At 41.9% G+C, this 124,818-nt stretch overlaps 3 protein-coding genes across 5 annotated transcripts; 2 read left to right on the plus strand and 1 right to left on the minus strand.

Annotated features, from left to right (window-relative positions):
- Positions 1 to 554: 554 nt before the first annotated feature.
- On the plus strand, positions 555 to 95,454 carry SLC38A10 (solute carrier family 38 member 10). The gene is made up of 16 exons (XM_032209236.1): positions 555 to 927; positions 10,387 to 10,504; positions 17,146 to 17,191; positions 27,666 to 27,759; positions 29,780 to 29,923; positions 32,718 to 32,842; positions 38,542 to 38,644; positions 41,174 to 41,356; positions 42,486 to 42,597; positions 44,514 to 44,620; positions 69,806 to 69,956; positions 86,409 to 86,576; positions 86,785 to 87,201; positions 88,144 to 88,245; positions 91,443 to 91,619; positions 92,013 to 95,454. Exons 1-16 carry the CDS (start codon positions 823 to 825, stop codon positions 93,113 to 93,115), a joined length of 3,255 nt encoding a protein of 1,084 aa, XP_032065127.1. The 5' UTR covers positions 555 to 822; the 3' UTR covers positions 93,116 to 95,454.
- A 947-nt stretch (positions 95,455 to 96,401) lies between these two features.
- On the minus strand, positions 96,402 to 102,708 carry NDUFAF8 (NADH:ubiquinone oxidoreductase complex assembly factor 8). Its single transcript, XM_032209237.1, has 3 exons — positions 102,338 to 102,708; positions 99,559 to 99,669; positions 96,402 to 97,465 (listed from the first exon to the last, which is right to left on the minus strand). The coding sequence occupies exons 1-3, from the start codon at positions 102,416 to 102,418 to the stop codon at positions 97,442 to 97,444; spliced, it is 216 nt and encodes a 71-aa protein (XP_032065128.1). The 5' UTR covers positions 102,419 to 102,708; the 3' UTR covers positions 96,402 to 97,441.
- Positions 102,709 to 102,794: 86 nt separating this feature from the next.
- Positions 102,795 to 116,801, plus strand: TEPSIN (TEPSIN adaptor related protein complex 4 accessory protein). 3 transcript variants are annotated; one of them, XM_032211678.1, is made up of 13 exons: positions 102,795 to 102,875; positions 104,059 to 104,131; positions 104,490 to 104,581; positions 104,723 to 104,816; positions 105,911 to 105,978; positions 106,090 to 106,168; positions 107,322 to 107,387; positions 108,505 to 108,708; positions 110,618 to 110,789; positions 111,302 to 111,415; positions 112,673 to 112,751; positions 113,308 to 113,442; positions 115,575 to 116,801. In XM_032211678.1, exons 1-13 carry the CDS (start codon positions 102,831 to 102,833, stop codon positions 116,103 to 116,105), a joined length of 1,752 nt encoding a protein of 583 aa, XP_032067569.1. In that variant the 5' UTR covers positions 102,795 to 102,830; the 3' UTR covers positions 116,106 to 116,801. The 3 variants fall into 3 exon arrangements, with proteins under 3 accessions (XP_032067569.1, XP_032067570.1, XP_032067571.1); XM_032211679.1 differs by lacking the exon at positions 108,505 to 108,708; XM_032211680.1 differs by lacking the exons at positions 102,795 to 102,875; positions 104,723 to 104,816.
- The last annotated feature ends 8,017 nt before the right edge of the window (positions 116,802 to 124,818 follow it).

Below are 124,818 nucleotides of genomic sequence, written 5' to 3' on the forward strand. Positions count from 1 at the left end.
CAGATGTTTCACTTAGCAAGAGAAATTTTGGACTCGATTGTGATTGTCCACAATGTCCAGGACTAGCTTGTGTAACTTTTGTTCAAGCCTTTGGTGGTCATTGAGTGCTTGTGTGTCTTTTGTTCAAGGCTTTAGTCACTTTAGTCATTAGTGGTCGTTGGGTGAGCCCTTGCTGCTTCTCTATCAGCAGCAGATGGGTTCTCCTGCCGCATTCATCTTCCATACGTGACCGTCTGATGTAGAAATTCACCGTGGCTCGAAACTAGGCGCCGTTATTCAAACCAAATTCGAGAGAAGTTCCTGCCACCTACGTGGAACCGTTCGCCTTCGCCTTGGTATTCCCCGGCGACCCACGCGGAGTGAAGTCAGTTCTCCCTACCACCGCTAGGACCAGCAGCAGCAAAGGGAAGCGCCCCTCCCTCTCCGCCGCGGCCTAGTAGGCGGCGACTGCCGGCGTCACGAGGCGTTGTTATAGCAACTTCGCTTCTCTCCCCCCCCCCTCGGCTTCAGTCCTCCGCCGCTTGTTCCAGCCGTGCCGCTCTAGGCAAGCTCCCCCTCTGTGGTTTTGCATCCCGGAAGCGCCAACAGAGCAGGGAAATGAGGAAGTGCGTGCGACGTGTGCGGTTGGAGCCGGCTTGCAGGAGGAGAGTTTGTTTTGGTGGGAGGCCGGTGCTGGCAGCGGCCCGCTGACCCCCGCCGTAGTCTGTGGCGCTCCGTGCCGGCCGTGGAGAGCCGTCCTTGCCTTCCTCCCTCTTCCCAGGCTCCCTTCCCCGTTTAAACCTGCCGGGGGCTTTCCCTCGCCTCCCTTTTTATCTTTCGGCGATGGCTTCCTTAGGTCCTTCGGGCTCCAACTGGGGCCTGATCATGAACATTGTAAACAGCATCGTAGGGGTCAGCGTGCTGACGATGCCCTTCTGTTTCCGACAGGTCAGTCTGTTTTTTGCGCGTGGGTCCCTTCCCTGGTTTAAAGGGTTAATGGCGGGAATGACAGGACCTCCTGCCTGTCCGGGTTTCCCCTCCAGCCACCTCACCCGGTCCCGGCTTCGTCGGTGTGTGTGGCAAGGTAGACTTTTCAGTAACTTCCTTACCTTTCCTGCGCATATTTGTGTTAGAAAAGTTGCTCCTAGTATATTGAATAGAATAGAATTCAATTCAATCTTTATTAGCCAAATGTGATTGGACACACAAGGAATTTGTCTTTGATGCATATGCTCTCAGGGTACATAAAAAGACAAGATACACTCGTCAAGAATCATAAGGTACAGCACTTAATGATAGTCGTAGGGTACAAATAAGCAATCAGGAAACAATATCAGTATAAATGGTAAGGATATAAGCAACAAAGTTACAGTCCTGCAGTCATAAGTGGGAAGAGATGGGTGATAGGAACCATGAAAAGACTAATAGTAATAGTAATGCAACCTTAGTGAATAGTTTGACTGTGGTGAGGGAATTATTTGTTTAGCAGAGTGATGACGTTCGTGAAAAAACTGTTCTTGTGTCTAGTTGTCTTGGTGTTCAGTGCCATAGAGTGTTGTATTCAGTTAGTGGATGGACCATGGGAAGCCCAGAGGAAGAGAAATTAACACTGCTCTTTTTATAGAATTCTTTATTGGCCAAGTGTGATTGGATACATAAGGAATTTGTCTTTGGTGCACATGCTCTCAGTGTACATAAGGAGAATAAAAATACATTCATCAAGAATAAAAACACTTAGTGATAGTCAAGGTTACTAATAAGCTATCAAATCGTACTAGGAAACAAATAGAAACAATATAAATTGAAAGATACAAGCAACATGGTTATAGTCATAAGTGAGGAGAGATAAGATACTAGGAAGGAAGAGAATAATAATAGTAATACAGTCTTAGTAAATTATTGACAGTGTTGTGGAAATTATTTGTTTGGCAGAGTGATGGCGTTCAGGAAGAAAACTGTTCTTGTGTCTAGTTGTTCTGGTGTGCAGTGCCCTATAGTGTGGTTTTGAGAGTAGAAATTGAAATTTGTGTATTAATTTTTTTGTCAGTTTAAAGATGGCGTTGGTTCTTGCCCATTTAAAAGTGGTCGTTACGGTCACCTTTTGCCCTTTTTTCTTTTATGCTAAGCTTTATGCCCTTTTATTACTTGCCTTCACTTTTAAATGTATCCCGTAACTATTAATTCTAAAGAGCCAGTTTGGTATATAGTGGTTAAGGCACCAGGTTAGAAACTCTGAGGCACAAAGCCAGCTGGCTGACCTTGGGTCAGTCTTTACCTCTCAGTCCTACGAAAGAAGCAATGACAACACACTTCATTAATTTTTGCCAAGAAAACTGCAGGGACCAAACCAGGCACTAAGCCAGGTATCAGCACTAAGTCTGAGGGACATATTTCTCCATGTGTGTCAGATGTTCTGCATATTTGCATGGTTCCAATTTTGTACATTGAAACTGACATTATTCCTTTTCTCTTGGTCAGGGATTAATTCTATTTTTGGGGCAAAAATATTTTAAGCCACTTCCAAACTGCTTAGTGTTATCTTGCATTAATGGTTATTATATAAAATATACAGGTTGAATATTCACCTTAGGAGCAGTAGAATGGCTTGCTTGTTATATTGCTCAAGGTTTGTGTTTCATCTTTTTATTCTTACTTCGTATTCTTTTTAAATCAAGTTATATTGACTGTTTTTAGAATATCTATCCTGCATTATTATAAAAAGGATAGTATGTAAAAGTAAGAGTTCTCTTGATACATGAATTCCAAGGTTTATTAATTCTTTAATGTTTCCTCTTATATCGTCTGGTCATGTTTGTTATAACCTGGTGCTTAAACACCTGCCCATCTGTGTGACTTGCCTGACAGGTACAAAAATATAAAATTTGGGATTAAGCTTTATGTTTTTATAAATTGAAAAATGACAAAGTATTTTTGTTCATCATTAAAAGTAAACATATCTATATGAGAATCATATAAATCTTTTTTTCCCTTTTTTTCCTTCCCTCTCAACATTGCCATGTATTACTTTCCTGGATGTTGAGAGGATTTCAGATTGTGGAATCCAATGTAAAGCAGATTTTAGAAACATATGTCAGGTTGTTTCATATTAAGAAATCACCTACGTGTCTTAAGTTCCAGATACATTTCTTAGGAGCCATTTTGGTGTAGTGGTTAAGGCATCAGGCTAGTAACCAGGAGACTTTGAATTGTAGTCCCACCTTACTCTACTCCCACTTTAAGATCCAAACCAGCTGGATGACCTTGTGCCAGTCTCACACTCTGTAGACCTAGGAAGAAGGCAGTGGCAAATTCCTACTGAAATCTTGCCAAGAAAACTGCAGGGATGTTTCCAGGAAGATGTCAGGATTGACTTGAAGGCACACACAAAAGATAAAGTTTGCATTACGTGGCTTTAGAGAATAAAGAGCCCTGGAATATGTTTTTTTTCAGTGATTAAGAAAAATGTACACTCTTTTTTGCTTAATATGGACTATATTATAAGTGCATCACATACACCATGGCTGGCTGGAAAATTCTTGGAGCTGAAGTCCACATATCTGAAAGTGGCTAACGTTGAGAAACACTGACATACACAGAAGTGAAGGCACCCTCTAAATGTGTTGGAATTTAATTCTGAAATTCCCAGCCATTGCAACCATTAGATATAACATTGGAGATAATAGAAGCTGTAGCCCAATACATTTCAAGGGTGTCATTTTATCATTGCTCCCCTAGGAGATAAACTTACAAAGGCCTCTAGTGGCTTTTATAAAAGATTTATTTAGTCCAGAATATTACTTTCCATTGTGTTAGCCAAATGCCAAGGAATAGTCTGTAAATAGGACATGAGGTAAATAGTTTACACCAGTGCTGCATTCTTCAATTACTATCCCATAGCATGTCATCTGGAGTTTCCAACTCTGTCACATTGTTCAATGCAAGGTTTCTCAACATATTGTGCATTACATTACATGCCATATAAATGAAGATAATAGGAAAACTCAGAATAGTTCACTATATATCTGTTGATCTAACTGACAAATCACACTCAATGTGTAGTCCTCAATGGAACTATATCTACATGAAAGGAAGTAAGCAGTGGGGTACCCCAAAGTTCCAATTTAGGCCTAGTACTCTTCAACATCCTCACAAACGATTTAGATGAGGGAATAGAAGGGGAAATAATCAAATTTGCGGACGATACTAAACTGGCAGGAATAGCCAACACCCCAGAAGATAAGCTTAAGATCCAGATGGAACTCTATAGACTTGAACTCTATAGATTTGGCTCCTATCTAACAAAATGAAATTCAATGTAAAAAAAGTACATGTTTACACTTAGGCAAGAAAAAAAACAAGCATACATGTATGGATTAGATGAAACCTGGCTCAATAGCAGCAACTGTGGGAAGGATCTTGGAGCCCTAGTGCACAATCACTTAGATATGAACGATGAATATGCGGCAGCAGCCAAAAAAGCCAAAGCAGTCCTAGGTGCATTAACAGAGGGGTAGAATCAAGACCACATGAAGTATTAGTACCACTTTATAAAGCCTTAGTAAGACCAAAGAATACTGCATCCAGTTTTGGCTACCATATTATAAAAAAGATCTAGAGACTCTGGCAAGGTGTACAAAGGAGCAACAAAGATGATTAAGGGGCTGGAGATTAAAACATACGAAGAACGGTTGCAGGAATTGGGTTTGTCTAGTCGAGTGAAAAGAAGGACTGGGATGACATAATAGCAGCGTTCCAATATTTGAGGGGCTGCCACAAAGAAGACAAAGTCAATCTATTTTCCAAAGTACCAGGAGGCAAGACAAGAAACAATGGGTGGGAACTAACCAAGGAGAGAAGCAACCTAGAACTAAAGAGAAATTTCCTAACAATGAGAACCATTAACCACTGGAATGGCTTGCCTTCAGAAATTGTGGCTGCTCCACCACTGGAGGCTTTTAAGAAAAGTCAGCCACTTGTCTGGAATGGCATAGGGCAGTGATGGCAAACCTTTTTTGGCTCGCATGCCAAAAGCGGGGGGAGCGCAGGGGGGGTCGTACATGGGTGTGCCACACCCATAATGCAATGTGCAATCCCAGCGTGCATGCACGCATGACCAGCACTCCCCCCATTTTTTGCATGCTTTTTTTGCCCTCCCCAGGCTTTATAGGAGCCTGGGAAGGCAAGAACAGCCTCCCCCGCCCCACCAAAGGCCCTCCATAGGCTTCAGGAACTTCCCTGAAGGCTCTGGAGGGCAAAAAATGGCCCTACAAGCAAACTAGAAATCAGTTCCTGAAGTTCTGGTTTGCCCGTAGGGCCTGTTTTTTGTGCTCCAGAGGCTTCAGGGAAGCTTCTGAAGCCTCCTGAGGGCTTTCGGGCAGGCGGGGGGAGGCTGTTTTCGCCCTTCCCAGGCTCCTATAAAGCCTCTGGGGCCTGGGGAGGGCAAAAAATGGCCTAAAAAACCCACTGAAGTCAGCTGGCCATCGCGCGAATGCACGCTGGCCAGCTGACAGGGCAACGCCTTGCGTGCCCTGACAAATGGCTCCGGGTACCACCTGTGGCACCTGTGCCATAGGTTCGCCATCCTGGGCATAGGGTCTTCTTAATCTTTGGATTAGAAGAGCTCTGAGAGCCCTTTGTTATTCTGTAAAGATTCTGAATTCTTCTGAGCTTTTTTTTATATATATATTTCCCAATCTAGCCCAAAACCTTGGGATTTTCTATCCAAGCTCCATCAGGTCCAACCTTGCTTTACTTTTCAAAAACAGCCAAGGTCAGATAGATGCTACTGCTTAGCTAGTTAATAATCACTACAATATAGATAACGACTATCTAGTTAATAATTCCTACTAAATATCAGCTTGTTCTGAAATGTACAGCCATGTTATTCTCTTGGCAACATTAATGAAAGTTTGCCATTCCCTTCTTCTGGGGTCTTGCTTGACTTCTCAGTCTAGTCTTAGTTACTGACTAAGTCTGCTTAGTTTTTTCAGGCTCAACCAAGGTCTGGTTCATGATTTGTGTTTATTACACAAAGACTGAACAGAGAGAAAAGAAGATCCTTGTCACATCCCACATATCAGCAATGCAAGAATGTTTTTATGTCAGACCCCCGCAATAGTTTTGTGAATTTCAATTTAAGTAAGTTATTAACTCTATCTGCAGCTTCTGCATTTTATCCTGACCCCCTGACATTACTATTTCCCCCTATCACCTAATCATGTATGTATATGATTGACCCATACTCCTCATTCTGACATTATCATTTTCATTCGGGTTAATATTCCTTGTGTATAATGGTGGTCTATTACAATTTTGTGCCACAAATATCTTATATTGTTTTTAGTCCTGATAAATATATAGTCTTACAATACAGGCTTCAAGAAAGAAGCTAAACTTGTTGACTTCATTTTTTAAGTTGCTAAGAAAATAGGTAGCCTGACATTGGTTTTTTACCAAAAAAACCTTTAAAAGATTGGAAAACAATTGTTGCAAATAGTTAAAATTGTTATTATCAGACAATTTCAACCAATCAAGATGTTAGCTGTTGGTTAGTTCCATCTTTTTCCCAACAGATGGCATTAACATGAAGCAAAGCAAAACACTTGAGTCATTTAACTAGGTCTGCTAACAGATGGCACCATGATGCAGTTATAGCTCTACATCAAGGTATTTCTTGATGGAATAGATAGTAAAAAATGAACATAGTTATTTGATCAAATTTGTACATCAAACGGCCTGCTATTGTCAGCTTTAACTTTGGGTTAATTTAGATATTTTTTTGTATTTTTTTGTATCCTTCCTTTATTATTTTTAAAAGAAGTCAAGGCAACAGACACATCCAACACTCCTTCCTCCTTCTGTTTTCCCCACAACAACAACTGTGAGCTGGATTGGGCTGAGAGACAGGGACTGGCCCAGCTGGCTTTCATGGGTAAGGTGGCCCTAGAATTCAGTGTCCCCTACTTTCTGGCCTGGTGCCTTAACCATCAAAATAAACTATTGATAAACTAAGATAGAAGATAGACTAGCGCCTGATTCCTAGATGCTTATCATCCTTGATATCTGCTGTTTGTTGAATATGGATTATATCCTGCAAACAACTGTTAGCTTAGACCATGTTTCCTTGTAAGATACCTATCTTTTGTTGGAAGAAATGTCCTTCTGGGTTCAGTGGGGAAAAAAACACTGGAAACATGGAAGCTGCTTGGAAAGATGGTTTTAATGGTGGACAGGACCACATGGTTTGAGGTCAAGTCAAGTTTTATTGTCATGTCAACAATATACAGTACAGTACACCGTGAAATGAAACAACGTTTCCCCAGGACCAAGGTGCTACATCAGACAAAACAGGACACAGAGCTACATATAGGTCTAAATCTAAGAACTTAAAGGGAGAAAAAATACACAAGCTAAAAAAAAATACAAAAGCTAAATATACAAAAAATACACAAACTGATGCAGCTGCTCAGGGTGCTCTCGATGGTCCCTCTGTAGAAGGTTGTGAGAATGTGTGGTGGAAGCTGTGCCTTCCTCTTTCCTAAGAAAGTAAAGATGCTCCTGGGCCTTCCTTGTTATGGAACCGGTGTTGAGGGACCAGGTGAGATTCTCCGCCAGGTGAACACCAAGGAATTTGGTGCTCTCTACGATCTCCACAGAGGAGCCATTGATATTCAGCGGGGAGCGGTCGTGTTGTGTCCTCCTGAAGTCAACAACCATCTCTTGTTTTGTCTACATTCAGAGATAGGTTGTTGGCTTTACACCAGTTCATTAACTTCTCCACCTCCTCTCTATATGCTGTCTCATCGTTCTTGCTGATAAGACCCACCACGGTCGTGTCATCAGCGAACTTTATGATGTGATTCGAACTGTGCATTGCTACACAGTCGTGCATCGGCAGGGAAAACAGCAGAGGATTGAGCACACAGCCCTGAGGGGCTCCAGTGCTCAGTATAGTGGTATTAGAAGTATTGTTTGCAATCCGGACTGTATGCTGTCTTCCAGTCAAAAAGTTCAGGATCCAGTTACAGAGGGAGGTGCTCAGGCCCAACAGGGTCAGCTTCCTCATCAGGTGTTGAGGAATGATATTGTTGAATGCTGAACTAAAGTCTATGAACAGCATTCGTATGTATGAGTCTTTGTTTTCTAAGTGAGTGAGGGCTAGATGGAGTGTAGTGGAGATGGTGTTGTCGGTGGAGCGATTTGAGCCGTAGGCAAACTACAGTGGATCCAATGTTATGGGCAACAGGGTCTTTATGTGCCTCATGATGAGCCTCTCGAAGCACTTCATGATGATGGGAGTAAAACCATCTTTCCAAGCAGCCTCCATGTTTCCAGTGTCTTTTTCCTCCACTTGGAGCTGAACCCAGAAGGACATTTCTTCCAACACCTTCAAGCATCCATTGATTTTATGCATTCTTTATAGGGAAAGGAGATGAAAATTTCCAGAATGATCTGAATGCTCTAGGATACCCATATCCCATTCAACTTTTGCTGTTGTCTTTCCTTAAGAAGTTCTTGCAATATAAAATTAATGCCAGTGCAATCTTACATATAATTTCAGAAAATGCTGTTATGTTTAACAGGGCTTGTTCTGCAACTACAAATGTAAACATGAAAATTAGATAATCCTAGAGAAAGTGTGTGGGGATGTTGAAAGAGTTATTGTGTAAGGTAACAGGGACATTGGAAGGGGGTTATACCTGTTGAAGTTGCAGAATATCTCTACGTGGCACTGCCTTGTTTGCTATCAACTCTTCTTCATCTTCCTGTATGCTTCCAATTCTGATATTGCTGCTGCAGCAAAGAGCCCCTCATGCCTCTGTTTTAGGCCACTGATATTAAACAAGGATATTAAACAAGGAGTCCATCTATTCACGGGCATAGTTGATTTTCCTGGGTTGGACTTAACAGGAGGTGGACTGCTGTTAGTAATTAAGTGCTTGTGGTTATAAAAAATACCACCAGTGATATGTGGTTATGCACACGAACATCTGGTCACAGATGCTTTCCAAATGTATGGCAACACTTGTTACCAGATGCTGATAATAGATGCTGTGATCTTTGCTTGGGTGAATAGTGTGGTGGAAGATGACGGTAGTAGAATGCTAATTCCTTTACAACTTTTGCCCAGTAAGATTGCATTAATGTAGCCTTTTCTATGAAGAGGTCCTATTTTACTATATCTGTGATAATCTTCATTTTGTGTGTTGGGATGGGAGGTGGGGAATGTTCCCCGGGTAGTTTCTTTAAGGAACATTTAGAAGACTTTGGTTGTTTCAATACTGGAGCTACTAACTGATGTCAATAAACCTTCCCTTGGAGAAAAAGGCTTTTACAGCCCTTTGGATTTAAAGGGTCCTTAGAATAGGTCATTGGTTTGTTATGCATACAGTTGCCAGAAGCTTCAAAAGCTGCAACTCCTTTGATTAAAACAGAACAAATAGCAGCTGTGATTAAAATGTAGCACCACTTGTTCCTGTCCAGTGTCATGCATTGTTTTCATAAATGTTCAGCCATTCAGGTTCTCCCCCCACTCTTCCCCCCCCAAACTCCTTCCACTTCCTCTGCAAATGTGTCCAGAGAGCAAACCAGCACAATGCTTTCAGGACAGGTAGCTAACAGGGTAATTTATGTTTATGCTGTAAGTGGATAGAAGAGCCAGTTTCACTTGTGCAGAGGAGTTCAAACCCCTGGATCAACAGCATGCTAACTTGTTTAACATGAATCTGGTAGTAGCTAAAGACAGATCACCATTCTGGAATAAGCCCAAAACCTGTCACAACAGCAGGGCAGGAAGGTTTTTCTCTTCCATAAATTGCTTTGGCTTCTCTTTCGTAGTAAGGAGGTATTGCAACTGAACCATTTAGTAAATAGGTGGCTGCTCTATGTCTTTGCTATAAGTGTGTGTGTGTGAGAGAGAGGGAGAGGGAGGGATGAAATTCAGCAGGTTCTGACCAGTTCTGGAGAACCGGTAGAGGACATTTTGAGTAGTTCGGAGAACCAGCAAATGCCACCTCTGGCTGGTCCCAGAGTGGGGAGGGAATGGGGATATTGCAGTATCCTTCCCCTGCCACGCCCACCAAGCCACATTCACAGAACCGGTATTAAAAGAATTTTGAATTTCACTACTGAGGGAGAGGGAGTGAAGGAAGAAAAGAGAAAGAGAAAGAAAGAAAGAAAAAGAAAGAAAGAAAGAAAGAAAAAGAAAATTCATACATCCCATTTTGGCTGGTTGTTGCTCAGAAGCAAGGGAATCACCTTTAAAGGGCCAGTGTGTCCTTGCAAATAAAAATCTGACATCTTTTAGGTAACATGGAATGGCAGTAAGAATACATAAAAGAACTGTTTTGCGGGAGGAGATGATGATGATTCGTCTAGTATTTATACTATTTCCCCTTCCTATTGTAGTGTGGCATCTTTCTGGGAGCCCTGCTGCTTATTTTCTGCTCCTGGATGACTCATCAATCCTGTATGTTCTTAGTGAAATCAGCCAATCTCAGCAAACGCAGGACTTATCCTGGACTAGGTGAGCATGCTCAACTTGAGGGTGGTTTTCTTCCCCTTTCCTAATTTACAACTTCATATTAGCATGGCTGAATTATTCCCAGTATATAAAATGTGCCCCTTCCCTATCCCACCAAATAGTTCTCTTCTCCTTTATATATAGCAAACATTCTTAGTGTACTGATTTAATTCTTCAGAGACAATTTAGAATGCTTCAATTCAGTGGATTAAAAAAGAAGGGAAGGGTCTGAACCCGTTCTTCATGTCTGCTCTACAGTGTTGGTCTTTGCTCAAACCCACCCACATCCCCTGCTCAGCATGGTGTTGAGGATGTTGGGTTCTGCCAGTAGAGACCCTAGTATGGTCTTCTTTGGAGTGTGTGCTTATGGCAGCTTAAGGGGGAGGTTAAGGGAAAACAGTGTTCCAAGTTTCAAGCAGCCAAGAACACTGAAACATCTGCAAGATTCATGTGTGTGGTTTTTTGGCAAGAACCAGCAGTCCTCTTCCTCTTAGTTTGCTGTTCTGTCTTGGCACCAGGATCACCATCTATTTTTGACCTCTCCTCTGATTCCCAAAGATTGAAGGGTGGGTGAGTGGGTGGAACGGCGGAGCAGAGCACAGCAGAGCAGATACGTGGCCAGGCCTTGAGGATTCAAACATTTCTGCTTGGTATGCATTCTCTTTGCTGGAAAACAAGTCATGATCAGGGCTGGGATATTCTCTCCCGAACTTTCTCTTAGGCGGCTGCTCCAGCAGGGCGAATGCCTTTACCCATTTAAAGTTTGCTCATTGCAGAAGGTGAAGTTTGTCCCTGGGGGTGGCAGAGGTGAAAGATTCTCATGACAGGATATGCTGTTTTCTGGCCTCCCACAGCTGTAACCCCATCATGTGTTTCCTGAGGTGCCTCTTGGGGAGTCAGAGTGGGCAATTGGCTGGTTTCTCTGCTGAAAAGAGGATTTAAAGCAGTGTGCAGTCTCCTTAGTGACTGCTGAAAGACGGCTACCCCCAGTTCCTCCGTTGCCCGAGGCTACCTCATTTAGCTGCACAGTGTAAGCATTGCAAAATATGTCCATTGGCAGCAAGGAAAAAAGAAAAAAACCAACAAGACCTGTGGTCTTGAAGGTTAAACCTTAACGGCAAAATATATGCTTAATTATAACTCTTTTTTTCTTGAGGGAGAGGAAGAGGGGGATCAAATGTAGCTCTTCCTCCTTAACACCAAATGCCCATAATCATTGATTTCCCCTTCTGTGTCACAATAAGTCTTTATACGCTTCCCCTTTTGACTGAATACATTAAGTCCTGTTTACCTTGGGTTGTCTGCCAGGAATAAGAGGTTCCCTTCACTTTCTAAAACTAAGCAGCTTAGAAACACAGAAGGGTCAGTAAATGCTTCCAAACTTTCTGGCACATAAACATTGGTGCGGAAAGAAATAGCTTCCCCCCCTCTTTTTTTTGCCTGCCTTTGCCCTGGGAGAGATGCCATCAGCCAAAGTGGGGAGAATGCCTGGGAAAAAGGCATCCTTAGCCCAAGGGAAGACTTTACTGCTAGAGTCGTCCTGATGCATCAAGGTTGAGCAACTACACACAGCAGCCTTTGTCGTTGCCTTTCTTCTACACCGGTCCAGCTGCAAGCGATCCTGGCAGAACCTAAGCTGATTCTGTGGGAGGCTTTGGCAGCTTTGAAGGATGCATGAATGGTTTACAAATTAACTTAATTTAAGCTATGTCTTCCGGAAGAACATTCAAAGCTTTGGCTACAAGAGCCAAAGCAGCCAAGAAACAATAGGAATAAACAAAACACCTCTAAACATTATTTGGAAGGGGGTGCAAGGGTGAAGGAACATTTGTTATGAGTCCAACAAATCAGTAGTGTTTGTCTGTTAGAAACTAAGAACGGTGCGCTTTATATTTATTTTTAAACCATTGTGGAGCTATGAAAGGATAATTTAAAATAACTTATCCTTTAGCGTTGCCTGTGTATTTTCTAGGCATAGATGCAGAAGTAATACCCAAAGTGTCCAACCTCAATTTATCTTTGTGACTCCAGGTTCTCCTGTATATGTGAACACCAGCATGTCCTGACTCTAAAATTATGCTGGTCTGTGAGCAGAACAAAGATTTGATTGATACTCTGGAATAGTTCTTGCAGATATAGAAATAACCTTGTACACCATCAAAATTCTGGAGATAGAGAACACCATTTGCTTAACAATTCCTCAAACACTGCCAAGTTCAAAGACAACTCCATTTCAAGAAACGGGGCTCCCTGTGTTGCAGTTCTAGTTGCTCTTCTAAATGGTACAGCAAAACTGGAATTTAACATCTTGAACAAAATTAAAAGGGTCATTTATTTAAACACAGATTTGGACCTTGCTTTATACTTTTCTCATTTTGGCTATTTGAATTTAAACAGACTGGTTAGCACCTCAGTGGAAAAAGATAGGCACACTGCTTTGGGTACATTGCCTTAAAGGTGCATGAAGTAAAACAGGCAAGGTATAAATATGTATAATATCTAACACATAGTGATACAGTTAGTCCTTAACTTACAATCACTCATTTAGTGATTGTTTGAAGTTATAACATCATTGAAAAAAGTGATATGACTATTTTTCACACAACTGTTGTAGCATCCCCATGGTTACATGATCAAAATTTGGATGCTTGGCAACTGGCATGTCTTTATGACATTTGCAGTGTCCCGGGGATCATGAGATCACACTTTGCAACCTTCTGACAAGCACAGTCATTGGGGAAACCAGATTCACTTAACAGACGTTACTACCTTAATAACTGCAATGATTCACTTAACAGCTGAGGCAAGGAAGTTTGTAAAACACTGGTCTTGCTTAGGCAATGGAAAAGTTGGGCTCACTTGTGAAGAATATCTATAATGAATATATTTTACTTTGATTGAAAGTGTTTAGATTATATGTTATAAGTAGGTGTTGGGAGATTTGGAAGGTATTTTATTTACTTTTATTTATATATGTAACTTGGGGTACAGCTGACTAGCAGTTTCAGCAGTTTTAAAAAATTACATAAAACTATTATTTACCTGGAACCAATATTAACAATGACTATAGAATTCAGCATGACTGAAATTGTTAAAAAGCAATAAAGAAGTATGAAGGCATAAAGTTACATTTGGGATAGATAAACATATTTAGTGATGAAAGCTTAGTATTTTCCTCCCCAATATATCTGACAAACTTAAACTTTGGGTGTGAACTTGATTGAAATCTATCTCCACCTGGTTATGGAGTTTCTTTGGGTACTTTGGGTCATCCCCTGGTTTTTCAGCCAGATATATATATACACTCATCACGAAATCTCCAGAACTGTAAAGCCTACAAACTTGAAATGTGGCACGCATGTTCCTGTTGGCTTCTAGGTGCTCGCTAAGAAAGGATTTTTTTTGAAATGAGCATCAGATCATCAGTATTTCTTATACAGTATTATATTAACATGTGTCGATGTTAAGGAGCTAGATATTCTACTTCCCCTCCACACGAATGGAACTCTGTTCCAACTGCCAATTGCCTTATATTAACATGCTCTGATGCTAAGGAGTTATACATTCTACACTGATTTTCAAGTTTTAAGTGTCAATGTATCAAGCCCAATTGTAACTACTCATTAATTATCAATCCCAATCACATAGTTTCATAGCAAAGCATGGGTATCCAGCTAGTGTACTATATAAGATTGTTGCTATGGAGATATAATGAGAGAGACCCTCATATATCCTAACTTGAACTTTCAGAGGAAAGGTGTGATATAAATACAATGTGTCCACAGCTGCATAAACTAAAGGACAGCCTCTTCCAACTTGATACCTTTTAAGAGGTTGGACTATAGTCCTTACCAACCATCAGTAACCAAAATGTGCTATTATGGTTATAGTGGCTCGGGATGGTCTGAGTGGTAGCCCAATACGCAGAGGTGTCAAACTGGCAGTCCGCGGGCCAGATGCATCATGCACAGGCCACGTCCACCCCAGCTCCATAAATGAGAAAAACATCACGTGACGGCAATGTGACACTGGGCGTTTGACACCCATGACCTAAAGGATATCATCCCTAGTGTTGAATCTTGATTCTAATGATCACTTGCTAACCAATAGGGATAACTTGCATCCTAGAACAGGTACGTGGAACTATGACCCTTTTATGACTTGTGGACTTCAACTCCCGGAATTCTGAGCTGGTTTAGGAATTCTGGGAGTTGAAGTCCACAAATCACAAAAGGGCCATAGTACCCCACCTCTGTCCTAGAACATTAATCCCCTTAGTCATTTCCAGTTTCTGACAGAAGAACCCTTCTGTTTAATTCTATCCACTTTTCCAGTTAACTTTAGTCCAGAAACTCCAAATTCTCTTCTGAAAGGTTGCTATTTCTCATGCTATTGCCTAATCAGTTGGTTTTCTTCTGACACTTACGAGATGCCCAATGAAAATCCGAAATGATGATAATCTTGAGCACACATAGATGAATGAATTTGGTTTATTAACTTGTATTTACAGCTGGGTTATTTCTAAAGATTTGGTCAAGTAGGTTCTTCCTTTTCTAGTGACAAAAGCAGGCATTTATTCCTAAACATCAGTGGGAGGCTATATGGTCTGGCTTACATGTTTAAATAACTGCTCACAAGCAGCTTTTTTTTTCTTCATGTGAACAATTGAATGCTAGAGAACATTCTTATAGACAATCCCAGTGGCTACTTCCACGAAGAATAAAACCCAGATTTCTCATTTCCAGCACACCCATTTAATTCAAGTAGCTACTGTGATCTTCTGGAAAGACCTCCCATGAAGTTATACTGAGCATGCAAATTGACCACCCATGCAAGCAACAATTTCCATAATCAGATAATGTATGAACTACCTCTGAGTATGTGACTTACTCAAAACTGTTAGTATTACTCTCCAAATTTCCTAATCGCCTTTCTAAAGCTTCTCTACATTGAATATTAAATGAATGACTCCCTCTGTCAGGTTTTTTTTTTGTTTGTCTTTTTTGGAGAGAGACAGGGAGATTTGGGCAAACTTCTTTCCCTGCCAGCATTTGGTTATTTTGGCTCTTTTAACTTTCTTCCATAAAAGCACGTGAAGATAAGATTCTCAGATCAACGTAGTTGCTAATCCCTTCTGGATTGTATGTTTAGACTTTTATAAAGCCAGAGAAAGAAAGAATCTAAAATGTTTGCAATATGAGCCCCCCCATCCCCCAATAATCTGAGGAAACAAATCATTAAAATTTATCTTAAGGCTTCACTTACAAGTTTGCCCTTGGGACTAATTTTTCTCTGGCTATTCTATATTGGAGCCAGGGAAGTAAGTCTGCTTTGTACTTAACTGTATAGGTCCGCAAACATTTTTAAAGCAAACAAGAACATAGGAAACTGATATTCACAAGTACTTTGCTTGGAAAGCCTGTCGTTGAGACTGAAATTTGTAGAACTGGAACACGATAGCAGATGAAAAGTGAAAGCGTAACCGAGCATCTAGGTCTGTGATGGCCAGCCAATTTGCCACCCTCTGCTAAACTGGGCTTTGCGTCAAAATTCTCTTTTGAGATAAATTTGAATGACTTTTCTGTCCTCCCTCCCCACAGATTTACTGAGGATGAGCCATCAAGGACATTTTCATCAATGGGCCTGCCTTTGTTGTATTCTGTATTCTTACTTGTTTTAATTGAAAACCAGTGATTCTTTTTCAATTGAGAAATTGATTTCTAAGGAGATTTTATCCTTGGCCTTTACCGTTGTGGAGACGGGTGCTTTCTCTTGCCTTCATCCTTCTTCTGCTACATTCCTGCACTAGGTTGTTTTTTTTAAATAAACCCAACAACACAGATTTCCCCAAGAGAATAAGTACATTCTGCAAAGTGAGGTTGAAAGCCAGCTGCCCTTTGTAAACATTTCACATGAATGTGGCATTAGTAATGGTTCCAGTTAAAAAGGTTTTCTCTCAGAATTGGAGGTGGTAATTTTCCTCTTACCCTCATAGTCAAATGGCTTTTGAAAATGCAAGCTGAGCTTTCCAGAGCAGCAGCGATTTCAAGGATGCTGATTGTTTTGTGTGGCAAGCAGCGATCAGTGTATGAAACAAAAAAAGAATAAAAAAATATATCGGTTAAATCCCTTTGGTGTGGTGGTGAATCACGGATACGGTCAGGGCTTTCTGGGCACCCATCTTGGTCCTCCCCTCAGCGGCACAAAGTGGTTCAGCTACAGTGGGGCAGGAAGAAATAAAATCAGGAACCCCACTGAAATTTTGCACTGCAGTAACTTTTAGCCACACAATCTCTCTTAAGGCTCGCATATTTTCAGTGCTGCCTTTCTTCTTTTAATGGTTACCATGTGTAAGTCCTACTTAGTGCTATTGGGTTGGAGGGGGGGAGGGGGAGGGAAGAAGAACCTGTTTTGAATCTTTCTTCCAAATTTGTTTTCATGTGGCTTCTGATTTGTGAATGGTATGTCAAGGAAGGGAGGGAGCCCTAACGTGGTGGTGGGATGGAACCAAACTAGCAAACCCTGCCCTTCTGAGTGGCCTCTGGTGAGCGATATTCATTTTATACAGGCCATGTTTTGAACACATGTTTGAATAACAATTGGGATAATGTGTTTTTCCCTCCTTACTTTTTTTTTCTTTCTAGCTTTCCACGCGTATGGAAAATCTGGAAAAATGCTTATGGAAACCAGGTATTTTATTTTTTGGTCCCTTTTTGCTGTTCAAGATTCAAGCATTTCAGATTTTTATTAACTGTTTGATATGCAGGTTGTTTTTACCCCTGATGTTTTGTCTATATTTTCATATTTTTTTTCCTACTTAATCTCTCTGTTTGTGAACTTAGCCTATTTATCCAGCAAGGGGTAAGCATGTTAGGGAAGACATGTAATGTATATCCCCAAGTCCAATTTTAAAAGCTCTTCCTAGGATTTTTGATTGTCTAGCCCTCAGCACTCAATTGCCAGGAAAGCTGGGAGAGAAGCTTACTGAAAGGTTCAGGCAAAACATTATAGTACAGTCCTTCTGATTGGCAGAAGATATTTACACCTGCATTATAGATACATAGGTCCTCCATCTTCTACGTATCCAGTTAGCCATTTCAACCGTGACAATATAGTACCTGTACAGTTGTTCCCTTGAAATCTTGCGGCAATTCCCTACATTTGTTAAAAGATGTTCTTAATCTTTTATTTCCATCTTTTCTCTCACAAATTTGGTTTAAAGTGATTGGCATAAAGAGCTGTATTTTCAGCCTCAGTATTTTCATGCTGAAGAGGGTATTCCACTTGAAAAGCTCAGGATGCATAAACATCTTTGCTGCCCATCCGAGTCTATAAATCATGTTGTGAACTGGTTTTCCACATGGGGAAAACAGTTGAGTGGTCCCACTTCAGTCGGAGGAGAGAGCTGTGAATAATTCAGTAGTGTCTTTTTATCTTGTTTGTGGTTATTTCCATCTCTGTAGAACACGAATAACACTGGTCCACGTTAATGGGTTTCTTGACAATAATATGGCATGATGCTCCTGCTATCATTTGAAGACCCCTTACTTCTTCTAATGATAATTTTTTATTTGTAAAGGAAAATGTCCCTAACAGGATTTTTAACATTCATTCACGGCGAGCTTGAATTTTAAAAGAGCAACTAAGACTTTCCCCATGTATTATGCTTTTCAAAATAAGAAGAGGCATTGAGTTGGAGGAGAGCTTGATATGAATGGCATCACAGGGTTGCTTTTTATGATTGAGATTTTCAATGTGTGATCTGTCATGGTCATGTGATCTTGGCTTGCTTCTTTATCACCCAACTTTAAATTGTTTTGAGAGATGCCTCAAAGTATTCTCAGGACTTCATTGCCATTACTCTCGCAGGTTAGCAATTGCTGTAATTGCCACTGGAGCCCTATGCAGTCAGAAAAGAGAGGGGAAGTGATTTGTGCTTTTGTGACAGGGAAAGGTGCAGGAGCTCACGGAATGATGTCCTAATTTAACTGCTGTCTGATTTCCTGCAAATTGTGAGGCCTATTCCACTCTTCACTGAGCAAGTATTGGCTTCTATCTTGGACCTTCACCCCACTCCTGATTGTATGCTCAATGGAATTCCCAAGACTATTCTAAATATGTTTCTCACTCACATACATGCATACGCGCATGAACATCCCCCCGCTTTGCACATACAGACTGACTTTCCTTTATCGAATAAATAAATAAATATTGAAATTGAAGGTAAATGAATGAGTAATATGTTTCTCCTGAAAAAAACCTTCCATCTTATATCTGGAAAAGCATACATTTCTGATATGCAGCAATCTCCTTGCTGACCCGGTATTGGGTATTGTCTCCTCTATTAAAGTCTGATTCAGAGAATGCCTTGTGTTTCCTTTCTGGCCCTCTCCATAGTGTCAGACTCATGGACAGACTGAAACTGTTGAATAAAACATTTTTCCAGTAAAATCGAGGGAGGGGTTACGTGTGGGTATTGTCACAGCCTGATTGGTCCATAGACTGAGGGAAGTTTCTTTAATATTCCTCCTTTCCCACTGGCTCTCAGTTTCCTCTCAGTCTTTTGGTCCAAGCACTGTTGTTTTGGCTCTTAGGTAGGAAACATTTATAAATTCATTATAATTGATTATTTGATTCGATTGATTGGTTTCTCTAAATTCCAAATTATACCAGGAGTAGTCCTTTCTGCTTTGTGCGATTTGGGAGAGCCCTTTGGGGCATTGCCCTCCCACTCCACTGGCCAGGAGCCCTGCTCTGATCCCCGGGCCAGCAGGGGTGAGGAGCTTGCTGCAAGCTGCAAGATTTAAAAAGAGACTCTGCGGCTTTCTTTCCAGTGCTGAGAGCCTTGTGAGAGCACATGAAGATTCCCCAGTGCGCCGTTCCTCCCCAGCGCACTGTCCCAGATCAGAGGGGGCCAAGGTGATTAAGGACGAGCTGTGGCTCTTAAAAGGCAAGCTGCGATCGTTCCAGACTTCTCGGCAGCGCTTTTGGAGGCCCCAGCAGCCATTTACGCTGTGCCAAGTGTGGAAAACCGCCCGAGGAACCGCGTGGCCGCCTTCAAGTTCCTTAAGACCGGCAGGACTTTGACCTGAATACAGATTTGCAGCTCCCGCAGGCCCAGGCACTGGTGGAACCTACAGTGGCCTTTGAATCTGGACACATGAGTGTTGCGATGGCAGAAAGATCTGACCCTCCGCAGGCCCCATTAGAGGCCTCCAACGAAGGCAAGGAAGACTAACAGATAGGCCCAGAACCAGGGCTGCGCTCTCCAAATCTATGGCAGCTCAGCACCCTTCCAGAGCAGCAACAAGGGATGAACTTAGGAGACAGAGAGCTCTGGAGAAGACCATAGCCAGAGCAGAAAAGCAGGCCCAAATCACCAGACCCTGTTCGACCAGCAGATCCAGGTCCCCCATCAGGCCTTCATCCACCCATTTGGGCTCTCCTCCTAGAGGTTTAGTCCTTCTTCCCTTTAGTTTCCCCATCTAGATCCCATAGGTATTCCAGGGAAGGTGTTTCCCCTTCCCCTTCTATCTCTCCCAGAGCCGTTGGGTGTGGGGATGCAGACCCCTTGGAGGGCCCTTCTAGGTCATACCCCACCTCTGCAGGGTTAGCCCCCCAGGATCCACCATTACCAGGCCCGTCGCAGGAGGATCTTGAAGACCTAAATCTCCTGCCTGAAAGTATTAAGACGACTCATTTCTATGGCCATCTCACGAGGCATCGCCAGCATGTCCCAGAGAGACAGGGCCCCTCACCCTGGCAGAGCCCCAGGAGTTCATAGGCAGCAGCATCCCAGGCCCCCATCCCCCTCCATGGTCAGCAAAGGTTCAATTTTGGGGGAGGACAACCACTACAACATGGACTTCTCAGAGGATGAGATTCAGTTCCTCCAGTTCCCCCCCGCCTTTCTGGGTCTCTTTCCACCAGCCATGTTTAAAATTCTGTTACGCAAAGCCAGGAAAACTACTAAGATCGGAACTGGGGATCCGACAGTCCCTCAGCCTAGGGACACCAATCTGGCTATGTTTTCTAACACCGCCACAAACAAGGAGGAGATTCCTGCTCCCCCCCTGTTCCTTGAGATAGTAAAGAACTAGTGGGCCCATCCATCCACCTTTTCCAATCCAGGCAGCAACGATCGCCGCTTCTACAATGTGGAGCAGGCTTTTGCCCAGGCCCTGCAATTGCCGGCAATCGATATACCAGTAGCAGCTCTGGTTGCCTCCTCCCCGGTAGTCTCTGGGGGTGCGGCTGATAAGATGAAGCCAGAGGACAAGCGTGCGGAACTTATCTTGCGTAAGAACTTAACGCTTCTGCCTTGGCAATCAAATCGGCAGCGGCGGCCTCTTACTTTAACTGCATGACCGTTATGTGGCTCCATCAACTCCAGGACTGTATTCCGATCCAGGATGAGCGGTTTCATCAAGAACTAAAATTATAGCCACCTCTCAATTCCCGGCTGATGCAACCCTGGATGCTGTTAAATTTGCCTTCAGCACTCTAGCCATGTCAGTAACTTCCCGATGCTTGTTGTGGTTGCGCAGTTGGCAGATGGACAACAAGACCAAATGGAATTTGGCGGCGGCTACTTACACAGGGGCTAATCTTTTTGGGGAAGCGCCAGATCCTATCTTAATAGAAAATAAGGATAAGAAGAAGGTCCTTCCGTCTAATGCCAAAAAAGGCAGACTCTTATCATGCTCCCTATCGAGACCCTCTTATAGAGCACTCGAGCACAATCACCAACAAAGATACAACTCCTTAGATCATTCAGACAGTTCCAACGCCTGTCTTACCATGACCGTAGCAGGTACCAAGGTCAGTCTAGGCAGCCCTTCTGCAGGGGAAAATGACTCCAACCCATATCTTCTCATAGGTGGCCACCTGGCTCACTTTGCGGACCAGTGGGACAGGATCACCACGGATGCCTGGGTCAGATCCACCGTCAGGCTCGGTCTGCGGCAGGGTTCCTCTCCACCCCCCCCGCAGCTCTTCAGAACGTTCCTCCCTACCGGGACCCAGAGCGCCGCTGCCTAATGGATCTGGCTATAAAGCATCTTCTCGACATTCAGGCAGTGGAAGCGGTTTCCACCGACGGAACATGGGTTGGGCCATTACTCCAACCTGTTCGTAGTTCCAAGAGCTTGGGGGACTGGAGGCAATTCTGGATCTCAAGCGCCTGAACCAATATCTAGTTTACAGGTGCTTCAAAATGTCCCTCAGATCCATCCTTCAGGGGATCCGTTGGGGGGGTTACTTGGTCTTGGTAGACCTAATAGAGGCCTACCTTCACATTCCAATTTTGCCAGCCCACCGCAGGTATCTGAGGTTCTCATACGGGGACCTCCACTATCAATACCGCGCCCTTCCCATCGGCCTGGCCTCAGCTCCTCATACCTTCACGAAGGTCCTCGCGACATTGGCTTCTCACCTCCGCTCCACCCCAGTGAGACTCCAATGTTATCTGGACAATGTGTTAGTTCAGGCAGGGTCACATTCTCAGGCACTCAGAGACCTTTACCTTACCATCCAGTGTCTCCAGCCCCAGGGGTTCTCCGTCAACTTCCCCAAAAGCCACCTCCCTCTATCCACACGAATATTACACCTAGGGACAGTGATAGATTCAGTGACAGGGATAGTCCAGCTTTCTCCGGACTGTCTGGTCAGTCTCCGCCAGCTGGCAATCAAGGTTCGCAGAAGTCGGTCAGTTTCCATCGTGACCTTGTCTCAGTTACTTGGCAAGATAGTCTCATGCATAGGGATAGTTCCCTGGGCCCGCCTGCACTTACGTGCCCTCCAGTGGACTCTAATCCCATTCCAGAAAAGGAAGATGAGCAACTCCCTTCGAATTATCCGTCTCCCAGCAGACGTCCGGCTGTCCCTCCAGTGGTGGCTATCCCCAGCCCTTCGGCGGGGTTGCAGCTTCTGGGAGCCGGACAGAGTAACAGTGACAATAGACACGAGTTTGTTTGGTTGGGGGTCCTTGATGGATTCCAGGCTGGCGCAGTGTCATTGGACAGCTTCAGATCTCCGCCACAACATCAATTGGCTGGAGCTGAAAGCAGCTCGCCTGGCCCTCCGACACTTCAGGGACTTGATTGTAGGACGTCATGTACTTCTCCTGACAGACATTATAGCCATGAAAGCCCACATAAACCGTCAGGGGGGTAGTCATTCCTGGGCTCTCTGGCTGGAAGCCCTGAAGATCGGTTCATGGGCAGAGAGACACTTGTCATCACTGGTGTCAGAACACATATCGGGCACGTCCAACCATCAGGCAGACTGGCTGAGCCAAGCAACCCTCGACAACGGCGAGTGGCAACTCATACCCGAGTTATTCCAGAAGATCTGCCAAAGGTTCGGCACCCCGCGGGTGGACTTATTTGCTACCCCAGCGAACTCACAACTGCCGAAGTTCTTCTCCCGATTCCAGACCCGAACCGCAGAGGGCACGGACGCCCTCAGGAGCAGATGGGCACCAGGCCTCCTTTATGCCTTTCCCCCTATCCCCCTGATCCCGGGGACCCTCAGGAAGATAGTGACGGGGAGGGCGCATTTCATCATGCTGGCCCCCTATTGGCCAAGGAGGCCCTGGTTTGCGGACCTCATCCAGCTATCAATATTCTCCCCATGGAGGATTCCTTGGGAGAAGATCATCCTGTGCCAAGGGGTCCTGATCCACCCGGAGCCCCAGTGGCTCCACTTGACTGCTTGGCACTTGAGCGGCGACTCCTAAGGAATGCTAACCTGTCCTCCAAGGTCATAGCAACCATTGAGTCCTCCAGGCATCCGTCGACCACTTGAATTTACAACTCCACTTGGTCGGCGTTCGTCAGGTGGTGTAACCCGCTAAGTCTCAACCCCACTGATGCCTCGGTGGCCCACATTCTCAAGTTTCTGTAGAAGGGTCTGGACGGTGGCCTCTCCCACAACACCCTATGCCGCCAGGTGGCGGCTTTGTCCTCTGTTCCCGGGGGGGGGGAGGGCCCCTCCACCCTATCTCACCTCCCTCTGATTGAACTGTTCTTGAAGGGGGCAGCAAGAAGAAACCTCAGACCTCCCCCTATACATAGATTCCAACCTGGGATCTGCCCCTTGTCCTCCAGGCTCTGTTGGGAGCCCCATTTGAAACCCCTTCGAACAGTCCACCTTGATTACTTCCCTCAAGGTGGCCTTCCTAGTCACAGTCACGTCAGTCAGACATATTTCGGAACTGGGCGCCCTCCAAGGACAATCTCTGCCAATTCCATCAAGATAGGGAGGTCCTTCGTCTGGACCCCACCTTCCTCACGAAAGTGAACACTCCATTCCACAGGGCACAGGAGATCATTTTGCCTAACTTTTGTCTGGCCCCTTCCCACGAAAGGGAGCGTCTCTGGCACCGTCTGGATGTCCACTGCGCCTGATGCATCTACCTCAGGCAGACGGTGGGTGTGCGCAGATCAGAGGCTCTCTTCGTCTCTTTTCAGCCCGGGTCCTTAGGAGCCAGAGTATCCTCGGCCACTATTGGTAGGTGGCTGCAGCAGGCCATAGTGACGGCTTACAAAGCATCCGGTCAGGCCCCTCCAGTAGGGATCACGGTTCATTCCACCCAAAATGACACTACCACTGCGGCATGGGCTACCAGGGCCCCATTTGAGGACATTTGCCGGGTGGCCACTTGGTCGTCCCCGACCCCTTTCATCCGTCACTACCGTCTGGACGCATTCGCCTCTGCGGAGGCGTCCTTCGGTCACAGGGTTCTTCAACGGTTGGCAGCCGCCCCTCCCTCTGGGTCTTAGATTCCCCCCCTGGAACTAAGGTGGGGTATGTCCCACGCGTAACCCCTCCCTCGATTCTACTGGAAAAAGAATGTTGGTCTTACCTGAATGTGTCTTTTCAGTAGAATAGAGGGAGGGTTTACGACCCACCCTAGCCAGCGTTCCCTCTAAGCTGCGCGCAGTGCGCGGCCGCACAGGTAACAAAGAAAACCGCGCACAAAGTTTCAAACTGCAGCGCAGTGTTTTTTAATGTCTTTAAATGTGACTCAAAATATCCCCCTTCCCTCCCTTCTGAACTGTGATTTCTGATTGGTGAAATCAAGGAAGACTGCCTGGAGACCAATGACGCTGCAGAAGGGAGAATTCCCATTGGTCCTCTGAGGCTTCGTCAGTTCCTGGGAAAATGGGATTTGCTGGTTGTAGCCTGCGTTTCTCTGCACATCCGGGGTTTCTCAGGCATTGCCTCGTCTGAAGCCCCGTTCTGGGCTCAGCATTTTTTGCGATCCCTTTGCTTTGGGAGAGAGAAGCAGCGTGAATTGGGATGCCTGAGCCAAAGGGGTCCACGGGATCTTGAGACTTGATTTTTGAGCAGTACCAATCCTTTCCACTCTTCCTTTTCCTTTGTCTGTCCTTCTTCTAACTTCCTTTCTTTTCCTTTCCTTTCTCTTTGCCTTTCCTTCTTTTCCATTTCCTTTTCTTTCTCCTTTCCTTTTCCTTTCCTTTCTCTTTTCTTTCTCTTTTTTCCTTCTCTTTTTCCTTTCCTTCCTCTTTTCCATTTCCTTTTCTTTCTCCTTTCCTTTCCTTTTCCTTTCCTTTCTCTTTTTCCTGTCCTTCTTTTCCTTCCTTCTTTTTCCTTTCCTTCTTTTCATTTCCTTTTCTTTTCCTTTCCTTTTTCCTTTCCTTTCTCTTTTCCTTTTCTTCTTTTCCTTTCCTTCTTTTCCATTTCCTTTCCTTTTCCTTTTCCTTTCTCTTTTCCTTTCCTTCTTTTCCTTTCCTTTGTTCTTTTATTTTCCTTTTTCTTCTTTCTTTTCCTTTCCTTCCTTTCTTTTCCTTTCCTTTCCTTCTTCTCCTTTCCTTTCTTTTTTCTTTTCCTTTCCTTTCCTCTTTTTTTCCTTTCCTTCTTTTTTTCCTTTTCCTTTCCTCTTTTCCATTTCCTTTCTCTCCTTTCCTTTCCTTTTTCCTTTCTTTCTTTTTCCTTTCCTTCTTTCTTCCTTCTTTTTTCTTCTCTCTTTCTTTTCATTTCCCTTTCCTTTCCTTTTCCTTTCATTCTTTTTCTGTCCTTTCCTTTTCCTTTCCTCTTTTCCATTTTTCTCCTTTCCTTTCCTTTCCCTTCTTTTCCTTTCCTTTCCTTCTTTTCCTTTTTTTGTCCTTCCTTTTTTTTTCCTTTCCCTTTTTTAGTTTTTTGCTTTTTTTTTTTTTTTTTGTTTTTTTTTTTTTTTTTCTTCTTTTTTTTTTTTTTTTTTTTTTTTTTTTTTTTTCCTTTTCCTATTTCCTTTCCTTTTTCCTTTCCTTCTTTTCTATTTCCTTTCCTTTTTCCTTTCCTTTTCTGTTTCCCATTTTCTTTCCTTTCCCTCCCCCTCCCCTCCCTTCCTTCCTGGGGGTCTGAGGGAGAGGGAGGGGACCCTTTTCCTCCTTGCCCCCCTCCCAACATCTGCTCTGATGGCAATTATGGCTAAAAAAAATTCAGGTGCTCAGGCATGAAAATGTGCGGCTCGAACATACTTTTCCGCACACACGGGAAAAAATTAGAGGGAACATTGACCCTAGCTAGTATAGGGAGAGGCCAGGTGGAGGGCCGGGAGGTCCCTGGTCTTTCTTGTATCTTTACAGGTGCGGTCCGTTGACATTGAGGAAACTGGGAGCCAATGGGAAAGGAGGAATATTAAAGAAATTTCCCTCAGTCTATGGACCAATCAGGCTGTGACAATACCCATGTGTAACCCCTCCCTCTATTCTACTGAAAAGACACGTTCAGTTAAGACCAACGTTCTTTTCATTGCAGAAAAATAGTATCTTGATGTCTGAACGAAGAAGGAAGGAGGGAGGGAGGGAAAGAGAGGGAGGAAAGAAAGGAGGGAGGGAAGGAGAGAAGAAAGGAAGGAAGGCGGGAGGGCTACTCAATTTGCTTATTACTCTGAAAGCATATAATATAGCCCAAAGAAGTTCAAACAGAAATAGAAAGATAAAACAAAGATGCATTAAAAAATAGCATTACTTTGGTGGCTAGGGAAATTTTTAAAAATGTTTCTCTGTACCAAAGGTGCTTTTTCAAGAGGCAACTGGTCTTTCTGCTTTTTCAATGAAGACGTTTCGCTTCTCATGCAAAAAGCTTCTTCAGTTCTTGGAATAGAAGCGAAATGTCTTCAAAGAAAAAGCAGAAAGTCCAGTTGCCTCTTGAAAAAGCACCTTTGGGACAACCATGACCTGGATGACTGAGAATCTCCATAGGCTGTACAACATCCAGCAGCCATTAGTAAATATAGTTTTCCTGGAGTCCTGTCATGTGTCTGTGGCTAGTTGCTTCCCTTGAGATACATGTTCCTTAGATCCTGTGATATTGAAAGCTTGTATGATTCACATGAGTATGAACTGGCCCATGCTTTCCAATACATTTTTCTCCACTTTGCAAGAGCCTGTTGTGCCCCACCACCGGCCAGCGGATCTGGCAGCAGTGTCCGACAGTGAGGAGGTTGAGGAGGAACATGGGCCAGTCCTGGGAGTTGAGGAAAGCTCAGACGAGGGCTCTACATCAAGAACAGCTGGAGCCTGTTGCCATTGTGCGCATGCGCAGAGCTGCCAGAAGACAAGAACAACTAAGATTTAGGAGTAAAGCCACACCTTGGAGGTGATTGGCCCCTCCCATAGGAAACAAAAGAGGAACAAACGGGGAGTGGGCTTTTGCAGGAAACAATTTGTTCATTTGGTCGGTTCAAGAGTGAAAAGTTCTGTGTGTGACTTTAAGAGACTCTGTGCCAAGTTTGCCTTGCAAACGAGCATAAACATTCTTCTGAAAGACTGTTTACTAAGCCTTGCTGTCTGTGAATGAAAGGAATCCACAGTCGTGTAAATAAAAGGGGTTTTGCAGGGACCAAGACTTTGCTTCTTGCTTTCTAAGGAAACCTGGGTCAGAATAGAGTCCGCATGAAGAACAGTACCTTCGTATAGGGGGCTGGGGAGAGAATTACCCTTCAGCAAACCTAATTAATACTTCTTCTAAAACTGTCCTATTTGCAAGAGGGTGAGAAGGCTGCCATCATCTAGGGCATTGGCAGTAAATGTGGCTCTTTTCAGAGAATTTCTGAACATAAATCCCACTTGAACTCAGCACTTAGCACACAGGTAAATGACAACAATTTTATTTCACATTTTTCTACAATGACCACTCCATTTTGTCTTTGCAGTATGATTGGACTGATGCTGGGGACCTGCATAGCTTTCTATGTGGTTATTGGAGACTTGGGATCAAACTTCTTTGCTCGATCACTTGGATTCCAGGTAAACTTGCTTTTTTAATGACCTTATCAATAGCAAATTAGATCAGTGCCTCTTTCATATCTATACATAGGATAACATGGGACATGGAATCTCAATTTCGCTGCTAGCACTGAAGATGTTACCTAGATGGGTAATGAAATATCTGCAAGAAAACAATCAATCTCAGAGTATTAGAGACTCCACTCAGTCCAAACCTGAGCTACAAATATTCTCTATTATTGATAACATAGGGCATGTTTGAAAGCTTGTCTGAATGGTGTTGTGGTAGTATATATAAGCAGCCTGTCTTTTTCAAAATTAATAGCCAGTATATAAACTGCAGAGCAGCCTACCCACAAAAACCTGATTTAAAGCAAACAAAGTGCATTTAGTGATAAAGATTCATTGGTAAGGTGTCTGTCTGTCTGTCTGTCTCTCTCTCTCTCTCTCTCACACACACACTCACTCACCCTTCCTCCCTTCCTTCCCTCCCTCCCTCCCTCCCTCCCCTCCCTCCCTCCTTCCTTCCTTCCTTCCTTCCTTCCCAAATGTTTGTATTTCCTATCCATCAAGGTGGGAGCAAATGTAGACCAGGATCATATGTGTAAATCATACCGACTTACAGTATGATAGCAATAACTTCAAATGTTTAACAATGGCAGTATTAATGTGACTAGCCCTTGCACATTAAATTATGCTGGCAAATTAAGAATTCCAAGAAGTTCAAGATGCTTTTTCTTTTGTAGCAGAAGTGAGATTATTCAGACGTGGTGTTTAAAACTGATTTCAAATTTCAGTATTATAGTTGTTTAATAAAAACAAAGTAGCTTCTGCAAAACAGAAATTTACTTAACTCTGTTGTATGTTTCTCATAATTTATCAACAAGATTGTCTCTGCTTTTAGCTTATATAGCTGTTAGATTTATATGTCTGCTGTCACCTACCAACCCTTCCCACTTATGGAAGTATCTCACACCTGTCCTAAGATTTATCATGTTTTTTAACTTGACGTAGATGTGAGACAAGGCAAGGCAGAACTGGACCTATTCCTGTAGGCTGAAGCAGTCAACCGGGAACTCCCAGTTTGAGATGCTAAAGTTTGTAGTATCAAATACTCGGGGGACGGAATTGGGTAAATGAATAGGGTTTTGTAGATTTATACATTAGGATCCATTAGCTCACTTGTTAATCTCAAACTGCCAAGTTGGAATATATGGCACAATGGTGAATAACCTGGCAAGCCAGATCAAGAAAGTGCAGCGTTGATAGCATATCTGCTTGTTTGCCTTTTTCCATGCAGGAGCAGTTTAATTCCCAATGGATAAATAGGAACCAAAGAAGTCCCCATAGGAGCAGAGACAAACTAGGAAAGCTACAATGGACATTCAGTAGCATTCAGGCATGGTTTTTATCTGCTCTGGCCTGATGTAGTTAAGCTCTGATTAAGGACCTAAGCAGCTAAAAAAAATGCATCATAAGCAAAGCCAAATTAGGTATTAAATATTTGGAGGCATTTCCAAGCTTCCTGCTATAATAAATATAAAAAGCTGCTGGTTAATTTTCTGGGTCAGAATTTCCAAGACTCTCATCGTTTCCCTTTTTGTTTTTTTTGCGGCAAAGTTAGTTTTCGTTTTATTTGTTGGAAGTACATAAAATATATTCAAATAACGTGTTTGGATTACCATTTAAAGCAGGCAGCGAGCCTTTGCTGTAAAATGGTTTGGATAAGTACTTAGTGGAGCAATAGTGGCACCCAGTGTCTGTGTGGTCTCATCACAGACGCTGTGTGAGAAGCAGCTTTCTTGACGTTCCAGGTTTCCTCCCCACCCCACCCCTTTATTTGTTTTCAGAGTGAGTCTTAACCTCGGTCTACAGCAGAGTGGATGGGCTTAGAATGTTAATTTGAATCTGCTTTCTCCCTCTGGGAGCTGCTCCCTGTGTAACTCCCTTTCTCGATGTGTGGTAGTCAAAAGTGCAACACATGTGAATGGCATCTGATTGAAGAAGGGTGATGTAACCGTTCCTTATGTTCATCTTTCAGGTGAGCGGCTTATTCCGGATCCTCATGCTTTTTTTCATCTCCCTCTGCATTGTCCTCCCGCTGAGTCTCCAGAGAAACATGATGGCTTCCATACAGTCCTTCAGTGCAATGGCTCTGATTTTCTATACGGTGTTTATGTTTGTGGTCAGTATTAATGATGGGAAGCTTTTGTTTTCTTCAATCGGGCAGTTAATTCCTTTGAGGGAAACCACAATGCATCCTTAAATTCCAGGGTACCCAAACTCTTCATGTGGGTGGGCTCTCCGAGGACCTTTAAACAGGAGGCCTGGTCTGCTTGTTGGCAACAACACATACTTTTAGGGTTTAGTTTGAAAAAACTTTCTCGATTATTGGCACTACCTAGTAAGGGAAGACCATTAGCAGTAACAGGGATGCTATTTGCTCTTCTGTGCAAACCACAGGCCCAGGAATGTGTCTCCCATATGCTGCTCAAAGTTATACATTCTTCCAGGGAGATCCTGCCATGTCTCTTCTTCCAGCAAGTCAGCATTTTTATAGTAGTGTATACAATAGGAACTTAGGCCACACAGATTGTCAGAGGAACCCCTTAATGCCTCCTTCACTTTCTGTTCTACAGTGTTTAATCAAATGCTTCTTTCAAAGCTTTCTCATTGAGAATTTGCCAGAGAGACCGCTAACAAATTCGCCTGCAGTAAGACTCCGTCCCCAGTTTCTTTTAACTTCTCACCTCACTGTTGTTCCTAGGTATCCCTTGCTTTATCTTATCTCTCCGGCCATTTTCATCTTGGGATACCATTTATTTATTTACTTATTTATTTTATTTATGAACATTTTAAATGGCCTCAGGCTTAAAGACTTAAAAAGACTTTAAAAGACTTACAAGACTCTTTTAAGTGGTAGGCAAAAAGTGACAGCTGAGCCTCAGCACAAGAATAAACACATACGATTAGGGGTGTCAAACTCAAGGCCTGGAGGTCGGATCCAGCCCACAGGGTGCTTAGATCTGGCCCATGGGGCTGGCCTGGAAATAACGAAGGATTGGCCTGCAGTGCCTCTGCCAGTGAAAATGGAACTCAGGAGGGCCGCTCTGTTTTCGCTGGCAGAGGGTTATAGGAGGCTGTCGCAGCCGAAAATGGAGCTCAGGAGTTCATTTTCTCTGGCAGAGCACTAAGGCCACCACAGGCACACACCCCCGACACAAATGATGTCAAGTTGGACACACCCATCCTGGCCACGTTCCCTGTGGTCCCCCCGAGGTCAAACAATCCTGATGTGGCCCTCAATGAAATCAAATTTGACACCCCTATATCAATGGTGGGTTGCTATTTGTTTTACTACTGGTTTGCTTGTGCACATGCGTGCTCGATCGCGCAACTGTGAGTGGGTGGGCGGAGCCTCCCGCTGCCACCACTACCGGTTTGCACGATCTGGGCTGAACCAGCAGCAATGCCCTGCATACAGTAGACTATAATCTTACCCAAGTTGTGTTTGATCATATAAAATGATTATACATGTACACATACAGCACCAATTTTTTTCATCAATTAGAACTCAGGGGCCTTTTTAGAAATGTCCTGAAGGCTCTCAGAGTGGCTCACTGTTCACAGGAGGGAAACGGGGCCAGGGAATGCCAGTTTTGGGTCTTCCTCTTCCCCATACTTGCTGATAGGTGGGGACCTTTGGTCGGCATTCCCTGAGCCACATAATAGCCATCTTCATTGACTCCCTGTTGTAAATACTTGTGCAGCTGGCACATCAGCCAAGCTGGTACGGGATATAGAGCCATATTTTCTTAAACTACAGTTTATAAGCAGAAGCATCCTTAACAAGTTACAGTAACACCAAAATAATGACCCAGGTATCATGATATTGGTATCCAACTGAATCAGTTCTGTACTAGAGGCTGACATCTTATACAGGTAGGTTAGTCACATTATGTGTGCCATGACATGCATATTGTCATTTCCATTACCACAACCATCACCCATCATGTAATGATCTTGGATTACCTCGATAGTAAGCCAAATAAAAAAAAATGGTGCCTTGTACAAAGCTCATAACAAAACACATTTTTTTCTGTACAAACTGTGTTTTCTCCTCCCCCCCCCCAAAAAAAAGTTGCTCAGTTGGGTATTAAACAGTTATATAATTCCCTTCCCCCCCCCCCTCCAAAAAAAGGAATACTGGTTCCTTCCACCAGGCAGCTTGTGGTAAGATGGGGATGGGAGGCCAGGGAAGGAAGAAAGATAAGGAAAGGAGGGAGGAAGAGACCAACATAAAAAAACAATTTTCCATTCAATAGTTGCATTTGGAGTTAGCAGTTCAAATTAGGGCATATACTACAACAGCCTTGCCGGAAGTAGCAGATTTAAAAGAGAGGAGGAGAAGGAGGTGGCAGGTATCTAGAGGAAGAGCAATGTGCAGTACAGTTCCTTCATTGCAACAACTGGTGCTGGGGGCTTAGGACACATAGTGTATTTGGAAGGCTGTGGGCTGCTAAAGTTGGGAGAACTCATTATTACAAAAAGCTAGAATACAGAAAGCCCCCTGAAAAAGGGTGGTGGGTTAGGAGATGGATAAAGATGTTGAAAGGACTTATTGCTAGAAATGGAAGGGATTGAATGCCAATGAAGGGATTTGCATATATCAAGCATCCAGTGGAGAACATTCAGTTGAAGGTTAAGCAATTTTTGCACCACCACCCCTTCCTTGTGATGCAGTTTGCTGTAATTTACTCAGGACCCAGAAACCCCAAATTTCCCACACATCTCGTGCACTAGGGATGCAGACCCAGGAAATTTGGCTTGGTGAAATCTCTGCCTGTGAGCTTCTACTGCCCCTTTGCTGTTTCTCAGTTGCTGATAAAGCTGAGGCAACCTGGGTTGTCAGTTACTGGGTTGGTATGGTGTCTCTGTTGTCTAGAGTGTAACCTCTCTTTTCTTTTCCTTGGCTGCAGATCGTGCTCTCTGCTTTCAAACATGGCCTCTTTGATGGGCAGTGGCTGCAGCGGGTCAGCTATGCACGCTGGGAGGGCATTTTTCGCTGCATTCCTATCTTTGGCATGTCGTTTGCCTGTCAGTCGTAAGTATCAGCAATTCTGGCTGCTTGGAGATTGTGGGGTGGAATGAGTTTTGTTAAGGGCAAAGGGTCAGGATGGCCTGTATGGGATAGATACCATCTGGTCCCCTTGTCTTGATTTTAATCAAAATATTTTACAGCCCACTGAGGTATAGCATCTGAATGGGTTGTGACCCTTTTGTTACCTAGCTGAGAGAGGGAGTTATATTTCACTCTGGACTCATTGTACTTAAAAAGCTTCTTGTTCATAGGGGGCAGATACATCTCCAGTGTAATTTTCCATTGGCTTTTATGTCTGGTACTTGGGACAGTACCGAGCCCTGTTCTTGAGATGTAAGAAGAACTTAAGCCGAGGTAGTTACCGTGTTTCCCTGAAAATAAGACAGGGTCTTATTTTCTTTTGACCCCAAAATAAGCGCTTGGCCTTAATTTCGGGGAGGTCTTGTTATTTTTTAGGTGCAGAAGGTGGCGAGCATGGTTACCTCATGGCTGCTACTGTGTTGCAATATTTTCGGGGAGGGCTTATTTTAGTGCATGCACCCAAAAGCCCGATTGGGCTTATGATCCAGGGAAGTCTTATTTTCGGGGAAACAGGGTACTACCATAGTGGGCTTCCAATGTTGGCTTAGAATGATTTTTGTGAACATCTTTGTTAAGGAACATAATGTTTTCACAGAGAATATTTAAGGAAAAGGCAACTGTTCTTAAGTCAGTTTGACCTTCTGGATTGCAAAATCCAATTTACCCTTATAGATGTAGGACAGGGGTTGGCTCCAGGCTTTCTTTCTGGGCGTTGCACAATGCAAAGCCTATTCCAGAATTGGGTTCAAGTCTTTCAGTTCTCATTTAACACATACACACACCCCATACACAAACACACAATTTTTAAAACTTTCCCATTTCTGACTAGAGGGGTAGAAATTTCTTTTCATGTCTTGCTACCAGCTTCCCATTCAGAAACCCCAACATTAGAAATGATATTTTTGCACCTATTGCTTTCTCCTTTTCTGTTCTTCACCGTCCCCTCCTTCCATTTTCTGATTCTGCCATTCTTCTCCCTCCCCCGCAATCCCTCAGAGTCTGTCAATAAAAAAGAAATAATGGAAATCCATGCTGCATGCTGGCATAGTTTATTTTGGATGAAGAACTTAAAATATTTTTTTATTCTTTTTTTGGTAAAACGCATGCCTGCCCTTAGTTGTCATACTCGTTCTTGTGGCAGATGTAAGCTTTCATCCATAGATAATTCCCATTTCCATTCTAGTAGCAATACTTCTACCACCCTTTTATTTGTGGCTGGACTGAAAAGTGGCCCAATGAAACCGTAGAAGTGTGTGTGAGAGTGTGTTCAGCTGAGGACCCAAAATGGACCGTTAGCATTAGCTTTGATACAGCTGGGCTCTCCTTCTCCCCCTCTGCCCACTCCCCCAATTATGCTTCTCAGATTTAATGTGCTTCACTCAGTTTTAAGTGTCTCTGCTATAATTGGTGACAGAAGGGTTGATTCATTCTTTTATAGCTACCTAGTTACCACAGCGGGGGTTTATAAAATCCAAATTTGTCCTTTTTCTTGTGGTGGCCGTTCAGCAACCAACCTTCATTTGGTGGGAGTTGAAAACACGGGAAAATTATATGTTCTGAACTAGTGTATTCACATATCTCTCTAAATATAGATTACTATACCACTGGTGGGGCAAGCCAAACTGAAAGTTAAATCCTATCAATTTTCCCAAGGGCAAGAATAACACACGTTTCTTGGCCTGTGTGACGTCACGTACGGATGGGTCCCGGGGTTGTCAGGCTTGTAATAACTGACCTTTCAGTCGATTTGCTCCCCAAACTTTTAAGAAGTGTTAGATAGAAGCAAAGAAGTAACATGCATTATTGATTGGCCACTTGCTATGGCTTCTGAATGCACAAGTATGCTTTGCTTGTAGAGTTGGCTGTCTCTGGCAATAAGGTTTGTTGTCATTGCCAAATTCAAAGAGAAATGCCTCTGCGCCCCCCCGCCCCTCGTGTGTGCAGCATATGGTTTAACAGACTGCACATGAGGCTGGAAGCCAGGAAGCCTAGAAATGTAACATTAGCTCTGCTGCAGGCTTCCTGTACGACCTCAGGATAGTGTCCCTGTCGTTAACTCTTTTGTAATACGAGCTATACTGGTGCAAGCTTTGGATCAGACATTTCAGTCAATGTTATAGATATGAACCAACTGGAGTGATGGGCATCGTTCGTAGTTTGGTGTCGTTGCTGGTTCAATATGAATGACATTTTGAAGAACTGGGAATGAAGACTCTGTTTATGCTCTGCCTCCCTTCTACATGTAGCTACCCACATTTATGACTGTTTGGCCCAATTCCTCCGTTAATCAAGGATCTTTAAAACAGTAGTAGAAGTGCCTTTCAATTTGCTTTCTAAATCTATTTTTCTTTCATTACATATATGTTCTTTTACTTAACATACAGTGAATGTAGAAATTGAGAGAGAGAGAAAAATAGAGATACAGAGCAATAGCGTAGTAGATGTGATGTAGACATAAAAAAAATGGAAAGAACAACATTTGGTAGAGAAAATTTTTGCCATATGCATCATTCGGAAAGGGGGGGGGAAGAGCAGTTTTTATTAAGATTTACAAAAAATCAATTCCTCACATCTTCTTTCATAGCATAGTAGCTACACTGAAGAGTCATTGGCTGGTGGACAACCTTAGATATTGTGGTACATAAATATACGTACTTCTCTCAGGGAATTACAAGGGACACATTCCTCTTTACAATTGAATTGTAATGTTGGAGGAGTAAGCCTATGTTAGATGAAGCAAGATGCTACCTAACCCTGATCAAATATTCTGACTGTTTTTGTCCTGAGACTTCTGCATTTTGCCGAATTAGGACTTTTCTCTGAGCAGCATTCTCTCCTGCTATAAAAATCTAAAAAAAAACTCTGCAATTTTATCTTTTCAAAGTTCCACAGGCAATGGATGTTTATGTTTAATGAAATGGAAACGTCATCACACACACACCCAAAACTCCCCCCCCCCCCTTCACCAAGAACTATTTCAGGCTTTGAAGCTGCTTGCTTGTGCTGTTTTTCTCCTTGTGCTCATCTTGGAAATAGAGAGATACATGTAAAGGCATTTGGACTAAATACTCTTCTTCAGTTCACCCCGAGGGCAGCGTTCTGTGATTACAAGTGTGGCGAAGAATCCCTGTAGCATAAGGAAATGTTTATCAGACAAAGGTGTCTGCTCCCAGATACCTTGATCTTGACCTGGCCTTCTGGGTGGACATTTCAGCTTAAAAATAAAATCTCTGCACAGCAAGATACACTGCTTGTTATGCATCTTGGAGTCTTGATTGGCAGAGAAGGTTTGACTTGCACATCTGATGGGTTTGAGAGTCTCTTTTACTTCTGTGCCTGGAAAGCCAAAATGTCTTGGGGCTTATTTATACAAAGCAGGGGTGGTGAGGGACTTCTGATCTTCTGTCTCTTTGAACTACCATCTTTTTAAAAACTCAAGAGTTTCCTTGTTAGATCAGACCAAAAGCTCTTCTAATCCAGCCGCCTGCCTCCCAACAGTATCCAGGCAAATGCCATGGGGAAGTTCACAAGGAGAATATGGTGGCAACAATAATTTTATGATTGGTTCTTTGGGATTAGGCAGTCAGAAGTCTTTTGCCAGTGTTTTGAGGAAAGTTTTTACTTTCATCTTTTACTGCATCCCCAGAATTTCATACTACTTGTCCAGCCTCAGAATGAATGAACAAGTCGGATCAAGGAGATTCATGAACATTCATGTTTTTATTTTTATTTTTTTTAAAAAAAAAGCGAGGTAGACACTAAAGAGCTCAAGAAGAGGCACTCATTCTCCCAGTTCCCCCTTTCTCTGAAATGGTTCTCCTTAATAAATTCTGCATCCGTCATAAGGGTGGGGATGGTTTTAATCAAGAAAATGCAGGAATTAAAAACCAACTTCTTAATCAGGGGACAATGCTTGCTATTAACATGTTTAAAATGCAAAATATCTGATTTGGTTCATAGGCTTAAAAAGGGAAATTTTCATTAACACCTTCCCCACGTGCAAAGCTGCTTGGGTACAGGCTGTGTTCCAGGATTAGTGTGTTGTTTGCTCCATAATTTTGGGCTTGCTGCAGAAAGATACAAGGTGTTGTCCTTTTTATTTTTCCTGAAGTCCTAATAGGATTGTCAAGAGCAACCCAAGTAGATTGATTTTATTTATAGACACTCCCCATTTATGTACAAATATAATTCAAGGTGGAATTTTGGACCCAAATTGTTGTGGGCAATATGTTGACTATGTAAACTGCTTAGAGAGGGCTGTAAAGCACTGTGTAGCGGTATATAAGTCTTAAGTGCTATTGCTGTTGCTATCGGAGCCCATATCCAAACATACTTTCCTCCTCCTATTTTCTCCTCAACAACAAACCTGTGAGGTGAGCTGGGCTGAGAGAGAATGACCAGCCCAAGGTCACCCAGCTTTGCCTTTTGGGGAGCTAAAGGGGGCTTGAACTCACGGATCCCCACTTTCTAGCCTGGTGTTTTAACCACTAGCCTAAACTGGCTCAAGGTTCATACTGCCTTGCCTTCATAGGGGAATATGTAGAAAGAGAGGTCTGTCGGATTTTAAATGATATTCCCCACCCCACCCCAGTTCATAATTCTGATCTGGGGTAGTTTTAGAGGTGGGAATAAGAGTGGGTTGTGTTTCACAGGCTCCCGTTTCCACTCCCACATCTAAAATCCTCTTTAAAAAAAAACCTGGAACGTATTTAGTTTTTTTTTTGTGGGGGGGATTTGAAGTTTTACGAGTTGGTCTGGGAGTAGTTTGCTTCTGGGAAACTTCCCCTCCCATTGCTATCCTTAACCTTCCCACAAAGCCAAAAATGGCCAAAACAATTTTAGCCACACCCCTTCCAGGGGTGATACTTAGACATTACTGGATATATATTTTCTTGGTTTTGTTTGTGTGTGTGGTGTTCTTTTCCTTTTTTTTTTTTTTTTGCTGCCTCCCCCCCACCCCTCCCCCCGGCCATTCAACCTTGCCAGCCTCTGAATTATATCTATGCAACCTCCAGCTGCTGTAGTAAATTATATACCTGATGTTGGGAACAAGCTTATATAAGCGCCCAAACCCCGTGTAATTGGCTCCTTCAGTTTTCTGGGAGCTTGGGCTCAAGCATTAGCGCTGAAATATGACAGGCACAGTGTTTAGTTTTGGTTGTTTAACTTTTCTCTTTGACAATCCGATGCTTTCGCTCCTTCCCTGCTTCTTATTCTGTAAACACCGTATTGCTTTAATTATCAACCTAGGATGCTTCAAGAGCAATAATCCCCAGAGTGCTGTTTGGAGCTTTGCCACTGTTGTTTGACTCAAAAAGTGGTCATTCCAGTTGCAACGTCACTTCCCCCCCCTTCCTTCCTTCCTTCTTTTTTTCGAAATGTGAAATATTTACATTGTACACGTGGCAGTGGCACAGAGGAGGAGAGCGGGCGTTACTTGTGCAACACTTTAAAACTTGGGAATGTTTGAGATCTCCTGGCGTTGGCAATCTAAACCACTCTAGCGTGACAGGAGTCTTGTGGGGAGATGCTGGGATTACCTTAATAGTGGCAACTGCACGCTGGATTGAATGTTTCTCTTCCTGACAATGTTCTAACCAATGTTTGACTGTGTCTTGCAGCCAGGTCTTTCCAACTTACGACAGTCTGGATGAGCCATCAGTTAAAATCATGAGCTCCATTTTTGCCGCCTCGCTAAAGGTGGTCACTGCCTTTTATGTTATGGTGAGAATTTTTTATTTATTTGTTTTTGAACTCTTTCCTGCCCTGTCCCCTTTGCTACATTAAAAAAAACCAAAACCATTAAAAATGTCTTGTGGGGGGGGAGTTCCTAAGGAATTAACTGTGACGAACTATAAACTATTCTGCCAATTCAGAATTTGCAAACCCTAAATTCCATTAAGCAGGGCTGGGACATGGTACATGTGATTAGTGTCCATATATGGTGCTCAAATTTCCCTACATCTTAACTAAGCAATTATTTTGATAATATGGATTAGCAAATGCTGCCAGAACTGTCTGTATAAACAAAAATGCTGGAAGAGATCACAACAGGGTCTGCTTCAGCAACAAAGCATCTATATCTTGCTCTTAGTTGAAGTACTTGTCTCTGGTAGAGCCCAAAAAGGAAAGCCCTTCCGTCCTTCTTTCCCTCCTTCCTTCCTTCGTAACTCAAGGCAGTGAACATAATTAATATTCATTTGCTCCAATTTTGTCCACAACTAACAACCTTCTGAGGTGGGTTGGACACAGAGTGAGTGACTGGCTCAAAATCACCCAGCTGGCTTTCACACCTAAGGTGGTACTAGAACTCACAGTCTCCTGGTTTCTAGGCCAGCCCCTTAACTCTTACACCAAACTGACAGTGTATGGCCTCTAAACTAGAGGTGCACACTGTTTGATTTTTCAGTAATGTGTCAAATGTTTTACCCCAAAACGTGGGTAACTTGAGTTATTATTAAAAGTCTTAAAGGCAATGTATGTGATTATTCCATCTAAAGTTTAATAAGTTCCCCACTTGATACATTCAGCAATGACATTTGAAGGGATTATAGGAGCTGCATTCTAAATTTGTGCCTGTCTGGGCAATGCTTGGCAGTTATTACATTTCGCAGTTGTAGCCATGTCTCAGTACCATTGAGCTATTCATACTTGGGGGCAGGGGAGGAACAATAAGCTTTGCTTATAACTCTCCCAGTGCTACATTGTGAAATGAATGACATTATTTTCTGATAAGAAAATAACCAGAAAAAAAATTGCTGTCCACATTGCATTATGGAACCCAGTTAAATATATAGCTTATCCTGACAGGCATGATCAGCTCAGATTGCTGGGTCCATCACAGGGGTGAAATCCAGCAGGTTCTGACAGGTTCTGGAGAACTGGTAGCAGAAATTTTGAGTAGTTCAGAGAACCGGCAAATGCCACCTCTGGTTGGCCCCAGAGTGGGGAGGGAATAGGGATTTTGCAGTATCCTTCCCCTGCCACGTCCACCAAGCCACGCCCACAGAACTGGTAGTAAAAAATTGAATTTCTTCACTGGTCTATTACCATACCTGTTTTTTTAAAAGGGTGAACTTTGGAGTTCAGGCTGCTATCTTGCCTTCTGTGATAGTACTAGATTGGAAAAAGCTTGACAAATTCTTTGTTTTCTCTATTTCCATCTGATAATGTGTGATGATGTCATGAAATGCATTTAAGATGATGGAATAAAATAAAATGGAAGTTACTGTAACATTTTTACCTTTGGGAAAGCTTTGCTGGAAATTGTCATAGCCAAGTGCTCAGAATGACCCTCATCTTCCTATAATATTTGGAACTTTATGTTTTACTCATAAACCTGTTCCATGATTTACATACATACATACATCTGTTCCTATAAATATTGCTCACTCCATCTGTAAAACATCTCCTGGAATTTGGAAATATAGAAGGAAACCCACTATAGATAATGTGGTGTTCCTAAAGCCAGAGAGTATTGGCTTAAAGCAAAGGAATGGCTGGAACAAATTACAGAACAAAAGATCGAATTTAAACCGGAACTATTCTTATTGGGCATATTAGGTGAAAAAATGAGTAAAAAATCTCAATGTATAATGTTAAATATACTAACTGCAACAAGAATTGTATTCGCTCAAAATTGGAAACAGAATAATGTCCCTTCAGATGTAATGATAATAAGAAAGCTACGTGAATGTGCAGAGATGGATAGGTTGATCATGGAACTGAAGGATAGAGAAGAATTGGAATATTATAAAGTGTAGAGTAGCTGGCATAAATGGCTGGACGATAAACGCAAAATACTGTATAAGAATTAATAATTATTTACAACAAATACTACACTGTATATATCTGTAAATATTATTATATTCTAAGTGATGTTATAATATAGATTATATTAGAGAATATAGAAATAGAGCTTATGTAAATATGAATGATATTAATGATACCGATATGGAAATGCTGTAATGAGTGGAAATTTGTGTTTTGATTTTAATAATAAGTTCAATGAAAAATATTTTTAAAAAGATAATGTGGTATTCCTGACAGTTTTCTTAAGAGACAGGTTTGAATGGGTGATAGGTGTTCCATTCAGAGATAAGGAATATGAAGGATATAATTATTAAACAATTAGAGAAAAAGATAGCTCTCTCTTGGACTAGGGAACAGGCCCAAGGGTTGCCTAAAATCTATTTCCAAAAAAATATATGTATCTATATCCTCCAAAACTAATTTCTGTTTTTTGTTGAACAGGTTGGGTTCTTTGGCTATGTGAGTTATACTGAAGCCATTGAAGGCAATGTACTTATAAACTTCCCTTCCAACGTAGTGACGGAGATGATACGTGTGGGGTTCATGATGTCTGTTGCAGTTGGATTTCCGATGATGATTCTGCCATGCCGGCAGGCTTTGAATACGCTTCTTTTTGAGCAGCAGGTAAAATGGTATAAACTGGCATGAAATAGATTTCAGGCTTTTCTCCATAGTTTATCCTAAACTGAAGAATTTTGTGCTTACCCTGCCCTCTCCTTCACTCTTTATATCTCGTGCAAAAGGAACAAGTGGATTTCCCCCACATTTTAGATTCGGAGATTGCCTTCACTTTGGTGGTGTCTCCATCTGATTTCCCGTGGTTGCTTTATTTTTATTTTTTTTAAAGGTTAAGAAAACAGCAGAATTTGCTCTTGCATAGAATCAATTTTGCTGGGGTGAGGAAGACTAAGCAAAAACTTTGTTCGAATGCCTGAAAAAGAACACGAAGTAATGTTTAGGATACTCTGTAACCTAGGTTGATTAGGCCTTCCTGTGCATGAGTTTTAGGCCTGTGAAGACAGTATCCATTGACTGCTAGTTAGGAAGTAGACATTAATCTAAACCTTCATAACATCCCAAGAAATTTAAAAAAAAAACTTCAGACCAGCATTCAGTTGTTGCAACCACGCCCTAGGCAAGTGGTAATTATCTCCTTTCTTTTATCTTACCATTTTGTTCCTCCAAATGTAATCACTTTTCTAAGAAGCCCAGTCTCTGGTCAGTGACTCTTTTGCCATTCAAATGCAGTGTGGTAATCCATTTTTACCATGGACATTATCACTATGTAGCTCATCAAGTACAATCTTTGGCCTGCTGAACTATAATGAATCTTGTCCACTACTATACAGATTTGTGATATAGCTGACATTGTTTTGAAGTATAATTGCCTTAATATTCGCTCTACACTATTGTGAGGCAAAGTTTTAAAGACGATTTTAAACAGTTATGAGAGTTACAATTAACAAGAAAAAGACAAATGAGAAATATGCTTTTCATTAGTTATATTGGACTGTTATCTTCCATACTGGATGGTTTTTCAGACGTCATTAAATCATGCTGGTTGGATTATTTTACAGTTTTAAGTCTAAAGCTTTTGTGAATAATTTCCGAATAGTAATAAAATGGTTGGTCAAGAGAACGCATTGGGAAGAGATTCTAATTTATCGGGTCCCCAAAAAGATTCCTGAGAATTTGCAGGTGTGTGGGGGATCTGTTCATATGCTTGTTTTATTAATCCTTTCTTTTTAAACAGCAAAAGGATGGGACATTTGCCGCAGGAGGTTATATGCCACCTCTCCGATTTAAAGCTCTGACTCTGGCAATTGTGTTTGGGACCATGGTTGGTGGCATCATGATCCCAAATGGTAAGGGAAATTTTGGAATTTTTGGACTCTTTAATCCCTGGTTTTAAAAAGCTCATGTGTATTTATGTGATTGCTGTATACGAGCATATATTAGAATAAGCCCAATATGTGTCTGCAATCAACTTCCATTAAATGTACAGACTTACACCTACAGTGAATACATTCAGAATGATCATACTTATACCATGTAATATATTAAGTATGGTATTTCCTGTTTATTTTCAAACTTCCTTTTGCTTCTTGTTTCTAGTAATATGTATGATCTTATATATGTTGTCTTGAATTTTAGTATCTCTCGATAAAAATATTCCTGGTTACACATTCCCTTTCTGAGATGCTTGTAAATATCTTAATACGTACATAGTGCTAATGGCTAACCTATTTAGAAAGACAAGATACATTATCTTTTTAGGAGTTCTGTACAATACAGGTAGTCCTTGACTTACATCCAGTTGCTTAACAACCACTTGAAATTACGATAGGCACAGACAACTGCTTTACAGCCTATATAACACTCCCGACCATTGTAAAATATTGTGTCTCCATCCCCACAGTCATGTGACTGCATTTGGAAGGCTTTCTGATTGTTGCATCCCATAATCATGTGACTATAATTTGCAATCGTTTTTTGCCAGTTATTGGCAAAAAACACTTATTCTGATTCATGCTTATGACTGTGGCATTTGCTTAACGACCACTGCAAAAATGTCAAAAAAATCAAGTCCAGTCATATGGGTGCCTCAACTGATGGCCGTAACAATTTACGGTGCTAACTGGAATTGTAAGTCATGGATTACCTGCAGTCTGGGGCTGGGATATTGGTATTTTTCATCAATGAACTGGTTCAAAAAAGAGAAGTGAATATATTACAGTATACTGCGTTAATGGCATTATTTTAGGTATAACACTTAATAACTTTTCTGGAGGATACCAGTTCCAGACCTATGTGGAAAAAAAGGAAAAAAAATAGAAAAAATATTTTTTTTCTTGCTCTCAGTCACGAGATTCTGCTATGTTAGAACTCCAGAGTAAGATGTCTTCCAATTGTTTTGCGCCTTCCAAATGATTTTAATTTCAGTTCCCATAAGCCCTAGACAGTATGGAAGGACTTAAGGAATTTGAAACCATCTGAGGGCATCACTTTGCTTATTCTTATCCTATATTTGCACAAGAACAAATATCTGGATCCGTACTAGAACTAGAGTACCCATAAATCCATATCTGAGGGAATGAGGTGGTTTAGACATAGGAAATATAAATATTTTTTTAAAAATAAAATATTTCCAGTATCCTCTTAAGCATTCTTTCTTATCAAACAGAAGTATTGTGACAAGTGTATGCTTTTCACTCTATTTTAATGCATACTTAAGGATGAAGTAGTATCCTAATCTACTGTATTTATGGTAAGTATGGAGCTAAAGACGTTAGTTCATCACATCATGAACTAATTATGTGCTGATGTGGTTATTTTATTGCAGACAGTAACATAGATTACAGTCACCATAGATTGCTTCACCAATAGGCCCAGAGCAGAAAACAGAAAAAGTTCATTCTTCACAGTCTAGACCTGTGATGGCGAACCTATGGCATACGTGCTAGAGATGACATGCAGAGCCCTCTCTGTGGGCTCAGCCAGCTGGTCTTTGGGTTTCCAATGTGCGCATGCATGCTGGCCAGCTGGTCATTGGGTTTCCGACACGCCAGATGGTCGTGCACGCCTTCTGGTTTGGGCACTCTGCGCCCTAAAGGTTCGCCATCACTGGTCTAGATCAAGAATGGCCAAAGGGATCTAATTCATATTATGTGACTTTGAGCACCTGCCTCTAGTTTTCCCCTGAATCATTTCAATGGAAGAGTTTATTTATATGCCGTTAACTGGAACTTCTAATAATTTTCCTCTTCCTCTTCTCTGCTAGTGGAGACCATCTTGGGCCTAACAGGTGCAACGATGGGAAGTCTCATCTGTTTTATCTGCCCAGCTCTTATTTACAAGAAAACCCACAAGAATGCCCTTTGCTCACAGGTCAGTGCCAATTGTAATTAACCCTTACTCCATCTCCCGTTTATAATAGAGTTTGGGCATCGGGTTAATTTCTATGACGACAAGGAACCCAATCGACTCTCTTGTTCCGGATGGATGGCAGACATGGAAGGCAGGGCAAGGATTCTAACTCGAACACCTCATGATCAAGAATTCAACGTTTGTGGGTTGTATACCTGCATCTTCTAACCTTGGAATGCCCCTCCTTTTATGTCTGGCAGACTGCAATGCATTAACAGCTGATTCCCGACGCTGCCTCAGCCTGCTCCTTGCTATTGTGTCCCCAACATGAGAAAGTGCAGGAAGCATTTTAAATGCTTATAACTCATCTGCTTCTTTGGGACTGTGGCTGAAGCAAATACATTTTGGTACTGTGGGCTTTTTTTTTGTTTTGTTGCATCCCCAAAATAACAACTGCAAAAAAGGAGCATGCATATTACACATGCGCACATTGTTATAGAAATAGATTTTCCTTTGTAGAAACTGTTTGAAAAACAAGGACCCAAAGCGTCCTTGTCTTCCCCCGTCCCCCAAAGATAGGACTGGTTCCACTTCCTGATTTACTGCAGCCACTAATTTTTAAATGGAGCTGAAATTAAGGTATTTGCTGCTCCTTCTGACCTTAGTGTAGCAAACTGACATTTTCAGGGAAATTCAGCCTTTCTCTGAGAAGAAGTGGGTGATAATGTTTTTTCTGCTGCTTATTCACTGTGTTTTCTCTTTGAAACGTAGACTCATAGCATCCTTTTTGATGGCATGCAGTTTTTTTTAAAAAAGGAAAGGGATCGGGAGTTTTCAGGCAACTTTGTTGGTTTATGTCTTTGCTGTTATTTTGTGAACCAAGCCCAAGTGACGTTAGGCACAGCAGACTGGCATCACAAGACCAATGAAACAGCCATCCCTATTTTAGGATGAAACCTCATGTTGCGTCATTCTTCTCCACTCTTGACACTTGCAGCATGTGGGGCAGGCAATAGAACAAAGGCAGCAAAGTAAAATTTGATTTGGATACCGTTGTATTCCAGGACTGCCCATTCCCTCATAATGCTTTTTGGCACTATTTCATTACCTCCTGTATCATTGCATGTCCAGTTCACTTTCAAGTTAGTTTTCATAGATGTTTGTTGTCTTTGATTGCAGGGTGTGTGTGTGTGTGTGTGTTGTTGTTGTTGTTGTTAACTTGCAAACCATCCTTAGTATCTTTAAAATGGCTAGTGTGTCTTTTATCTGTCTGCATAGAATGGATATGGCTGTGGATGTTTGTTAGTGTGCATTTACATGCATTTGCAAATCACTCTTCAATTGAAGATAGTTTCTTTTTAACTCACACAGATCATTATCAAGATTGGGTCAGTTGCCAGTTCTGCTGCCATGATGTAATTGAATGGCCGGTTGACTGACTTGTGCTGGGTGAGGGTATAAGTGTCATAATTCAAGGTGCAGCTTTGAAAAGCTGAATCAAACATGTACTCCTCCCAATTCTTCTTGAACGGAATCATTCCCATGAGGAGGAGGGGGAAGTGCATCCCCAGATGTTTTTGTTGGTTGGGTATCTAATGCCACCAACCACAGTTAATTGTTGCAGACAGCTGGTCAGTCAATAGTTGGCAGAGAGCCAGAGCCCCGGAAGGCAGCTTGGATTAAACAATGTGGGTAGTTCTCTTACAAGCTTTGAATGCTGGAAAGTTGATTCAATAATTGAGCAACTGGGGGAAGGGCTAAGAATTCTGCCAGATTTGTGAAAGTGCTGATGACTTGGGAATCTTTCTCCTTCCTGTGGTTTCATTTGTAAGACTATATATTCTCTTGGTATGGTTTTTCTGATGCAGAAAGCTTGCATGTGCTCTCTCAAATGATTTCTCAAGCAAGAGAGAAGTCTCTGAATATTCTACATTTAACATATCAGAGGAAAAAAGCCGAGATACTCTTGACTAGCTTAGTGGATCTTTTATTGGCTAGCGTGTCATTTATGACAAAGATGCTCAAAAAGATATTGGGCTTGTTTGACTGATGAAAGAAATGTCTTTCTGGGTTCGGCTCCAAGTGGGGAAAAAAAAAACTGGAGACATGGAGGCTGCTTGGAAAGATGGTTTATTGGTGGACAGGACCACATGGCTTGAGTCCTGAACAGAAAACGTGATCACATGCTTCAATATTGGTGGAGAAAAGTGAAGAAAAGGCTGAGATGCTGAGTCCCTGGTTTTATGCCCTCTCTGGCCTTTGATCTTGAGCTTGTATTCTGATTGGTTGTCAGACTCCCATGGAGCCATTGCCTCCCAGGGGCAACTCTCTAGGCTGCGTTTTGAATCCAGGTTTGGTTGAGTTCTCAGATGCCATGTGGCGAGTTGGGTAAAGGGCCAATATTATCATGCCTTAATCCCATCACTCTGGAGCTGAAGGGGAGAACTCTTTATTATGTAAAGGGACTAGCGTGGCCATCTTAATGGCCCATTGACAAAGTGGGTCGGGGCAGGAAGCTACAGGGAGCTATTCTGTCTTTTAAAACATGTTTCTTCCTTTTCACATCCAGAGAAATATTCTGCCTTTTCAATATTTCCTAGGATATTTCATTTTTCTGGGAAAGGGCTGGATGATAACTTCCTACATGACTACCGTATTGCACTTTATAGGGAGCTACCTTTGAGGAATGTGCAGAAGCTCTACTTTGCGCAAAATGTGAGATTTTGGATTGCTAATAGGCACAGGACATCTTGACTCCAACATGCTAATGTTGAAATATTTGCAGTAATTATCAGTAGTTTTCCAAGGTGTGGTATTTGGTTTTGAGGAACTGTCTATCTTTGATATGAATCACCCAATTTTAGTTACCAAGGTAGTCCTCCAATTACAGCCACAATTGTGCGTAGAATAGCGGTCGTTGAATGAAGTGATTGTTCATCAAGGTGCTACATGACTGCTTCATTCAACGACCACGATCCTAGCTCTCTCAGTTGTGGTCCTTAGGCAACTGTTTGGGTCATTAAATGGACAGGGAAAGGGGATGAGTTTCCCACCACATCTGGGAGCTGGCCCCTCTCTTTGCTCCACTAGGGAGAATCCTGGAAGAAATCTCCTGGTGCACTAGAGTAATGGACCTCAAATCTGGCCAAAATTGACCCCTCAATTCTGAGCCTTTCAGAACGCTGATATTTACTAGCATTTCTGTTCTGACTGAGGCTTCCCAAGAGCATGAAACAAACTCCTTATCCCAACAAAAACCCTTTTATTAATTTACTGTGAATTTTGCTCATTCACATCCAGCAAAGTCTTTCATGGGAGGATTTACAGTCACAGATCTCATCTAGAGAGATGAGGGCCAATATCTGCAAAACTTGGCAAGGAGTATTGGAGAGTCATGAACCAATTAAGCAAACTAATTGTCTCCTGCAAACTCCATTCCCCTTTCATTCCTCTTTTATTTCCTCTGGGAGGGGCCATTCATCATCCATCTGGGGCCTTACGTCCAAGTCGACCCCTGTTCTTTAGCTGTTCCCTTCATCTGGCAACTCTGCGCCTGTGCACACTGGGAACAGGCTCCAGCTGTTCATCTGCCTCACTGATGTCTGACTCTGAAGGCAGCTGATAACTGGCAGACGGTTCTGGCCCCTTCTCTGCCTCTGACACAGAGCCCTCAGAGCCTTCCCCAGACTCCAGGACTGGCCCATGCTCCTCCCCAACCTCCTTACTGTCCGAATCTGCTGCCAGTTATGCTGGTGGGCCACAACAATTTCTCCATTTGGGGAATGGACTTTATTAGGTGAGGAACCCTGTATAGTCTCCTCATCAGGCATGTGACTGTACAATGAACTTGAAGCCAGGAGTTCAGATCCCGACGAAGCGGTAGTATATATCTATTCAAGAGTTATCCCCTTTAAAGAAATTTCTGCCTAACAATGTGAAGAAAGGGTTTTTTTTTTGTGGAGGGGTCCTTTACATCTGTGCCAACATTTTTATATCCTTATAGGATCCTGAACAGTGTAACCATTAGCGATCTCTACCCATTGCTTCTTATTTCATATCTCTTGAACGGCCTTCAGAAGGCATGCTATTTCATGAAGTTGGATTTGAGAGGCACGTACCCTTTGATCAAGAATGAAAGAGAGACACAAATATTTAACACCATTCGGGAACAGACATGACAAATTTGAATGCACAGTAATACTTTTGGCTTGGCTAATTATAGGGTAGTCTTCTCCATTAAATATTTCCTGCTTTTTTTTTGGAGGGGGGTGCGGCGGAATATATGTTGTGGTTTACTGGATGATATACTGATCTTTTCAAAAACACTATCTTTACATGAAAGATGCCTTAGAACAATTCCATGAACACAGACATTTCATTTGGTTGGGAAAATGTGCATTCAATCTTCCCCGGTTAAACTATTTAGAGCACAGGAACCTACAAAAACACAGTTTATAGCCAAGAACCTAGAAATGTGTGAAGGATGCCATGCAGTTTCAAAGCTTTGTGAATGTGTATTAAAAAAAAGTCATCTCTCACTTTGCAGGGTTTACAAGACTGCTGTCTCAACTCTTAAAACAAAGGACAGTGATTTAGATTGTCTACTCAAGAGCAAGAAGCATTTCAATAATTGCAAATCCTTTTCACAGCCATTGCTCAAACATCTAAACCCGTCCTGCCCCCTTGTGGTGGAAACAGATCCTTCAGATTTTGCATTAAGAGCCCATTCTTCTCCATACAGTGAAAAAAGGCGTGGAGTGGGGAGGAAGAGAAATCTGCCAACTAACAACTGTTTAGTGACTGTTCAAAGTTACAACAGCACTGAAAAAGGTGACTTATTACCATTTTTCACACTTACGGCTGTTGTAGCATCCCTATGGTCAGGTGATCAAAATTCAGATGCTTGGCGACTGGTTCATATTCAGGACGGTTACAGTGTCTCTGGGTCATGTGATCCCCCCTTTGCCACCTTCTGACAAGCAAAGTCAATGAGGAGTCCAGATTCACTTAACAACCATGTTACTAACTTAGCAACTGCACTGATTCACTTAACAGCTGTGGCAAGAAAAGTCGTAAAAGGAGGCAAAACTAAATAAATGTCTCACTTAGCAACATGCATTTGGGGCTACATCTCCTACACTGAGCAATTTATCCAGTACAGGTAATCCTTGACATACGACCACAATTGAGCCCATAATTTTAAGCAATACATTTGTTAAGTGGGTTTTATCGCCTTTCTTGCCATAGTTGTTAAATGAATCACTGCAATTGTTAAGTTAGTAACATGGTTGTTACATGGATCTGACTTCCCCATTGACTTTGCTTGTCAGAAGGTTGCAAATGGCGATCACACAGGACACTGCACTCATTATAAATATGAGTCCATTGACAAGAATTTTGATGACATGACCATGGGGATGTTGTAACAGTTATAAGTGTGAAAAATGCTCATAAGTCATTTTTTAAAAGTGCTGCTGTAACTTTGAACGGTCCTGAACGAACTGTTGTAAGTCGAGGATTACCTTTATAGGTGTACACAGATCATCAGAATTGGAAATTCTGCCAAGAAGCACAATATCTTGTCACATTAGGTCAGACGCCTTCAAACTTGGCAACTTTGTTGTCTGGACAATTCTGTTTGTGGCTGCCATTGTATTTTTTTCTTTTTAAAGTTCTAACCAATCCAGAGTTTTTATAAGCAGGCAGCCTCTTCTTCTTCTTCTTGTGCCATATCCATCATCGGATGTTGGCGATCCTATTTTTATCAACAGCTGCACGAAAAGGTGCTGCTGAGTTTTGTCTAAACCAGTCCTTTAGATTTTGAAGCCGTGATGTTCTTCTTCTGCCTGGACCTTGTTTGCCTTCAATCTTTCCTTGTAGGATTAAGTGAAGTATGCCGTATTTTTTTGGGTGTCGCATCACATGTCCAAAACATTCCAACTTTAGCTTTCTTAAGGTTTTGATGAGGCAGCCTCTAAGTTATTAAATTAAACTAAGCTAAAACTAAATTAAAGTTTCACTACACTTATATCTTCTGTTTCCTTAATCCAAATATTCTTCTAAATGTGTATTTGCAACTTCCGTTGAGGTTTATTTTACTAATTTCTACATTTCTATCATAGAGTTCACCAATCTTTCCAAGTTGGTGGTCCGGAGCCGGGGGGGGGGGGGGGGAGGAAAGAGTGGATGGTTTTGTGGGAGGGGCAGGCGCATGCACCTGTTGCTCACACAAGTGGAGTGGCAGGCACTCACGTGAGTGGCTCCACGAGTGCCCTCAACGCTTGTACAAGTGGAGCTGAGCATGCATGCGCGCCAGCTGGCCATTCACATAGCCCAGTTGCGAATAGGCTATCGCCTACTAGGCCCATAGATTGGGGAACCCTGATTTATGACACATAATTTTGCAGCTGGTCCCACTTGGAATATTTATGGAATTAAGATGAGTCTTAGAAATCTAGACTAAAACATTCTAATTGGATCTGTTTTTCACTCTTGACTTCACAGTTGGTACCATTTCTGAGTCATAATGTTCCAAGAGGGTTAATACATGTTATATTGCAGCTTTTATCCAAGCCTTTTCCAAATAATTACCAGAATCAAGTTTCTCTTTTTTTACCGCTTTTATATATTGAGTGTTACCTTCTTACCAAAGTGGTACCTATTTATCTACCTACTTGCATGTGCATTCTTTCGAACGGCTAGATTGGCAGGAACTGGGGCAAGGATGGGAGCTCAGCCTACTGTGTAGCTCTCAGATCTCAAACTTGGGGTGTCGGATTTCCAGGCAACAAGCCTTAACCACTGAGTCACCGCCCAGGAGTGTAACAGCGCTCTATGATGTCATGCTGGCCACATGACTGCAGAAATGTCCTCGGATAACGCTGGCTCAATAGCCTTGAAACGGAGATGAGCACTGCCCCTTAGAGTCAGCAACAACTGGTGGAGTTTACCTTTTTAAATATATTTATTATAGTTCTCAAGACAGTTTTCTGTCAGAACCTGGAGTTTCTTCTGTGGATTCTCTGAACCGATTCGGTTCTCATGGGTGTGAAGAAGTTTGGCCCAGCTGTCATTCTGCCTTTAAGGATGGAAAAATGATTTGCTACATTTTTTATCTTTGAAGAGATTCCTCAAGAATTCCTCATATTCTTGAAGTTGACATACTGTATATTTCGGACTATAAGACGCACCAAGATTTTGAAGAGGTTAATTAAAAAAAAAATGTTTTTGCCCTCCTTGGCCCCTAGGAGCACTCTGCAGGCCTCCCAAACCCTTTGCATGCCCCGTTTTTTGTGAAAAACGGGGCATGCAGACAGATTGGGAGGCCTGCAAAGTGCTTCTGGGGGCCGGGGAGGGCAAAAACGCGATCGGGGGGAGGCAAAAAATGAGTCAATTTTTCACAAAAACGGGCCCGTTTTTTGCAAACACTGGGTGTGCAGAGGTCTTAAAAGGCCTGTAGAGTGCTCCTGGGGCTGGGGAAGGCAAAAATGAGCGGAAAATGGCCTTTTTTTTTTGCAAAAACAAACTTGTTTGTTGCACAAAAGGGGCATGCAGAGAGTTTGGAAGGCCTGCAGAGCGCCCCTGGAGGCTTGGGAGGGCAAAAACACCCCCATTTTAATGGAAAAGGGGCCTGTTTTCACTTGTTTTTGCCCTCTCCAGCCCCTGGGAGAACTCTACAGGCCTCCCAAACCCTTTGCACACCTCGTTTTGTGCGAAAAATGGGCCCATTTTACTGAACGAGCTTGTTTTTGCCCTCCCTAGCCCCCAGGAGCACTTTGCAGGCCTCCCAAACTCTGCACGTCAATTTTTGCCAAAAACAGGCTGCATGGGCCAGGGTTTCGCGACGCCAAAAACACTATATTCAGTGTATAAGACGCACCCAGATTTTCACCCTTTTTGGAGGGGGGGAAGGTATGTCTTATACTCTGAAAAATACAGTAGATATTTTTTGCAGAGTCTATCCTGACAGATTACAAGTAGTCCTCAATTTAAAACCATTCATTTAGTGACCATTTAAAGTTACAGTGGCACTGAAATACACACACCCACAAACACACACCACATGCCACATTTATGACTCTGCAGCATCCCATTGGTCATGTCATCAAATTTTTGATGCTTGGCAATTGGCATGTATTTATGACAGTTGTATTGTCCTGGGGTCAAGTGATCATCATCTGGCTTCCCCCAATTACTTTACTTAGTTTCCGACAAGCAAAGTCATTGGGGAAAGTCAGATTCACTTAATGAATGAATGATCTACTTAACAACTGCAGTGATTCATGTAACAACTGTGGCAAGAATGGTCATAAAATGGGGTAAAACTCAGTTTTAAAATTGTCTTGCTTAGCAACAGAAATTTTAGACTCAATGGTTAAGTCTACTCATTGTGTTTATTAAGTCTACTCATTGTTAAGTCTAATTGTGTTTCAGTGTTGAACCTGGAATGGAAAATCTGCCTCATTCATTTCTGTTCCATAGGTGAACTTGTGAACCTTCTGGAATACTTCATAGTTGTTGTTCTAGTTGCATTATGTACAAATCTCTGTGCAGCTGACCACACCTGCGCATCTGTCACCTGCATACCTGTGAGGCTTCCATGCACTTTATCCCCCCCCTTTTGGCATATGTTGCCTTAGTTCATTGTGGAAGACGATCATTTTTGTTTCAAGCTAGATTCACTTTTCCCTTCAAAGAAAATAGATGCTTGTTTCTCATGTGTGTGGGTGTTTATTCATGTGGCTGCAGGGATTCTTGCCTGTTTAACGTTTTCTTAGCAGTGGGTTTTGCGTTTAGAAGAGGCCAGCACCCATAAAGGTTGCATATTCTTGGCTCTATATGGGCAAAGTATGGGTGACAGTCTGGACGAAACAACTCAATCAGGTCTGAAAAATATTCAGACCGGGATATTGGTTAGGGCCCATCCTGCATAGGGAGGAGTGCGTCTGCTTCCAAGCCTAAAACTGGAACAGTTGCTTCAATATCACTTGTACAAAATGTGGTTCTCAAAATGCTTTTTGAGGTCAGCCACTATTGAGATTTTTTTTTTTAACTATCTTTCAGTTGGTTTCTAATTCCTTAATCTTCAAAGTCTTTTTCTTCCATTTTCTTTCCTTTTCATGCTTTGCACCAGCACACATTCAGGACTGCTGATCTATTCCAAAACTTCAAGGAGACAGCCTACCTTCCCCAGCCCAAATGCCTGGCATACAGGTAGTCCTCAACTTACGACCACAATTGAGCCCAAAGTTTTTATTGCTAATAAAAAGCCATTTTACCAATTTTGTAACCCGGTTGTTAAGTGAATCACTGCAGTTGTTAACTGAGTAACATGGTTGATAGGTAAACCTGGCTTCCCCGTTGACTTTGCTTATCAGAAGCTCCCAAAAGTTGATCATATGACTCTGGGACACTGCAACCGTCATAAATATGAGCCAGTTGCCCAGTTCCGAATTTTGATTACGTGACCATGGGGATGCTGCAATGGTTGTAAATGTGAAAAAAGGTCATAAGTCATTTTTTTTCAGTGTTGTAACTTTGAATGGTCACTAAACGAATGGCTGTAAGTCAAGTACTACATGTCTAGAAAATCATCTCCTTTAGTTCATTATGATTTTGTGACAATTTCTCCTCTATAATGCGTCGGTGACAGGTATAGACAAAGTTAATTTTTCTTTTCTTTTTTTCTACTTAAATGCTTTTGCTGGCCTGTGAAGCTTAAAAAACATAGTTTTTTAAAATAAAAAATTCAAATGAAATCCCTCTTGCTTACTGCATACAGATGCCTTGTCGTCTCCCTTGCATTTAATGGAGTGTCACTTCTCAATGGAAAAGGAAGTTTTAAAAAATACTATACTTTTTCCAAAAAAAAAAATACTTTGGAGAGGGAGATTATTAAACCTTACTTGAAAATAGCTTGAAAACAGTTCTAAAAGATCATAGTAGCGGTGTCCTTTACAGATAAATAATATGCAAAGGAGTTTTGTGATGGTAATACGTCTCTATGCTTGTCGGCGTAGTAATTGTTTGATTTGTCAGAAGAGTTTCTGATCAGTTAGCAGGGCCTTTGATGATTATTGAATGGGCTGTTTTGATCTCAGGATTCTGCTTGCCATTGGTTGAACGGCTATTAAACGGCACAAGGATCGTGGGCAGTACAAGGTCCTAAGCAAGACAAAACACAGAGGGAAATAAAGCTATGCAAAGAAGATTGAAATTGATTCAGAAAGTAAATTAAATATTAAGAGGGAGGGAAAAGAAATTAAGAGTGAAGAAATGGAGAGGGAAAAATGGCAGTTTCATGGCAAAGTTCAAAAGCATATGAAGTAGGTTAATGTTAGGTTAATGTTCCTATTTTAAGTTGAATCTCTTGCTTGGAAAGCTCTAGTCATGTTAAATAGACTTACTTAGATTTCTGACCAAGGCCAAGAAAATAGCAAAGGCATTCTGAAAAGCAAAAGGTGGAAATCTTGATCACTGGATTTCCAGCTGTAAGTACATTGAAATAAAGCTAAGCATTGGGACTTTATTGATTTGCACATGTTGGCTTTGCAATTAATGGGATTGATACATGGAACAAGCCAAATCAAATTGATTTTTCACAGAGGACAACATATATATGCATGGAGGAGAATGGCATATGCTTCCAGAGTTCTGGTTTTTGTTTTGCTGCAGTTGTTCCTTCTGCTTTTCAAACAGAGAAGTAACTTACCTCATCTGTGATGGGGATGACAAACACAAAAAATATAAAGTAAAATTCTAGCTGTTAATATGCAATTCCCTTCTGCCTATTCATAATGCCTCTTCAAATGGTTCCTAATAAAGCTTGCATCCTGTAGAGGTGTGCATTTGCTTGTTTTTCCTTCTTTGTACTTTAGGTAGAAAATGCAATTTAAACTCCAGTCCAAATAGGAAAGCTAATTTTATTTGGCATCTCCAGTGTATCGGTTTTATTAACCAGGAAGCCCACTCTCCCAAAGTATAAAATCCCAGATGCCTAGCTTTAATTCCTGATATAATTAAAAGCTTAAACTCAACAGTCTAGCAGCCTAATTCATTTTCAGTTTTTGAAATTTCTTTTAAAATAAGGAAGTATGATCACTCTGTGATAGTGTGCATAGTTTGCATAATTGGAGAACTCTCAGGGTTTATGTGTGGCACTCAGGTTAAAAGCTTTAAGGAGTGCGTAATGGAAAGGTCCTCTGACTTGAGACCTATGCAGATCCCCTGCCAGTACAAAAATGATTCTAGATCCATTAGAGCAAGATTCGGATTCCTGTGTTTTAAAAGGGAATAGCCTAATTAATCCATAATAGCAATCTGGGCAGATCTGTAACTCCTCATGCCCCATATTGTATTCTTTTGTCTTATTTTATTTTTATAATTCTCATCTATCTTTCCAAACCAGAACCAGAATGGTATACTGAACAAGCAATAAAAGCAATCTTTAATTTAAACAAGGTTAGATAAAACAGTATCATAAAGCAAAACAATCAGAATACAGCAATTAAAACAAAATTAATTTGGAAAGGTAGCATGCTCCTAGAGCTATTCTTACTTGCAAACGCATGTACGAACAAGCAATTAAAACAATATTTTAAATTTGCTTTGGATTAAATCTGTACTTTGCTTTCCCTCCAAGGAGCTCTGGAACATGTAGAACATGTAAGGTTATGTTAGCCTCGGAAAGTAGAGTTGATTGTAGTGATTAATATAAAGCCGGTTACAATAGAATTTATAATAGATCTGCTCATCTAAGAACATATCTGCTCCTATCCTGTGCTGATGCTGTTTTATTCTCAGGTAGCATAAGGAAATTCTTGTCTGAACTGAGATGCTTTGGCAGCCTTATTAAAAAAAAATCAGTCCAGACTACAAGCTGCTATGGCCATTAGACAATTCCCCTGCTGTTGTGTGCCCTCTTTACTTTCCATGCCAGGAAAAACAATTGTCAATATTTTTTTCTTTTCTCCCCTCCCCCTTTTGCATGCAAACGCACATATACATATGTGTATGTTTGTAGTATGTATACGAACTTGAATTTATATATACAGTTAAAGCATCAAAGCACACATATCACGAAGCATGCAACCAAGTTTAAAGTAAAAAAAATCCTTTCTTGTATTTTTCCAGCTTTTCCTCCTGGGAGCTGCGGATGAAATGTTTCTACTTCAAGTAACTAGAGAATTAATAAAATAGTGCCCAACTGTATTTACTAAAATAGTAATAAAACAAAGGCCCAGAGGAAAAGTAAGTAACTCAAGGAAAGAAAAATGATATTTTTAAAAGTTCTGCTGGGTTTCGAATTGACAATATTCTGCCCGTGAAGCCCAGTCTTATAGGGGTACGGCTCAGTTAATCACAGTAATTGGGACCAGAATTTCCATCACTATGAAACACAGCTGTAAATTGTGATATCACGTGAACACATTCGTAGCGATAGAAATTCTGGCACTTCTGTTTGCTGTTGTGTAGGCGTAATAAATAGATTTGGAACACTGGTTTGAAACTATGCAAGGTGATAGAGAAAACAGAAGAATAAAACGATTTCAGTGCTGCTGGTATTGCTACAGATTCTTAAGGCACAAGTGTGGAGAAAATAGGCTTAAGCACAGGAAATAGAAATATAATCAAACCTTTGACTTCCGGGGAAGAAATAATGAAGACAGTGGATTCAATGACTAAAACAAAATGATACAAGCCAGCAAGTAGACCAGCTCTTTATAATTCCCCTCTGAACAAGGAGACGACTTCAGATCGCCCACAGGTGCTGCAGATAGCTGCTCCTTGTGAGGTGACAGCAAGACAGTGGTCTCTGGTGGAATTAGAGCATGGGTCCTCAAACTGTGGCTCGCGGACCGCATGTGGCCCACCAAAGCCATTAATTCGGCTCGCTCAGGACCATGATGCTGCCCTGCCCACATTGCCCCACCCACCCTTCGGCCGAGTGTAGGACTTACCTTCGGGAGGCCCACAGGCTGAAACGGAAAGGTAAGGCCAACAATTTTGGCCTGCAGAGATGTTCTGGAGGCGGGGGAGGTGAAAAACTGGGCGCACAAATGCCCCAGTAGGCCAACAAACGGGTGAAAATGGCCCATTTTTGACCAAGAAATGAGCCATTTTTGCCTGTTTTTTGGCCTGTGGAATGCTTCTGGAGGTGGGGTGTGTGTGAAAAACAAAGCTCACAGACACCCTAGGAAGCCAAAAATGGGTGAAAATAGCCCATTTTTGACCATGAAATGAGCCAGTTTTGCCTGTTTTTGGCCTACAGAATGCTTCTGGAGGTGGGGGGGTGAAAATGGGGTGAACAGACACCCCAGGAGGCCACAAAGCAGGCAGAAATACCCATTTTTCACTTCCCCGCCTCAAGAAGAGAGAGAGAGAGAGAAAAGAAAGAGGGCGAGAGATAAAGAAAGAGAGGGGGAAGAGAAAGAGGGAGAGAGAAAGGAAGAGGGAGATGGAGAGAGAAAGAGAGAGAGAGGGAAAGAAAGAGGGAGGGAGAAGGGTGGGGAGAAAGAGAGGCAGAGAGAGATTTCTCAAGCTCCTTGGGGCTGAGAAGAATTGCTGCAAAACTGAGTTTCCTGAAGTGGACCACTAGACTCCTAAACAACTGAAAAAATGATCTAGTAAATAGAAAACACAACCAAAAGATCAACAAGTAAACAAAAGCAAATAAAACACCCTCAGGAGCAAAACAAATTAAAGTGTGCATTGTTCAGTGGACTGTTAAGATGGTCCATGCCCACATACTCACAAGACCTAGCCATGCCCACCCAGTTGGCCTGCCCCCCCCCCAACAGTCTGAGGGGCTGTGAATTGGTCCCCTTTTTGAAGACCCCTGATTGAAGATGAGGGATCTACCATCTTGCTCAAAACATAGTTGTGCTTTCAAAAGGATACCAAGTTTGCAAAGTTCCTTTTTAAATCATTTCCAGAAATTTCTTGTTAATAATTGTTTTTCAGCTTTTAGGAACTTAAGGATCCTAATACAGTATTAGGATCAACGTGTTTAACAGTTGGTGAATTTTCTTCAGTCCTTAATGAAATACATTTTAATTACATTTTTAAGTACTGTAGCTTTTTGTTTCAGAATTTTTTAAAGCAAAAATAAGCTTAAAAGTTTTGTTTTAGAATGTCATAAATAGAGTAAAGATGCAGATAAATTTGAAGTAAAATTTTGGAATTATTTATAAAAACACCTTCCCCTGGGAAAATCCCTTTGTTTTGAATGTGTTTTTTTTTAAAGAGAACATAAGAATTTTTTTTTAAAAAATTGACACTCGAGGAAATTAAAATGACTGATAAAGATTATAATTAAAAGAGAATGAATTGAATGAAAATATTTTAACATTGGACATATTGAAAGATATTATTGAACAATGAACCCAGAAGTTAATTTTATTTGTGTCTGCCTCTATAAATAGACTGTGTTTAAAAGATGTTATGGAACAAGTTATATCTGACAAAATCAAGACTGATTTGACAGTGGATTTTTAAATGACAGACTAAAAAATTGACCCGCAGATATAACATGATAAGCAAAAGAAACCAGTTGATATCTTAATAATTAAAAAGGATGTACAAATAACAAACTAAAAAAACGTCTGGATAATTTTCCTATTTGGATTTATAAAACAGACATTAAAATTTTTAAGAATTTTGTGAAAAGGGACAAAGAATAAATGAAAAAATATCATTTGATGTTTGATATAGGACATTGTTTGAAGGGGTTAAAGAGTCAGATACAAGTAGTCCTTGAGTTATGACCACAATTGAGCCCAAAATTTCTGTTGCTAGAGGAGATAAATGAATTTTGCCCAATTTTACGATCTTTCTTGCCACAGTTGTTAAGTGAATCACTACAGTTGTTAAGTTGGTAACATGGTTCTTAAGTGAATCTGGCTTCCCCATTGACTTTGTTTGTCAGAAGGTTGCAAAAGGTGATCACATGATCCCGGGATACTGTAACCATCATAAATATGACTCAGTTGCCATTGGGATGCTACAATAGTTGTGTGTGAAAAACCGTCATAAGTCACTTTTTTCAGTGCCTTTGTAACTTTGATTAACCATCACTAAATCAACAGTTGTAAGTCAAGGACTACTTGTACTTAGAAGAAAAGAAAGGAATATAAAGTTGGTTTAATTGATCACAGTTAAAATATACATGTTTTATCTTAACTGACTTTTATTGACATCAGGACTGGAATGAAGAGGCTTCATTAATTTATTTAGAGAGATGGGATATGAGAAGAGATCATTTATTGAATTTTAAGAGAAGATAATAAGATACTAAAATTGTTTATACTTCAGTAAATAGGAAAGTCACTATATGTTTCTTTTCTTTTTCTTTATTGTATTTTTAAATCTTTTTTCTATTTTTCATTCTATTTTTTCTTCTGCACCTTCTATTTTTTTCTTTTTATTCTTTTATATTTTAGTTTGTATTATATGTTACATTACAGTTGTATTCTTTAATAAAATCACTATTTCTAAAAAGATGTTCATTTAGAAAGCTGCCAGGTAACCCCGGATTTGGCTCTAGTCATTGGGGGTCTGGTTAAATCTGTGGAATTAATCCCAAAATACTCCAATTTGACTCAAAATGTGACTCAAATCCATGTTTTTGTAGTTTTTATCCCATTATCCTAAATTGGCACATCTTAGTGATCTTGCAAATGGAATTACTGTATGAACTGTAAAAGCCTCCTTTACTCACCAAGCATAAAGAATTCCAGGTCTCTGGCAGATATTATCTCAAATATTGAAAACTATCCAGCTCATCCTGGTTTACCATTTGTGTAAAGAAGTACAAACTTTTTATTTCCTAAGGGAAAAAAATAGTATAGTATTGCTTTTCCTTAAGGCATTTTGGTGTCTAGGGAGCCAAATGCAAATACTCTCTTTTTCTCTTCATATTATTTTTTGTTGCTTAAGTTTTTTAAAAAAAAAAAATTCAAAAATCTCAATAAAGTCTGAATTTTGTTTTTAAAAAATAACCGCATAATAAGAAACATCTCTTTGTCTCTTTCCCCCAAACCCACAGAAATTATACAGAAGCAATATTTTTTTTGTTACCAGGTGGCTTAGATTCTGTTTTCATTTATACCCCATTTAGAGAGTATAGAATTTGGAACCAGCTTTAAATAGTCAAGATGAAGGCTGAGGACAGACATTGTAGATATAGGGAATCTGTCAAAATATTAGTGGTTCTTACACATCTCTCTTATGGTGAGATTGGTTGATTTTTTCCAATATCAATCATGTTTTATAAAATGGCCAAATTATTTGTTCACACATTCAGTTCAATTTGCTGTCCCCCCTCTTCTTCACTTTCAGTCCTGTGTGGTAGTCCAAAGGCTTGAACTTTTCATTCTGTATGTTTAGGTCTGAGAATTGTTTTTCATAAGCAAATGTTGCTAATTCCTGTCTTAAGAGTGGCTTTCACTTAACCCTTGGATATAGACCAGCTAATTTTAAAATGCAAAATACGCTCTCCCTCGTGTAATGCCCCCCAGATCTTTCTTCATACAAAATCTGTGCGAAATTGCTTGTTGAAAAAATTTATGTGACATGTCTAGAAGTGATTGCCAGCTGGTTTTGTACTAGGCTGGCCTCTGTAACACTTTTTGTGACTTTGTGCTGTTCTTCCCTAGTTTATGCAGTTTCTTACAAGTCTAGCAATGTTTTCTTTGTTACAGTTGCTTGTAATACTATAAATTGACAGTGTTTTCTCTTTAGAAAGCAGCACAAAACACTTGATTGTGAATATTTAGATAGTGAATAGCAATAGCACTTAGATTTATATACCACTTTACAGTGCTTTACATCCCTCTCTACACGGTTTACAGAATCAGCATATTACCCACAACAATCTCAGTCCTCATTTTACCAACCTCTGAAGGATGGAAGGCTGAGTCAACTTTGAGTCTAGTAAGATTTGAACTGCCAAATTGCAGGCAGCAGAAGTAGCTTGCAGTATTGCATTCTAACCACTGCGCCATTGCACCACCGCAGAATATCAGACAGTATGTGGGTTTAGTTTGTAATGAGAACCCATGAGTGAAATGGAAAACATAAAATAATGTATTGTTCTCTGCAAACTGTACCTCAGATAAGATTGGTTGGTAGTTAAGATCTTGGACTAGGAGTGGGGAGATATAGTTTATGTGCACACTGATTTCTAGAAATTTTTGATCCTGTCCTTTCTTCAACCAAACTACTTCCCAAGATTACTGTTGTGAGTACAAGGCAGAAGGAGAACATTGCCTTGAGCCTCTAGAGAAAAAATGAATACAAATCTAAAAAATAGATAATAGTAATTAATTAATGATCTCTGGATGCTTTATAAAATCAGACAGTTGCTACACAAATGTTAAAAAAAATACACATGACCCACACAATGAATGTGAAGCAGTAGCAGCAGTCATCAAAAGTAGATTTCTCCTGTCAAGATTCTACTTGGATCCATGAAGGAAGGCAACAAATCTTTATGGGCTACTTTTCACGAGTAAGTGAAAAAGATGATTGTTCAGAGACAGATATAGTAGAGAAGGATCTTGACTGCTGCCATTGTCTTGTGCTGATCATCAGTTCTGCTTCTTAGCACCTCTTGCAAATAACTTGTTTTCCCCAAATCCCAAAATGACGTTTTTTGATTGGAATACCATTACCCTGCTTGATCTAATAACTCTTTGAAGAGGGAGAGGATAAAATATAGAAAATTCATTATGCCTTAATTGACCCCTCTTTCTCCATCCCACTGACTACTTTGTTCTGGCTAGCATTATTGGCAGTTTCTTTAAAAAAAAAACATGCTTTCTCGGTTTTCCCTGCACCTGCAGACCAGGTTCCATGTCAAACCCTTGCAGTGACAAATACAGTGATTAACTATGTAAAAATAATGCATCAGAATTTAATTAAATCTCCTTCACTGTAAGCCAATAAGCCTTGTCTTTCTCTCTCCTTCAGTACATTTTTTCATTTGGAGCTTGGCAGCTCTGCTGTTCAAGCGAGGCTAAAATTCTTGATGCCCATATTGTTTATCAGTTATGATTGTGTAGCTGCTTAGTTCATCAGCCCAACCCACATCTCATAAATTACAGAAACTTCAAAGGATAGCTTAAATCAAAGTGTTCTCTCTCTCTGTAGGTGTGTTCACCGCAAGCAGTAAAGCTGTGTAATAATAACCAGGATGCTTGGATTCTAACATCTAAGAAGCATCAAACTCATTGTATTTCTGTAGCTTAATTTTGCAATCTGTTTTGCAAATATTGTTCCCTTGTTTTCAAGCCCTCAGTAAACATGACTACTGGAAACTTCCTGTTGTTTGATGGTGCGATTAGAGGTTTTTCAGGCTTTTCACAAGCCACATGAGATGTGCAAATTGGCCAGGTGGGATGGAGTCCAAAGTGGACTGTGCTATCTTCCTTCCCCTCGTTTGCCTTTCCTTCCCTGAAATTAAGAAACCAGCTTGATTCTTCCTCTTAGTTGAAATAGGAGCTATAGCTAAATTCTTTTAAATTAAATTGTGGCTGTAAGTTTGGCCTCCTTTATTGTGGACTCATGCCCCTCCTGGTTGGGTAAGGTCTGCCGGGATATGGCAAGTGATGATTAATCCGTGTTTACGGAAAGCAGTGGTAGTACCTGACTTAAAATAGGTGGTGGTGCCCCTCCCTTCTCAAGAGGCTATCCTTAGACCCAGCTGGATTAGATAACTCTTGTCAAGTCTCCAATCTTCCAGTTTTGGGGAAGGTTATTGAGAGGGTGGTTGGCATGCAATCCCAACTCTAAATGAAGTGGATTACCTGGACTCTTTTCAGTGTGCATTCAGACCAGGGTTTATCACTGAGACGGCATTGGTTGCGTTTGCTGATGACCTTTGGAGGATTACAGCGGGGATGATGCAACTATCCTGGCTCTCCTGAATCTCTTAATGGTTTTTGATACCATCAAATTCTTCTGAACCACCTCAACAGGTTGGGAATGGGAGGCACTATTTTGCAGTCATTATCCTCCTTTCTCCATGGCCGGGTTCAGTTGGTGTTGGGGCAGAAGGAATTGTCGATCCCTGCAATGCGGGGTGCCTCAGGGCTTGAGCCTATCATCTCTCCTCTTTAACATCTACATGAAACTGCTCAGTGAATTAATTCCATAGGACAGCAACGCGACATAAAAGCCTCTCCTTTGGAAAGCAAAAAAATAACCTCCCTATCTTCTTTCCTTGTCAATCATCTCTTTCAGACCTAATCAGTGCCTGTGTGATGTGAACCATACTTGCTTTTTGTAAAACTGTATCTCCAACTTGGAGATGTCTTTTGAGGGGCTTTTCACCAGCCCTTGTTTTAAAGCATCCCAAATAATTTGCAAATAAAGATGCCTCACTCCTCATCCTTAATTCCAGATCATTTAAAAAGGTTTGGTCTGGATAAGATCTTTTAGGATAGCTCAGTTTTCCCCTAAACCCATTGCAAGAAATATTCTTCTGTCCTACTCAGTTTTATGTTAACTAAGTAGTTATGAACCACAAGAAAACATATCAAATAACTTATTTTTTCAAGAAGTGTAATTCTTCAAGATGGCTAACCTTCTTGTCCTCATGTACCAAGAGCATGCACATGTGTCAACAACCATAGTGCAATGGGTGTGCAACAACCCCCTGTGCACCACACACCCCATGCATGCACACATGACCCTTCGTACTCCCCCACCCCCCACTCATGCACGCACAACCCATTTTGGGGCTAGCAGTCCTCCCTCCCCCTGCCCCCACACATGTGCCCCCTACCCCCCATCATGCCTGCATGTCTCCCACATGTGTGTCAGAGACCCAAACAGCTGGCTGGCGGGAGGCAAGCGCACATGCCCGGTGGAGCTGAGCTGGGCAATGGCTCGTGTTCCCGCAGAGAGGGCTCCATGTGCCACCTAACTGTGGTACTGTTTTGCTGGCAAAATGCGCCTTCAATACAATATTTGTTCATATTGTATTTGATGATATTTTCCATCAAATTAGTTAGAACAGATTTTAAACTGTAATTTATTGGATTTACCTGGACCCTAATTTTATAAAACTCTTACATTGGTCCCCTTTTTAATTTATAGGATTATATGAACATTTGTACATTTTTGAGTGTCAGATTAATTGCTGCACATTTGAATTTTTAAAAGTTCTGTTTGATGTATGTTGTCTGGATCTGACAAGCTTGTTTTATTTCCAATTTGTTAATAAGATCTAGAGCTTCGCCTCTTTACCTCTATTAGCCTCAATTTTTCTGGTTTCCTGCCTAAAATAGTCACTTATCAATAGACATGTCTTTAATAGATATATACATATTTTGTCATCCAATATTTATTTAGTGGTCCCATAAATATCTTATACTTATGAATACTTTTTCATTGATCGGTGTCATCAATCTTATGGTACATAGGGACATTGGTTGTGATTGTGGCATTGTAGTAAAAATATACCAAAACTGATACATGATGACTGTAATCTAATTTGCAGTTTTCATATGTGTCCTGTGAAAACCTGATATCTGTGGACCTATTTAGTGATGGCCGTAGCATATGGAAGATTGCAGTTTGTAATACAAAAGGAGTGAATGATAAAGAATCTAAACTGATGATTGAAATGTTAAGAAACGGAAAGAAACCCAGAGTAAAGGGCAGGATGTGTAATAGATCTGAATGAAGATTGTCTGATTTTGTGTGGGTAATTGATGAATAAATGCAGGGGAGTGAAGGGATGGGTTTCATTATGAATGAAAGGGTGAAATGGGCTGAAAAGCATACTAGAAAGTATGACTCAATGTCATGTAGGTTATCATGGTTACATATGGAAATAGGAATCAACAGGGTGGTGAAAGTTACATGTTACACTTCATTGACTATTGATAATGGAAAGAACAAAAACGTGTTTGGGCAAAAATGTGCATTATTCTGAATGGATTCAATTTGGAGAAAAAAATTAGGTGACATGAATGGATGGGTGGGAACGAGACAAGAGGATATTTTTTTTAAAAGTTATCGAGCCATTCTGATACCCAAGAATGAAAGAGAATGATAATTGTTTAATGAGTTTTTGCTTAGAAAAATCTCTGCTTCAAATATGTGGTGAGTCTGTTCATAAATACACACGGCAAAATAATAAATATACATCCAGATTCATTACTGGTTTGTTTAGGATGGGCGAGAGAATGAAAAAAGTAAAAGAAATCAGGGGAAAGTTAAAACGATTAGAAAGAAAGTACAAGTCCTGTATGAAAAAGATTACACAATAAATTAATCTTTGAATATAATTAATGAAAAACAATGATAAAGAAAGAAGACGAGTAAGCTGCTTGGAACAGTATGAAAAGAGTCATGTTACAAGCTAGAATATGTGGAGTTATGGTATTGAAAAATTTTAAAACACGCTTTGTGGAGTGATGAAGTGAAAAAGGCTGTATATGAGAAAAATGCATTGAGAGAGAATGATAAAGGGTATATCTAATGTCCACAGAGAGAAAGATAGTTGCAAAGAATCTTGTTAAAGAGAAAGATACAATTAAGGCTAAAAGAAGTGGAGAGCATGCAGAGCAGTTTTGACGGAAATTCAAATATTGTCTTAGAAGTAGATGAAAAGAGCCAAACAAGGAGCCTGTAGCAGAGTAAGTGAAATTAAAAATAAAAACGATGACATGATGTGGGATGGAACTGAAGTGAGGGAATGCTAGAAGGAACATATTAGAAATCTGTACAAATGATGGCAATATGTCAAAAATGGAATTGAAATGCTATAATTAGAGCTGCTTCTAAGACTAAGCAACTGAGACAGTCACCTAGAGCACTAAATTTTAGGAGGTGCCAAAACTAAAAACGCTTCTGAAGTATACAGTACGAATGTAAAAATCTGATGATCTTTCCTCGTTGCTTTTTCTTTCCACGCTTTTAAAAAACACGCTTAAAAAAACACCCACAAAGTCAGTTGAGTGATCGTGAACAAGCATACTAACCAAGACGTTCAAGTCATGAAAAAGAAATTATTATTGTACAGCTATGGACCTCAGGAAACTGAAAATATTATCAAAGCAAAACAATGGCCTAATAGGAAGATACTGAGTGAACAAGTTGCACGACTGTCAACTTATCAAAGTTATATTTGGAGAAGTGGAAATGGCCCACTTGGTGCAGTAGCACACCCGCTTGAGGATTAAATACTGCATAATCATAAAGGGTGCCAGAATATGACTTTGCTTAGAGGTCTAAATCTTCTGTGTCTAAATCAAACTTTAAACCGCCAGAATGAAGCCATCTTCTTGCCTGTGTTATTGGCCAAAAATAAGTCATTATCGGTACCTGTTTTTGGTAGTAGCCGACATATCAGCAGATGGGCCGAATTTTGTGTGTCTCCATATTCACACAGCATGTTGTCATCTTCTAAGAGCCTCCACTTGAGCACATTGGTTTTATAGTTAGGCATTCCAACTCTCAAATTATTCAGGGTCCTCCAAGTAGTATAAGGGAGATCAGGTCCTTCAGCCATATCCTCCTTTAATGTTATTCCTTGCTCAATGGTCTCCTTCCTCCATTTTTTAATTCGATTTTCATTCCTATCTATCTAGCTCCATTCATATCTAAAGGTTGTCTTCATAAACCAGGGACTGTGTCTCTATATGTATGCAATGTTGGCCTTATTGTTATAAATATGTTTCTTTAAAATCTTTGTTTGCATCTCATATTGTTTCTTTGTCACTAAAGAAGAATGGATTCCTTTTCAGTCTTCTCTTTTGGGTAGAATTTCCATTTTCTTAAAAATCTAACCAGATGTTGCTATATCTGTCCTGATGTGTATGAGTCCTAGACTCAAATGAGAATCACAAAGTTTGCAAAACCTTTATAGCATATTAAATGATTTTGTTTAATAAATAGCTGGCAGCAACAAATGGCAAAAAGACAGTTCTGCAAATGTTTTCCTTCATTACTGAGAAATGGATAACACCGGGTTTTAAAATTCCACATGCTTCATATATGATACAAATGTGCTTTGGATTTTGTATAAATGTTGCTCATTAAAGCATGTGAGAGGCTGAAAAAGCTTCCACTACCAATTATATTAACCTGTATTAATTGACTTATTACAGTAGTAGAAGCCTGGAAAAGATGGTTATACTTTAATAAATAATATATAGATGTTGTGCTTGCTTAGAGTCCAAAGCATGTTTTCATAGTTGTTTTAGTATCATACAATATTCTGTACTTTTTGGAGTATGATGCACCTTCCCCCCCCCCCCTAAAAGAGCATGGAAATGTTGGTACGTCTTATACACCAAATACACCCATTTTTTGGCCTCCCAAAGCCCTGTCCTTGCATTCTATTTTTGCGAAAAACAGGCAACAAATGGGCCATTTTTTGCAAAAATTGAGGCGTTTTTGCTTTCCCCCCAGTCCCCAGCAGCACCCTGCAGGCTTCAGCAGGGCTGGGGGAAGGCAAAAACATCTCTGTTTTTGCTAAAACTGGCCTGTTTTCTGCCCATTTTTTGCAAAAACGGGAGTGCTTTTTCCTTCCCCCAGTCCTGCTGAAGCCTGCAGAGTGCTCCTAGGGGCCAGGGAGGACAAAACCTTTTTTTTTTACTTACCTGTTGTTGGCCCAGCAGGATCCGTTTGAGCTGCTGATGGACTCGGATAGCGAGGAACCCTATGAGTCTGCTATGGAAAATGTGGAGGACTCTGGGCAGGGTTCAGACTCAGAGCAGGGACCAGAGAGGCTGGTTGGCCATCAGGAGGCGCCGGAGGCATGGAGCAGTGGGGAGGACTCAAGGCAATTTGTTCCTGATGCCAGGCAAAGGAGGGCGGAGAAACGGAAGCAGCAGCTGCGGAGGCAGATTCATAAGAGATAATCAAGCCAGGTGGTTGTGGCTTGGCCCCTCCCAAGAGAGTATATAAGTGAGAAATTGGGAGAGGTCCTTTTGCAGGACACAACCGTTCGTAACAGTCTTGAGGAACTCTTGTCTGGTCTGTTTTGTATTTCCGTTCTGTTTGGTTTGGGTTGCTGGCAACCCTTCTTGCATGAGAGTGTTGTCTGGGCTTTCAGCCAATGGAGTTGTAATTCCTGTGATTAAAGAGTGGCAAATAGCCAAGCCTGTGTCTGCGTTACTCACAGGCCGGAGGGGGGTCAGAACACTTACCTCTTGGAAATCTTGGGGCGTCTTATACACCGGTGCATCTTATAGTCTGAAAAATACGGTATATTCCTTACAATGCAGCTCAGTACAATCCAGGGCTAGCTTTTTAAGTTCTTTCAGTATTAGTCCAATCTCACTGAGTTTCGACCCTGTTGATATTAAAGCACTTACCCTATTTATTTTTTACTGGATTATGCAGTTAGCATGTTGAGCTTAAAGCATAATTTAATTTAGATGCGATATGTGCTATAATGCACTAGGTGTTTTTGGCTGGCATTGATGAATCCTCTAACTGTGATACAATCGATTGGGTTGCCTTAATATCACAAAGATGTTGCAGGATGGGGAGAAAAACGGTCTCCAGCAGCTGCTGGCTGAATTACGTAGGTTACAGTAAATGATAAGGGAGATAGGAGGAACATTGCTGATAGAAGTAATAGAACTTTAAGAAATGAAAAGAAGGAAGGAAATAAAAAGTAGAATAAAAACCAGTTGGGGATAGGAGAAAATAATTTTGAGGGAAAGAAATGAGAGTAAGGAAGGAAGATCAAAGAAAATATAAGGAAGAAGACTGAGAGATAAAAGAGGAACAATGCATGTTGTCAAGAGCTGAAAGACTGAAGAAGTCGAGAGATAAGAACCATATACAATAGATGCCAGTTGTTCCCCATAAACAAGCCTCTAACATATCTCAAAGCCCCTTTGTTTCCTCTCTCCTTTCCCAATTTTGCATTCTGCTTTCCTTTGTATTTGGCATCAAAGAATTGATAGACTGTGGGCCATGTTTAGTAGGGTAATGACGCAGAATGTTTGGAAGAATGTTAACACATAGGTTTTAACTATATAATATTTACTATTCAACAAAGTGGAGAATTGTTGCCTCTTCAAAATGTTAAAAAAAACAACCCATATATAGTAACACTATTTGGCGATAATAGTCAGGGAAGGGTCTGAGGCTCCCAAAAGAGGTTTGTGGGTTGTGTGGGGCCTAGGGGCTAGGAATTGTCTATCTCTGCATTCAAGATTCTGAACTTTTGTTGCACAGATCATACTATGGATTGGTTTGGGAGTGTTAATTATCAGCACCTACACAACTTTATCAGCAACTCAAGAGACTCCGGCAAAAGTGGAAGCCGTGGAACCAGACAACGTGCCTAGAGAAATAAATAAGGAACAGGACTCGGCTAAAATTTCAGGTATGTGACATGTTCTGCAAAATGCTGCATAAATTCCATTAAATATAGTTGCACTCCAATCCATTCATAGGATCACAGTGCTGAAACAGTAGAAATCATAATTTTAGGAAAGATAATGTAATGGCGATAATCTCTTCTTTTCCACATGATTGTTTTTAAAGTTAACAAGCTAGGACATTCTTTTTCTTAGAGGCAGATTTTTAGTACAGGAGTCAATATGTATTATATCATCTCCAACCTTTAAATGGTTAAATATCTGTTGGAATATGCCAGTAATCTTTCTTTTTCTGTTTTTGAAAACCCAAGAGCAAATGTGTAGTTATAGTAACTGAACCTTGATCTTGCCTGTTATATAACAATGCAATAAGTATATTTTAAAATAAATAAGGTATATAAAAGATGACTCCCCTCCTCCCTCCAGACAAGTACAAACTACATTGACTTGACGGCTTCTCTTATATTTCATTTTTTAAAAATATCTTTTTCTCATCCCTCATCAATAATCAAATTATAAAAGCCTATCACTCAGTCCTAATCAGCAAAAGTCTACTAAGAGCTACCAGAAATATTAACACATATACTGCATTTTAATCTTAATTTTAAAAAATCTATTTGTAGCCCAAACTCATCACTTTTTTAAAGAAATAAAGCAAAAGAATTCTCGCCCAGCTTGTAAACAGATTCTTAAAACTGTTCCATACAATTCTGGTCAAAAAGAAATCCCATTAGTACCCTGTTTCCCTGAAAATAAGACCTCCCCGGATAATAAGCCCAATTGGGCTTTTGAGCGCATGCGCTCAAATAAGCCCTCCCCAAAAATATTGCAACACAGCAGCAGCCATGAGGTGACCATGCTCGCAGTCTCCTTTATCTCAAAAGTAATAATACCTCCCCAAAAACAAGGCCAAGTGCTTATTTCGGGGGTCAAAAGAAAATAAGTCCCTGTCTTATTATCAGGGAAACACGTAGTTAGCAGAAACCAAAACATACATATTTCAACTCTGAGGATATAGATTCATTTCATAGACCACCTGTTTACTTTATAAAAGCTTTAATCCTGACATGTCAAATGTCCATAAGTTGACTTCTTATCATTTTCTCTTTGTCTCTCTCAGGAATAATGTCCTTGGTTTCACTCCTTATTTTTGTAAATCCTAGCTAAGAAGGCTTTCCAAATCACTCTTTTAATTATTATTTGTATGTCCCCTTTAATTTTTAAGAAATCAACCGGTTTCATCTATGAATCTACTTTAGTATCATTTTCCACATTATTTTTCTACTCTTGACATTTTTAAAGCTATTTTCAGATTCACAGCAACTTTTTCCATATAGTTTTTGTAACCCAACATTTTTAAAACTCCAAATCCACATTCAAATCAGTTTGTTTTATCCAATGAAATCTGGTGTTTGTCTGTATCCTTTGCAGTGTTATATAAAAAAAGTAATTTTTGAGTACATCGTTTCCAACCAGTCTTAATTTCTTTTAATAGTAAAATAGTGTTGCTGCATTGTATTAATGGGTCTCTTCTCCTTTAAATGAAATTGTTTGTTCTCTCTGGTTCCCTGTAGTCAGCCTTATCATCTGTTTATTTCCCCACTTATCATCTGTTTATTTTCCAATCAACAAACTTTCCCACATTGCTTACATATGAATTTCAAAATCTTCATATATTCTTTAATAGTTTTTTTAAAAGCCCACAGGAATATTCTTTCAATTCCATTGGGCCTCTTAGTTTTCTAAAATCCACTTTCTAGTCCCTGTTTTCCAAAAAAAAGAGCAAAGCTTTTCTTTATAAACCATAAACTTACATTGGAGTTTTGTTCATCCATGGTAGAAGTAGATTTTCCTCACAATGGTGTAAACCTTGCCCTTCAGAAGGTTCTTAACTTGAAAGAAGTTAATATTAAGCAGTTTCCTAAAGTAGCAAAGAGGAATTAGGCAAACTGTATGTCTCTTTGGTGCCTCTATGGTTCTACATACCATAGCTTAGAGAGGATGATTCCTCCCTCCCTCCTTTCATGTATCCAGAGTTCTCAAACCTGCTGGAGCTTGCAATTTTGCAGGGAGAGGACAAGGATGACCCATAAGTCATCCTTGTCCTCTCCTTAATCTGAAGAGGAATTCCAAGGAGCTGATCTATTCTTTGGCTTCTATTTCCACCATGTTTTTGGGCTCTGCAAACAGCAGGGTAGTGATCAGTCTGTCATTGCTGTTCCCAGAAGACCTTTTTTTTCTTTTTCTTTTCCTTTTTATATTTTTCTTACTTTGCGTTAGGCTTTTATCTCTGTTTTTGTAAACTTTAATACATTTATTGTAAAAAAATGTAAAGGTTTAGCTTTATTTAAATAAACAAATGTATAAACCCCTCCACAAATATATGCGTAGTGATTTTCAATATTTTGGTCAAAAGTGGCAAATAATGTATCCAAATCAGTATTTGGCTTATACACCTGAAAGTTTGATGTTTTCAGGTTGATAAAAGAATATAAAATGGACATTGTCAATAAAGTGCAAGTGTGCAAATAATAGTTATTCCAGACCAGTGATGGCTAACCTTTTTGTCGTTGCATGCCGAAAACACATGCATGCGCGCACAACAATGTGCGTGCCCACCTGCACCCATAATGCAACGTGTGCATGACACACACACACGCATACACCTCACCCCCGCTCCCTGTTTTGGGCCTGGAAGGCTTCGTGCACCAACCTGGAAGCCAAAACGGGGCGCAAAACGGAGCCCCCCAAAAGCAATGCAAGTGCCCCCATGCATGTGCTGCACACACGTGACCTCGCATGCATCCTGCCCCCGGTGCATGCGCGGCAGAGACCCAAAGACCAGCTGGCTGGAAGGAGACATGCACGCACACATGCGCAGTGGAGCTGGGCTGGGGCAACAGCTGGCATGCCTGCAGAGAAGGCTCTGCATGCCACCTATGGCACACGTGCCACAGGTTTGCTATCACGGTTCTATATCAGACCCTATTTATGGTATGGCCTCAGATCTGAACTTTTTATACATTTTTGGGGATTAAGAAACCTGGCTGTCTTGGAAAACAGCCAATCGTAGTTTGATGAAGGAGCTACGTAACTCTTCTGCTGCCACTTTTATACACTGATGTGCCTTTTAGTCCCAAAAGCTTGTTTATCAGCCATATTTCTGGGCCATCCCCAGCTAACCGTTAAAACAAACACTTGTCAGTTCTGAAAACAAACAGTCCAATAAAACTTGGGGGGGGGGGGATTTTGAATCTCTCTCGCATTACTAATGCCATGCATACGTGTTTATCAGGCCAAGGAAAACATAGGAGCTCACGTGAGTCAATGTAGATTTTGTATTATTTAATTGATAATTCAGACTGACAGATAAATTCATTCAGTTGTTGTCTAGATTAGCAGGGCGAATCAGAGCTTGGTGAAAAATGCTCATGTGGTTAGACATAGGCTACAAATTAAGAAATGGGATGCCTTTGAGCACATGCAGTTTGTGTTCTAGAAAAAAACCAAGCCTCAAAGTTGTTTTCTCTCCTGGTTTTCCCCCAAACATTCTTTCATGATACTGAAATTATAAAAAGGAGACTCTGCATTAATGGACAAAGCAGCCATATAAAGAGCATTCCATCATGATTATTCCAGCTAGTATAAAGGGAGTGACATCTCTTGAGAAAAATAAATGCACATTTATTTTCTTTCTTGTTAAAAAAAACAAAATTTCCTAAGGATTACAGAGGAACAGAGAGACAGATTACGAACGGAAAAGGATATTTCCCATATTTCCCTTTTCCATATTATTCCATATACTTATACTTATATACTTACATATTCTTTCCTCTCCTGGTTTTCTCTCCCAAACATTCTCTTTCAGTTGTGTAATTTTAAGTGGAAAATATTTTTGAACTGTTCCTATTTTTAGTTGTTTGAGTATTGGGAACCTTTCCCAATCTACTGCAAATCAACTGTAGATCTATAAATGCTAATCTTCCCAATGCTAGTCTAGGAAAAAGAACCAGTGAAACGGAATAGGAGTACTATTGCATTACCCCCTCTTTTTCTAGCTTTTCTGGAATTCTATTTAAGTAGAGCGATTCCTGGTGATGCCAGGGCTTAGCAAAATGAAGTGCTGTAACAGGTGGGAAATAGCCAAACATGTGTCCCTCTGTGCTATTACTGAGGCAATCTGACAGCCACAGAAGATAACGTTTAAGGGATCATTGGTGAAACTTGAAGATCATGAGATATACAAGGGGAGTCCAGAATAGTTCAGAGAACTGCAGAGTCGCACCAGGGATTGTGCATGTGCAAGGTGGGGGAGCATGGGGGATGTCACGCATGTATGCGCAGGGGAGGGGGGTGTTCGTGTACGCATTGTATTATGGGTGCAGGCACACGCTTTTGGCATGCAACGACAAAAAGTTAAGCCCATTACTGCCTTATAAGGTTATCTTTTAGGGGGTGCTTCTGTGCTCAATGCACCATCTTCCCTCTCTCTGTTGGGAATAATTTTGCAAAAAGAACCTGCTTCCCAGGGAGCTGCATTCTGTCATTCAAACCACGGATGGGGCTTCTGGGTTACTTGGCTGTCACCAATACCCCCTCTTTCAGCCCACATCTGTTTCTCATTTCTTGCACGAGCCTCTTGCGGAAACACATGGCTTTCCTCTTCAGGCAGCGTGCAGAGGAACCCTTTTCCCAGCTTGTTTCTGAATTTGTCCCAGTCCCCCTCCCCCCTCCCCCGAACCACCAGCAACTTTTAATTCGTGCTTGGCTTGTTAAGGCCGTCTTCATCACTACACTGAGCATTTCAGATTTCTGCCTTTACCATACACCCCATGCCCATCAGCAGATGCTAGGATGCTTGTGTTTTTTTTGTTTAGAACAGCGGCCTTTGAGGATATAGAGCCCCGAATTGTACAGACTTTCATTAAACTCTACCCCCTGGGTTTGGAGATTATGGAGATTATGAATGCTGCCCTTATATGTGAACACATATTGACCAGGAAATTTTGAATCATGCTTTTATTAACGACTCCCAAGTGCCCGTTACTCCTCCCCTCCCCCGCCATCCGTATCGATAGGTGTTTACTGTCAGCCACTGCTGGCGAAGGTATAGAAACCCCCTTCCAGAGCAAGACTGCTATTACAGGGCATGCGGATGTTAAGAGGTTGCTAAGCTGCCTTTGAAAGCACATGAAGGCAATTATCCATTTGAAAAAAAAATCTAATTAAGATTCAATTTCTTTTTCCCTTTTGAAAGATACCACTCACTCCCCCCCCCCCCCGAGGGTCTCCCTGGGTGGATTATGGTTTTTTAAACAAAATATTTTGCATCTCCCTGCTTTAAAATCGTTGCTCGGAGCCTTCTTCCTGTTCCATTCCTCAGTGGTTTTTCCATATCAAAAGTCTGATTCGCCGTTTCTCTACGTTCTTCCCAGCTAGTCCAGAAATGAAAACTGTTTGGTCCCTGTGATTCACCGTTGCCCTATCTATCTATCTATCTATCTATCTATCTATCTATCTATCTATCTATCTATCTATCTATCTATCTATCTATCTATCTATCTATCTATCTATCTATCATCTATCTATCTCTATCTATCTCTATCTCTATCTGTCTGCATGCCTGCATGCATGCATGCATGCATGCATACATACATACATACATACATACATACATACATACATATCCATTCGGATTTACCATTTTGGGCCTCTGATGAGATGTGGCTGCGTCTTGGTGTCTGGTGTGCACTGTCAGTCTGTTCCACTTAAGGCCATCGTGTGCAAAAGCCCACCGTTCTGACATCTGTGTTACAGGGAAGGGATTTGGGGGGGGGGGAAGCGTAGGGAGGTCGTGCGAGCTTCAAAGGTTACACCTGTAATAGGCGTTTTGGATGCACTTACTTTGTCATTCCTGTCTCGCTCTGCCTTCTCCTCCTCTTCCCCCACCCCGCCAGCTTGTTGGCTATGCAGAGAAGAAGCCGGAGCTCTGCGTGAAATGGATTCCCCCCCCCCCCCCCGCCCCATTCCTCCCTTAGCTTCTAATAGCTGCTGGAACAGCTTGGCTTGTTGGAGCACTCCCTGGTGCTTTGGGAGAACAATCTTTTAATAGCTCCTATGACACAGAAAAAGGAGCCATTGCCCTGCTGTCATTTTTTGTTCAGTTTTACAGTCTGCGTGTCAGGAGAAAACAGTGAACTAGTTTCCCTGATGCCATTCAGTCACCTTGTAAAAGTGTTAATAGTTACCATTTACAGATGTTCTTGGTGAAAGTATGCTCTCTCTCTCCCCGTCCCCCTCCGTTCCCCCCTCCCTCCCTCCCTCCCTCTCACTGGGCAAGCCTTTACAGACTTATCTCCTGTCCCCCTTTTTTTGTTGTCTGTTCTTGGGTTTGGACTCAAACTATATACCTGTAGAGAATCCAGAATTTGGGTGAGCTAAATGTCCTATATCAGTGATGGCTAACCTTTTCTGAACCAAGTGACCAAAACGTGCGTGTGCACGAAGGTGTCCACACACAACCCCCCAAAATGCAATGTGCACACAGTCTCCTGCATGCGCCCTGCGCATACATCCCCTGCACATGCATCCCCGCACCTGCATGCGTCCCCCACATGTGCCCCTTGCATGCGGCCTGCCTCATGCGCATGCGCAGCAGAGACCCAAAGTCCAACTGGCTGGCAGGAGGCGCATGTGCATACGCGGTGGAGCTGAACTGGGGTGACGGCTCGTGTTCCATTAGAGAGGGTGCTGTGTGCCACCTCTGTCACACGTGCCATAGGTTCACCATCACGGTCCTAGGTGATGACATTTCTGCATACATTAGGGAAGAATTGGGAATATTCCCACACACACACACACCCTTTTAAAATGCCTGCCATGTGACTGCCTCCTTCCAGATTTGAGATAGGAGCTGAGCAGCGATCTTCTCCCTGAACTTGTTCCCATTTGGAATGACAGAAGTAACAGATGATGTGGTACCTATGGATTTTCTTGCTTCTTATGGATTTCTCTTGTCGGTGGCGAGAGATTTGTGTTGGTGATCATGTCAAGACCATCTTTTTTAGATACTGTGAGATATATTAGTTCAGAAGCCTGGGGTAACATCAGATGAATTAATTCCATCTCTCTACCAATAATTACGCCATTATCTTCATGTCCTTAGCTATAACTCTGTATTTATTGTCTAATAGCACAAGTGATTACCAGTTGGCATTGTGCATGCTGCTGAAATTTTACTTTAATTGTTTTTTTACTAAATGTCAACAGCCTCATATTTGTCCGTTACCACAGATTTTGCTACCTTAAAAATAATCCATTCTTTTTAAATGGTTGGATTTTCTTCTTTCTTGAACTTTAGAAGCGTGGCAAGAGTAATGAAACAGGATGTATAATAGGTTGGCCTAGAACAGGGGTGTCGAACTCCATTTCATTGAGGGCCGCATCAGGGTTGTGTTGGAGGGCCTGGAGGGCTGGGGGTGGGCGTGGCCATGATAGGCATTTGACACACAGGCTCAAGATGCATTTTTCCCCTTCTTTCTTTCCACAGTTCTTTACTATAACCATTTTCCTATCTCTTCTAACAAATATTACTGGCAAACGTTTATTACTTATTCTTCATACTCCACTAAACTTTTTATTTCTAAATTTATACCCCATTGTTTAATAGTAAATTGCTTTTCCAGGCAGAAAAGCTATTTATATTATTGTATTTTTTATTATTCAACTAATAATAAAAATACAATAGCATAAATAACATGATAATACAAAATCTAATAGAGGTAAATTTCCTGGATAGTAAATAGAAATGGCTGTCATTTATAGATTGTTGTTTGTAGATTAAATGGACCTACAGCATATAAAATCTGGCATTAAACTGTAGTATTAACATAGGATGCTGCTTGTTTTCTATCCACATCAAGCACTTATTTGAGGACACATAATTGTAATCTAGTCCAATCCAGTCCTCCTGCAGCACTCTGCTGGCCAAAAACGGGCCATGTGGAGGTCCCTCACGGCCCATTTTTGGCTGGCAGAGTGCTGCAGGAGGCCGGGACGGCCAAAAACAGACACTGTGGGGGATGCACACAGCCCCCCTATAGGCCATTTTGGGCAGCAAAGGCACCACAGACTGGTACTTCGATATTTCTAGGCCGGCCCTGTGAGCTAGATTTAAGCAGGTCAGACCCAACCCGTGGGCCTTGATTTTGACACTCCTGGCCTAGGACAATGTTTCCCAACTTTATGCCATCCAAATATATCAAGTTATATATCCTATAATTGATATTGAGGTTTTCTTAATTTATTGTATTCTTCATGAACTGGGAAATAATTCCAGGACAGGTAAAGAGTCCACCAAATTCAAAAGACACCAGCTTGGGGAAAGCTGGAGAAATTTACTGTATTTTTGGAGTGTAAGACGCACCAAGATTTTGAAGAGGCAATTTTTTAAAAAAAAGTTTTTGCACTCTGCAGACCTCCCAAAAACGGCCCATTTTTTGCAAAAATGGGCCCTTTTTGTCAAAAAAAGGGCATGCATAGCCTTTAGGAGGCTTGTAGAGTGCTCCTGGAGGCTTTGGGGGCAAAACTCGCCCTGTTTTTCACTGATTTTTGCCCTCCCCAGCCCCCAGGAGTACTCTGGAAACCTCCTAAAGACTATGCACCGTCATTTTGATGAAGGGGGCGAGGTTTCAGGAGGCCAAAAATGCTGCACCCAGATTTTTAGCCTTTTTTTTTTTTTGAGGGAAAAAGGTGCCTCTTATACTTCAATTTTAACTCTAAAAATTACCACCAGACCAATAGTGGCAACAGATTACAGAAAATACATGCATGCACACCAAACAATAAACTTCATTGGTGTTTACCGCAGCATCTTTTCTCAATAGACAAGCATCAAAAATGCTACTTCTTTCCCTTTGCTAGTTAAAAATAAGCATACGTATATTTTCCAATTAACAATTGCTGTGTATCCTCTCTTGTTTTTTTTCTTTCTTCAAAATATGAAAAGAGTAAAAACCTTCTTAATATGTTTCTCTCCTTTTATAGAAATCAGAGCATTGATAATGTCAGAGAAGAGGCGATGTCGATTGATATTGTGGGATAATTGCCTTCATCTCTGGCACATAAGCTGCAGTTTTGCTTCATTCATTCATTCATTCATTCATTCATTCATTCATTCATTCATTCATTCTATTTCTATAGGCACCCCTCTCAGTCAATGACTCTGGGTGGCTTACAATTCAAAAATATATTACAATTAAAAATACCACAAACATTTTAAAGCAGAAGAAACATGTTTTGTAGGGGATTGATTGTGAGAAAGGAGCTTTAATTTTTCTTACTCCTTGCCTTACTTTGTCCTTAACATCTTTTCCAGTGCAAATGATAAACCTCTGCTTCTACAGGCCAGCCTAATTTCCCTTGCTTTACAACAAAAGATAATTTCTGAGCCCAACCCAGTTGCGTTGTTTTTTAGTTAACTGTTTCTTTAAATTACACATTTGGTGAAAAGCCTTTCACCTTAGTGTTCCATTTCTATTCTCCAGCTTACAGGTAGTCCTCAACTTACAGCCATGTGACCATACAAAGTTACAACGGCACTGAACAAAGTGACCTATGACCGTTTTTCACACTTACGGCTGTTTCAATATCCCCATGGTTACGTGATCGAAATCCAGAGGTTTGGCAACTGGCTTGTATTTATGACGGTTGCAGTGTCCCGGGGTCATGTGATCGATCACCTTTTGCGACCTACTGATATACAAAGTCCATTGGGAAGCCAGAATCACTTCACAACCATGTTGCTAGGTTAACAACGGCAATGATTCATTTAACAACTGTGGCAAGAAAAGTTGTAAAACGGGTCAAAACTCATTTAACAACTGCTTTGCTTAGCAAAGGAAATGTCAGGCTCAATTGTGGTCGTAAGTTGAGGACTACCTGTACTGAAGAACACGAAGAGGTTTGTCTTTGAACTTTATTGGAATTATGCCGGGATAAATTGCCAGGAGCCCAAAGCATAGCCGTTATATTTTTCTCGCAGGGAACTCTTTAAGCGGGATATTCCAAAATAAAGTCAGCTGCCATTGTGGCTTTGGAGGCCACAAAGGGCATCCGAATATATATTTTTTCCTCCTGCAGATCTGAATCGATTGCAATGCCAGGTAGCGCAATCCTCATCTTTCCCGGGAGCAGAACTGCTCCCCTTGTCAAATTCTTGGAGAGAGGATTGGAAAAGCTTTTAGGGTTGCTCACTCATGATGAGGTTTTATTGCAGCCGAGAGGGATGGGGTTGGTGTGCCATTAAAATAAAAGTGGATGCTTCCAAAAACCCCATGGGAAAAGTCCTTCCCTCACCCTGCCCTAATGCAGTCGGAGGAGTAGCTAGGGTTGGCTTGGTGTGGGAGCTATCGTTCAGCCACCGGTCCTTGGGTGCACTCCCAACATTTGGGGGTTTTCATCTCTTCCCCCCCCCCCTCTTTCTGCCTAACTCTTCCTGAGCCCCAAGATCTTCCCCCCCCCTGCTGTTTTTGCAAGTTAAGAAGCTTTTACAGCCTCTCTGCCTTTTTTCCTGTCAAGCCCAGCACCCCTCATAAAACATTAAGAGGCACAACATTACTGTAACATTATCCAAAGGGACCACAAGGGCGACTCTACAGTTTCAGTGATTATTACACATCCTGGGCAAAATGTTTCTCTCCAAACCACATATAGCCCCTTATAGATTTTCCGAGCAGCATGAGAGGCCGTTAATTCACGCCCTGATGATGAACTTAATTTTGCTTCCTGCTGAGAAAATGACGGCTTTGAGGCAACTTTGTCTTATTACAGAGTGGAGACCTTTTTTTTTAATCTCTTTTTTCCCCCTTTTGTTTTGCGCTGCATACATTTGTGTGTGTGTGTGTGTGTGTGTGTGTGTTTGTGTTTGTGTGTGTGTTATATGCAAAGCCAGAGGTTTAGATACAAGCTTACTAGTTATGTTCCACACTGTTGAACACAACTGGAGCATTAATAAATTAATGCCAAAACCCCTCCACCTTATCAGATGGGAATAGAAAGCTGAAATAAACAAGGAATATGCCGTATCTATTCTGCTTTTCCCGGCGTAGCTGCCGTTTAGTCAAATGACCTGGAGAAAAATCAGCTTGTGACAGACCAACCTTCTAGGCCAGGTGAAAGGATCATGGTCCAGGTGATAAAAGTTAAATTCCTGATAGAAGCTGCCAGGTTATTTCAGAAGCTGCTGAAATGAAGATTAATCCAGGGCTTGCCACTAAACCCTGAATTTAAAAGGGGAAACATACATGTAACATGTGTTCCCTTTTTAAATCGGCAACTCTCTGACTGTGGCTGAAAGCTGCTCCAGGTCATTTGGCTGCAGAGCAGTCCTGCTGTGAAAAAATGGGAAAGATAGTGTCCATTCCCTGTTTCTTTCGGCTTTCTATTCCCCTCTGATCAGGTGGGAGTCTCTGGCATTAATTCCTTAAACGCTTCAACCACGGGGTTTTCCAGCGTGGAATGCAACTAGTATCTAAACTTCTGGCTTTGCAGCTGTATTTCCCCCCTCCCCCCCCCCCCCCGAGTTATTGGTAATCAGGGTTTTGGGAAGAGAGAAATGTCCTTGTAAAATCTGCACAACTACAAATTTCGACACGTATTACATCAAATCCACTATTTCTGTTTAAAGTCAGTTCCTTTAGACATAGTGGGGGTGAAGAAAACTTGGAGGTTTGCATGCAATGCATTGTAATGGCTCAAAACTGCTGCACTCTGGGTTTTGTGTTTTTTTCCTACGTGGCCCGTCGAAGGGAAAGCATATGCTACTGTGATTGAAAATTGCATGCTACGTAGATCTGAGTTATGAAACAACAGTATTCCCAGCAGCATCCAAATCTACATATATGGTTTGAAAAGTGGGGTTTTCAAGGTAGGGTTTCAATTGGCTGTTTGTAAAGGCCATGCTAGCTTGATTTTCTGGGAACTGTAGACCCAGTGGTATGCTGGAGCCAGCTCATACAGGCTTGCAAGAGCTGATTGTTAAATTTGCTGGAATTCTGCGAGCCACTTGAGAGCAGAGCTGAGTCACAATGGAGCATACTGATTAACTGTTCAGTGGCTAGTAGCGAAAACACTGTGGCGGCAATGGATGTGGAGAGCCAGTTGCTAAACATTTACCAGCATACCACTTATCTAGACCCAATATATATTTGGAAAGTACCAACTTGGGGAAGATTGATGTACGTGGTTTCCTCCCCCCCCCCCGCCCCAATCCCTTGTGTGGTTTAGCCTTCTTAGTCTGGGTTGGACTTCTCGAGTCAGAGAACAACTTTTCAATCTTATGCTAAGCACTGCCAGCAGGGGTGAAATCCAGCAGGTTCGACAGGTTCTGGAAAAATTTTGAGTAGTTTGGAGAGCCGGCAAATGCTACTTCTGGCTGGCCCCAGAGTGGGGTGGGAATGGAGATTTTGGAATATCCTTACCCTGACACAGCCACCAAACCAAGCCATGACCACAGAACCAGTAGTAAATTTCACCACTGAGTGCCAGTCTAATTGCCCATTAATATTTGTCCCCATCCTTTCCCCCCCCCCTTTTCTTTCTATTCCCAAAGTCCAGATGCAGGCAACTTTTTTAGCTGGGTGCTGCCATTGGGGCATATGAAGCTGAAGCAAATGAAATTTGAGGATGTTTTTAATTTTCTTTTTAGGGTTTGGGAAGGCTTATGAAAATAGGTGTGACAAGTGATTTACTGCATTTGCTTTTCGCAGAGAATTGTAAAAGCGGTAGACATTGCCCTGTTGAAAATTACCATTTTATTGCTGATGTTGCTGAATTCTGGGATCTGCAAAAATATTTCATAAGTGGCCCAAGGGCTGTAGGGTGCCCACTCCTATATGGTCCCTAAATGGTATGGATAGAACTCAGCAGCCTATCTAGCAAGGATAATGAAAACACAAGGATTTCATATTAAAAGAAAATGTATTATATCCTAATGTGTCACATAAGAGCTTCCCGGTTTAAGGACATTAAGCAGAGCCCTACAGGATTCTGTCTACATTTTCTCTGAAGAATCTGGAGCTTAAGGCGGGAAGAGATCTGACTCTCAGCGCTTGCTATTCTGGTGAGTGGATGTGTGAGGCAGCTGCTCTTACTTGCTTTCTTGAATCTTGCAGTAGGTAAAGAGTGGTCTTGCCTTGAGAAATGACAGATTCGACATATATTTTAGCATCAGATCCAGCATTTAGAAGCCATTGTGCTTTAGGGGAAAGTTTCCCAAATTATTTGGACAACGAGCCATACCAGGCCTTAAGCCTACATTGTCTTACTTTTGGCTTTCAATTTATCTAAATCAGGAATGGGCAATTAATTTTCTCCAGGCATACCATGAGAAACTGGAACTGTTGTGGAGGGCGAACCAACAGGGCTGTGAAGGTGCATTGGCACGCACATGCACGGTATATATGTATGTATATAGCATGTGTTTATGTGTGTTTGTGTATGTGTCTGGGTAGATATACACTTTCTCTTGAGAGCAGGCAACAGAATTTCATTTTTAATGTGGGCCAGTGTGCTCACAGTAAAAAAAATGACAATAATAGTTATTTTACATACAGAAATTAAGAGAAAAAAGTAGTCACGTTTAAAATAAAAACAATCCAAGTGGGCCAAACAGGGGCAGCCAAAGGGCTGATCTTTGGCCCACTTCTAGTCCTGATTGTAAAGTTCAAGGTTTCCTATGTCCAGTCATGTCTAGGGAGTGATGCTGATCTCTATTTCTTAGCCGTGGGAGCTAGCGTTGTCCAAAGACGTTTTCCATAATCATGTGGCCAGCATGACTATACGCCAAAGGCGCATGGAACACTGTTACCTTCCCACCAAAGTGGTACCCATTTATCTACTTGCATTTGCATGCTTTCGAACTGCCAGGTCAGCAGGAGTTGGGGCAAATAGTGGGAGCTCACCCTGTCATGTAGTGGTCGGGTCTCGAACCCGGGCTGTCAGCTTTCCAGCAGACAAGCGCAGCATTTTTAACCACTGAGCCACCATGCTTCCTTCGCTCTACATTACTTGCCATTGAAATCACAACATCCCCAACATATTCTGGGACCCAGGGACAACCAGTCACGCTAATTTCAGCAAAAGACATTGTGGAATTGTTGTAGCTACAGACTTTGGTTTGTGTTTGCTGCTTCTTGCATTTCTGGAAATATTGGTTACCTTTCTTCTATTGTGACTGTCAGACATTCATATTGTCCAAATACAAGTCAGTTTCTATTAACTTGCAAGCATCACAAAAAGTCTCTGGAGTCATTCTAATTGTGCCTTGTGCTGGTGCTTTGCTAATCTGCCAGGTTCCAAAGGACTACAGGTTCTAGTTTAATTGTGGTCCCTGACAATGTTCAAACAGTTTTAGAAACCCAAAGGTTTTTAATCACATGTACCCTAGGTAATGTTTTCTTCTACCCATCCTCTTTCCCCGATAGGTTCTTTTGAACAACAACAACAACAAAACAAACAAACAAAAACAGGGCTATAGTTTCCTCATTCATTTGCTCCTTGTTGCCTGTTGGTCTCTAGCTAATCTGAGCCTCCAATGACTAAACCAGCCTTCCCTAATCTGGGTTCTCTCCAGAAGTATGGATTTCAAAAATTTTCCAGCCAGGGAAGCCGTTGTTGAAAATTCTGGGGGTTGAAATCCAGGCGCATAGCAAGAGCCCCCAAGTTAGAGAACGCTAGGCTCCACTTTCCCCAAAATGAAGTGTGTTCTTTTAGACTAAGTTGTGAACAAGAGAGAGGGGGGGGGAGGAGGGAGGGGGAGAGAGAGAGAGGAATGAGGAGGATGCAGCTTGAATGGAGCACATCTTTCCCCAGGGCTCTGTCTGTGGAAGATGGAGCCAGCTTGGCTTGGAAGTAGGACTTTGGCTGCAATTCTTCAGCTGCTTTGCTCTCTTGCATTTGGTCTCCCTGACAATGCTGAGGCAGCTGCATGAAGCCAAGCCCTCCTGTCTTCTCTCTCCACCTCCCCATGTTCTGTTCCTGGCACCCGTGTACCTGTTGAAGATCATCTGCCCCAGTTGGAAGGTGTGTGGGTGGAGGGAAAGTTAATGTTCACAAGGAGCCGAAAATGAAAATGGGACAGGGTGGGGAAGGGTGTTCACATAAAGTGTGAGAATGACTATTTCAGACTTCGACTCTGCAGGAAATGCTTGGCGTGACTTCAGCTGCCAGAAGTGAGGGAACACTCTGAACTGCCCTGTGCGTGTGCGTGTGTGCATGTGTGTGTAGAGCTAACTCCTCAGGCTCTTTTGCAATGTAGACCCCTGATAATGGGAGATTTAGTCTTCCTGTTCTCATTTACTCACTTAAAAAAAAAGACTTTCAAGGTGAACATCTATGGCTTTGGTTGGATGGGGGAGAGGTTAGATGTATTCTTAACTCTTTAGTCAGTTAAGCAGCTGGAGGTGAGAAGGCTCTGCCCCATCCACCTGCAGAATTTCAAAACCCAGGAGTAGGACTGTCACTCTTCCTCCTTGCTGCAGGCTGCTTTCCTGCAGAGAGCAGTGTCAGGCTTTTAAACTGGAGGCATAATTGGGAAAGCCTGAAGCCTCTTCTGTGATACCCTGCCTCCTGTTAATTCTGGTTTTAGCAGAGTGCCTGCCTGTATCTGCAAGCAGGGAGAGATGCTGGCAATTCCTACAGCAAGAGGCCTGAATAAACAGGCCCCAGACAGCCTTCAACTGCCTCCTTTCTTCACTCTGCCTTTCTTTCTTGGTTTTCTCCCTTCTGGGGATTTCTCTTTGCTCTCTACCTCTTTTGCTTCGGTTGTAAACCAACTCCTCCTTAGTATGTTTCTTCCAGGTTTGCTAATTCCAGCAGGTAACTTTCCTTGGCCATGCCTAGCATCTTCACACACTGCTTATCATGCATAGCATGTAAATGAGCAAGAGCAATGCTGCCATCTAGTGTCCACTCATCCCAAACAGCAGCATTTTGTTCTAACAATCCAACGCAATTATTTCTGTGTGCATATGTGTGTGTGTATGTGTAAAAAGGAGAGCTGTGATTACTTTTCCTAACTTCTCTCTTCTACTATAAAATGGAATGGGGTGTGTGCTTAAGAGAGAGAGAGAGAGAGAGAATTTGATTAGTGTCACTTCTTACACCTAAAGAGTCTCTTGCGTTTGCCCTCAGACTCATTTTTCTCCTTTTCCTTATGGAAGAAAATGGCAGAACAGTAGTGTATAGATGGGGAAGATGGCACGGGGTAAAAGGGAAGGTTGCCTCTTCCCAAGCATAACTGATAACATCAAACTAACAATCCGTTTTCTACGGTAGTTGCACTTTATTAAAAACTGAACACGACCGAAGATATTATAGCCACAAGAGAGAAGGGGGAGCTTGTTTGTATGGCAGATGGGAAATATGTGTCCTTAATCGTTTCTAACCATGCTTTGCAGATCAAGACCCTGCAGTTCAAGAAGTGGCTGATAACCGTGACAGACCCAAATTGGTGAATGAGAAAGAAGAGGTGGAACAACCACAGATCAAAGTCCCCATGGATGTGCCTAAGAGAGAGGACAAGGAGAAACCAAAGGAGGAGGTACAACTGGACCGGCCTGATCAAGGTAGCGTAGAATTAGAACTGGAAAGAGGCTGGAAATATTGAATTCAGAGAAGCAACAGATCCACAACTTGTTCCAATTTTCGGTTCCCATTTATTTGGTCATAGAGCACTGTAGACGTCACTTTATAAATATGTGTGAATTGTACTTCACCAAACGTGTTGCTTTCTGTGCCGTTCTTGATTGAGAGCCTGTGTTTCTTTTCATGCAGGCTTTGCACAACCTGTGGGAGAAGCCCATCGCCATGAGCCACCAGTACCACGTGATGGGGTAGCAGTGGATGAGGGTCAGGACCGGGAGGAATCTGAACAGAATCGGCCACCAGCAGACAAGGATGTCCTAGTAGAGAACAATGCTGTAGTGGAGAAGGAAGACCTTAAAATTGTTCCTAAACAAGCCGATGAACAGAATGGCCAGAAAAAGCTGGAAGACCAGCCCATAAAAGACCCCAAGGCAGCGCCAGAGGGGGTGGCACACAAGGAGGATCAGTCTCCTCACAGAGAGGGTGAGCTAGAGAAGCAGAATGAGAAGAGAGACAAGGCCCTGGGTGGGAAGAACGGTGCCAATTTGCAAGCAGCCGAACGTGGCAAAGAAAGAGTAAAATCCATGGAGAAGGAAAATGAACCACGTATGTACTTTTCTCTGCTTCTTTTGGTTCCAGGGAAGTTTAACGTATTATTTGGTCTTCTGAGATTTAGCATTTATACACTTGACATAAGTTATTACAGAAATTGATTGGTGCCATGGAACGCTTGGAAGAACTGCAAAGCCACACCCAGCCTGAACTGCTAAAGTCTGAGCTGGGCTTTTCAGGCATTTTTTTTCAAAATTCCTATTCTATATCGACCAGCCCTGTTCACAGCTGTTTCCTTGCCACAAGGCTTCTATCTTTTTATTTACAACGTCCGCCTTGTGCCAGTGTTTCCCCCCTCATCCTAGCTTTTACTAAAAGAAAGAAGTCTACTTCTGCAATTAAAAAAAAAGAGTGGATTTTATATCTCAAGAAAAATAACTATGAATTGCTTTGCTTGCACTTAAAAAAATACTTATGTGTAGGAGGAAATGTAAAATCTTATACCAATGAATTCCCAAGTTCCTGCTTGCCCTGGCCTAAAAACCACATTTTTTCTTTGGTGGGGGTACCATGGAAGAGCCGTTTCAGCCATTGTTTTGGGAAAGAGGATGTGCTGAATTATTGGCCGTGGGAGATCCTGTGGCTTGGCTCTTGTGCAGTTCTTCACTTCTTTGCTAAGCATCAGGTGCTGATGACCATTCTGGTCATTGGGGATTTAGGGCCAAATCTTGACAGGTGCCTCATTGCATAAGTGTCCCATTGCATTGCTCTCCAGGGCCAGGGCTTGCATTTTAATAGGCTTAGGCAGTTAGCAGTGGTCTCTTGCCAGCAGGCTATAACACTGTTAAATATTATTTTTAATGACTTTTCCTTCGGCAATCTAGTTGGATAGAAACTGCAAAGAGAATGGAGGGGGGTGGGCAGGGACAGGGGCAGAGAACATCTGTCATTTTCTTTGCTCCATCCAGGAAATATCTGTGTGTTTCTTCTTTTCAGATGATAAAAAAGAGGTCGTTTCTTCAGAGAAGTTTGGTCCAGCCCAGACTGAGGCGAGAGAGGTTCGTAATGCAGAAGAGAAGTCCGAGAGCAAGCTCGAGGGTAAGCATTGTCCTTCCTCCACAGAGCAGATGTGTACACATATGCGCGCGCGCACACACACACACACACACACACACACACACACACACAACTGAGATTACCATCTGCTTCCCTGAAAGCCTTTGGTGTGCGGGTGTTATGTTGTATACGCCCAGGCCAAATTCTTTAATTTAATTTAATTCTTTATGAAGGGGAAACTAGATAAAAGCTAGACTGCAAGGCCAGGCAATCTTGTCTTGAGATAATCTCAGAAGGTGTAATGTGAGGCTACAAGCACCAGAGCACCAGTGCAATCCTGTCACGTTGGTGAAGGGCAAATAAGCACCTCTTGTAGAGTCACTTGCTTGTAACGGAGCCACAATCCATTTAAAACTACAGGTTCCCTCTCCCTAGCGCTAGTCGTTCCCGACTCTAGGGGATGGTGCTCATCTCCTTTTCAAAGCCAAAGAGCCAGCACTGTCCAAAGACGTCTCTGTGGTCATGTGGCCGGCATGACTAAACACAGAAGGAGCATGGAACACTGTTACCTTCCCACCAAAGGTGGTCCCTATTTTTCTACTTGCATTTTTACTTCCTTTCGAACTACTAGGTTGGCAGAAGCTGGGACAAGTAATGGAAGCTCACTCCGTTACGAGGCGCTAGGGATTCAAACCACCGAACTGCCGACCTTTCTGATCGACAAGCTCCGTGTCTTCACCACTGAGCCACGGCATCCCTAAAACTACAGCAGAGCCTCCTCAACCAGAGTCCCCACTTCCTCAAAATAGTTGGGATTGTATTGGGGGTGCATCTGAATAGGCAATATTTTAAAACGGAGCAGTCTCACTTTTCTCTTCTTTTTTTTGTTTTTCCTCTTTCTTCTCCCCCTTTTCAAAAGTCGCCAGCATTAGGAGAGCTGTTGGGCTTCAGAAGCTCTTCCCTTGTCAGTCAAAATGCAGTCTGACAACTTAAAACATAACCTCAAATCAGGCTCCTGGTAGACGCCCTCAAATTCTTGTTTTATATATATTGTATGACTGTGAAGGCCATAGCAGTAGTTTTCCTAAAAATAGTTTTGGTCTTGCCAGTTCTCTTGTGTTTTGAACACTCCTATATACATTTTGTTCAGCAATCCTCCAGGCATATGAAAATGATTTTCTCCCCTTGCCAGTCACAATCTCCTGATTTCCCCAGACTGTTTGCCAATGGGGTTAATGCTAAGACAAACTGATTATTACTTTATATCCCTTTTCTCTCATCTGCACCCCTCCCGGCAATTAACTTTACATTAATTTCTTCCCCATTGTCTCGATAAATTTAATGTGTTTATAAGTTGCTAGTAAAAGATCGCCAGGTTGCTGATATATAACTGGTTGTTCCAAAATCCATTTGCTTGTTCCGGAAGAGAATAGTTCTTTCTGAACTGTCTTGTGGAGCCCAAAACTGTTCTGAGCCTAGTAATGCCTATGACGTTCAGTGGAGCAGCCCTTGTATGCTAAAGTAAGCATTTCTTGTTTAGTTTTAGTGCAGGTAACAACCAGGGCTCTTCCAGTGGGTTATAAGAACTCTTAGATGCATTATATCTTCTGCATGGAGTAAGAATGAAGTGGCTGTGAACTCTGAGGAGAAAAGAAAGATTAAAAAAGAACCAGGTGCCCCTGTAGTAAAGAGAAAAAGCTGCATTTAAAAGATGTGAAAACTTGATGAGAGCAAAAGGGCAAATTTCCCCCAAATTAATTTCCAGATACGCTGGAGTTATAGTTCCTAGAATTCCTAGCCTTTTGTGTTTTTCCGTTGCCTTCAAGATCCCACCTATTTCCTGTTTAAAATGCAGTCTTTTCGGCAAGAAGTTTCCCACCCCTGTTTCCACTCTGATTCAGGTGACTCAGGACACAGACGAACCCCCAAATGGCCCCAAGGAGTTTCAGAGTGCTAACAACCAACTCTCAGAGTGCTAAGAATACAAATCCTTCCATTCCCCACCAGTTAAAAACCAAAGAAGCTTCTTGGATGAGAAGCAAAAAGTTTTTCAAGGGGAAAAAACAAACAAGAATGTCCATTCGTCTCTTTTTGGTGTATGTGGAGGGGGAGGGGGGGGAGGAAGCACCTTTGGGATAACCATGACCTGGACAATTGAGTATCTCCATAAACATTTTGCCTTCAAGACAGTTTTGATTTGTGCCACACCTGGAAACCTCCATGTAGTTTTCTTGGCAACTTTTTGGGAAGCGGCTTGCCTTCTTCCTAAGGTTGAGAGAGAGACTGGCCCAAGGTCACTCAGCTGGTTTTGTGCCTAAAGCAGGATTCACACTCTTCTGGCTTCCAAGATGATTCTCCCCTTTCATCATGGCTAGTGAGAATTCTAGGAGCTGCGATCCTAACTCATGGAGGACACCAATTTGGGGGAAAGCTGCTATATAGAAAGCTGCTTAGGATATTTATATATGTTCTCACTTGCTTTCTATGAAACAGCAGTGACCACATTACCTAAGAATGGAAAATTGCTCTAATTAACACCCAAGTGAAACAGGAAATATTCCTAGACTGCTTGGGAGGGCAAGATTGTCCCTTTTAAGTCTACTTCTTTCCCTATTCTTGCTTTACTTTTTAATAAATCAGAACAGATACTAAAAAGTAACATTATAAAATAACAAAAAGGAAAAAAAATGACGCCATACTGTAATAATGAAACGTAGGGATCCCCATGCCTCTATAGATGTGGGTGTCTTTATAATCATATAGGAACGTTTTACTTAAAGGTGTATTTCTTTCTAAGTCCAATTCTTTTGACTATGTGACTGTGAGAATCCTTTTGTTTTTAAATTCCCACTTTGCCGGTTTTTACTTTGCATCATTCTAGGATGTGTAGTTTTCTGGGATTATTACTTGATTTCCCTTTGGGACAAGAGTTCCTTTTCTGCTTATTTGCATAGTATGCTGTTGAACTTCATGGTGTAGTTCAAGACGATTCAGGAATGCCATAATAATTATCCTTTCTAGCCAAGCCTTTCTAGAAGGTGATTGGGAAATCCGATTTCTTGAGGCCAGTTCTTAAAAATGAGCATGTTACCTCTAGATTAAAGAAGCACAGTGTATATGCAAATGTGGCAGAGACCATAATAAGCACGGGGGGGGGGCATCCTAATTTTCTCCTTGAAGATATACAGTAGATCCCATGGATAGATTCCTTCTAGCCTCAGTTTCTTCCTCCCCTCCAGGAGATGAGGAGAAGCAGCTAGACCATGCCGTCCTGTTGCAAGTGATAAAGGAACAGCAGGTTCAGCAAAAGCAACTCTTAGATCAGCAGGCAAAATTGTTAGCAGTGATTGAGGAACAACACAAAGAGATCCACCAGCAAAGGCAAGAGGACGGAGGCGAGGAAAAGCCAAAGCAAGGTAAACCCCACCCACACAAACTAATACCCAAGTATTGTAGAAAGTTGCTTGTGGAGCTGTTATAAAATCTGCTCAGAGAAATATCCCTTCTCCAGTGCCCTCTGCAAGCAATAGATTAAAAGCTCTCGTTCTCCATGCATCCCAGCCCTTGTTTCAAAACTATAGGAAGACTATAAACTATAAACAGAAGGTACCGCTTAAGACACATGCTTATACCTTATTTATAATTTCACAATTAATGCAATAATTTTGGTAGTCAGATGTAGTGGGGAGGGTACTGAGTGACTCTCCAAGGGCCTCTGGGTAAACTGTTTTGTTGGTGATAAAGAGTTTTCTAGCTTGCTAAATTGTGTATATAGTAACTGAGAGCTCTCCACTTCTCCTTTCCAATAGAAATCCAGCTGGAACATGGCCTTGCTTTGACCAAGAGCAAAGAGAGAGATCACCTTGACAACAAAATTGAAAATGCTCCCAAGAATATACCAAACGAAAACCTGGGTCATCCTTTGCATCTGCCTGAGAACCAGCCCCAAGATCCTGAGGAAATTAAAAGGCAGGAGGACGCTGGTCCAGGAGACTTAAAGCCTATACGAAACAAGTTAACAGAAATTCCTCCTAAAAATGTTATGGCTCAAATAAACGATGAGGAGAAAATCGTACACCACCAAGCTAATGCAAACCACAAAGAGAAGTTGGAGCCAGTCAGGAGTGATTCACAGATAGCTAGGCCTGATGGACCCCACCAGGAAAAGCAAGCCAAGTCTGAAGATTTGATAGGACAGAAGATTCAAGGGGCAGACAACGTCGAGAAGAGAAAAGAGGCTGTGAAAAGGGCTGAAAGCCAAAGGGAGATACCAGAGGTAGCCAACATCCATGGTGCGGAGGGAAAGATTCCTCGTAGATCTTCTGACACGGAGTCCCTTGCCAAGGAGGTCAAAAAAGACTTCCATGATCCAGACATTCCACTCAAACCAAAGATTGCTGATAACATACCAGGGAAATTGGAGGTCCAGGAAACTGTGAAAGGTGGGGAAAGACAGATCTTACCTTTGGACCAGATTGACAGATTACAGGGCCAGGGGGCCAAGATTAAAGAGAAGACGGCCACTGAAGCCCATCATCCACAGCTAGGTAATGCCAATGATCAAAGGCATGATTCAGAGAGAGAGCAAAGGATCCCAGAGAGCTTGCAAGAAGCTGACAGTGACTATATCTTACAGGGAGATGTAATTAGGCCAGAGTCCAGGGATTATGAAAAGGCCAAACCCAACAGAGACCTCAAGCTACAAGCAGACCTGGACCTGCGCCGCAAAAGGCGAGATCTGGAAGAAGAGGTGGGAGGTGTAATATTTGGACTTAACCCCGTCCCAGATGTGAAAGTCAATGACCTCCGTGGTGCATTAGACACTAGGTTCAATCAGGCAGCAGAAGGGGCCCAGAAAGCCCTTCACAGCCGACAGATTAAACAGATACCAGTGGGTGAAGAGGAGGCATGAAAGTCTCCACACTCTGAGGAAATGTAGGAATCTACCAGCTGCTTAAAGGTGTCTGTTACGTGGCTAACTGCCATTGGTGTTTAACCCTTGGCAACCCAGGTCAACTGGCTCCATCTGAACTGAGCTCCGGTGACTGAGCACTGTTGGCTCTGGGGGAAAGAGGAATTTCCATGCTGCCAGCCAATTTCATTCTTCAAAATGGTCTCTCCTCACGCTGCTGGTAGCTTGTGTGCAAAACCCAAGGTCATCTATTTTCTGGGTTCCAAAAACGCTTTACGCTCGCCATCTTTCCAAAGAAGCATGTACATTTTTAATTCCTTTTGTTTAATTTCTGTGTCTAGGATTAGTCTGTTGCCTTATCTGTTATTTTATCTTGTTGGAAAATCCCTTTTATCGAATATGTGGACATTGCCCTCCCTTAAATTAATGTTTGGATTTTTGTGTTCTGCCGTTTGCTAAATGGGTTGATTTGGCTTTTGGAAATGGTTTCCAGAAGATGAAAGTAGTTCTGTAAACGTCTGAAAAGGGAGCATCTCTTCAAAGATAAATTCTTAATATGGACTTGATTGCTAACAAGTGCATTTTGACAGCGACTTACAAACTGCTCTGATCTTCTTCAACCAGGTCCAGTATTAGCAATAATAAAAGTAACTTTTTTTTTTCATTTTTGGTTATCAAAATATAGGTCTGTTTTTAAAAAACATACCTGTCTTAAGTGCATTATGAAACCATATTGTGCATAAAAGCTTTGCAAGATGCTTAAATGAAATTATTTCAAGGGGGCGCTGTCAGAGTAGGCCATCTACCTCTTTCCTCCATTTTATAAGTGCATATAGGGTAACTTAAAGCTTGTCCCCTATATCCCTTCCACTTTTTCAGGAGACTCTCAAATGTGAAATGTTAGTCGTGTCCTAGAGTTGGCAAGCTTCGACATTTGAACACGATTTGTTCTAGGTGTCCTTAACAGTCCCAAGGATTGTGTTAACAAATGATACACCAAATTTAAGCTCTTAACATTTGATCGTCACTAATATCCAAGGATATTTGGAAGTTGGGCATAAACAGTTAATTATTGAAGTCAGTTATCAGTTTACATTCCTAGAACAAGAAGGGAGAATTAAAGTGGATGTTGCTTCTGGAGTGTAGCTTGGCCTGCAACATGAAACTGAGATTGGGGGATGGGGGGGCAATGCCATTGTCGTATCTTTCCTGTCAAGCGTATTTGCTGTATTTCCATTCAGGGAGACAGAGAAATGTGGCTGGTACCACTTGACTGTTGCAAGGGGCATTTTTCCTTGTTACAAACATTGTTACTCTAATAACTTTTCCTCAGGCATCTTATTGGTCCTGTCTGACCATCATAATAAACTGTGATTTTAGGTGATTGTAATAAACTAGAAAGGGCCTTCAGTTTACCTATAATCCCCTCCCAAGCCTTCTCCATCAAAGGCCACATGGTGTTTGGAAGCTTGAGCTTCTGTTTGGTCAATTAATTTCCAAAAGAAATTATGGTCTTTGTGTATCAAACTATGGTTAGCGCTGTCATGGCTCAATGGAAGTGATGGCTAAATGAGAACTAGAGATTGCAAATTCTTTGCAAGCCATATTTGAGAATGATATATGTGGTGGATTCATTATCATCGTGCTAAACCAGGAATAGCCAAGCTGTTTTAGTCATTGTGGACTACAAAACCCATAAACTCAATCAGCATGACCAATTATTACAGGTGTTATAGTCTAAAAAAGCTTGCAAGACATCAGTTCGTTTATTGCTGGGTTGAGAGCAAGGTTTCCTAACTCCAAATCCCCAGATGTTTTGCTATTCTCCAAATTGGCTGGGCATCTTGGAATTAAAGAGGCCAGAGAGGGGGAGTTGGTGTTGGTTGGGGAAAGACAGATTCCACACGACCATTGAACAGAGCTGCCCAAAGCACAATTACAATAGTTTGTGGTTGGATCGCTGTTACTTCAGTATGTAAATATTTATTTTACTAATTTTTTTGTAAATATCAGCCAAATTGCTTTAATACAAAGGGTTATGAACGCCCTGTCATGGTTTCTCTGGCCACAGTGTGACTGTCTGCTATAATTGAAGGACCAAAGATACTTCTGGCATTCCTCCATAGAACGACTCAAGGTTTTTTTTTTTTAAACAATCCCATCTCCAAGCAATTACAAAGAAAGACACAAGATGGAAGGCGGCAGCCCTGGATTTCATCTGGAATTCCTCACTTGCTGCCACAGCAAAATGTCCAATTTCCAGTGTTGTACAATGACCAGTCCCAGGGATGATAGCTAACCTGCACAAATCAATAATAAAATAAACCTGAAGCATTTTACCAGAGCCTCTTTTTTTTCTTATTGGAAATAGCTGGTTTACACACACAGGACACCAAGACTGCTCAGTTGGAGACAATTTACACACGAACTCCCCGTGGAGATTCGAACCCTCACCACCCTCCAGGCCTTCCGCAAAGCCCTTAAAACCTGGCTGTTCCGACAGGCCTGGGGCTAAAGAGCTGTTGCCCCCGTCTTGAATGGTATGACTGTTGTGTGTTTTAAATTATGTATTGTTATGTATCGTTTATTTTTTTATTTTTTGTCTGTAACCCCCCCCCCCCTTCCCTGATTTGATTTGTTAGCTGCCCTGAGTCCCCTTCGGGGGAAAAGGGCAGCATATAAATATAATAAATGAATGAATGAGGAAAAACCTATTGATCCCGATGCATTTTCTAGCTTTTACACTCAAGTTTGATTTTGGATCCATCAACAAAACCCACTATTAGCTTCAAGTAATATTATTACCGTAATCACCCTCATGAAAATGACGTTCCCAGCCAGAGTACAATCCAATTATTTTCTGAGACATGGTCATAATGAATTGACAGATTTGTAAAAGATACCGATATATGATATTTAATACCGTATTTATCTGAAAATAAGACAGGGTCTTATTTTCTTTTGAATCCCAAAATAAGCGCTTGGCCTTATTTTCGAGGAGGGCTTATTTTGGGGGGGGGCTTATTTTAGCGCATGTGCTCAAAAGCCCAATTGGGCTTATTCTCTGGGGAGGTCTTATTTTCAGGGAAACAGAGTACTTTCATAAACTTTTTTCCCGCATGGGCAGTGTTCCCTAACTTCCCCAGGAATTGACCAATGAACCAGCTTGTTGCCTGAGCCTGACATTATGGGACGCGAGTAACTGGCCAAAGATCAGCCAGCTGGTTTTCATGTCTAAGTTGGGACTAGAATTCAGAGTTTCTAGCTTTCCAGTCTGGGGCCTTAATCACTAGACCAAACTGCTTCCATTTAATATTTTCATAAACATTCATTCATACAAAGACAAACATTTGTGTTTTGTGACCAAATTTGCATTCTAGAAATCCACCTAGTTGATATTTGTCTCTAGATCTGATCAGAGTCCGACAAATCACTTAGGAGTTTTAGAAACTCTGGAACCTTAACATGGAGGCCTAGTGTTCCTAGCCAACCAAGAGGTACAGTTCTGTCCCAATCTTCATGTTGTTACTAGTCAGATTTTGAGCTGTTCCGTGGAACCTTGGCACATATATGAAAACACATTTTGGTCCTTAGGCAATTTCACTGATTAGATTTTTTTCCCCAAAGCTTTAGTGAGGAAATTCATATTCCGAAGGGAAATCAAATATTCAAAGTTGCAAATATCAGGATTTTTTATATACCATAACTGGATATTTTTGGGTAAATGACCAATGACTGTTAGGCAGTTGGCCACGCTGGGCTTTCTTTGCCCCAGATCTTCAGGAGCCAGAATTAACAATATATATAAAGTAGCTTAAGCAAGATCTACAGGAGTATCTTATTTTATTCCTGTAAATAAGAAGGGAATTAGTAAATCCTCAGGGCAAAATTGGTACAAGTAGCTAATTTAACAGACATTCCGCTGATAGGAAAAGGCCGCTGGTATATTAATGTCATATTTTACCAAAGGGAACCTGACATATTTGCTATTAGAAACTCTAACATTACAAAAATCTGAATTAAATGGTATTTATATATTTTCTGGCTTTATACTTCTCGGCATTGAACTTTGCCTCTTGCCACTCTGAAAAATTATACTGTTCATCCCATGTTTAAATTAAACCCCCCACACACTGAGTTTTACATTTTAAAAGTTTCCCAGAATGTGCTTACAGTACACACATGGATAAATTGAAAAGCCATTAGCTCTTGGCACATTGGGAAATATTCCATTTCTGGACCTCAATATAACGACAGATGGAAAAGTTCTTTATTCTTCTGTGCTGAAAACAACTATAAATCCCAGATTTGCCATCAGTATCCATTTCAAGTCTTTACATTCTTTTTTGCCTGCAAAGAAAGATCAGTTTTGTTAGAAAGAATATTAAGAATTATGTAAATATATTCATATCAATATATCCTGTAGCATAAGGCCAATGAGATTTTGAAATGGATCAGTTGTCTGCTATCATTCTTATAACAATTAATTAATTGCAAAGCAAATATGGTATAGGTAGTCCTTGACTTACAACCATTCATTTAATGACCGTTCTAAGTTATAATGGCATTGGAAAAAAGTGATTTCTGACCAATTTTCACACTTAGAATCGTTGCAGTGCCCCCCTAGTCATGTGATCAAAATTGGAGAGCTTGGCAACTGGCATGTATTTATGACAGTTGCAGTGTCCCGGGGTCATGTAACTGGCTTCCAACAAGCAAAGTCAATGGGGGAAAATCAGATTCATTTAACAACTGCAGTGATTTGCTTAACAATCATGGCATAAAAAAATGTTGTCAAATGCGGAGCAACTTACTTAAAATCTCATGCTTAGCAATGGTGGTTATGGGTCACAGACTACCTGTATATCTAAATATTTAGATTCTCTTAACTTCCATATTAAAAGAGGTAAGGTCCCAAAGAAAATCAGTTTTTTTTTATCATAGTAGTTTCTTTCAGAAGTTTCTTTGGCCAAACTAAGCCCATGATGGCAAATCTATGGGGCGCATGCCACAGGTGGCAAGCACAGCCCTCTCTGCAGGGATTGCAGCCGTTGTCCCAGCCCAGCTCCAGCACGCATGCGTGTGCGCCTCCCACTGGCCAGCTGGTCTTCAGGTCTCTGCCAAGGGGCGCATGTGGGGGAAACGCGTGCACATGCACGGGGCAGGGTGCATGCACAGGGGGGGGCACTTGCATTGCATTTTGGGGCCTCATGCAGCGCCGTGTCCCGTTTTGGCTTCCAGGTTGGTGCAGGAGGCATTCCAGGCCCAAAATGGGGCGCAGGGCACCACACGAGGGTTCCCCACACCCAGTTTTGGCCTGGAAAGCCTCCTGCACCAACCTGGAAGCCAAAAATAGGCAAAGGTATGTGTGGCTCATACATGGGGGAGCGTGGGGTGTCGCGCATGCATGTGTGGAGGTGTACATGCATGGAGTGTCGCACATGCATTGCATTATGAGTGCGGGCTCGCTTTTGGCAAGTGGCGGCAAAAAGGTCAGCCATCACTGAACTAAGCTACAATGAAATGAACAAAATCCCACAACAGCACCAGCAAGTTTCAGATAAGTTCACATGATTCTGTTGTGTAATACGGTTTTCTAGCAGCAAAACTGATTAGCAGACCTCTTGCCAACCCTTGAATTTCAAATACAGGCTGTCCTCGAATTACAACCATTCACTTAATGACTGTTTGAAGTTACACCGGCACTGAAAAAAAGTGACTTTGACTGTTTTTCACATATACGACCGTTGCAGCATCCCCATGGTCACATGATTAAAATCTGGATGCTTAGCAACTGACATGTATTTATGACGATCGCCGTCTCCCGGGGTCATGTGATCCCCTTTTGCGACCTTCTGACAAGCAAAGTCAATGGGGAGCCAGGTTCACCGCGTAACTAACTTAACATCTGCTGTGATTCACTTAACAACTGTGGCAAGAAACGTCATTAAATGGGTCAATTATGGTCGTAATCCAAGGACTATCTGCATAAACAGATGCCTTCTTACAAGTATGAAGTTTTTGGAAAACACTGAAAGACACTACAGCCTAAAAGCTGTAATAATGCACAACAGACAAGAAAGAACAATTCAGTGGTAATCCTAAAAGAAAAAAAAAGTTCTAGAGCTGCTGATGTCATTTACTACTGAACTTCCTTTCAATTTGTAGGTGCTATAAATTCTTTGCAGCAAGACTGAACTTCTGTTTTAAAAAGGGGGAGGGGGGAATGGAGAGAACTTTAATGTCCTATGCCTGTAAACTAGGATTGTTTCCATGATTTCTTGATCAGCATTCTACATTTCCAGCTACCAAATATAGAAGAGGACAGCACATTTTTATTGTATATTTATATACCTCTGTATTTATAGCATGTTTTGTTCCTAACCAGATCCCAAATGAAAAGTTAACCCTGTGAAATGAAAAACAAAATGCAAACAACTCACAGCTTCTGTGAAGCAATCCATCAGCATTGCAAATTCCTTGGCACACACATCCTTTTTCAAGTTTCCATGTTCAGTAGTATTGGATGCAATACATTTGCCATAAACTGAGGCCTGCAAATATCAGCTCTAATTAGATGCAGACTGCAAGGGACATTAAAACTCTGGTAGACCCTAAGCAAGTTTTATCTTTTTAGGCCTTTACTGCAGTAATAATCCAGGTGCTTAAGAATACAAAGGTATAACCAGAGACCTATATTCTTCAGCAAGTTATAAGCAGTTAGTCAAGTAAGTAGATATGTAATAAATATTATCTCAATTTTAGGATATATGGAATTTTATTTTACTTACTTTTCACATGTCCTGGTTTTGGGGTTTTTTTTGTTTGTAGCTTAAAATATGTTCACAAACAACAAAGATTTAATAGTCCTTAGGCACTGCGTTTATGAGATACCATGGACATAATAATGTACTATCTGGTCTGGGTATGTATTTGGTTTTTCCAATTTGTTCCACTTTGGCTTTTAAGTCACCTAGAGATTTTCTAACCTCTGCCAAACTTTACTCAAAGGAATAGGATTAACTCATACTGTTCTGTCTTACAAGACAATTTAACCTGATAGGAGGAAACATTACCCAGCACAGCAAAGAGAAATGGTGCAGTGCTTTTCCTTTAAAAAAATGGAATACATACAAATACATGCCTGCGTGCAACAGTTCAGAAAGGGACAGGATCCTGAACAGACAGCAGTTACACCTTTCTCGCTCTGTGTCTTTCTTGCTGACATTTATTTACTTCCTTACTTTTGGGACTTATTATATGGCTGCCTCACATAATGACTTCAGGCAACTCACTATCCATAAAAACAGTCAAAACAAAAGTACCCCTCCTTTCAGGTTCCCGACCAAACAACCTCCCAATTCAACCCCATCTTAGTCCAACTGTCACAGCAATAGTAAGCTCTTCATGACCCTCTGGAAGGCTAAAAGGATAGGAATTTCTCATATAGGAGGCTATTCCAATGTAGTGGCCACTGAGGTGTATCTTTGAGGGCCCATCAACTGACAACATTTAAGAGAGGGAATCTAGAATGGATCTATCTCTCTATCATCTATCTCTCCATCATCTATCAATCTATCTATCCTAGTTAGATGGGCAGCGAGAGGCAGTTCTGCCAATCATCCAGCTTTGGTCCATATACAGTGTATTAAAGATGATGATAACCAGCACTTTAAATTACATCCAGAAAATAACTGGAAGCTACTGCAGTTCACACAACCATGGTGTTAATCAGGTGCAGGGCACCTAAGCTGTGTGCCCCTGCATTCTGAACCAGTTGCAACGTCCCAAAGGTCTTCAAATGCATCTCCATATAAAGTGTGTTGCAGTAATCCAAATGGGAAGTGACTAAGGTATGAATGGGTCAGTGGTGGGTTCCTACCAGCGTTACTACCAGTTTGGTGAGCGAGCAAGCGTGTGCGCAATTGAATGAAAAATATTGAGAAAAAAAGGAAAACAAGTGAGGAGCAGCAATTCAAGCTGCTGCCCGGGATCAGCTGGGCTTCAGAAGCTGAAATAAAGGTTAAATATAACCAGGGGTGGGTGAGCAGGCCCACTTTCAAGGGAAGAGAAAACCAGTTCGCTCTCTGTTTGAAGGCAGCACTATCAGTTTGGGAGAACCGGTCCGAACCGGTAGGAACTCACCACTGGAGTGGGTGCAAGTGGTGCACTAGATTAATTTGTGTAAAGTCCTCCCCCTCCAGCACAGCTGCCACCTGCTCTTCCAGGAGGGGCCCTAAATGTTACTCCATCCAGAGTCAGAAATGTCAACTCTGGTTCAGTGGGGTCAGGGTGGAGGAACACAAAGATCCACAACCCTTCTATCTTCCTAGGGTCAAGTTGCAGTCCTTCCCATCCAGGACCTTACAGCTTCTAGGGCACTGAGCCACCCTCTGAACAGCCTCACTTGCCTAGCATGGAAGAGAAGAATTGTATATGAACAGCATACTGATGCTCCAAACCCCATGCAGCTTAAATCTATAAGTCAATGTTTTTCAAACTTGTCAACAAACATTCTCCTTTATTGGTTAAACTTGTCAAATTTTAAGATGGGTGGGCTTCAACTCCCAGAATTCTCTGGACATTATGGGAAATTATGGAGCTCCAAAGCTAGAGAATTCTGGGAGATGAAGTCCATGTCTCAAAAGTTGACAAATTTAAAAAACACTGGGATGTTAAATAGGTGATCAACACTACCTAAAACTCTTTACTCCTTCCCGCCAGGAAGAGCACAACTAATCTAGCTTCCCTTTCCCATATTACTGTTGCTGTCATTACTGATCATCACAGAGTCAGCCAGATGTTCAGACTGGGTTTGGCATGTTTGTTTACCTATTAACTGGTTAGGACTTGGGATAGGCAGATTTGGATGTTTGACGGTGTTACAGGATGGAATACTATTATTATTAATTATTATTGATTATTATTATTACATTATTATTCTCTCTTTTGTTCATTAAACTGAAACTCAGTCAACTGAACATTTACAAATGTGTCACAAATACCATTGACTGGTGCTAATGGTTGATACGGGTTGCTGCCAGCATCCTAGGTATCATCCAAGTAAAATATTCTTAAAATAGTATATTATCATTATCATTATTATTATTGTCATCAACGAACAGATTTTCTCCAGGACGGTTTCCCCTAAATGCTGATTGAGTGGGATGAGGTGACGGGGATGCTGCTGCCCTTGCAACCTGCCCCTTCCGGACCCCCTACCTGCTCCCCACAACTCGCCAGCAGCTCAGGGAAGCGCTGCACCCTCGCTCGGACGCGTTCCCAGACTGCTCGACTGGACATAACCGGAAAAGTAAAAGCCAGCCTCCCCAGCTATCGGCTAGACGCGGCCATAACCAGGCCCCGAAGCAGCTTCCTTCAAGAAGCAACACTTTTTCAACCGCCCTTCGCCTCTCCACCGTCGGCCTGGAGCTGGGCCTTAAACCCGACCCCGCTTTCCTTCAGGGGGAACGGCTCCACGCTCCCTGTCCTCTGATTGGGTCCCGTTCTGCGCCAGAGGCTTCCGATTGAACGAGAAATGGAAAGCCACGGGCCGTGGCTCTCGCCGTTAGCTGGCGGCGTCTGATGACGACAGCGGCAGCTGTTTGCCGAAGCACGTGATTGGCTGGATGGGGATATGGTCGCCATTCGATTGGAGTACTTGGCGCCCCAGGAGGCGGGGTGTTGAAGCGTATGGCTGAACCCGGAAGTCACCATGGCGGCTGTCCCTTTGCGAGATCGGCTGAGTTTCTTGACTCGGGTTAGCGTGGATAATAATACGATACTTTGCTTAGGGACGGGACGTGTGGAGATTTAGCGTATTAATTTACCCTAAAATCTTTGCGGTAGGGTGGAGGTCAAGATGCCAGATGGAGTTATGGATTTTTCCCCCTTGGAAATGTATTAAATGCTTCAGTTCTTTTTATAGCTCGATACTTTAGCAGCATAAGGGCAGAGAAGAAAATAAAGATGGGTTATGGACTATTTTATCCGTGCAAGGTGTAGACGTGGAGCTTGCATGTTGCATGCTGAGCCATTGAAAAGGCTTGCAGAATCATTCTCTTGTTTCTTTGTTTACAATAACATCAGGCCTTGATCAATTGTAAAGCATTAAAACATACAATATACTTACTAACACTGAAGTAATGCAGTCTGTAAAGGGCTATGACACCAGTAGCATATGTGAATTGGGATAAAAAAATGAAGACACCAATTGTTTTCATCCCAGCATCAATACTTTACTTTTCCAGTTGCTACGCTGTATGTCAGTGATACAGTAATAGTGGCTTACAGCGGTCTGATGCTACCAGGGAATTTAATTGAAATAAGCATTTTACAAAGATTGTTGAAGCTGGATAAATTATACTAGCCAGATAGTAAGTCCAGCAAGGCACAAACCACAAGTGATGATATTAAAGTTCCACTTAGCAGCGCAAACATAGGATGACACCTACTTGTAAAAAGAGGTGTTACCAGCTGCCTCAAAAATAACCAGTGATAACTTGAAGAGATGTCAACCAGTGTGCAGGGGAGTCACATTGTTTTAGGTTAAGTTTGCTTGAAATGAAATAACCATTCAAGCATTTGGAAGCAAAGAAGATCATTTTTTTTCCGTCTGCATTTGGAGATGTTTTTTTTTTTTTGCCCTTTTTGGCTAGAGAAAATGCAGGTTTCATTCTTTTTTCTATACCAACTAAAATTTGTAAAAGATATTTGTAAATATTGTAAAACATAAAATACTTTTTTCTTCTATCAGGGTGAATGAACTCCAATAGTAATGCTTCCTTATTCATGAAATGATACTGTTAGGCTACCTGTATGTTTTCATTGCTATGTATGCTCTTTTTAATTTCTGTTGCCTCATAGTGCCATTGATTGTTGATACTAACAATTACATATTAAGGGAAAGTGACTTTTTTATATATGTGTGTTCTTTTCTTCAGCTACCCACACTAATCAAAGGCACCTCAGATGATGAAGTTCCATGCCCAGGTTATCTGCTTGAAGAGATTGCCAGTATCCTTTGATCTTTAGAACAGTTGGATGATCTGTATGTGATCTATTCATGAAATAATTTTAGTTATGCAGTACTCACTTTCGTTAATAGCAAAAATGTGTGGCTATAACAAAGTCTAATACATCTAAAGTTCTGGAATCTTGCAACAGATTGGGAGGCCAGCTGCTACATTTTTTCAGTTGCATCCTCCCATCTCCTTAATTCCATACCTACATACTGAAAACCCATTGTATTAAAAAAAATCTTATTCTAGCAATACAAGAAATGTAGGACTTGAAAGCAGATCAGCACAAAAGTTTGAGTGATGCTTGTCTATCAATTCCTTTACTTTGCTAACTCTTTAACATAAACTTCCAGAGATCTCCCATGAATCAACAGGAAGCAGTCACTGTCTCCTTGAATACCTCCTCAATCGTCTTCAGAGCAACTCATGCCATATCAAGCTAAAGGTAAAAAAAAAGTGACTTGAAAGAATGTGGCCAAAACTAGAGTTGGTCTTTGGAGTAGGCATCCTTAACTTTGAAACAAAAGCAAAGATTTATACTTTTAAATATATTTTCACAATCCCAACTTAGCTTCTGCATTCTTAGGTGCTTAAGATCCTGCTCTATATGTGTACCCATGGCTCGTCACCTTTCCTTCTGCAGCTTAAGAGGAATTCTTCATTCATTCAGGAAGCCATAGGTAGGTCAGAGATTCCAACAAGAATAACTATCTTCCTAATAATAGTTATATAATGTTCATTCAGCACCTATGTGATCTCTTTTACACAAATTGATGAAAACAGCAGCAGATTTAATGTTATTGTCATACATTACAGCTGATACTAAGAGAAGATAGGTTTGCCTAAGGCTAATTAGTAAGTTTGGGTCAGAAAATAGCTCAGATGCAAACTATTAGTTATATAACCATCAGGGAATAGGTCCCACTGATCTCCTGGGTTAGGGATATATGGAAAAATACCCCTTGACACTACACTAGAAGCAAATGGGAGAAAACAATTTTCCCTTCTCCAGATTTTGTCATCAGTAGTCCATGAGGAGAACATAGCTGTCATTGTACTATCAGTTCTAAAGTATCTTTCCCTGCCAAGAAGACGGCTCCAATAAAACAAACATTTTAATTACTTTATTTTTTCAAATAAGTTGAAGGTGTTGCTCCTAGTGGACAACTCTGACTATAGATATCTCTTGTGCTCACTTTATTTTCTATGGCATAGGGAAGAGGGAGGTGGAGATGAATTGGCAACTATTGCCAATATTGTAGTTTCTGCGCATATTTGCCTGCATAAAACCTCATTGATTATTCTGCATCAATATGAAAGTCACAAGTGATCTTTATTACATAACTCTTTGTGATTGTGGAACTTAGGAGCTATGGTGGCGCAGTGGATAGAATGCAGTATTGCGGGTTAACTCTACCCACGATCAGGAGTTTGAGCCTGATTGGCTCACGATTGACTCAACCTTCCATTCTTCAGTAAAATAAGGACCCAGATTGTTGGGGGCAATATGCTGACATTGTAAACCACCTAAAGCATTATGAAGTGGTAGATAAGTCCAAGTGCTATTGCTATTACTTTCTCTGTTGGGGACATGTTTTGTACTAGGATTGTTGATATGGAACTTGTTGCATAGGATGTTTTTCATTGCTGCAAAACAGGCTCAGCTGCTTGGGCTGATTCTGTTTTTAGCAGTCTATAAGGAGTGAAACCTATGCAAAGCACACATGCATTCTGCTCTTTTGCTGCCTCACCATCTCTCTCCTCTACCTTGTAGGATTCACAGGGCCTCCTGATCCTCTCCATGGCAATAGCTTGCATCAGAAGGTGCGGATGACTGCACAGGTGAGTGACAACACCCAGTCATGAAATTTTGATGCTCTCAAAGCCTACTGTGTAGAAGGGCTTTCTGTATGACCGTTCATCACATTGCCCTTTGCTTGCCTCTCCTTGTAGGACCTGGCAGGCACTTTATTTTCAGATGTGCTGTTGCCTCAATGTGTTACTCAGCCATCTAAAGAGCTGCCTTCATCAGGTAAACCAATACTGCCAAGATAAGACCCTAGTGCCTGTGTAGTTCCCCTGTATTACCCTTTTTAGTTAAAAATATGTAATTTTATTTTCCTTTTCCTCATTTTTCCTCTTTTCCTTCCATGCTAAGGTGAGCATGACTTCCTGGCCCTCAATAACAGAGGGAAGAGAATACTACCTTTGGGAATGATACTCTGCAATTCTGGTTTGGGGGTGTTGAACCATCTATTTTGCCTTTTTCAAATATTCCGGAATTAAGCCTGGCATTAGAGCTATAGCAGAATTATAACTCTAGGCCCAATTATTGTGGCCAGGTGGGAATAATTTCACTGTGAAGCTGCTTGCAGCAAAGCTTCAGCTGAGTAGAAGGAACAACTGTTGAGAGTAAGAATGGATATGCTCCTTCCATTTCCATGCAGCCTTTGTTGTTAGGATGAGAGAAGTAAAATTTATTCTGTTTCTGTGCCCCTCTTTAGCCAGGAAGTAAGTCAGTTGCTACTATAACCTCAGCCTGACATTGGAAGAACTCGGCCTCGTGGTTTCAGGCAATTTGTCTTCAGATCCAATAATCTGCTAACAACAATTCATTTGCATACCTACAATCTGGTGGTATATTTTCTGAGAAGAAGCAGTTCTCAAAATACCCGAGCTTTCTTATCTCAGTGGCAGTTTTTGACCATTTCTTTATTTGAATGAATAGAATGTGAATGGAGAGATAGTTTGTGGTAGTGGTTAAGGTGCTGGCCTAGAAACCAGGAGACTGTGAGTTCTAGTCCTACCTAAGGCAGGAAAGGTAGCTGGATGACTTTGGGGCCAGTTCCTCTCTCTCTAGGCCCAACCCAGTTTGCAGGGTTGTTGTGAGGGAAATAAAAGGAGGAAGGAATATTAGATATGTCCACTGTCTTGTTTATAAAAATAGTTCACATCTTTGCAAGATGTGAAGTTTGTACAAACGAAATAAAAAGTTTTTTTTAAAAAAGAAATGAGATTTTAATTTTTTTTAAAAAAAAATGACAGTAGGATAAAAATAATTGCTGATAAAGTTATTTTCACCTGATGCTGATAAAGTGGATCAAAGCATATGTGAGCTGCCTGCAGAAGCACCATGCTGGATTCAGACTTCTTTTGTAAAGTTCCTTTCGTGTTTCTCTTCCTAGGCATGGGAAATAGGTCCAGGCCCCCTGGCTCACTCGAAGGCTTTGGTTTTGAAAAGAACAGCTCTGGTAAGCATTTGGCTCAAGAGCTGAAGGGACGTGATTTCTACAATACCCCCAGCTCTTTGGGCAAGAACCTTCTTCCGGCCTCCTAGTCTTCTGCTTCTTCCACTTGGCCTCCAGAATTTTGCTATTTATCATATTCAGACTTTTCCTCTCCGGATTCCTAGCAGTATCCAGCCATACTTGCTTGGGCTCATAGCCAATCTGAGCACTAAAGCAAGTTGAGCTGTACAGAAGAAATCAATTGAATACATTGCCAGAGAAGAGATCCTATGGTTTCACCTGACTATTTTGTACTTGGGGAGGATCAATTTGTTTTGTTATGAAGCATAGGAATTTCAGCAGTTAGCAAATGCCCGTGATGGCGACCTATGGCACAGGTGCCACAGATGGCATACGGAGCCATTTGTTAGGGCACACAAGACATTGCCCTGTCAGCTCCAGTGCGCATTCACATGCTGGTCAGCTGATTTCAGCCATTTTTGGCCATTTTTTGCCCTCCAAAGGTTTCAGGGAAGCTACCTGAAGCCTCTGGAGGGGACGGGGGGGTGCCATTTTGGCCTTCCCGGGTCCTAGAAAGCCTCTGGAACCTGGGGAGGGTGAAAAATGGATCCATTGCGTGTCAAAAACAGGGGGAAGGGTAGGGGACACTCCCATAGAATTATGGGTGTGGGCACACCCACACAACTCCCCTGCGCTCCCCCACTTTTGGCACGCAATGGGAAAAAGGTTAGCCATCACTGGCATATTTCAATGGAGATATAGCTATATAGGACCTAATGTCAAGGCTAGAGAGGGGAATGCCTGGGGTGGGGGGAGAATGGAAAAATTGGGGGGAAACAGGTTTTTTTTTCATTTCCCCCCATTTTTTTCCAAAGCTGTTTGGAAAACCTGTTCCCTCCCCCCCCCCCATTTTTTCTGGGGTTTTTTCCAGCCTTCTCATCTCTAGTCAAGATGCTTGTTATAGCTTAGCCCATCTCTTTTCCAAAAGATGGATATAAATTTATGCCCATTAGAAGTTATTTTTTGTGTCTGGCATTTTTCTCCCCCATAGTTACTTCCCTAAATGTAACACAACAAACATCGGATTTGTATAAATGGTTTCCTTTTATTGCTTTTTCAGTATCCCCTGGCAAAAGCCTGCTGGCTACCATCCAGAAGGCAGCTGAGGTGGTTGCCAATGTGGTGCTCCCTGGTCAGGAACTGACATGTCCCCCTCAGCGGGAGATGGCAGACAATGTCTATGAGCCAGTGATGGCACCTTCCCCTGGCAAAAGCCCCGCCATGCTCACTAAACCACCAGTAACCCTAGCTAAGAAGATGCGAGGTAGGAGACACCTTCAATTGAGTAGATGTTAAACCTTGTTGTATGTTGCTGTTTTTGAGAAAAAGAAAAGGTATACAGGTAGTCCTTGGCTTACGACCATAATTGAGTCCCAAATTTTCATTGCTAAGCGAGACATTTGTTAAGTGAGTTTTGCCCCATTGTACGACATTTCTTGCCACGGTTGTTAAATAAATCTGGCTTCCTCATTGACTTTGAGTACCAAAAGATCACAAAAGGTGATCACTTGAATAAATATGAACCAGTTGCCAAGCATCTGAATTTTGACCATGTGACCATGGAGATTACTGCAACGGTCCTAAGGGTGAAAAATGGTCATAAGGGTTTTTATTCAGTGCCATTGTAATTTCAAATGGTCACTAAACAAACTGTTGTAAGTCAAGGACTACCTGTAGATAATTACCGTAAGTGCAAAGAGAGGGGAGCATCTCATGATCTATATACATTTGCTACTTAAGTGCTCCTTGGCAAACCCCTAAGTCAACATCCACACATTTTCCAATGTTTAGTGGTACTTTTAAACCAATTTCTTTGTATTTTGTTTGGGAGTTGAGGGTGATTTCAGCTGCTTTGAATTTTTTAATGCCATAACTATAGTAATAGGTTGCCTTGGACACCGGGGGTTTTCTGGCTGACCCTGCCTGCTTTCTGAGTAACACCTCATTATCATTTGGTGGTGTTCTGTCCCAGCCTTAGCAGAAGCAAGAAACAGACTCCTTGTCACGAAAAACCTTCTCTTTATTTACCTCTTGTGAATTAATTGCATTCACCCACCAAAACATCCAGGCAAGAGTCCTTCAAAGAGTTAACTGCAGTAACAGACCTTATCAGTTCTTTGCGGTAATTGCAAGGCCCTGAGCTCCCAGCCAAAAGGCTGCAAATTAAGTTCTGGCAAGCAGTCTCTGTGGCACGAAACACAATGAGCAAAACCTTCAGAAATACGAACTGTTGTCTCCTACGACAACCACTCCCCTTTCCTTCTATTTATTCCCCAGCCAGGGAGGAGCCATTCAGCATTCATGTGTGCTTTGCTTCCAGAGTCGACTCTTTGTCCTCCGTTGTTCACCTCTCCTAACAGCTCTGCACATACATGCATCTGGAACAGACTCCAGCTGTTCTTCCTCCTCACTCATATCAGCCTCCAAAGGCAACTGCCTCTCCAGTGGTTGGGAAATGTCGGACAGCCCTGGCTCTCTGCATCCGACACAGAGCATCCATCAGAGCCTTCCCCAGACTCCAGAATCGACCCAAGTTCCTCCCCAACCTCCTCGTTGCCTGAGTCTGTCGCCAGCTGGTGGTCTTTTGCTCCTGAAGTACAAGAAATGTTGTTGAACATATTTCCTAAACTCAAACCAACCTTGAGGCACCAGTTAAGGTTGCCTGATTGCTCGTAGATTTTGAGGCATAGCAAAACAGGTAGTCCTCGACTTACGACCACAATTGAGCCGCAATTTTCTGTTATTAAGTGAGACATTTGTTAATTGAATTTTGCCTCATTTTATAACCTTTCTTGCCACAGTTGTTAAGTGAATCACTGCAGCTGATAAGTTAGTAACCCGTTTGTTAAGTGAATCTGGCTCCCCCATTGACTTTGCTTGTCAGAAGGTCATAAAAGGTGATCACGTGACCTTGGGACACAGACACGGTCATAAATATGGACCAGTTGCCAGGCACCTGAATTTTGATCACATGATCATAGGGATGCTGCAAAGGTGGTAACTACGAAAAACTGTCGTAAGTCACATTTTTCAGTGCCTTTGTAACTTTGAACTGTCACTAAACAAATTGTTGTAAGTTGAGGACCATCTGTAGTGATAAATGAATGCCTTCCTTGGCTTTTGAAGAAGTCATTCGGTCCTATCACCCATTTCCTTTGCAAATTCTTTCTCAGTGAACCATCAGCCTGGACAAGCAGGAGGTGGGTGGGAGGACCTGGACACGGGGCTCAGCTCCCAGAATTCCTTGCAAGAGAATAGCGACCCGAGCAGAACTTGGGAATCCGGCAGCAAAGCAAGCAGTGATAATCACTCCAGCGCCTTGGAGCCAAGCAGTGGTGCTGACAGGTAAGAGAAGAAGCTGGGGGAGCTGATGGCTGGGCCTAAGCCAAGGGGAGGATAGCCAAGAGAGAGAAGTGAATTTTTGGTTTGGACTGTGGAAGAGTCTGGTAGAGGTCCAGAGGTGGCTAGCTGCCGGTTCAGCCCAAATTGGGCGAACCGGTAGTAGTGGTGGCAGGAGGCTCCACCCGGACACTTCTGCACATGCGCAGAAGCGTCGCGCGTGGGAGCACGCCTGAACCGGTAGTAAAACAATTAGCCACCTACTTCTGTACAGGTCCTCTCTTGACTACAGAGCTCGCTGGAGAACTTTGAGCTAGTCATTATCTCTCAGCCCAGTACTCACAGGGTTGGTGGTGACAACCTCTCCCCCTCTTGGGAGCTTCCAGAGGATAAGCATGTTATACAGTTAATAAATACACACATGTTCACAATGTGAAGGTCAGTTGGAAGGCGGGATCTCTTGTGTGGCAGAGGAAGGAAAAGATGTCTCAACGTTAATTTCTCCCATTTCTTTTTAGGATGGAAGCTGAAAACCTGAATGATTGTCTTCAAGAAATGAGTCTTGTCAATGGATTGACCAGGGGCTCCAAAGTCTTCCTGACTCGTGAGGAAACCCAGCACTTCATTAAAGAGTAAGAACCCCACAGGCTCTCCATGTCCCAGAATAGGGCTCATCCCTGTTTATTCCCACTTTTTCTGCATCACTGGATAGTGTATGGTATCCATAAGGTAAAGGTTCCCCTTGCACATATGTGCTAGTCGTTCCCGACTCTAGGGGGCGGTGCTCATCTCCGTTTCACAACCAGCACTGTCCGAAGATGTCTCCGTGGTCATGTAGCCGGCATGATTAGGCGTTGAAGGCGCACGGAACACTGCTTACCTTCCCACCAAAGAAGGTTCCTATTTTTCTACTTGCATTTTTACATGCTTTTGAACTGTTAGGTTGGTAGAAGCTGGGACAATTAACGGGAGATCACTCCGTTACACAGCACTAGGGATTTGAACCACTGAACTGCCAACCTTCTGATCAACAAGCTCAGCATCTTAGCCACTGAGCCACCATGTCCCATATACTTATCTTTCAACAACTTTGCATCACGTTTTTAAAATTGTAAATAGTTGCAACTTAGTCCTTGTTTTCAGGGCTAAGGCTGAAGCAGAAAATCCCAATGGACCTTGTCCTCTGTTTATTAGAAGTACAAATAGTCCTCAATTTACGACCACAATTGAGCCCAAAATTTCTGTTGCAAAAGTGAAACATTTGTTAAGGGATTTTCGCTCTATTTTACAATTTTTCTTGCCATATATGTTAAATGAATCACTGCAGTTGTTAAATTACTAACATGGTCATTAATGAATGTTGTTTCCCCATTGACTTTGCTTGTCAGAAGGTCTCATAAGGTGATCCCATGATCCCGGGACGCTGCAACCATCATAAAAGTGAATCGGTTGTCAAGCATCTGAATGTAAATCATTTGACCAAGGGGATGCTGCAACTGTCATGTGAAAAACGGTCATAAGTCATTTTTTTCAGCGCTGTCGTTACGTTTGAACGGTCACCGAGCGAACTTTTATAAGTCGAGGACTACCTGTACAACAAATGAGTAACTTGCCATCTTGGCACTTCGTAATGATATTCCACCTCGCTTTGTCCTGCCTGATTTCCATACGATGAGAGAGGCTTAAAACCGAATAGAGCGCATCTCTTTCTGAAAGATCTCTGCTGGCTACGTAAAGCGGTCACAAACATTCCGCTTTTGCAATTGTGTTGCTTGGGGATCTCCAGAGACCTGGGAGAAAGTGGCTGGCCTTCTTCCTTGCCCCACAACATTCTTTCCTTTTCTTCTCTCCCTGGTTGGGCTCTATGCCTTCTCTCTCTCTCTCCACAGGTGTGGAGTGCTGAACTGTGAAGTCGTCTTGGCTTTGCTTAACCGAACTCTGAAGGACCCCAGTGAGTGCATCTGTATGGTGAGGAAACTCCTAGGAAAACTATCTACTTCAGCAGGTTGCATTAAATCTCTCTTCGGTTTGGCTGATAAGCATCATTTTCTGAAACTGCAGCCATAGAACTCCATTTTTTTGCAGCTGTCTCCTTTAGGGCTAACAGCAAGGATAGGATTTCTTTCTTATCCATTATATCAGTACACTCACACTAGTGTAATGGGGAACAACAGCTGCCTGGGCATGTTCATTTTTAGGGCAACACATTAAGGAAAGGCTCGGACTTGTGTTCCTCATAGCAAGCCTTTTAATACTATCACAACAGGTGGCAGCATCTGTGTGTCTTTAGCTGATTACTGAAAAGTTAAGCAATTGAGCTGATCTCAAAATCCAATACTTGACTGGTACAGTGCTAAGGCTTTCAGGCTAGACTGAAGCAAAAAATAATTACATCTCAGAAGGCAGCAGTGATAATCCCCTCCCCCGCCCTTCTTTCTGTGATTGTGGCTATGTACATATAGAACATGGAACATACCATTTGTCTCCCTAACCATGTGCCTTTTAAAAAAAAATCCTTCCACAGAGGGCAATGTGTGCCATCTCTTCCCTTATGTGCTCCGACTTGCTCTCCCAGGATCATATCTTTGCCGTTACCCAGAAACACTTGCAGGAGCTGAGTGAAGGGAGCCCAGGATGTGTAGCCAACAAAGCAACAAAGGTAAATCCTGTTTTTGAAATGTCCACTTCCTAGGACATCGGGCTGTATGTCCCTTGTACTTTGGCATTCTATGGCATTTCTGCATTCTGAATAGGTCTGTGTGGGTTGACATATAGCAGTGTTGGTGAAACTTTTCAGCACTGATTGCTGAAATGGGAGCACGCGTGACAGAAACCGGAAGAGCAGCCACCCGGTGCACATGTATACGCCGGCAAGATGATCTTCTGGTTTCTCGCATCGCATGTGCACTGGACAGCTGGTCTTCATACATGCGTGCGCACCAGAAATCGGAAGACCAGGTGCCAGTGTACATGCACTTGCTGGAAACCGGGATAGCAGTTGCCTGGTGCGCATGCGCACGCTGGGAAGATGATCTTCCGGTTTCCAGCATGTGCTCCAGTCAGCTGGTCTTTGTACATGCATGGGTGCCAGAAACCAGAAGACCAGGCGGCTGGTGCGCATGCACGTGCTGAAACCGGAAGAGCAACTGCCCGGTGCACACATGTGCACCTGGTGGCTGCTCTTCCGGTTTCCAGTGCTGCCGCGCGTATGAAGACCAGCTGGCTGGAACCTAGAACAGCAATGGGTGACAGCTCCAATGCCCAGAGAGATGGCTCTGCGTGCCACTTCCAGCACGCGTGCCATAGATTCGCCATCACGGGCATACAGTGTGTGATTTTGTGTGTGTGTGTGTGTGTGTGTGTGTACACCTTTGTTTTTTGTGGGAAAGGAATAGAATAAAAAGCCAGTTTGGTCCAGGTACACTGGACCAGCTGCAGAAAAATCTGACTTCTAATCTTGCCTTAGGCGCAGAAGCCAGCACGATGGCCTTGGGCCAGATATTCTCTCTTAGCTCTAGGAAGAAGTCAAGAACATTTGGAAAACATTGCCAAAAACAGCAAGCATCTAGCCACCAGAAGTCAAGAATGACTTGAGACAAGGAAACAAAAACCCTGTAGATCTTCTATGCCTCTCTCTATTTAATATACTCGGGGAGACATTGCTTGGGAGAAGCAGCATCCTAAAAATTTAATAGAAACAACAGCATTCACTACAAATGATGCTCTGAGTTTCACGCACCCCCCCCCCAAGACAAGGGCATCATAGACAGTGCTTGCCTTCAATGAGTAAATGAGAACATCTAGTACTCTAGCTTTGTTGCAACTAAATAGGGATGGATTGCATGGTCCCTGGATGGGAGTCTACTGATACATGCACTTTTCAAGCTAGATGCTCAAATTGAAAATAAAATAATGTAGATCATGCTGTCCTAAAGGAAATCAGCCCTGTCTTTTCTGTGGAAGGACAGATACTGAAACTGAAGCTTAACTACTTTGGCCACCTAATGACAAGAGAGGACTCATCGAAAAAGGTCCTGATGTTGGGAAAGATTGAATGCAAAAGAAGAAGATAGTAGAGGGTGAGATAATTAGATAGTGTTATTGATGCAATGTACATGAATTTGGGGAAACTCCAGGAGACAATGGAGGACAGGGGAGTCTGGCGTGCTATGGGCCGTGGGGTTGCGACATCAAGTATGACTTATCAATGGAACAACAGCAACAAGTGAAATGAATCTAGTGTCGGAAAGTGTCTCTATAAGTTCCTTGAATGTGATTGCCTTCTTAAGTGTTGGTGGAAACTCTTCTTACTAGCTACTGCAGTGTTGGTGAACCATTTCAGCACAAAGTACTGAATAGATGTGTCTGTGTGTGTGTGCGCATGCGTGCGCCAGAAACCAGAAAAGCAGCTGTCAGGTGCTCATGCGCGCACTGGGAAGATGATCTTCCAGTTTCTGGTGCGTGCATGCGAACCAGCCACCTGTTCTCCTGGTTTCTTGTGTGCAGAGACCAGCTGGCCAGAGTGCATATATGCACTGGAAACCGAAAGATCATCTTCCTTGCACATGCATGCGCACTGGGCAGCTGCTCTTCCGGGTTCTGGTGCTCCCGCACATGTGAAGACCAGCTGGCTGGCGTGCCAGAACCTAGAAGAGCAACAGATGACGGCTCATGTGCCCGGAGAGGTGGCTCTGCGTGCCACTTCCGGCACACATGCCATAGGTGGGCCATCATGGACCTACTGCCTTGTTGTTCTTGTCAATATCTCTCTCTTCCATCCTGCTTAAACAGATATTGCGTCAGTGTGAAGCCCTCTGCCGAAGCTATTCCATTTCCAAAAACCCATCGCTCGTGGCTGCCTCCTGTTCGTCTGCCAAGACAACCTTGGAGCATGCCGATGACCTGCTGACAAACACGGTGCCCTTCTCAGAAGACTCCTTCCTGAAGCCCATTAACCTGTCACTGCAGCTCTCCCAAGCCCCTCAGCTCCTCACAAGCAACATGTTCCAACCAGCAGGACAGATGCCAGAATCCCTGTCCTGTGGCCAATTGGATATCCTGCCACCTGATCTCAGCCAGCAGGGGGCAGAAGGCAGGCTGCCGGGCTCTGACCCCCAAGAAGAAAGGCCCCCAAGGGGTGATCCAGATGGCACCGTTTCTTTATTCGCTGGCATGGAACTGATCGCACCTTCAAGCATGACACTAGCAGCATCTGTGCAGGGTTATATTTCCCCAGGGCCGCAGGCAGCATCTCTCCCTGGGAATACAAGGGATAGTGAGGACAACCAGCAACTCTCTGCTTTTCCCTTCCTTCATGTATAGCACTCCTCCGGATGCAATTTTAGTTGTGGGGCGGGGGGGGGGGGAGGATGAGCAACAAACCAACTATCTTTCTAGCTCTTTTCATTCCAGGGAGAGAGGCCTTCTGGTAGGATTTGGTCTAATTAGGGACTGCAGTACAGTACAGTAGTTTGTCTGATCTTAACAGGAATTTTATCATCTTTATTCTTGACCGATCAAGAGGTGGGGGGAAGGCTGGTTTCTTATCATTCTATTCTGAAAAGGGTTTCGGTTGATATGTCCCACTAATTTATATTTTTACTGAATCCGTGAGAATGAGAGAGAAGACTTGAATCCTCGCTGCTGTCTCTTAAATGGGTTATTTTTATTGAGTGGAGAATAAAGATAATCATTTGTTCTCGTGAAGAACAATATAATTGGTTCTTATGAAAAATGTTACTCTCTTCCATTACTAAAATTGAGTCCCATTTTATATTATTTCTTCCTGCAGATTATGTTATTCAGGCTGCATCCCCCCTCTTATCTCACTCCATTCCCTTTGACAGAAGCAGCTCCTCACTTGAGGTGTTAAGCCTGCCAAAATTCTTAAAGCTGAAAAAAATTAAAATGAATTGGAAATGAACTGGGGGGTGTTTGCTTACTCCCTACCATTTTCTGTTTCTTGTTCGTCTCAGCACATGCCGCTAAAGTATGAAATAAAGCAAAACAGGGACAAAATATCAAGAAAGCCCCATTTTCCTTCTGTCACTTTGTGACAGTTCCAGCAACTGAACAAGGGGACAATATTTGTCAATGCTGTTATCCTTAGGCAACATGGCTAACTGAGGACAATTAGTTAATTCCTTCCAACCTTCCCTCTATTAGCTAGCATTAACATGTTCACACAACATATTAACACCTCTTGCCTAAATCATGTGTCAAAGGCCATTGTTTGAAATTCTGCTTATAACAAATAGAGAAGAAGGTCTAGAAGAATAAAGATTACTGACTGTGCTAGTGACCTCTTCTGCCCACTCTGGGAAGGAAAGCTGATTATGGTCCACATAAAACCACTGTAGTTCTCAAACATCCTCACAAGTTGCTTAGTTGGGTGACTTTGTGAACTGTATGATCCCACTGCTAGTTGAAACACAGGTAGCCCTGCTTTGCACCCAGCCTTCCCTTGTCTTCTCTAACCATTCCCTCTGCAAACAGGAAGGCTACAATAAAGTTGTTGTCAGAAGCTTAGGTGGAGTTTCTAACACTCTGATCAACAGAAAATTATAAATGGTATTAATGTGGGTCAATATCAAGATTTGACTTTGTTTGGTAGCCCACAGACTCTAAAGCTTTGACCAGAAGAAGTAAAAGCTCTTGATTGGGCAGGGTGGCAGGAAATCCAAACACAGGATTTGTGAGCACCATGGTACCTGTTGTCCTCCAAATAGCACTGACAGCCCTCCAAAACTATGCTATCACATGACATGGAAGATAGCATACAAGACTTAAGGGGATACTGACAGGATAGATAGATGATAGATAGGTTCCACCACAAAACCGCGTTCGACTAAAGCACGCTCGACGAAACCGCGTAGCTGACGCCATCACAGCGCGACGAAAAAAGCACGCTGCGAACGCTAAAGCTAAACCTAACCCCCCTAAACCTAACCCCCCTAAACCTAACCCTTAACCTAACGCTAAACCTAACACTAACCCTTAACCTAACCCTAAACCTAACCCTAACCCTTAACCTAACCCTAACCCTTAACCTAACCCTAAACCTAACCCTTACCTTAACGTGAATCGGCTTGCTTTCAAAGCGCTATTTAAAGCGCCCTTTTTTCTCTGCGGTTGCTGTTGTCGCCCTGCTGATGACGTCAGCGACGCGGTTTAATCGGGCGTGCTTTAGTGGAGCGCGGTTTTGTCGTGCCACGGATAGAAAGATAGATAGATAGATAGATGATAGATAGATGACCGTATTTTTCAGTAACTTTCCCCTCAGTGGGGAGGGAATGGAGATTTTACAGTATCCTTCCCCTGGAGTGGGGAGGAAGTGGGGATTTTGCAGTAACCTTCCTCTGGAGTGGGAAGGGAATGGAGATTTTACAGTATCCTTCCCCTGGAGTGGGGAGGGAATGGAGATTTCACAGTATCCTTCTTCTGCCATGCTCATCAAGCCATGCCCACAGAACCGGTAGTAAAAAAAAATGAATCCCACCACTGGTGCCTAAATATAATGTTAGTAGAAATAGCCAACACTACTGAAACTGTGTTTCGTAGACAGTTTCTTCGGCACCCCTATGGATATGATGGACCACAGCTCCCATCATCCATCACCAAGCCCTTCTATGTTGAAGCTGATGAGAATTGTAATTCCAATAAATTGAACAAGTGCAGCTGGTAAAGAACAATGATAATTGTTAATGCTAAAATACTTATATTCAGAATAGTTCTACTGGCTTTGTAGGCCCTTTCCAAACTGACACAGTATAGCAAGAGAGAATGGCACAGGTAGTCCTCGATTTATGACTACAATTGAGCCCAATATTTCCAGTGCTAAGCAAGACGGCTGTTAAATGAAGTCTTGCTCATTTTATGACTTTTCTTGCCATGCTGTGATTGTTAAGTTAGTAAACTGGTTGATAAGTTAATCTGGCTTCCCCGTTGACTTTGATTGTCAGAAGGTCACAAAAGGTGACCACATGAACCCGGGACACTGCAACCAGAATACATTACCAATAGATTACCAAGTATCTGAATTTTGATCATGTGGCCACAGGGATGCTGCAACGGTCATGTGAAAAATGGTCATAAGTCACTTTTCAGTGCAGTTGTAACTTTGGTTATAAGTCGAGGACTATCTGTAATGTGGTTGGTTGGTATGTCTACAGTAAATGGATGCTCAAGACTTTGAGGCAGTTGACCTTCATATAGAAAAATATGCCTGCTGTATCAAGGAATTAATTTCCCAGTAAATGTCTAATATTAATTATTTGAGGGGGGAAACTGGGTTTCTGAAAACAGTTTCTGTAACTGTGGTGTTGCCATGGAGTTTTGATGGCTGTGCAATCTGCCTAGACACATTTATTGTCTGAAATCAAGGACCTTGGACTTCAGTTCACACCAGAAATGAATTAGTCTTTATTTTTCAAAACAGTCTAGTCTACACAGAGGCCAATAATCTTCTATTTGCCCCTTTAAATGGTTCCTGGACAAAACAAAGTTTTTATGATTGAGTTCTATTCAAAGCTGAAAAGCATTTCAGAACATAGTCATGTTTGGGATCTGTTTCTCTCTCTCTCTAGTGATTGAATAATATGGTCAATCTGGCAATCACATAAAATCAGAGCACTTTTCAGATTTGGAGCAGTTACACACCTGTACTTTGCCTAGCAACCTGGTTTCAAGAATTGCCACGTTACATGAGATGTTTATTTTAAGTCAGAAACAATTCAGTTTTTTAGAAAATGCCTCTTAAACTATCAAACAAGTGTTGAAAGAAATGTCCTTCTGGGTTCGGCTCCAAGTGGGGAAAAAGACACTGGAGACGAGGCTGCTTGAAAAGATGGTTTATTGGCGGACAGGACCACATGGCTTGAGCCCTGAACAGAAAAGGTGATCACATGCTTCAATGTTGGTGAAGAAAAGAGAAGGGCCTACTGAGATGCTGAGTCCCTGGTTTTATCCCCCTCTAGCCTTTGATCTTGAGCTTGTATTCTGATTGGTTGTCAGACTCCCATGGAGCCATGCAGGGGCAACTCTCTAGGCTGAGTTTTGAATCCAGGTTTGGTTGAGTTCTCAGATGCCAGGTGGTGAGTTGGGTAAAGTGCCAATATTATCATGCCTTAATCCCATCCCCCTGGAGCTGAAGGCGAGAACTCTTTATTATGTAAAGTGGACTAGCTTGGCCTTCTTAATAGCCCATTGACAAAGTGGGGATGGGCAGGAAACTACAGGGAGCTATTCTGTCTTTTAAAACATGTTTCTTCCTTTTCACATCCAGAGAAATATTCTGCCTTTTCAATATTTCCTAGGATATTTCATTTTTCTGGGAAAGGGCTGGATGATAACTTCCTATACAAGCAAGTCTGAAACCAAGGAGTTGCATTATGTTGAAGAATATTTGTTTCTTTTTACCTGCATGTTTTTTTTTAAAAAAAAACATACTTCTCCATCATATTTATTGTGCTTATATATTGTGGAATGTAATGATTCAAGCAGGACCAAGTTCTGCAACCTTATCTTCCTCCCCCTGCAGCCCTGTGATTGGATGACATTTTTCCTATTGACTGATGATGTGCAGATCAGAAAGGACAGCAAAGCTAAGAAATCCATCCATTATTCTGCTCATCATCTGCTGCACTGGCATCAGGAAGGGTGATTTAATACTTTAATTCACCTTTATGCCAATCAAGCATTCAAACTTTTTATTGTAGGAGGAATCCGCATTGCCTGCAATTGTAAAATGGGTTCAGCTAACCATCTTATTGTTCAAATTGACCAGGATATATTAGGAGACATATTAGAACTCCTTAGTTATTATTGGTTTTGGAATACACTACATAATCCTAAGTATTTAATGCAGGTAGTCCTTGAAGTTACAACAGTTCATTTAGGGACTGTTCAAAAGTTACAACAGCACTGAAAAAAGTGACTTATGACCGTTTTCACACTTATAGCCATTACACCATCCCTATGGTCACATGATCAAAATTCAGATGGTTGTCAACTGGTTATGATGGTTGCAATGTCCCAGCATCAGTTTTTGTGACCTGAAAAGCAATGTCAATGGGGAAGCCAGATTCACTTAATAACAGTGTAACTTACTTAACTGCAGTGATTCACTTAACAACTGTGGCAAGAATGGTTGTAAAATGAGGCCACACTCACTGAACAATTGTTTCACTTAGCAACATAAATTGTGGGCTCAATTGTGGTCGTAATTCAAGGACTACCTGTAGTGTGCCTTGCCAAGTATTAAGGCTTGGCCTTAATCCTGGACTAGTGGACTGGGATTCTAATCTCAAATTTTTGAAACATGTTTGATTCTACAGGCCATTGTAAAAGTCCCCATTGGTATGGGCTTGAGGGATGTGTGTGTGTTCCTGTTGGTTTGTGTGTGTACCTCTGTCAAAAGGTCAATCTTAATTGTCCTTGTGTCTTTTGGCTTGTCTTTGTTGTGTAAATGGTGTCTGGGCAGCCTATTTGTGGGTTTGGGGAAGTAGGTATGAATGGGTTCTCTGTCTGGCTAATTATTCTTGTTCATGTAATTGGTTTTACTATTTATCAGTTGATTGCGCAATCTTAGAAGCCAATCTTTGTTAAAATGTACCTATTTGATTGAGAAAGGAGTCAGCAAGGCTGTATATTGTTGCCCTGCCTGTTTAACTTATATGCAGAGCACATCATGACAAAGAGGGGGTAGATGAATCTAAAGTTGGAATTAAGATTGCCTGGAGAAATATCAACAACCTCAGATATGCAGATGACACCACTCTAGTGGCAGAAAGTGAAGAGGAACTAAAGAACCTCTTGATGCGGGTGAAGGAGGAGAGTGCAAAAGTTGGCTTGAAACTCAACATTAAGAAAACTAAGATCATGGCATCCAGGCCTCTCAATTCCTGGCAAATAGATGGAGAAGAAATGGAGGTAGTGACAGATTTTACTTTCCTGGGCTCCAAGATTACCACAGATGGGGATTGCAGCCAAGAAATTAAAAGACGCTTGCTCCTGGGGATGAAAGCTATGGCAAACCTAGACAGCATACTAAAAAGCAGAGACATCACCCTGCCAACAAAAGTGTGTATAGTCAAGGCTATGGTTTTCCCAGTTGCAATGTATGGCTGTGAAAGTTGGAACATAAGAAAGGCTGAGTGCCAAAGAATGGAGGCCTTTGAACTATGGTGCTGGAGAAGACTCCTGTGAGTCCCTTGGACTGCAAGGCGATCAAACTGCTCAGTCCTAAAGGAGATCAACCCTGACTGCTCTTTTAGAAGGCCAGATCCTGAAGATGAAACTCAAATACTTTGGCCACCTAATGAGAAGGAAGGACTCACTGGAGAAGAGCGTAATGCTGGGAAAGACTAAGGGCAAAAGAAGAAAGGGATGACAGAGAATGAGGTGGCTGGATGGAGTCACCGAAGCAGTCGGCGTGAGCTTAAATGTACTCCAGAGGATGGTAGAGGACAGGAAGGCCTGGAGGAACATTGTCCATGGGGTCACGATGAATTAGACACGACTTTGCAATTAACAACAACATTTTATTGCAATATAATTTCAAGTCTTCATGAGGCAGTGGAGGAATCATTTATAATTATTACTGATTATTAAAATTCATCCCACAACTTTTTCTTCTAAGTAAAATTTCCTCCACTATTAGTATATAAGAGAGTTTCAACTATAGACCTTGGCTTGGTCTGTCTTTTAAGCCCCTTCCCTCTCCTTCTCTGGGATTTCGTTCTATTGCCATTTTCTTCTTTATTAATGGGCAGCTAATAAACCACTGGCACCTTCCCAAGGTTGGCCTTAGTTGCCCTTCTTCTTCTCCCCGCTTCCCCCAGATCCTTCAATCTCTGTGAAGAAAATTCCTTCTTTTATTTGTCTACTTTTTATAGCTATGGCTCTTTCAAACCCACACTTCCCTCCTCCATCTGTTTCAAGGTTGCAGCTTTCATAAGCAATTTTGCAGGGCTGACACTGGGCCAAAAGGCTTAAATAGGAGGGGAGGAAAGCATTCCAGGTGCCTGCAATTTTCTCAGCAGCTTGTTCTTCCACACCCTGTTGTGATTGGGTAATGGGTTCCTGTGTCTTTACCCAAAGATAAACCACTTTTATCCAATTTGGGGTAATTTACAAAGGTTTGGGAAGCACTGCCTTAGATGTTAATATGGAATGACAAACGTTATTGCATGTATTTAAAGGTATTTTTAAATTATGACATCTAAGGTCCCTTCCAACTCTTGTTATTCTGTATTCTGGTATAATATGCTCCAAAAACGTGGAACTTACAGCTACAAGAGAAACTATGGATTTACTAAAGGAAGATTGATCTTGAAAAGATGGAGCTACCCCAATTAGTTTTGGATGACAGATATTTTGTTTATGGGATAGCCTTTATAATCAATGGTGATGTGGTGGCTCAGTGGCTAATACGCTGAGCTTGTCGATCAGAAAGGTCAGCAGTTCGGCGGTTCAAATCCCTAGCGCCACATAACAGAGTGAGCTCCCATTACTTGTCCCAGCTTCTGCCAATCTAGCAGTTCAAAAGCATGTAAAAATGCAAGTAGAAAAATAGGAACCACTTTTGGTGGGAAGATAACAATGTTCCATGCACCTTTGACATTTAGTCATGCTGGCCGCATGACCATGGAGACGTTTTCGGCTTTGAAATGGAGATGAGAACCACCCCCTAGAGTTGGGAATGACTAGCACATATGTGTGAGGGGAACCTTTACCTTTATGTTATTTCGCATCTAGCTTTATTTGTTTAAAATTCGGGTGAATTTATATTTCTCATACGTAATGTCTTGGTTATTTCTTTTTAGTATTTGGTGTTTTTCCCCCCCTTTTTTGGATTTTTACAACCCAAATCTGAGAGCCAGATCTGACAGGCTTCTATCTGCTACTTCAGTAAAAAGTAACCCAGCATAAATCTGATTAAAATTACAGAACATTTTATTTTTCTGTACTTAAATCCTATCATTAGAGGTGGGTTGCTTGGCTTTTGTTTTTTGCTCTGTGGTGTCACCATGTATTTTCACATTTACAGCTATTTCTTGTGACCCTTAGTACAGGCAGCTTCCTATTGGTGGCTAATGAACAAATGGGTTACTGCAAACAAATGACACCTATTTCTTCATTTCCAGCATGGCTGGTGGTATGGCTGTTGAGATAGTTTCTTTATGGAGGATTTTTTTTTTTTTGCAATTCACACTACAATATTAATCACTGATGCAAATGGACTGCTGTGTAGAGAAAGAGAATAGCCTCGATACTGTATTGCCACAACAGTGACTGGGTAACATAAAAGAGTGAGGAAAATCCTCAGGGACGACTCATGCCCTGGACGGCACCATCGGGAAGGAGATATAGAATAAGGTGACCAGACGTCCTGATTTATAACAATTTGTCCCGTGTCCCGGGGCGTTTTTAAAAAGTCCCAATTTTCTGGCTTCATGTTGAAAGCTCAGTGGATTTGCTTAAGAAATCCTAACCGGGGCAAGAGAAAAGACACTCTGTCTAAACCCTCTCTCTGTCTCAGTACTTTCATTGAAGATATTAAAACGTTAAAGCAAGAAAACAGAGCCCAGCTGCAGTTATTCACTTAAGAACTGTGGCAAGAAAGGTGGTATAATGGGCTTAGTGACCAAAGTTACAATGGCATTGAAAAAAGTGACCAATGACCATTTTTCACACTTAGCGACCATTTTTCACACTTAGCGACCATTGCAGCATCCTCATGGTCACATGATCAAAATTTTGATGTTTGGCAACAGATTCGTATTTATGATGGTTTCAGTGTTCTGGGGTCATATAATCACCTTCTGACAAAGTCAAATGGGGAAACCAGATTCACTTATGTTACTAACTTATCAGCTGCAATTATTCACTTAAGAACTGTGGCAAGAAAGGTGGTATAGTGCCCAAAGTTACAATGGCATTGAAAAAAGTGACTGATGACCATTTTTCACACTTAGCGACCGTTGCAGCATCCTCATGGTCATGTGATCAAAATTTTGATGTTTGGCAACAGTTA

This window comes from Thamnophis elegans, chromosome 2 (assembly GCF_009769535.1).
Source record: "Thamnophis elegans isolate rThaEle1 chromosome 2, rThaEle1.pri, whole genome shotgun sequence".
Classification (NCBI taxonomy): domain Eukaryota; kingdom Metazoa; phylum Chordata; class Lepidosauria; order Squamata; family Colubridae; genus Thamnophis; species Thamnophis elegans.

Bases quoted from the DNA above. Each gene is read 5' to 3' on its own strand.
- SLC38A10 (XM_032209236.1), top strand. From the start codon at position 823: ATGGCTTCCTTAGGTCCTTCGGGCTCCAACTGGGGCCTGATCATGAAC. The intron at 10,505-17,145 runs GTGAGCATGCTC...TTTTCTTTCTAG, and splicing joins CAGGACTTATCCTGGACTAG to CTTTCCACGCGTATGGAAAA. The intron at 17,192-27,665 runs GTATTTTATTTT...TTGTCTTTGCAG, and splicing joins AAAATGCTTATGGAAACCAG to TATGATTGGACTGATGCTGG.
- NDUFAF8 (XM_032209237.1), bottom strand. From the start codon at position 102,418: ATGTCCAGTCGAGCAGTCTGGGAACGCGTCCGAGCGAGGGTGCAGCGC. The intron at 99,670-102,337 runs GTAGGGGGTCCG...TGATATTTGCAG, and splicing joins TGGCGAGTTGTGGGGAGCAG to GCCTCAGTTTATGGCAAATG. The intron at 97,466-99,558 runs GTGAGTTGTTTG...CTTTCTTTGCAG, and splicing joins TGGATTGCTTCACAGAAGCT to GCAAAAAAGAATGTAAAGAC.
- TEPSIN (XM_032211678.1), top strand. From the start codon at position 102,831: ATGGCGGCTGTCCCTTTGCGAGATCGGCTGAGTTTCTTGACTCGG. The intron at 106,169-107,321 runs GTAAACCAATAC...TTCTCTTCCTAG, and splicing joins TAAAGAGCTGCCTTCATCAG to GCATGGGAAATAGGTCCAGG. The intron at 113,443-115,574 runs GTAAATCCTGTT...CTGCTTAAACAG, and splicing joins TAGCCAACAAAGCAACAAAG to ATATTGCGTCAGTGTGAAGC.